Source organism: Oncorhynchus masou, unplaced genomic scaffold, assembly GCF_036934945.1.
Source record: "Oncorhynchus masou masou isolate Uvic2021 unplaced genomic scaffold, UVic_Omas_1.1 unplaced_scaffold_670, whole genome shotgun sequence".
Taxonomy (NCBI): domain Eukaryota; kingdom Metazoa; phylum Chordata; class Actinopteri; order Salmoniformes; family Salmonidae; genus Oncorhynchus; species Oncorhynchus masou.
Window position 1 is genome coordinate 244,747 of NW_027013147.1, and position 120,254 is coordinate 365,000.

General features: G+C 47.2%; 1 protein-coding gene across 1 annotated transcript; it reads left to right on the plus strand.

The window, feature by feature from the left end:
* Nucleotides 1-21,546: 21,546 nt before the first annotated feature.
* LOC135536838 (CD82 antigen-like) lies at nucleotides 21,547-94,543 on the plus strand. The gene is made up of 9 exons (XM_064963084.1): nucleotides 21,547-21,612; nucleotides 52,877-52,949; nucleotides 55,752-55,824; nucleotides 71,872-71,996; nucleotides 77,494-77,568; nucleotides 88,096-88,194; nucleotides 89,346-89,519; nucleotides 89,783-89,866; nucleotides 92,583-94,543. Exons 2-9 carry the CDS (start codon nucleotides 52,887-52,889, stop codon nucleotides 92,658-92,660), a joined length of 771 nt encoding a protein of 256 aa, XP_064819156.1. The 5' UTR covers nucleotides 21,547-21,612; nucleotides 52,877-52,886; the 3' UTR covers nucleotides 92,661-94,543.
* Nucleotides 94,544-120,254: the final 25,711 nt, after the last annotated feature.

Below are 120,254 nucleotides of genomic sequence, written 5' to 3' on the forward strand. Positions count from 1 at the left end.
TATTTCTTTCTGAACAAGCCACGTCGTTGTGCCAAGCTGAAAACAGCCCTGTTGTGCAGTAGTTCGCCTCCAGAGGGTGATGTTGTTATGTTTAGAGTTAATGTCTGGATGGGTCTCTCACCTCTTCTCCTCTGTGTAATGGTCAACACACGGTCTCTCTCTCTCTCTCACCTCTTCTTCTCTGTATAATGGTCAACACACGGTCTCTCTCTCTCTCACACCTCTTCTTCTCTGTATAATGGTCAACACACTGTCTCTCCTCTGTATAATGGTCAACACACTGTCTCTCTCTTCTCTGTATAATGGTCAACACACTGTCTCTCTCTTCTCTGTGTAATGGTCAACACACTGTCTCTCTCTCCTCTGTATAATGGTCAACACACTGTCTCTCTCTTCTCTGTATAATGGTCAACACACACACTGTCTCTATCTTCTCTGTGTAATGGTCAACACACTGTCTCTCTCTTCTCTGTATAATGGTCAACACACTGTCTCTCTCTCTCTGTGTAATGGTCAAAACACGGTCTCTCTCTTCTCTGTGTAATGGTCAACACACTGTCTCTCTCTTCTCTGTGTAATGGTCAACACACTCTCTTCTCTGTGTAATGGTCAACACACTGTCTCTCTCTTCTCTGTGTAATGGTCAACACACTCTCTCTCTTCTCTGTGTAATGGTCAACACACTGTCTCTCTTCTCTGTATAATGGTCAACACACTGTCTCTCTCTTCTCTGTATAATGGTCAACACACTGTCTCTCTCAGCTCTCCTCTGTGTAATGGTCAACACACTCTCTCTCTCAGCTCTCCTCTGTATAATGGTCAACACAGTAATACAGTAATGACTCCCTCCAGGGGTAATACAGTAATGACTCCCTCCAGGGGTAATACAGTAATGACTCCCTCCAGCAGTAGTCCAGGGGTAATACAGTAATGACTCCCTCCAGGGGTAATACAGTAATGACTCCCTCCAGGGGTAACACAGTAATGACTCCCTCCAGGGGTAATACAGTAATGACTCCCTCCAGGGGTAATACAGTAATGACTCCCTCCAGGGGTAATACAGTAATGACTCCCTCCAGGGGTAATACAGTAATGACTCCCTCCAGCGGTAATACAGTAATGACTCCCTCCAGGGGTAATACAGTAATGACTCCCTCCAGGGGTAATACAGTAATGACTCCCTCCAGGGGTAATACAGTAATGACTCCCTCCAGGGGTAATACAGTAATGACTCCCTCCAGGGGTAATACAGTAATGACTCCCTCCAGGGGTAATACAGTAATGACTCCCTCCAGGGGTAATACAGTAATGACTCCCTCCAGGGGTAATACAGTAATGACTCCCTCCAGGGGTAATACAGTAATGACTCCCTCCAGGGGTAATACAGTAATGACTCCCTCCAGGGGTAATACAGTAATGACTCCCTCCAGCGGTAATACAGTAATGACTCCCTCCAGGGGTAATACAGTAATGACTCCTTCCAGGGGTAATACAGTAATGACTCCCTCCAGGGGTAATACAGTAATGACTCCCTCCAGGGGTAATAATCAAATTTATTTCAAATCAAATTTATTTATATAGCCCTTCGTACATCAGCTGATATCTCAAAGTGCTGTACAGAAACCCAGCCTAAAACCCCAAACAGCAAGCAATGCAGGTGTAGAAGCACGGTGGCTAGGAAAAACTCCCTAGAAAAGCCAAAACCTAGGAAGAAACCTAGAGAGGAACCAGGCTATGTGGGGTGGCCAGTCCTCTTCTGGCTGTGCCGGGTAGAGATTATAACAGAACATGGCCAAGATGTTCAAATGTTCATAAATGACCAGCATGGTCGAATAATAATAAGGCAGAACAGTTGAAACTGGAGCAGCAGCACGGCCAGGTGGACTGGGGACAGCAAGGAGTCATCATGTCAAGTAGTCCTGGGGCATGGTCCTAGGGCCGCGGTTCAGTTGAAACTGGAGCAGCAGCACGGCCAGGTGGACTGGGGACAGCAAGGAGTCATCATGTCAGGTAGTCCTGGGGCATGGTCCTAGGGCTCAGGTCCTCAGAGAGAGAGAAGGAGAGAATTAGAGAACGCACACTTAGATTCACACAGGACACCGAATTGGACAGGAGAAGTACTCCAGATATAACAAACTGACCCCAGCCCCCGACACATAAACTACTGCAGCATAAATACTGGAGGCTGAGACAGGAGGGGTCAGGAGACACTGTGGCCCCACCCGAGGACACCCCGGACAGGGCCAAACAGGAAGGATATAACCCCACCCACTATGCCAAAGCACAGCCCCCACACCACTGGAGGGATATCTTCAACCACCAACTTACCATCCTGAGACAAAGCTGAGTACAGCCCGCAAAGATCTCCGCCACGGCACAACCCAAGGGGGGCGCCAACCCAGACAGGATGACCACATCAGTGAATCAACCCACTCAGGTGACGCACCCCCTCAGGGACGGCATGAGAGAGCCCCAGCAAGCCAGTGACTCAGCCCCTGTAATAGGGTTAGAGGCAGAGAATCCCAGTGGAAAGAGGGGAACCGGCCAGGCAGAGACAGCAAGGGTGGTTCGTTGCTCCAGAGCCTTTCCGTTCACCTTCCCACTCCTGGGCCAGACTACACTCAATCATATGACCCACTGAAGAGATGAGTCTTCAGTAAAGACTTAAAGGTAATACAGTAATGACTCCCTCCAGGGGTAATACAGTAATGACTCCTTCCTCTGTATGTTTTATTATCTGTGTTTCCGGTACAGGAAAGGCCTCTGTCCTCGCAAAGTAAAGTGTCCTGATGAAACTAAGAGTGTGTGTGTGTGTGTGTGCTGTTGGACCTACAGTCACTAATGGAAACGGGATCATGAGAGGTCAGAGGAAAGGGTTATCTTGTCTCCATCAAGGTTCTTCAAATGACATCACACACATTCTGCCCCAGTTCAGAGGTCATTGTTTCACACATTCTGCCCCAGTTCAGAGGTCATTGTTTCACACATTCTGCCCCAGTTCAGTGGTCATTGTTTCACACATTCCGCCCCAGTTCAGAGGTCATTGTTTCACACATTCCGTCCCAGTTCAGAGGTCATTGTTTCACACATTCCGCCCCAGTTCAGAGGTCGTTGTTTCACACATTCCGCCCCAGTTCAGAGGTCGTTGTTTCACACATTCTGCCCCAGTTCAGAGGTCATTGTTTCACACATTCCGCCCCAGTTCAGAGGTCGTTGTTTCACACATTCCGCCCCAGTTCAGAGGTCATTGTTTCACACATTGCGCCCAAGTTCAGAGGTCATTGTTTCACACATTCTGCCCCAGTTCAGAGGTCGTTGTTTCACACATTCTGCCCCAGTTCAGAGGTCGTTGTTTCACACATTCTGCCCCAGTTCAGAGGTCATTGTTTCACACATTCTGCCCCAGTTCAGAGGTCATTGTTTCACACATTCTGCCCCAGTTCAGAGGTCATTGTTTCACACATTCCGCCCCAGTTCAGAGGTCATTGTTTCACACATTCCGCCCCAGTTCAGAGGTCATTGTTTCACACATTCCGCCCCAGTTCAGAGGTCATTGTTTCACACATTCTGCCCCAGTTCAGAGGTCATTGTTTCACACATTGCGCCCAAGTTCAGAGGTCATTGTTTCACACATTCTGCCCCAGTTCAGAGGTCATTGTTTCACACATTGCGCCCAAGTTCAGAGGTCATTGTTTCACACATTCTGCCCCAGTTCAGAGGTCGTTGTTTCACACATTCTGCCCCAGTTCAGAGGTCATTGTTTCACACATTCTGCCCCAGTTCAGAGGTCATTGTTTCACACATTCTGCCCCAGTTCAGAGGTCATTGTTTCACACATTCCGCCCCAGTTCAGAGGTCATTGTTTCACACATTCTGCCCCAGTTCAGAGGTCATTGTTTCACACATTCTGCCCCAGTTCAGAGGTCATTGTTTCACACATTCCGCCCCAGTTCAGAGGTCGTTGTTTCACACATTCTGCCCCAGTTCAGAGGTCATTGTTTCACACATTCCGCCCCAGTTCAGAGGTCATTGTTTCACACATTCCGCCCCAGTTCAGAGGTCATTGTTTCACACATTCCGCCCCAGTTCAGAGGTCATTGTTTCACACATTCCGCCCCAGTTCAGAGGTCATTGTTTCACACATTCCGCCCCAGTTCAGAGGTCATTGTTTCACACATTCCGTCCCAGTTCAGAGGTCGTTGTTTCACACATTCCGCCCCAGTTCAGAGGTCGTTGTTTCACACATTCCGCCCCAGTTCAGAGGTCGTTGTTTCACACATTCTGCCCCAGTTCAGAGGTCATTGTTTCACACATTCCGCCCCAGTTCAGAGGTCGTTGTTTCACACATTCCGCCCCAGTTCAGAGGTCATTGTTTCACACATTGCGCCCAAGTTCAGAGGTCATTGTTTCACACATTCTGCCCCAGTTCAGAGGTCGTTGTTTCACACATTCTGCCCCAGTTCAGAGGTCGTTGTTTCACACATTCTGCCCAAGTTCAGAGGTCATTGTTTCACACATTCTGCCCCAGTTCAGAGGTCATTGTTTCACACATTCTGCCCCAGTTCAGAGGTCATTGTTTCACACATTCCGCCCCCAGTTCAGAGGTCATTGTTTCACACATTCCGCCCCAGTTCAGAGGTCATTGTTTCACACATTCCGCCCCAGTTCAGAGGTCATTGTTTCACACATTCTGCCCCAGTTCAGAGGTCATTGTTTCACACATTGCGCCCAAGTTCAGAGGTCATTGTTTCACACATTCTGCCCCAGTTCAGAGGTCATTGTTTCACACATTGCGCCCAAGTTCAGAGGTCATTGTTTCACACATTCTGCCCCAGTTCAGAGGTCGTTGTTTCACACATTCTGCCCCAGTTCAGAGGTCATTGTTTCACACATTCTGCCCCAGTTCAGAGGTCATTGTTTCACACATTCTGCCCCAGTTCAGAGGTCATTGTTTCACACATTCCACCCCAGTTCAGAGGTCATTGTTTCACACATTCTGCCCCAGTTCAGAGGTCATTGTTTCACACATTCCGCCCCAGTTCAGAGGTCATTGTTTCACACATTCTGCCCCAGTTCAGAGGTCATTGTTTCACACATTCTGCCCCAGTTCAGAGGTCATTGTTTCACACATTCTGCCCCAGTTCAGAGGTCGTTGTTTCACACATTCTGCCCCAGTTCAGAGGTCATTGTTTCACACATTCTGCCCCAGTTCAGAGGTCATTGTTTCACACATTCTGCCCCAGTTCAGAGGTCATTGTTTCACACATTGCGCCCAAGTTCAGAGGTCATTGTTTCACACATTCTGCCCCAGTTCAGAGGTCATTGTTTCACACATTGCGCCCAAGTTCAGAGGTCATTGTTTCACACATTCTGCCCCAGTTCAGAGGTCGTTGTTTCACACATTCTGCCCCAGTTCAGAGGTCATTGTTTCACACATTCTGCCCCAGTTCAGAGGTCATTGTTTCACACATTCTGCCCCAGTTCAGAGGTCATTGTTTCACACATTCCGCCCCAGTTCAGAGGTCATTGTTTCACACATTCTGCCCCAGTTCAGAGGTCATTGTTTCACACATTCCGCCCCAGTTCAGAGGTCATTGTTTCACACATTCTGCCCCAGTTCAGAGGTCATTGTTTCACACATTCTGCCCTAGTTCAGAGGTCATTGTTTCACACATTCTGCCCCAGTTCAGAGGTCATTGTTTCACACATTCCGCCCCAGTTCAGAGGTCATTGTTTCACACATTCCGCCCCCAGTTCAGAGGTCATTGTTTCACACATTCCGCCCCAGTTCAGAGGTCATTGTTTCACACATTCTGCCCCAGTTCAGAGGTCATTGTTTCACACATTCTGCCCCAGTTCAGAGGTCATTGTTTCACACATTCCGCCCCAGTTCAGAGGTCATTGTTTCACACATTCTGCCCCAGTTCAGAGGTCATTGTTTCACACATTCCGCCCCAGTTCAGAGGTCATTGTTTCACACATTCTGCCCCAGTTCAGTGGTCATTGTTTCACACATTCCGCCCCAGTTCAGAGGTCATTGTTTCACACATTCCGTCCCAGTTCAGAGGTCATTGTTTCACACATTCCGCCCCAGTTCAGAGGTCGTTGTTTCACACATTCCGCCCCAGTTCAGAGGTCGTTGTTTCACACATTCTGCCCCAGTTCAGAGGTCATTGTTTCACACATTCCGCCCCAGTTCAGAGGTCGTTGTTTCACACATTCCGCCCCAGTTCAGAGGTCATTGTTTCACACATTGCGCCCAAGTTCAGAGGTCATTGTTTCACACATTCTGCCCCAGTTCAGAGGTCGTTGTTTCACACATTCTGCCCCAGTTCAGAGGTCGTTGTTTCACACATTCTGCCCCAGTTCAGAGGTCATTGTTTCACACATTCTGCCCCAGTTCAGAGGTCATTGTTTCACACATTCTGCCCCAGTTCAGAGGTCATTGTTTCACACATTCCGCCCCAGTTCAGAGGTCATTGTTTCACACATTCCGCCCCAGTTCAGAGGTCATTGTTTCACACATTCCGCCCCCAGTTCAGAGGTCATTGTTTCACACATTCTGCCCCAGTTCAGAGGTCATTGTTTCACACATTGCGCCCAAGTTCAGAGGTCATTGTTTCACACATTCTGCCCCAGTTCAGAGGTCATTGTTTCACATTGCGCCCAAGTTCAGAGGTCATTGTTTCACACATTCTGCCCCAGTTCAGAGGTCGTTGTTTCACACATTCTGCCCCAGTTCAGAGGTCATTGTTTCACACATTCTGCCCCAGTTCAGAGGTCATTGTTTCACACATTCTGCCCCAGTTCAGAGGTCATTGTTTCACACATTCCGCCCCAGTTCAGAGGTCATTGTTTCACACATTCTGCCCCAGTTCAGAGGTCATTGTTTCACACATTCTGCCCCAGTTCAGAGGTCATTGTTTCACACATTCCGCCCCAGTTCAGAGGTCGTTGTTTCACACATTCTGCCCCAGTTCAGAGGTCATTGTTTCACACATTCCGCCCCCAGTTCAGAGGTCATTGTTTCACACATTCCGCCCCAGTTCAGAGGTCATTGTTTCACACATTCCGCCCCAGTTCAGAGGTCATTGTTTCACACATTCCGCCCCAGTTCAGAGGTCATTGTTTCACACATTCCGCCCCAGTTCAGAGGTCATTGTTTCACACATTCCGTCCCAGTTCAGAGGTCGTTGTTTCACACATTCCGCCCCAGTTCAGAGGTCGTTGTTTCACACATTCCCCCCCAGTTCAGAGGTCGTTGTTTCACACATTCTGCCCCAGTTCAGAGGTCATTGTTTCACACATTCCGCCCCAGTTCAGAGGTCGTTGTTTCACACATTCCGCCCCAGTTCAGAGGTCATTGTTTCACACATTGCGCCCAAGTTCAGAGGTCATTGTTTCACACATTCTGCCCCAGTTCAGAGGTCGTTGTTTCACACATTCTGCCCCAGTTCAGAGGTCGTTGTTTCACACATTCTGCCCAAGTTCAGAGGTCATTGTTTCACACATTCTGCCCCAGTTCAGAGGTCATTGTTTCACACATTCTGCCCCAGTTCAGAGGTCATTGTTTCACACATTCCGCCCCAGTTCAGAGGTCATTGTTTCACACATTCCGCCCCAGTTCAGAGGTCATTGTTTCACACATTCCGCCCCAGTTCAGAGGTCATTGTTTCACACATTCTGCCCCAGTTCAGAGGTCATTGTTTCACACATTGCGCCCAAGTTCAGAGGTCATTGTTTCACACATTCTGCCCCAGTTCAGAGGTCATTGTTTCACACATTGCGCCCAAGTTCAGAGGTCATTGTTTCACACATTCTGCCCCAGTTCAGAGGTCGTTGTTTCACACATTCTGCCCCAGTTCAGAGGTCATTGTTTCACACATTCTGCCCCAGTTCAGAGGTCATTGTTTCACACATTCTGCCCCAGTTCAGAGGTCATTGTTTCACACATTCCGCCCCAGTTCAGAGGTCATTGTTTCACACATTCTGCCCCAGTTCAGAGGTCATTGTTTCACACATTCCGCCCCAGTTCAGAGGTCATTGTTTCACACATTCTGCCCCAGTTCAGAGGTCATTGTTTCACACATTCTGCCCCAGTTCAGAGGTCATTGTTTCACACATTCTGCCCCAGTTCAGAGGTCATTGTTTCACACATTCTGCCCCAGTTCAGAGGTCATTGTTTCACACATTCTGCCCCAGTTCAGAGGTCATTGTTTCACACATTCTGCCCCAGTTCAGAGGTCATTGTTTCACACATTGCGCCCAAGTTCAGAGGTCATTGTTTCACACATTCTGCCCCAGTTCAGAGGTCATTGTTTCACACATTGCGCCCAAGTTCAGAGGTCATTGTTTCACACATTCTGCCCCAGTTCAGAGGTCGTTGTTTCACACATTCTGCCCCAGTTCAGAGGTCATTGTTTCACACATTCTGCCCCAGTTCAGAGGTCATTGTTTCACACATTCTGCCCCAGTTCAGAGGTCATTGTTTCACACATTCCGCCCCAGTTCAGAGGTCATTGTTTCACACATTCTGCCCCAGTTCAGAGGTCATTGTTTCACACATTCCGCCCCCAGTTCAGAGGTCATTGTTTCACACATTCTGCCCCAGTTCAGAGGTCATTGTTTCACACATTCTGCCCTAGTTCAGAGGTCATTGTTTCACACATTCTGCCCCAGTTCAGAGGTCATTGTTTCACACATTCCGCCCCAGTTCAGAGGTCATTGTTTCACACATTCCGCCCCAGTTCAGAGGTCATTGTTTCACACATTCCGCCCCAGTTCAGAGGTCATTGTTTCACACATTCTGCCCCAGTTCAGAGGTCATTGTTTCACACATTCTGCCCCAGTTCAGAGGTCATTGTTTCACACATTCCGCCCCAGTTCAGAGGTCATTGTTTCACACATTCTGCCCCAGTTCAGAGGTCATTGTTTCACACATTCCGCCCCAGTTCAGAGGTCATTGTTCCACACATTCTGCCCCAGTTCAGAGGTCATTGTTTCACACATTCTGCCCCAGTTCAGAGGTCATGTACCCCCCCGCCCCTTTTCCTCCCCAGTTATGATCTTGTCTTGTTGTAACACCCCAATGAGCTCGGGAGGCGAAGGTCAAGTCATACGTCCTCCGAAACTTCACCCGCCAAATCACCTTCTTAACACCCGGAAACCAGCCGCACCAATGTGTTGGAGGAAACACTGTTCAACTGACAACCGCAGTCAGCCTGCAGGTGCCCGGCCCGCCACTAGGAGTTGCTAGAGGGCGATAAGCCAAGTAAAGCTCCCCCCCCGGCCAAACCCTTCCCTTATCCCAGACGACGCTGGGCCAATTGTGTGCTGCCCATTGGGACACTCGATACCGGCCGGTTGTGATACAGCCCGGGATCGAACTCGGGTCTGTAGTGACACCTCCAGCGCAGTGCCTTAGACCGCTGCTCCACTCGGGAGGCCCCGGGACAATGTTTTTTTGATTCCAGACATCACAACACTAGACTGTGTGGTAGTATGGTAGTGTTTCTGTTCATTAAGTCTCAACACTAGACTGTGTGGTAGTGTGGTAGTGTTTCTGTTCATTAAGTCTCAACACTAGACTGTGTGGTAGTGTGGTAGTGTTTCTGTTCATTAAGTCTCAACACTAGACTGTGTGGTAGTGTGGTAGTGTTTCTGTTCATTAAGTCTCAACACTAGACTGTGTGGTAGTATGGTAGTGTTTCTGTTCATTAAGTCTCAACACTAGACTGTGTGGTAGTATGGTAGTGTTTCTGTTCATTAAGTCTCAACACATCTCAACACTAGACTGTGTGGTAGTATGGTAGTGTTTCTGTTCATTAAGTCTCAACACTAGACTGTGTGGTAGTGTTTCTGTTCATTAAGTCTCAACACTAGACTGTGTGGTAGTATGTTATTTCTGTTCATTAAGTCTCAACACTAGACTGTGTGGTAGTATGGTAGTGTTTCTGTTCATTAAGTCTCAACACTAGACTGTGTGGTAGTATGGTAGTGTTTCTGTTCATTAAGTCTCAACACTAGACTGTGTGGTAGTATGGTAGTGTTTCTGTTCATTAAGTCTCAACACTAGACTGTGTGGTAGTATGGTAGTGTTTCTGTTCATTAAGTCTCACACACTGACTAGACTGTGTAGTATGGTAGTGTTTCTGTTCATTAAGTCTCAACACTAGACTGTGTGGTAGTATGGTAGTGTTTCTGTTCATTAAGTCTCAACACTAGACTGTGTGGTAGTATGGTAGTTCATTAAGTCTCAACACTAGACTGTGTGTAGTTTCTGTAGTACTGTGGTAGTGTTTCTGTTCATTAAGTCTCAACACTAGACTGTGTGGTAGTATGGTAGTGTTTCTGTTCATTAAGTCTCAACACTAGACTGTGTGGTAGTATGGTAGTGTTTCTGTTCATTAAGTCTCAACACTAGACTGTATGGTGTTTCTGTTCATTAAGTCTCAACAGTTTTGTTCATTAGTCTCAACACTAGACTGTGTGGTAGTATGGTAGTGTTTCTGTTCATTAAGTCTCAACACTAGACTGTGGTAGTATGGTAGTGTTTCTGTTCATTAAGTCTCAACACTAGACTGTGGTAGTATGGTAGTGTTTCTGTTCATTAAGTCTCAACACTAGACTGTGTGGTAGTCTCAACACTAGATGGTAGTGTTTCTGTTCATTAAGTCTCAACACTAGACTGTGTGGTAGTATGGTAGTGTTTCTGTTCATTAAGTCTCAACACTAGACTGTGTGGTAGTGTTTCTGTTCATTAAGTCTCAACACTAGACTGTGTGGTAGTATGGTAGTGTTTCTGTTCATTAAGTCTCAACACTAGACTGTGTGGTAGTGTTTCTGTTCATTAAGTCTCAACACTAGACTGTGTGGTAGTATGGTAGTGTTTCTGTTCATTAAGTCTCAACACTAGACTGTGTGGTGTATGGTAGTGTTTCTGTTCATTAAGTCTCAACACTAGACTGTGTGGTAGTGTTTCTGTTCATTAAGTCTCAACACTAGACCATTAAGTCTCAACACTAGACTGTGTGTGGTAGTATGGTAGTGTTTCTGTTCATTAAGTCTCAACACTAGACTGTGTGGTAGTATGGTAGTGTTTCTGTTCATTAAGTCTCAACACTAGACTGTGTGGTAGTGTTTCTGTTCATTAAGTCTCAACACTAGACTGTGTGGTAGTATGGTAGTGTTTCTGTTCATTAAGTCTCAACACTAGACTGTGTGGTAGTATGGTAGTGTTTCTGTTCATTAAGTCACAACACTAGACTGTGTGGTAGTATGGTAGTGTTTCTGTTCATTAAGTCTCAACACTATACTGTGTGGTAGTGTTTCTGTTCATTAAGTCTCAACACTAGACTGTGTGGTAGTATGGTAGTGTTTCTGTTCATTAAGTCTCAACACTAGACTGTGTGGTAGTATGGTAGTGTTTCTGTTCATTAAGTCTCAACACTAGACTGTGTGGTAGTATGGTAGTGTTTCTGTTCATTAAGTCTCAACACTAGACTGTGTGGTAGTATGGTAGTGTTTCTGTTCATTAAGTCTCTAGACAGTGTTTCTGTTCATTAAGTCTCAACACTAGACTGTGTGGTAGTATGGTAGTGTTTCTGTTCATTAAGTCTCAACACTAGACTGTGTGGTAGTATGGTAGTGTTTCTGTTCATTAAGTCTCAACACTAGACTGTGTGGTAGTATGGTAGTGTTTCTGTTCATTAAGTCTCAACAGAAGTTCCCTAGTGGGAGAGCAGGGAGAGAAAGGTCCTGATTCTCTTCACCCAAAGTATTCATTTGCACATTGTCTCGCATAGATTTAACAATGGCGGAAACTCCCTCCAGCCAATTCTTCCACCAATGCAATACTTTTGAATCAATGGCAGGAAGTGTGCAAGTGGAGAATCCGGAGTAGTGGGATTGAATACACCACGATCTCTGCCATTACGATGCCATCGAAGGTCACTGTCACTAGGAGGAGTAACACATGGAATTCTAGAATGTTAGTAGAACTCTGTTTCTATGAGTAACACATGGCATTCTAGAATGTTAGTAGAACTCTGTTTCTATGAGTAACACATGGAATTCTAGAATGATAGTAGAACTCTGTTTCTATGAGTAAGACAGAGAGGGCATAGAGGTCACTATGGGGGGAAAATGACTTAAGGCTGCATCCCAAATGGCAACCTTATTCCCTATTCTATTCCCTATTTAGTGCACTAGTGTTGACCAGGGCCCATAGTGCTCTGGTCAAAAGTAGTGAACTATTCACTAGAGGGAATAGGGCACAATTTGGGACACCACCTACAGTTGAAGTCGGAAGTTTACATACACCTTAGCTAAATACATTTAAACTCAGTTTTTCACAATTCCTGACATTTAATCCCAGTACAAATTCCCCGTCTAAGGTCAGTTAGGATCACCTCTTTATTTTAAGATTGTGAATAGTAGAGAGAATTATTTATTTCAGCTTGTGTTTCTTTCATCACATTCCCAGTGGGTCAGAAGTTTACATACACTCAATAAGTATTTGGTAGCATTGCCTTTAAATTGTTTAACTTGGGTCAAACGTTTCGGGTAGCCTTCCACAAGTTTCCCACAATAAGTTGGGTGAATTTTCTCCCATTTCTCCTGACAGAGCTGGTGTAACGGAGTCAGGTTTGTAGGCCTCCTTGCTCGCACACGCTTTTTCAGTTCTGCCCACACATTATCTATAGGATTGAGGTGTGGGCTTTGTGATGACCACTCCAATACCTTGATTTTGTTGTCCTTAAGCCCTTTTGCCACAACTTTGGAAGTATGCTTGGGGTCATTGTCCATTTGGAAGACCCATTTGCGACCAAGCTTTAACTTCCTGACTGATGTCTTGAGATGTTGCTTCAATATACCCACATAATGTTCCCCCCTCATGACGCCATCTATTTTGTGAAGTGCACCTGTCCTTCCTGCAGCAAAGCACCCCCACAAAATTATTCTGCCACCCCCGTGCTTCACGTTTGGAAGGTGTTCTTCGGCTCGCAAGCCTCCCCCTTTTTCCTCCAAGCTTAACAATGGTCATTATGGCCAAACAGTTCTGTTTTTGTTTCATCAGACCAGAGGACGTTTCTCCAAAAAGTACGATCTTTGTGACCGTGTGCAGTTGCAAACCGTAGTCTGGCTTTTTTATGGCGGTTTTGGAGCAGTGGCTTCTTCCTTGCTGAGCGGCCTTTCAGATTATGTTGACATAGAACTCCTTTTACTGTGGATATAAATAATTTTGTACCTTTTTCCTCCAGCATCTTCACAAGGTCCTTTGCAGCTGTTCTGGGATTGATTTGCACTTTTCACACCAAAGTATGTTAATCTCTAGGAGACAGTACGCATCTCCTTCCTGAGCGGTATGATGACTGCGTGGACCCATGGTGTTTATACTTGCGTACTATTGTTTGTACAGATGAACGTGGTACCTTCAGGCATTTGGAAATTGCTCCCAAGAATGAACCAGACTTGTGGAGGTCTACAATTTTATTTCTGAGGTCTTGGCTGATTTCTTTATATTTCACCATGATGTCAAGCAAAGAGGCACTGAATTTGAAGACAGGCCTTGAAATACATCCACAGGTACACCTCCAATTGACTCAAATGATGTCAATTAGCCTATCAGAAGCTTCTAAAGCCATATCATTTTCTGGAATTCTCTAAGCTGTTTAAAGGCACAGTCAACTTAGCGTATGTAAACTTCTGACCCACTGGAATTGTGATACAGTGAATTATAAGAAAAATAATCTGTCTGTAAACATTTATTGGAAAAATGACTTGTGTCATGCACAAAGTAGATGTCCTAACTGACTTGCCAAAACTATAGTTTGTTAACAAGAAATTTGTGGAGTAGTTGAAACACTTGTTTTAATGACTCCAACCTAAGTGTATGTAAACTTCCGACTTCAACAAGTAGTCTCTCATACCAGGTTTCTAAGTTCTCCTCTCCTAGAAGTATCTCTCATACCAGGCTTCTAAGTTCTCCTCTCCTAGAAGTATCTCTCATACCAGGCTTCTAAGTTCTCCTCTCCTAGAAGTATCTCTCATACCAGGCTTCTAAGTTCTCCTCTCCTAGAAGTATCTCTCATACCAGGCTTCTAAGTTCTCCTCTCCTAGAAGTATCTCTCATACCAGGCTTCTAAGTTCTCCTCTCCTAGAAGTATCTCTCATACCAGGCTCCTAAGTTCTCCTCTCCCTCCTCCACTCCTCTCCTCTCCTAGAAGTATCTCTCATACCAGGCTCCTAAGTTCTCCTCTCCCTCCTCCACTCCTCTCCTAGAAGTATCTCTCATATCAGGCTCCTAAGTTCTCCTCTCCTCTCCTAGAAGTAGTCTCTCATACCAGGATCCTAAGTTCTCCTCTCCCTCCTCCACTCCTCTCCTATCCTAGAAGTACAGAAGTACTTTGCGATTCGGCCCCCTTGAACTTTTTTGCCACATTTCAGGCTTCAAACATAAAGATATAAAACTGTATTTTTGTGAAGAATCAACAACAAGTGGGACACAATCATGAAGTGGAACGACATTTATTGGATATTTCAAACTTTTTAACAAATCAAAAACTGAAAAATTGGGCGTGCAAAATTATTCAGCCCCTTAGGTTAATACTTTGTAGCGCCACCTTTTGCTGCGATTACAGCTGTAAGTCGCTTTGGGGTATGTCTCTATCAGTTTTGCACATCGAGAGACTGAAATTTTTCCCATTCCTCCTTGCAAAACAGCTCGAGCTCAGTGAGGTTGGATGGAGAGCATTTGTGAACAGCAGTTTTCAGTTCTTTCCACAGATTCTCGATTGGATTCAGGTCTGGACTTTGACTTGGCCATTCTAACACCTGGATATGTTTATTTTTGAACCATTCCATTGTAGATTTTGCTTTATGTTTTGGATCATTGTCTTGTTGGAAGACAAATCTCCGTCCCAGTCTCAGGTCTTTTGCAGACTCCATCAGGTTTTCTTCCAGAATGGTCCTGTATTTGGCTCCATCCATCTTCCCATCAATTTTAACCATCTTCCCTGTCCCTGCTGAAGAAAAGCAGGCCCAAACCATGATGCTGCCACCACCATGTTTGACAGTGGGTATGGTGTGTTCAGTGTGATGAGCTGTGTTGCTTTTACGCCAAACATAACGTTTTGCATTGTTGCCAAAAAGTTCAATTTTGGTTTCATCTGACCAGAGCACCTTCTTCCACATGTTTGGTGTGTCTCCCAGGTGGCTTGTGGCAAACTTTAAACAACACTTTTATGGATATCTTTAAGAAATAGCTTTCTTCTTGCCACTCTTCCATAAAGGCCAGATTTGTGCAATATACGACTGATTGTTGTCCTATGGACAGAGTCTCCCACCTCAGCTGTAGATCTCTGTAGTTCATCCAGAGTGATCATGGGCCTTTTGGCTGCATCTCTGATCAGTCTTCTCCTTGTATGAGCTGAAAGTTTAGAGGGACGGCCAGGTCTTGGTAGATTTGCAGTGGTCTGATACTCCTTCCATTTCAATATTATCGCTTGCACAGTGCTCCTTGGGATGTTTAAAGCTTGGGAAATCTTTTTGTATCCAAATCCGGCTTTAAACTTCTTCACAACAGTATCTCGGACCTGCCTGGTGTGTTCCTGGTTCTTCATGATGATCTCTGCGCTTTTAACGGACCTGTGAGACTATCACAGTGCAGGTGCATTTATACGGAGACTTGATTACACACAGGTGGATTGTATTTATCATCATCATTAGTCATTTAGGTCAACATTGGATCATTCAGAGATCCTCACTGAACTTCTGGAGAGAGTTTGCTGCACTGAAAATAAAGGGGCTGAATAATTTTGCATGCCCAATTTTTCAGTTTTTGATTTGTTAAAAAAGTTTGAAATATCCAATAAATGTCGTTCCACTTCATGATTGTGTCCCACTTGTTGTTGATTCGTCACAAAAAAATACAGTTTTATCTTTATGTTTGAAGCCTGAAATGTGGCAAAAGGTCGCAAAGTTCAAGGGGGCCTAATACTTTCGCAAGGCACTGCATCTCTCATACCAGGCGTCTAAGTTCTTCCTCTCTTCTCCTTCCTTCCTCCTCTCCTTCCTCTCCTCTCCTCTCCTTCCTCCTTCCTCCTCTCTTCTCCTCTCCTCTTAATCCTCCTCTCCTCTCCACTACTCTCCTCCCTCCTCCCTCCTCCTCCTCCCTCCTCCCTTCCTCCTCTCCTCTCCTTCCTCTCCTCCTCCTCTCTCTCCTCCTCCTCTCCTCTCCTCTCCTCTCCTCTCCCTCCTCACCCTCCTCTCCTCTCCTATCCTCTCCCTCCTCCTCTCCTCTCCTAGTGTTGTCTTCAGACACGTGGCTCATGGGGAAACAAGACTACTTTAGAAGTACCTGAATGTACAGAACCCGGGGGACACCAGTATCCACAAAGCGTCTCTGAGTAAAGAGTGCTGATCTAAGATCAGTTTTGCCTTTTAGATTATAATGAATATCATTTATATGAACAGATCCTAGATCAACACTCCTACTCTGAGATTCTTTGTGGATACGGACCCCTGAGCTCTGGTATGACGTCGTCTTAGGTCAGTGGCACTAGAAGAAGAGGCGCGAGACAGGGAGAAGAGGAGCGAGAGAGGGAGAAGAGGAGCGAGAGAGGGAGAAGAGGAGCGAGAGAGCGAGAAGAGGAGCGAGAGAGAGGGAGAAGAGGAGCGAGCGAGAGGGAGAAGAGGAGCGAGCGAGAAGAGGAGCGAGAGAGAGAGAGAAGAGGAGCGAGAGAGGGAGAAGAGGACACTGATGAGATGAGGGACTCATTACAAATACCCTCGTGGCTGTTAGGCTCTCTGACAGGGTGGTAAGACACACAGCCGATGAACAACTCTGCTTTAGAGGAACCTGAGGCCTGTTCAGTAGCGTGTATTGACTGGCAGACAGACAGGCAGACAGACAGACAGGCAGACAGACAGTAGCCTATGTAACAGACACAGTTCTCCATTGTAGGGACCAGAGAGCCCTGTCCCGGACCATTTCATACAATCCTACATTACCGTGATAGAACACAGCAGCCCATTGAACCACAAGTATAGCGCCATACTGTATGTACCATCTGTGTACGTTGGAGGTGAATGGACGACTGTATTGTGTTATTTAATGCCCTGCCTGACATCACTACTCTGCCCCCCCCAGGCAGGTCAATCAATAGTAGAGGGTGTTGGCTAGCTGCCTGGCCTGGCCCTGGTCTGAGCCTGACCTCACTACTCTACCCAGGCTGGTCAATCAACAGTGGATGGTGTCAGCTAGCCGCCTGGCCTGGTGCATGGTAGCATGTAAGCCTGACCTCACTACTCTACCCAGGCTGGTCAATCAACAGTGGATGGTGTCAGCTAGCCGCCTGGCCTGGTGCATGGTAGCATGTAAGCCTGACCTCACTACTCTACCCAGGCTGGTCAATCAACAGTGGATGGTGTCAGCTAGCCGCCTGGCCTGGTGCATGGTAGCATGTAAGCCTGACTACAGTGGCCTCTCCTGTGTAGCTTCTCTCTGTTGTCACTGAGTGCTACTATGTGTCACTGCCTAGCGCACGGTGCAGGGCTAGCCAGCCCATACAATTACAATGATCATGATGATGACCAATAGAATCCTTCTATTTCCATATACAGGAGGTACCGGTACAAAGTCAATGTGGAGGCTATATACAGGGGTTACCGGTACAGAGTCAATGTGGAGGCTATATATAGGTGGTACCAGTACAGAGTCAATGTGGAGGCTATATACAGGGGTTACCGGTACAGAGTCAATGTGGAGGCTATATATAGGTGGTACCAGTACAGAGTCAATGTGGAGGCTATATACAGGGGTTACCGGTACAGAGTCAATGTGGAGGCTATAGAGTCAATGTGGAGGCTATATACAGTACAGAGTCAATGTGTGGAGGCTATATAATGTGGAGGGGTTACCGGTACAGAGTCGGTACAGAGTCAATGTGGAGACTATAGGTACAGAGTCAATGTGGAGGCTATATACAGGGGGTACCGGTACAGAGTCAATGTGGAGGCTATATACAGGGTGTTACGGTACAGAGTCAATGTGGAGGCTATATACAGGGGTTACCGGTACAGAGTCAATGTGGAGGCTATATACAGGGGTACCGGTACAGAGTCAATGTGGAGGCTATATACAGGGGTACCGGTACAGAGTCAATGTGGAGGCTATATACAGGGGTACGGTACAGAGTCAATGTGGAGGCTATATACAGGGGTTACCAGTACAGAGTCAATGTGGAGGCTATATACAGGGGTTACCGGTACAGAGTCAATGTGGAGGCTATATACGGTACAGAGTCAATGTGGAGGCTATATACAGGGGTTACAGGTACAGAGTCAATGTGGAGGCTATATACAGGGGTACAGAGTCAATGTGGAGGCTATATACAGAGTCAGGGGTTATATACAGGGGTTACAGAGTCAATGTGGAGGCTATATACAGGGGTTACCAGTACAGAGTCAATGTGGAGGCTATATACAGGGTATTACGGTACAGAGTCAATGTGGAGGCAGGGTTAGGTACAGAGTCAATACAGGGGTTACCAGTACAGAGTCAATGTGGAGGCTATATACAGGGGGTACCGGTACAGAGTCAATGTGGAGGCTCTATACAGGGGGACCATGATAGTTTGTTGGTGATGTGGACAACAAAGGAATTTGAAACTCTCGACCACCAGCTCCACTTCAGTACCCAGGCTTGGGTTAATGTGCTAATGGTTCTCTAAGGAGTGTAATGAGGCGTTAAGTACCCAGGCTTGGGTTAATGTGCTAATGGTTCTCTAAGGAGTGTAATGAACGTTAAGTACCCAGGCTAGGGTTAATGTGCTAATGGTTCTCTAAGGAGTGTAATGAACGTTAAGTACCCAGGCTAGGGTTAATGTGCTAATGGTTCTCTAAGGAGTGTAATGAACATTAAGTACCCAGGCTAGGGTTAATGTGCTAATGGTTCTCTAAGGAGTGTAATGAACGTTAAGTACCCAGGCTAGGGTTAATGTGCTAATGGTTCTCTAAGGAGTGTAATGAACGTTAAGTACCCAGGCTTGGGTTAATGTGCTAATGGTTCTCTAAGGAGTGTAATGAACGTTAAGTACCCAGGCTAGGGTTAATGTGCTAATGGTTCTCTAAGGAGTGTAATGAACGTTAAGTACCCAGGCTAGGGTTAATGTGCTAATGGTTCTCTAAGGAGTGTAATGAACATTAAGTACCCAGGCTAGGGTTAATGTGCTAATGGTTCTCTAAGGAGTGTAATGAACGTTAAGTACCCAGGCTAGGGTTAATGTGCTAATGGTTCTCTAAGGAGTGTAATGAACATTAAGTACCCAGGCTAGGGTTAATGTGCTAATGGTTCTCTAAGGAGTGTAATGAACGTTAAGTACCCAGGCTAGGGTTAATGTGCTAATGGTTCTCTAAGGAGTGTAATGAACATTAAGTACCCAGGCTAGGGTTAATGTGCTAATGGTTCTCTAAGGAGTGTAATGAACATTAAGTACCCAGGCTAGGGTTAATGTTCTCTAAGGAGTGTAATGAACATTAAGTACCCAGGCTAGGGTTAATGCAGCTCTGGGGATTCGATCTTGCAACCTTCAGGTTAGATGAGATGATACCATATGTGTGGATCATCATGGGGGCTCTGCCTTTATCTGTCCAATGAGATGATGGATCATCATGTGTCTTTATCTGTCCAGATGATACATATGTGTGGATCATCAGGGGGTTCTGTCTTTATCTGTCCAATGAGATGATACCGTATGTGTGGATCATCATGGGGGTTCTGTCTTTATCTGTCCAATGAGATGATACCGTATGTGTGGATCATCATGGGGGCTCTGCCTTTATCTGTCCAATGAGATGATACCGTATGTGTGGATCATCATGGGGGTTCTGTCTTTATCTGTCCAATGAGATGATACCGTATGTGTGGATCATCATGGGGGTTCTGTCTTTATCTGTCCAATGAGATGATACCGTATGTGTGGATCATCATGGGGGCTCTGCCTTTATCTGTCCAATGAGATGATACCATATGTGTGGATCATCATGGGGGCTCGGCCTTTATCTGTCCAATGAGATGATACCATATGTGTGGATCATCATGGGGGCTCTGTCTTTATCTGTCCAATGAGATGATACCGTATGTGTGGATCATCATGGGGTTCTTTATCTGTCCAATGAGATGATACCGTATGTGTGGATCATCATGGGGATCATCTGTCTTTATCTGTCCAATGAGATGATACCATATGTGTGGATCATCATGGGGGCTCTGTCTTTATCTGTCCAATGAGATGATACCGTATGTGTGGATCATCATGGGGGCTCTGCCTTTATCTGTCCAATGAGATGATACCGTATGTGTGGATCATCATGGGGGCTCTGTCTTTATCTGTCCAATGAGATGATACCGTATGTGTGGATCATCATGGGGGTTCGGCCTTTATCTGTCCAATGAGATGATACCGTATGTGTGGATCATCATGGGGGCTCTGCCTTTATCTGTCCAATGAGATGATACCATATGTGTGGATCATCATGGGGGTTCTGTCTTTATCTGTCCAATGAGATGATACCATATGTGTGGATCATCATGGGGGTTCTGTCTTTAACTGTCCAATGAGATGATACCATATGTGTGGATCATCATGGGGGTTCTGCCTTTATCTGTCCAATGAGATGATACCGTATGTGTGGATCATCATGTTCTGCCTTTATCTGTCCAATGAGATGATACCATATATGTGGATTTTTTATTTTACTTGGCAAGTCAGTTCAGAACAAATACTTATTTTCAACGACGGCCTAGGAACAGTGGGTTAACTGCCTTGTTCAGGGGCAGAACTACATATTTTTACCTTGTCAGCTCAGGGGATTCGACCTTGCAACCTTTCACTAGTCCAACGCTCTAACCACTAGGCTGCCTGCCGATCATGGGGGCTCTGCCTTTATCTGTCCAATGAGACGGTCGGAATAGACTCTGCGCCACGGGGTATTGTTGCTATTAGTAGCTGCAGCTTTGGGGCCACAGCTTAATGGTTTCATGACAGTATAGCCCCTAACGACAGCATCAACCTACTTTCAAGCTGAAATAAAACCCGTCTATAAAGTCAAACCTGTCTTTACTACATCCTCCGCGTTGATTTGTACCTCAATGTCAAGTGCAATGGTATATGAAAGAAATATAATTTCAGTCTGTCAGCCAATCAATGCATCTGATGTTTGTTCTACACAGACATGATAATTACGCTCGAGCGTCACGGGGATTTAGGGGTTAAAGAAGGGCATTGCGCGCAGGCTCGCTAAAATGGTGGGAGACTGCAGAGGATTCCCTCGCTCTGTTCCGAGCCGTTACACTAACATGCTTGTTGCTGACGCTGAGCCCTTCTAAAAGTTAACAGCTGCTTACGTAACGCCCGGCACTAGAGCTCGGATCTCCACTCTTCTCGGTCCCGTCCGCGCTCCGCTCCGCGTCGTGTTGTTCACTCTTGGCTTTGTTATTACCAGTCCAAAGTCCAACAGACAGACAGCTCGCTCTCACACAACAGGACGAGGAGACCGAACACTCCGTTGCAACAACTTTTATTCCCCCTACAAGCTTTACGCCAAACCGTAAGTAATTATACCAGGCACACTTTGCGCATTGGTATTACACAATATGATTTGTAGTTTTTTTGCAAATGGTTAGCCTACGTTTTTCCTTGGAGAGAAGCGCAATTGTTTTTGGGGGTGACACGCTTGACATTTTGATGAGCCCTTTGGAAGAGAAAAAAAGTGGAATGGGAGTGTATGTAGAATGATGAATTTAAACAGAATTCGGGGGTATATAAACGTTGGAAAGGTAAAAGAAATGGTCCTGTGTTTTCATCAGTTACTGCTGATGTGGCGCGTGTGGAACTGTTGAACACCAGGACTCGAGCACTAACGTCTGTAATTGAGACCAGTCGGATCCCAGGCATTGAAACTCTCTCAACATAACTTCTGTTCTCCTGATGATGTGGATACATTTGTAGTGAAGTTATATACTGAATCATCGTTGATGCATCATGATAAAAATATACACACTTTGTTGTTCAACATTGCAACGTTTCTTGTAGTGTTCTATATATATATATATATAAAACACATTTTCCAAAAAGTAGTAACATTAGTCACGTAAACACAGAAATAAACAAATGGCACATTGGATTCCTAATTTTAAAAATAAGTGGTGCTTTTCTTACCGAGGAGACAAAGTTAAATAAATTACTACCATAAACGTTACATACAAATCTGAGTAGTATATACAAAAGGAGTTAGACACAAATCTATCTAATATATATATTATATGAGAGGTGTTTTGAAAAAGTAGTGAAATTGAATATGGAAGTCAGAAACATGCCCCTTTCTGTCTGACAGACTGAGGGTTTATCTTATTGTCATGAAGAAACAAAATAACGCATCTGTTCTGGTTCTTCTTCCATGAGCTGGTCCAGAATGGTCTACCACGTTGGTATGAGTTCCATTAGCTGGTCCAGAATGGTCTACCACGTTGGTATGAGTTCCATTAGCTGTCTAACACGTTGGTATGAGTTCCATTAGCTGGTCCAGAATTCCACGTTGGTATGAGTTCCATTAGCTGGTCCAGAATGGTCTACCACGTTGGTGTGAGTTCCATTAGCTGGTCCAGAATGGTCTACCACGTTGGTGTGAGTTCCATTAGCTGGTCCAGAATGGTCTACCACGTTGGTGTGAGTTCCATTAGCTGGTTCCATTAGCTGGTCCAGAATGGTCTACCACGTTTGAGTTGTGAGTTCCATTAGCTGGTCCAGAATGGTCTACCACGTTGGTGTGAGTTCCATTAGCTGGTCCAGAATGGTCTACCACGTTGGTGTGAGTTCCATCTGCGTTGGTGTGAGTTCCATTAGCTGGTCCAGAATGGTCTACCACGTTGGTGTGAGTTCCATTAGCTGGTCCAGAATGGTCTACCACGTTGGTGTGAGTTCCATTAGCTGGTCCAGAATGGTCTACCACGTTGGTATGAGTTCCATTAGCTGGTCCAGAATGGTCTACCACGTTGGTATGAGTTCCATTAGCTGGTCCAGAATGGTCTACCACGTTGGTATGAGTTCCATTGCTGGTCCAGAATGGTCTACCACGTTGGTTGAGTTATGAGCTGGTCCAGAATGGTCTACCACGTTTGAGTTCCATGAGCTGGTCCAGAATGGTCTACCACGTTGGTATGAGTTCCATTAGCTGGTCCAGAATGGTCTACCACGTTGGTATGAGTTCCATTAGCTGGTCCAGAATGGTCTACCACGTTGGTGTGAGTTCCATTAGCTGGTCCAGAATGGTCTTCGTTGGTATGAGTTCCATTAGCTGGTCCAGAATGGTCTACCACGTTGGTATGAGTTCCATTAGCTGGTCCAGAATGGTCTACCACGTTGGTGTGAGTTCCATTAGCTGGTCCAGAATGGTCTACCACGTTGGTGTGAGTTCCATTAGCTGGTCCAGAATGGTCTACCACGTTGGTGTGAGTTCCATTAGCTGGTCCAGAATGGTCTACCACGTTGGTGTGAGTTCCATTAGCTGGTCCAGAATGGTCTACCACGTTGGTGTGAGTTCCATTAGCTGGTCCAGAATGGTCTACCTGAGTTCCATTAGCTGGTCCAGAATGGTCTACCACGTTGGTGTGAGTTCCATTAGCTGGTCCAGAATGGTCTACCACGCGTTGGTGTGAGTTCCATTAGCTGGTCCAGAATGGTCTACCACGTTGGTGTGAGTTCCATTAGCTGGTCCAGAATGGTCTACCACGTTGGTGTGAGTTCCATTAGCTGGTCCAGAATGGTCTACCACGTTGGTGTGAGTTCCATTAGCTGGTCCAGAATGGTCTACCACGTTGGTGTGAGTTCCATTAGCTGGTCCAGAATGGTCTACCACGTTGGTGTGAGTTCCATTAGCTGGTCCAGAATGGTCTACCACGTTGGTGTGAGTTCCATTAGCTGGTCCAGAATGGTCTACCACGTTGGTGTGAGTTCCATTAGCTGGTCCAGAATGGTCTACCACGTTGGTGTGAGTTCCATTGAGCTGGTCCAGAATGGTCTTGCGTTGGTGTGAGTTCCATTAGCTGGTCCAGAATGGTCTACCACGTTGGTGTGAGTTCCATTAGCTGGTCCAGAATGGTCTACCACGTTGGTGTGAGTTCCATTAGCTGGTCCAGAATGGTCTACCACGTTGGTGTGAGTTCCATTAGCTGGTCCAGAATGGTCTACCACGTTGGTGTGAGTTCCATTAGCTGGTCCAGAATGGTCTACCACGTTGGTGTGAGTTCCATTAGCTGGTCCAGAATGGTCTACCACGTTGGTGTGAGTTCCATTAGCTGGTCCAGAATGGTCTACCACGTTGGTGTGAGTTCCATTAGCTGGTCCAGAATGGTCTACCACGTTGGTGTGAGTTCCATTAGCTGGTCCAGAATGGTCTACCACGTTGGTGTGAGTTCCATTAGCTGGTCCAGAATGGTCTACCACGTTGGTGTGAGTTCCATTAGCTGGTCCAGAATGGTCTACCACGTTGGTGTGAGTTCCATTAGCTGGTCCAGAATGGTCTACCACGTTGGTGTGAGTTCCATTAGCTGGTCCAGAATGGTATTAGCTGCAGAACGTTGTGTGTGAGTTCCATTAGCTGGTCCAGAATGGTCTACCACGTTGGTGTGAGTTCCATTAGCTGGTCCAGAATGGTCTACCACGTTGGTGTGAGTTCCATTAGCTGGTCCAGAATGGTCTACCACGTTGGTGTGAGTTCCATTAGCTGGTCCAGAATGGTCTACCACGTTGGTGTGAGTTCCATGAGCTGGTCCAGAATGGTCTACCACGTTGGTGTGAGTTCCATTCTTCTTCCATGAGCTGGTCCAGAATGGTCTACCACGTTGGTATGAGTTCCATTAGCTGGTCCAGAATGGTCTACCACGTTGGAAGTTCCCTTCTTTCCTGTTGTATTTGCTATTGTGTCTAAACATTCACACTAAAACGGAGGGCTGAACAGTGGTGGAACCCTCCCACCCACTGACTTCCACACGTTCTATAGTGTAGATACCCCCGACACGTGGAACCCTCCCACCCACTGACCTCCACACGGTCTATAGTGTAGATACCCCCGACACGTGGAACCCTTCCGCCCACTGACCTCCACACGTTCTATAGTGTAGATACCCCCGACACGTGGAACCCTCCCACCCACTGACCTCCACACGGTCTATAGTGTAGATACCCCGACACGTGGAACCCTCCCACCCACTGACCTCCACACGGTCTATAGTGTAGATACCCCCGACACGTGGAACCCTCCCACCCACTGACCTCCACACGTTCTATAGTGTAGATACCCCCGACACGTGGAACCCTCCCACCCACTGACCTCCACACGTTCTATAGTGTAGATACCCCCGACACGTGGAACCCTCCCACCCACTGACCTCCACACGTTCTATAGTGTAGATACCCCCGACACGTGGAACCCTCCCACCCACTGACCTCCACACGGTCTATAGTGTAGATACCCCCACACGTGGAACCCTCCCACCCACTGACCTCCACACGTTCTATAGTGTAGATACCCCGACACGTGGAACCCTCCCACCCACTGACCTCCACACGTTCTATAGTGTAGATACCCCGACACGTGGAACCCTCCCACCCACTGACCTCCACACGGTCTATAGTGTAGAATACCCCCGACACGTGGAACCCTCCCACCCACTGACCTCCACACGTTCTATAGTGTAGATACCCCCGACACGTGGAACCCTTCCACCCACTGACCTCCACACGTTCTATAGTGTAGATACCCCGACACGTGGAACCCTTCCACCCACTGACCTCCACACGTTCTATAGTGTAGAAGATCCCCCGACACGTGGAACCCTTCCACCCACTGACCTCCACACGTTCTATAGTGTAGAAGACCCCCGACACGTGGAACCCTCCCGCCCACTGACCTCCACACGTTCTATAGTGTAGATACCCCGACACGTGGAACCCTCCCACCCACTGACCTCCACACGTTCTATAGTGTAGATACCCCGACACGTGGAACCCTCCCACCCACTGACCTCCACACGTTCTATAGTGTAGATATCCCCCCCCGACACGTGGAACCCTCCCACCCACTGACCTCCACACGTTCTATAGTGTAGATCCCCCGACACGTGGAACCCTCCCACCCACTGACCTCCACACGTTCTATAGTGTAGAAGATCCCCCGACACGTGGAACCCTCCCACCCACTGACCTCCACACGTTCTATAGTGTAGATCCCCCCGACACGTGGAACCCTCCCACCCACTGACCTCCACACGTTCTATAGTTCTTGGCCAGGGCCGTGGAACCCTTTATCTCCACTGATCTCCACATCTGTTCTATAGTGTAATGGATAAAATTACATGGACACGTGGAACCCTGATCCCACCCACTGACCTCCACACGTTCTATAGTGTAGAAGTTTCTATCAGACAGTGATGGAACCCTTCCCGTCTCCACTGACCTCCACACTTTTCTATAGTGTAGAAGATCCTATTCCCGACACGTGGAACACTACTAGTACTACCATTAGTAGCAGGTCAGGGGAAGCAGAGTGTGTTCAAAACCGTCTCCCTGCTGGAGAGCTTTGTCTGGTCCCATATGGCATCCTATACCCACGTGTACACTACTAGTTACCTATAGTAGCAGGTCAGGGGAAGCAGAGGCTGTGTGTTCAAAACCGTCTCCCTGCCCATCTGTTTTGTCACGTTCCCTATATGGCATATTCCCTACATAGAGAGGGACCTTCCACCCACCAGGCTTGACCAGGAGGGTGCTATATACAGGATAGTTTGCCATTTGAACACGGGCCAGGTCAGGGAACAGAGGAGACCTTTAGGACAGTATCAGACTAGTGTGTTTTACAGTAGTGTTCTAACAACACAGATACAGACACACCAAAACTCAACCTCCATACTGGAGAGCACTGTCTGTAACTATCAACATAACAGACTCTCTGTCTTGGAATCCTGTCCTCCTCTACTATACAGACTCTGTCTTGTTTAGTAGTCCAGGTCATGGAACAGACTCTCTGTCTTGTTCAGGTGTGTCTCCCTCTATAACAGACTCTGTCTTGTTTCATATGTCCCTCTATGGCAGATCTCTGTCTTGTTTCATGTGTCTCTATAACAGACTCTGTCTTGTTTCATAAAAGGTCTCATAACAGAGTCTTGTTTCAAAACCTCCTCTCTGGAACAGACTCTGTCTTGTTTCATATGGCATCCTCTCTATAACAGACTCTCTGTCTTAGTACACGTGTGTCCTACCTATTATAACAGTCTCTGGGAAGCATAGGCTGTCCTGTTCAAAACAGACTCTCTGTCTTGGAGATGCTTTGTCTGTGTCAGAACATCTGGCATCCTATGTCCTCCTCTCTATAACAGACTCTCTGTCTTGTTTAGTAGCCTCTCTATAACAGACTCTCTGTCTTGTTTTGTGTGTCCTCCTCTCTATAACAGACTCTCTGTCTTGTTTCATATGTCCTCCTCTCTATAACAGACTCTGTCTGGTTTATGTGTACACTCTCTAGTAACAGACTCTGTCTTGTTTCATAGTGTCCTCTCTCTATAACAGACTCTCTGTCTTGTTTCATATGTCCTCTCCTCTCTATAACAGACTTTGTCTGTGTTTCATATGTCCTCCTCTCTATAACAGACTCTGTCTGGTTTCATGTGGGTGCTATATACAGACTCTGTCTTGTTTGTGTGTCCTCCTCTTATAACAGACTCTGGGGAAGCAGAGTCCTCCTCTCTATAACAGATCAGACTGTCTTGTTTACAGTAGCTCCTTCTATAACAGACTCTGTCTTGTTTCGTGTGTCCTCCTCTCTATAACAGACTCTGTCTTGTTTCATGTGTCCTCCTCTCTATAACAGACTCTCTGTCTTGTTTCATATGTCCTCCTCTCTATAACAGACTCTCTGTCTTGTTTCATATGTCCTCCTCTCTATAACAGACTCTGTCTTGTTTCATGTGTCCTCCTCTCTATAACAGACTCTCTGTCTTGTTTCATATGTCCTCCTCTCTATAACAGACTCTGTCTTGTTTCATGTGTCCTCCTCTCTATAACAGACTCTGTCTTGTTTCATATGTCCTCCTCTCTATAACAGACTCTGTCTTGTTTCATATGTCCTCCTCTCTATAACAGACTCTCTGTCTTGTTTCATATGTCCTCCTCTCTATAACAGACTCTGTCTTGTTTCATGTGTCCTCCTCTCTATAACAGACTCTGTCTTGTTTCATATGTCCTCCTCTCTATAACAGACTCTGTCTTGTTTCATATGTCCTCCTCTCTATAACAGACTCTGTCTTGTTTCATATGTCCTCCTCTCTATAACAGACTCTCTGTCTTGTTTCATATGTCCTCCTCTCTATAACAGACTCTGTCTTGTTTCATGTGTCCTCCTCTCTATAACAGACTCTCTGTCTTGTTTCATGTGTCCTCCTCTCTATAACAGACTCTGTCTTGTTTCGTGTCCTCCTCTCTATAACAGACTCTGTCTTGTTTCATATGTCCTCCTCTCTATAACAGACTCTCTGTCTTGTTTCATATGTCCTCCTCTCTATAACAGACTCTGTCTTGTTTCATATGTCCTCCTCTCTATAACAGACTCTGTCTTGTTTCATATGTCCTCCTCTCTGTGTATTTAAATGCAGTTATACAGGACAATGTAGACATGGGTTATTTTAAATGTGATGTTGGTTAAACTCAATAGTGTATGTTTGTTTTATTACAGTTGTTGTATGTAACGCTGTGGCAGAGCTAGCTGTGTGTGTGTGACTGGTGGGTAGAGCTAGCTGTGTGTGTGTGTGTGTGTGTGTGTGACTGGTGGGTAGAGCTAGCTGTGTGAGACTGGTGGGTAGAGCTAGCTGTGTGAGACTGGTGGGTAGAGCTAGCTGTGTGAGACTGGTGGGTAGAGCTAGCTGTGTGAGACTGGTGGGTAGAGCTAGCTGTGTGAGACTGGTGGGTAGAGCTAGCTGTGTGAGACTGGTGGGTAGAGCTAGCTGTGTGTGAGACTGGTGGGTAGAGCTAGCTGTGTGTGCGACTGGTGGGTAGAGCTAGCTGTGTGTGCGACTGGTGGGTAGAGCTAGCTGTGTGTGCGACTGGTGGGTAGAGCTAGCTGTGTGTGCGACTGGTGGGTAGAGCTAGCTGTGTGTGCGACTGGTAGGCAGAGCTAGCTGTGTGTGCGATTGGTGGGCAGAGCTAGCTGTGTGTGTGTGATTCGTGGGCACCCTAATGGTATCACATTAGTGGGTGGGTGGTGAGTTCACCGATTACATCAGTTGGCCAGTCTCCCAGTGTGGACATGCTGTGCCCCCCCAGTGTGGACGTGCCTTGCCCCCCCTGCCCTCTTGCCCCCCCAGTGTGGACGTGCCTTGCCCCCCCCCAGTGTGGACGTGCCTTGCCCCCCCCAGTGTGGACGTGCCTTGCCCCCCCCCAGTGTGGACGTGCCTTGCCCCCCCAGTGTGGACGTGCCTTGCCCCCCCCAGTGTGGACGTGCCTTGCCCCCCCAGTGTGGACGTGCCTTGCGCCCCCCAGTGTGGACGTGCCTTGCCCCCCCAGTGTGGACGTGCCTTGCCCCCCCCAGTGTGGACGTGCCTTGCCCCCCCCCAGTGTGGACGTGCCTTGCCCCCCAGTGTGGACGTGCCTTGCCCCCCCAGTGTGGGACGTGCCTTGCCCCCAGTGTGGACGTGCCTTGCCCCCCCCAGTGTGGACGTGCCTTGCCCCCCAGTGTGGGACGTGCCTTGCCCCCCAGTGTGGACGTGCCTTGCGCCCCCCAGTGTGGACGTGCCTTGCCCCCCCCAGTGTGGACGTGCCTTGCCCCCCCCAGTGTGGACGTGCCTTGCCCCCCCCAGTGTGGACGTGCCTTGCCCCCCCCCCCCAGTGTGGACGTGCCTTGCCCCCCCAGTGTGGACGTGCCTTGCCCCCCCCAGTGTGGACGTGCCTTGCCCCCCCCCCAGTGTGGACGTGCCTTGCCCCCCAGTGTGGACGTGCCTCCCTCATTGATGCCAGAGATGACTGGCTGTGAGAGACTCTTTCACTTTTACTTCAGAGGTGTTGATCTGATCAACTCGCTGGACTTTGTGGGGTTTTCCCCTCTGTGTTTAAGAGATGGAAGAAAAGATGTGGCCAACATAGATGTTACTGGCCCAACCCTGTCATTCTGCCCCTGAACAGGCAGTTAACCCACTGTTCCCAGGCCGTCATTGAAAATAAGAATTTGTTCTTAACTGACTTGCCTAGTAAAATAAAAAGGTAAAATAAAAAAATTAAGATCTGTTCACATACATCAATTTATTCTGGGTGTCTTTTTTTTAGTTAGCTATCAAGTTAAGTTGATTGTGAATTGTGTGTTGAATGGGATCGTTGTAGTGGGCAATTCCACGCTAACGAAATTACACTTTGACTCTAAAATATATGCCAAACACAAACTTTATTTGAAAGTTTATCAAATCAAGTCTCTGCACGAGGACTACGTTGAACAAGTGTCGCTGGTAAATGTAGCAAAAACTAACTTAGTGGAAGAACTGTGCAGATGTAGACTTTGGTAACAGAATTACAGTAAAATCTCCCTCTGGGTTTCATGATCACGTTCCCCAAACACCCTGTTTTTAAATATCTGCTCTGAATTAAGATTTAAATGTTTTCTCAAACACGCTGTTTTTAAATATCTGCTCTGAATTAAGATTCAAATGTTTTCTCAAACACGCTGTTTTTAAATATCTGCTCTGAATTAAGATTGAAATGTTTTCTCAAACACGCTGTTTTTAAATATCTGCTCTGAATTAAGATTCAAATGTTTTCTCAAACACGCTGTTTTTAAATATCTGCTCTGAATTAAGATTCAAATGTTTTCTCAAACACGCTGTTTTTAAATATCTGCTCTGAATTAAGATTCAAATGTTTTCTCAAACACGCTGTTTTTAAATATCTGCTCTGAATTAAGATTTAAATGTTTTCCCAAACACCCTGTTTTTAAATATCTGCTCTGAATTAAGATTCAAATGTTTTCTCAAACACGCTGTTTTTAAATATCTGCTCTGAATTAACATTTAAATGTTTTCTCAAACACCCTGTTTTTAAATATCTGCTCTGAATTAAGATTCAAATGTTTTCTCAAACGCGCTGTTTTTAAATATCTGCTCTGAATTAAGATTTAAATGTTTTCTCAAACACGCTGTTTTTAAATATCTGCTCTGAATTAAGATTGAAAGATGTCTGAAGACAGAACTGTCTGTCAGCTATGACCTGGCGCCTTGACTTTGAAAAGATCTCTATATTGTTTTGGGGTTGTTGAACTCCAGGACGTGAAGTGGATCTACCCTCATTAACAGGAATTAAGGAAACAAAATGACATAATTGGTCCCTGATCTGTAATAAACAGAAATGCATAATTTATGGATTTGAATGTCTATTTTTCTGCATATCTAAGCACACCTCTTGAGCTCATCTATACCCTCCTGACTGGTGGTTATTTATATTAAAGAAGAGAAATATGCTTCTGTGCACCTCTGCTCAAATCTGGATGAAAGACCGAAAGGAATGTGAGTTATTCACTACATTTTAGTTATCGCTTGCTTTTTCTCTGAAGTCTACCAAGCTTGTCAGCTAAGATAGTTGGATAAGATAACTACTCTAACTTGATTGATAGCAATTTTATGAAGTTGGCTTCAGCTGAAGCTGAATGGAGGACAAATCTTAGGGTGGGGGTCGTGCCCTCTGTGTATAATGCTTCTGGGTGCTCATGGGCCCTTTCTGATGGAAAAGCTCCCAGTACAGACAGTTTAAGTGTCGTTTTAGACTCTCACGCAGTAAATCATTTCAAACAGTTTGTTATGAACGTGATTGCAGTTTGCCTGCATTCCATGTGTGTGTGTCACACTGACGCTGTAGGTCGTGTGTCAGACTTTGTTCATAGAACCTGTAAAATCTGCTGAGATGTTGTTCATGTATTCTAGGTTCCCTGTCTGGGACCGAGGTTACTTGCTTTCTGGGCTTGTTAGTGGTAGACTGCATGAACTGTTAATGAATCAAGCCCACCAATCACCGGCTGCTCTACCAGTGGGGGCGGGCCCACCAATCACCGGCTGCTCTACCAGTGGGGGCGGGCCCACCAACCACCGGCTGCTCTACCAGTGGGGAGGCCCCACCAACCACCGGCTGCTCTACCAGTGGGGGCGGGCCCACCAATCACCGGCTGCTCTACCAGTGGGGGCGGGCCCACCAATCACCGGCTGCTCTACCAGTGGGGGCGGGCCCACCATCCCCGGCTGCTCTACCAATGGGACGATGTCTGTAGTGGTTCCACCCAACAGGTTGCTTCTTTATTCAAAAGGACATCATTGAATCAGATTAACTCCTCAAATTCAACCGATGAGCCCTCAAACGTTGACCCCAAAACTCTAAATAGTCCCTAAATCCTTGCAGCCACAGTAGAGAACATTGCACCCCTGTAACTACTAGACTCTCTAGTCTGAACCATGTGTTTCTCCTCTGTTTACATGTTTCTGGTAGTTGGGGGGGGTGACGATGTGAGAAGGTGGAGGGGGGTGTTGGGGTTTAGGGGGGGGGCCAAGCGTGAGACTTCTTTCTCAGCAGGAGCCTCCCTCATTCAGACAAACACCCCCCCCCATTTCATATCGGTCTGCTGTTGTAGTGAAGAGGCCTGTGTCCCAACTGACGCTATATTCCCTATGTAGTGCACTACTTTTAACCAGAGCCCTATGGCCAGGGTGCCATTATATATTACACTACTTTTAACCAGAGCCCTATGGTCAGGGTGCCATTATATATTACACTACTTTTAACCAGAGCCCTATGGTCAGGGTGCCATTATATATTACACTACTTTTAACCAGAGCCCTATGGTCAGGGTGCCATTATATATTACACTACTTTTAACCAGAGCCCTATGGTCAGGGTGCCATTATATATTACACTACTTTTAACCAGAGCCCTATGGCCAGGGTGCTATTATATATTACACTACTTTTAACCAGAGCCCTATGGTCAGGGTGCCATTATATATTACACTACTTTTAACCAGAGCCCTATGGTCAGGGTGCTATTGTATATTACACTACTTTTAACCAGAGCCCTATGGTCAGGGTGCCATTATATATTACACTACTTTTAAGCAGAGCCCTATGGTCAGGGTGCTATTGTATATTACACTACTTTTAACCAGAGCCCTATGGTCAGGGTGCCATTATATATTACACTACTTTTAACCAGAGCCCTATGGTCAGGGTGCTATTGTATATTACACTACTTTTAACCAGAGCCCTATGGTCAGGGTGCCATTATATATTACACTACTTTTAACCAGAGCCCTATGGCCAGGGTGCCATTATATATTACACTACTTTTAACCAGAGCCCTATGGACAGGGTGCTATTATATATTACACTACTTTTAACCAGAGCCCTATGGTCAGGGTGCTATTATATATTACACTACTTTTAACCAGAGCCCTATGGTCAGGGTGCCATTATATATTACACTACTTTTAACCAGAGCCCTATGACCAAGGTGCCATTATATATTACACTACTTTTAACCAGAGCCCTATGGTCAGGGTGCTATTGTATATTACACTACTTTTAACCAGAGCCCTATGGCCAGTAACCATTATATATTACACTACTTTTAACCAGAGCCCTATGGCCAGGGTGCCATTATATATTACACTACTTTTAACCAGAGCCCTATGGTCAGGGTGCCACTTGGGACTCAGCTCATGACTGTTGGGGCTCACGTTGCTGACAAGTCCAGGCAGCACCCCTCACTGTTGACACCTCTAACCCCCCCCCCCCTCTCTCACCCCCTTTCTGATGCTCACCCTACACTCCCCTCCTTTCTCTGGTCCTCCCAGCCCAGTTACCTCAACCCCCTCCTTTCTCTGGTCCTCCCAGCCCAGTTACCTCAACCCCCTCCTTTCTCTGGTCCTCCCAGCCCAGTTACCTCAACCCCCTCCTTTCTCTGGTCCTCCCAGCCCAGTTACCTCAACCCCCTCCTTTCTCTGGTCCTCCCAGCCCAGTTACCTCAACCCCCTCCTTTCTCTGGTCCTCCCAGCCCAGTTACCTCAACCCCCTCCTTTCTCTGGTCCTCCCAGCCCAGTTACCTCAACCAGGCAGGGATAGTTAAACCCCTTTTAAAAACGGCCTCCGATCACTTGGTCATAACTAACCATTGTTCTGTTGAGAAAGGGACATCTTTCATATCGGTCTGCTGTTGTAGTGAAGAGGCCTGTGTCCCAACTGACGCTATATTCCCTATGTAGTGCACTACTTTTGAACAGAGCCCGATGGTCAGGGTGCCACTAGGGACTCAGATCCAAAGTAGCGTGCTGTATAGGGTGTTATCTGGGACGCAGTTTGAATGTACGGCTGGAGGGGAGTGGTCCTCTCTCCTCTCAGTGTTTCTCCTTTTGTTCAGGGATCAGAGTGGCTGAAAGCTGCCTTTGTTTTGGTGGCCAACTCAACGCGGGGCCCTGTCCTGTCTGTCTCTCTGTCTCTCTGTCTGTCTCTCTGTCTCGAGGATGGTTGCTGGAGGATGTTGGCTATGGTGTGTGTGTGTGAGAGAGATTTAGAAGAGGGGCGGGCCAGTGAGTGCACGGGTTTTGTTAAGGAGGGCAGGTGTTAAGCGACGTGTTGTGTGGGTTTTGCATGTGTGTAGTCGTAGCCAGAGACTTGCTAGACCAGCTGAACGCTGATGAAACTTAACCTTGCCCTGCTTGGGAAACAGGCTTGTTCAAGTGGACGAGCGCTCCATTAAAACGGTGTGTGTGATTTGTCCTCGAACAGGGGAAGCCTGTATTCCAGCTTCATTATCAAGCCATTAGGATGATGTGTGATGACAGCCTGTAGGATGAGAGTGACTAATGAGACTGGTGTTAAACACATCCACACTCAGCCTCTTTGACTCGACACATGAGAAGAAGGGTTGTCACAATCCCTGTGTGACTGTACTACCGGACCAGAGTGTGACTGTGCTACCGGACCAGAGTGTGACTGTGCTACCGGACCAGAGTGTGACTGTGCTACCGGACCAGAGTGTGACTGTGCTACCGGACCAGAGTGTGACTGTACTACCGGACCAGAGTGTGACTGTACTACCGGACCAGAGTGTGACTGTACTACCGGACCAGAGTGTGACTGTACTACCGGACCAGAGTGTGACTGTACTACCGGACCAGAGTGTGACTGTACTACCGGACCAGAGTGTGACTGTACTACCGGACCAGAGTGTGACTGTACTACCGGACCAGAGTGTGACTGTACTACCAGACCAGAGTGTGACTGTACTACCGGACCAGACCAGAGTGTGACTGTACTACCGGACCAGAGTGTGACTGTGCTACCGGACCAGACCAGAGTGTGACTGTGCTACCGGACCAGACCAGAGTGTGACTGTGCTACCGGACCAGACCAGAGTGTGACTGTGCTACCGGACCAGACCAGAGTGTGACTGTGCTACCGGACCAGACCAGAGTGTGACTGTGCTACCGGACCAGACCAGAGTGTGACTGTGCTACCGGACCAGACCAGAGTGTGACTGTGCTACCGGACCAGACCAGAGTGTGACTGTGCTACCGGACCAGACCAGAGTGTGACTGTGCTACCGGACCAGACCAGAGTGTGACTGTGCTACCGGACCAGACCAGAGTGTGACTGTGCTACCGGACCAGACCAGAGTGTGACTGTGCTACCGGACCAGACCAGAGTGTGACTGTGCTACCGGACCAGACCAGAGTGTGACTGTGCTACCGGACCAGACCAGAGTGTGACTGTGCTACCGGACCAGACCAGAGTGTGACTGTACTACCGGACCAGAGTGTGACTGTACTACCGGACCAGAGAGTGACTGTACTACCGGACCAGAGGAGAGTGTGACTGTACTACCGGACCAGAGGAGAGTGTGACTGTACTACCGGACCAGAGGAGAGTGTGACTGTACTACCGGACCAGAGGAGAGTGTGACTGTACTACCGGACCAGAGGAGAGTGTGACTGTACTACCGGACCAGAGGAGAGTGTGACTGTACTACCGGACCAGAGTGTGACTGTACTACCGGACCAGAGTGTGACTGTACTACCGGACCAGAGTGTGACTGTACTACCGGACCAGAGTGTGACTGTACTACCGGACCAGAGTGTGACTGTACTACCGGACCAGAGTGTGACTGTACTACCGGACCAGAGTGTGACTGTACTACCGGACCAGAGTGTGACTGTACTACCGGACCAGAGTGTGACTGTACTACCGGACCAGAGTGTGACTGTACTACCGGACCAGAGTGTGACTGTACTACCGGACCAGACCAGAGTGTGACTGTACTACCGGACCAGACCAGAGTGTGACTGTACTACCGGACCAGACCAGAGTGTGACTGTGCTACCGGACCAGAGGAGGGGGGGCTTGGGGGGAGGGGCTTGGTGTGAGTGGCGGGGGGGGGAGGGGCTTGGTGTGAGTGGCGGGGGGAGGGGCTTGGTGTGAGTGGCGGGGGGGGAGGGGCTTGGTGTGAGTGGCGGGGGAGGGGCTTGGTGTGAGTGGCGGGGGGAGGGGCTTGGTGTGAGTGGCGGGGGGGAGGGGCTTGGTGTGAGTGGCGGGGGGGGGGAGGGGCTTGGTGTGTGTGGCGGGGGGAGGGGCTTGGTGTGAGTGGCGGGGGGAGGGGCTTGGTGTGAGTGGCGGGGGGGGGGGGGGGGAGGGGCTTGGTGTGAGTGGCGGGGGGGGAGGGGCTTGGTGTGAGTGGCGGGGGGAGGGGCTTGGTGTGAGTGGCGGGGGGGGGGGCTTGGTGTGAGTGGCGGGGGGAGGGGCTTGGTGTGAGTGGCGGGGGGAGGGGCTTGGTGTGAGTGGCGGGGGGAGGGGCTTGGTGTGAGTGGCGGGGGGAGGGGCTTGGTGTGAGTGGCGGGGGGGGGGCTTGGTGTGAGTGGCGGGGGGCTTGGTGTGAGTGGCGGGGGGGGCTTGGTGTGTGTGGCGGGGGGGGGAGGGGCTTGGTGTGTGTGGCGGGGGGGGAGGGGCTTGGTGTGTGTGTGTAAATCATAGAGGAAGAGGCGAAGCAAGAGGTTTTACTCCAAAACCTGTCCACAGTCAGCCCAATGCATTTCTATGGGCTTGTTTTGGACCGAAGCTTGTCGCCTGCCTTTGGGACAACAATTCCCATTGTTCGGGCTGAGACATGAGCATCTCGTGATTTATATCCAGATCTCTGGTGTAAATGGGAAGATGCACAGAGGAGCCAAGGAGACGAGACCAAAAAGACAACATGAGAACCAGCACCTAAACGCTCAGAAACATGAAAAACAACAAAAGTAGATTCTTGCGATTACAGGCATTTGGAATAATATCATGCAAAATAATAAATGGATGTGGGTTTGCAGACCCACGAACCACAGCAGCCTGATGAGTTTTTAACTTTCTTGTCGCCCCCATCCCCATCAGTGTCCCATCCCTGGTCTAGAAACAGTGTAGATCTCGTCTAGAATGTCCTTTTTCCTTTTAGTTTGAGGTCCATTTTACCCCATTTAGTTGACTGGTCGATTTGTTGGGATCAACAGGCTGTTGGTTGAGCAGTGGCAAATTATATTAAAAAACGAGCAAGGACCTGATTATACATATCAGTAGGGTTTAGGCCTGGTTGTAGCAACCTCATGGTGGGTGTAGGGTTTAGGCCTGGTTGGAGCAACCTCATGATGGGTATAGGGTTTAGGCCTGGTTGTAGCAACCTCATGGTGGGTGTAGGGTTTAGGCCTGGTTGGAGCAACCTCATGATGGGTGTAGGGTTTAGGCCTGGTTGGAGCAACCTCATGATGGGTGTAGGGTTTAGGCCTGGTTGTAGCAACCTCATGATGGGTGTAGGGTTTAGGCCTGGTTGGAGCAACCTCATGATGGGTGTAGGGTTTAGGCCTGGTTGTAGCAACCTCATGATGGGTGTAGGGTTTAGGCCTGGTTGGAGCAACCTCATGGTGGGTGTAGGGTTTAGGCCTGGTTGTAGCAACCTCATGATGGGTGTAGGGTTTAGGCCTGGTTGTAGCAACCTCATGATGGGTGTAGGGTTTAGGCCTGGTTGGAGCAACCTCATGATGGGTGTAGGGTTTAGGCCTGGTTGGAGCAACCTCATGATGGGTGTAGGGTTTAGGCCTGGTTGGAGCAACCTCATGATGGGTGTAGGGTTTAGGCCTGGTTGGAGCAACCTCATGATGGGTGTAGGGTTTAGGCCTGGTTGGAGCAACCTCATGGTGGGTGTAGGGTTTAGGCCTGGTTGTAGCAACCTCATGATGGGTGTAGGGTTTAGGCCTGGTTGGAGCAACCTCATGATGGGTGTAGGGTTTAGGCCTGGTTGTAGCAACCCTCATGGTGGTATTAGGGTTTAGGCCTGGTTGGAGCAACCTCATGGTGGTATTAGGGTTTAGGCCTGGTTGGAGCAACCTCATGGTGGTATTAGGGTTTAGGCCTGGTTGGAGCAACCTCATGATGGGTGTAGGGTTTAGGCCTGGTTGGAGCAACCTCATGATGGGTGTAGGGTTTAGGCCTGGTTGTAGCAACCTCATGATGGGTGTAGGGTTTAGGCCTGGTTGGAGCAACCTCATGATGGGTGTAGGGTTTAGGCCTGGTTGGAGCAACCTCATGATGGGTGTAGGGTTTAGGCCTGGTTGGAGCAACCTCATGATGGGTGTAGGGTTTAGGCCTGGTTGGAGCAACCTCATGATGGGTGTAGGGTTTAGGCCTGGTTGGAGCAACCTCATGATGGGTGTAGGGTTTAGGCCTGGTTGGAGCAACCTCATGGTGGGTGTAGGGTTTAGGCCTGGTTGTAGCAACCTCATGATGGGTGTAGGGTTTAGGCCTGGTTGGAGCAACCTCATGATGGGTGTAGGGTTTAGGCCTGGTTGTAGCAACCTCATGGTGGTATTAGGGTTTAGGCCTGGTTGGAGCAACCTCATGGTGGTATTAGGGTTTAGGCCTGGTTGGAGCAACCTCATGGTGGTATTAGGGTTTAGGCCTGGTTGGAGCAACCTCATGATGGGTGTAGGGTTTAGGCCTGGTTGGAGCAACCTCATGGTGGTATTAGGGTTTAGGCCTGGTTGGAGCAACCTCATGGTGGTATTAGGGTTTAGGCCTGGTTGGAGCAACCTCATGGTGGTATTAGGGTTTAGGCCTGGTTGGAGCAACCTCATGATGGGTGTAGGGTTTAGGCCTGGTTGGAGCAACCTCATGATGGGTGTAGGGTTTAGGCCTGGTTGTAGCAACCTCATGATGGGTGTAGGGTTTAGGCCTGGTTGGAGCAACCTCATGATGGGTGTAGGGTTTAGGCCTGGTTGGAGCAACCTCATGATGGGTGTAGGGTTTAGGCCTGGTTGGAGCAACCTCATGATGGGTGTAGGGTTTAGGCCTGGTTGGAGCAACCTCATGATGGGTGTAGGGTTTAGGCCTGGTTGGAGCAACCTCATGATGGGTGTAGGGTTTAGGCCTGGTTGGAGCAACCTCATGATGGGTGTAGGGTTTAGGCCTGGTTGGAGCAACCTCATGGTGGGTGTAGGGTTTAGGCCTGGTTGGAGCAACCTCATGGTGGGTGTAGGGTTTAGGCCTGGTTGGAGCAACCTCATGGTGGGTGTAGGGTTTAGGCCTGGTTGTAGCAACCTCATGGTGGGTGTAGGGTTTAGGCCTGGTTGGAGCAACCTCATGATGGGTGTAGGGTTTAGGCCTGGTTGGAGCAACCTCATGATGGGTGTAGGGTTTAGGCCTGGTTGTAGCAACCTCATGATGGGTGTAGGGTTTAGGCCTGGTTGTAGCAACCTCATGGTGGTATTAGGGTTTAAGCCTGGTTGGAGCAACCTCATGATGGGTGTAGGGTTTAGGCCTGGTTGTAGCAACCTCATGGTGGTATTAGGGTTTAGGCCTGGTTGGAGCAACCTCATGGTGGTATTAGGGTTTAGGCCTGGTTGGAGCAACCTCATGGTGGTATTAGGGTTTAGGCCTGGTTGGAGCAACCTCATGATGGGTGTAGGGTTTAGGCCTGGTTGGAGCAACCTCATGATGGGTGTAGGGTTTAGGCCTGGTTGTAGCAACCTCATGATGGGTGTAGGGTTTAGGCCTGGTTGGAGCAACCTCATGATGGGTGTAGGGTTTAGGCCTGGTTGTAGCAACCTCATGATGGGTGTAGGGTTTAGGCCTGGTTGGAGCAACCTCATGATGGGTGTAGGGTTTAGGCCTGGTTGGAGCAACCTCATGATGGGTGTAGGGTTTAGGCCTGGTTTGAGCAACCTCATGATGGGTGTAGGGTTTAGGCCTGGTTGGAGCAACCTCATGGTGGGTGTAGGGTTTAGGCCTGGTTGTAGCAACCTCATGATGGGTGTAGGGTTTAGGCCTGGTTGGAGCAACCTCATGATGGGTGTAGGGTTTAGGCCTGGTTGTAGCAACCTCATGGTGGTATTAGGGTTTAGGCCTGGTTGGAGCAACCTCATGGTGGTATTAGGGTTTAGGCCTGGTTGGAGCAACCTCATGGTGGTATTAGGGTTTAGGCCTGGTTGGAGCAACCTCATGATGGGTGTAGGGTTTAGGCCTGGTTGGAGCAACCTCATGGTGGTATTAGGGTTTAGGCCTGGTTGGAGCAACCTCATGGTGGTATTAGGGTTTAGGCCTGGTTGGAGCAACCTCATGGTGGTATTAGGGTTTAGGCCTGGTTGGAGCAACCTCATGATGGGTGTAGGGTTTAGGCCTGGTTGGAGCAACCTCATGATGGGTGTAGGGTTTAGGCCTGGTTGTAGCAACCTCATGATGGGTGTAGGGTTTAGGCCTGGTTGGAGCAACCTCATGATGGGTGTAGGGTTTAGGCCTGGTTGTAGCAACCTCATGATGGGTGTAGGGTTTAGGCCTGGTTGGAGCAACCTCATGATGGGTGTAGGGTTTAGGCCTGGTTGGAGCAACCTCATGATGGGTGTAGGGTTTAGGCCTGGTTGGAGCAACCTCATGATGGGTGTAGGGTTTAGGCCTGGTTGGAGCAACCTCATGGTGGGTGTAGGGTTTAGGCCTGGTTGTAGCAACCTCATGATGGGTGTAGGGTTTAGGCCTGGTTGGAGCAACCTCATGATGGGTGTAGGGTTTAGGCCTGGTTGTAGCAACCTCATGGTGGTATTAGGGTTTAGGCCTGGTTGGAGCAACCTCATGGTGGTATTAGGGTTTAGGCCTGGTTGGAGCAACCTCATGGTGGTATTAGTGTTTAGGCCTGGTTGGAGCAACCTCATGATGGGTGTAGGGTTTAGGCCTGGTTGGAGCAACCTCATGGTGGTATTAGGGTTTAGGCCTGGTTGGAGCAACCTCATGGTGGTATTAGGGTTTAGGCCTGGTTGGAGCAACCTCATGATGGGTGTAGGGTTTAGGCCTGGTTGGAGCAACCTCATGATGGGTGTAGGGTTTAGGCCTGGTTGTAGCAACCTCATGATGGGTGTAGGGTTTAGGCCTGGTTGGAGCAACCTCATGATGGGTGTAGGGTTTAGGCCTGGTTGGAGCAACCTCATGATGGGTGTAGGGTTTAGGCCTGGTTGGAGCAACCTCATGATGGGTGTAGGGTTTAGGCCTGGTTGGAGCAACCTCATGGTGGGTGTAGGGTTTAGGCCTGGTTGTAGCAACCTCATGATGGGTGTAGGGTTTAGGCCTGGTTGGAGCAACCTCATGATGGGTGTAGGGTTTAGGCCTGGTTGTAGCAACCTCATGGTGGTATTAGGGTTTAGGCCTGGTTGGAGCAACCTCATGGTGGTATTAGGGTTTAGGCCTGGTTGGAGCAACCTCATGGTGGTATTAGTGTTTAGGCCTGGTTGGAGCAACCTCATGATGGGTGTAGGGTTTAGGCCTGGTTGGAGCAACCTCATGGTGGTATTAGGGTTTAGGCCTGGTTGGAGCAACCTCATGGTGGTATTAGGGTTTAGGCCTGGTTGGAGCAACCTCATGATGGGTGTAGGGTTTAGGCCTGGTTGGAGCAACCTCATGATGGGTGTAGGGTTTAGGCCTGGTTGTAGCAACCTCATGATGGGTGTAGGGTTTAGGCCTGGTTGGAGCAACCTCATGATGGGTGTAGGGTTTAGGCCTGGTTGGAGCAACCTCATGATGGGTGTAGGGTTTAGGCCTGGTTGGAGCAACCTCATGATGGGTGTAGGGTTTAGGCCTGGTTGGAGCAACCTCATGATGGGTGTAGGGTTTAGGCCTGGTTGGAGCAACCTCATGATGGGTGTAGGGTTTAGGCCTGGTTGGAGCAACCTCATGGTGGGTGTAGGGTTTAGGCCTGGTTGGAGCAACCTCATGGTGGGTGTAGGGTTTAGGCCTGGTTGTAGCAACCTCATGGTGGGTGTAGGGTTTAGGCCTGGTTGGAGCAACCTCATGATGGGTGTAGGGTTTAGGCCTGGTTGGAGCAACCTCATGATGGGTGTAGGGTTTAGGCCTGGTTGGAGCAACCTCGTGATGGGTATAGGGTTTAGGCCTGGTTGTAGCAACCTCGTGATGGGTGTAGGGTTTAGGCCTGGTTGGAGCAACCTCGTGATGGGTGTAGGGTTTAGGCCTGGTTGGAGCAACCTCGTGATGGGTGTAGGGTTTAGGCCTGGTTGGAGCAACCTCGTGATGGGTGTAGGGTTTAGGCCTGGTTGGAGCAACCTCATGATGGGTGTAGGGTTTAGGCCTGGTTGGAGCAACCTCATGATGGGTGTAGGGTTTAGGCCTGGTTGGAGCAACCTCATGATGGGTGTAGGGTTTAGGCCTGGTTGGAGCAACCTCATGGTGGGTGTAGGGTTTAGGCCTGGTTGGAGCAACCTCATGGTGGGTGTAGGGTTTAGGCCTGGTTGTAGCAACCTCATGGTGGGTGTAGGGTTTAGGCCTGGTTGTAGCAACCTCATGATGGGTGTAGGGTTTAGGCCTGGTTGGAGCAACCTCATGATGGGTGTAGGGTTTAGGCCTGGTTGGAGCAACCTCATGATGGGTGTAGGGTTTAGGCCTGGTTGTAGCAACCTCATGATGGGTGTAGGGTTTAGGCCTGGTTGTAGCAACCTCATGGTGGTATTAGGGTTTAAGCCTGGTTGGAGCAACCTCATGATGGGTGTAGGGTTTAGGCCTGGTTGGAGCAACCTCATGATGGGTGTAGGGTTTAGGCCTGGTTGTAGCAACCTCATGATGGGTGTAGGGTTTAGGCCTGGTTGTAGCAACCTCATGGTGGTATTAGGGTTTAAGCCTGGTTGGAGCAACCTCATGATGGGTGTAGGGTTTAGGCCTGGTTGTAGCAACCTCATGATGGGTATAGGAACAATTAGAGTATCATGTAGTATCCTAAACCCTATCAATGTTATATTGAACTGGGTGAATGGAGTACGAATGACAGTCATCCAATATGCTGTAATGCTCATAAGAAAAGAGTTTAATCCTCCCTCGTCATAAACGGCACCAGCCGCCTCTGATGCAAACACATGTAGACAGAAAGTGGAAGCAAAGTGACCTGCAAGCTCTCACTCTGACTTCAAACTCTGATCTTGACCCAGTGCTTTCACTCTCCCCTCTCCCTCTCCCTGCTCCTCTCCCTCTCCCGCTCCTCTCCCTCTCCCCTCTCCCCGCTCCTCTCCCCGCTCCTCTCCCTCTCCCCGCTCCTCTCCCTCTCCCCGCTCCTCTCCCTCTCCCCGCTCCTCTCCCTCTCCCCGCTCCTCTCCCCGCTCCTCTCCCCTCTCCCCGCTCCTCTCCCTCTCTCGCTCCTTCTTTCTCTCCTCCCCTTCTCCCCCCTCTCTCTCCCTCTCATATACACTCTTATCTCACTATACTGAGTGTTGTATATCGGCCAACCCCAATGTGTTCTCTCAGTAGTGCCTGGTACAGATAGAAACAGGGGAGGAGTAGCAGAACAACCACTGGGGGGAAAAAGCAAGTTCAGAGAGAGAGAGAGATGGACTGCCTTGACTTGTTTGTTGAAACCCTGAAGTGAAAGCAGAAGAAAAGGCCTGCGTCCCAAAAGGCACCCTATTCCCTAAATACTGTAGTTCCCTATGGGCCCTGGTCAAAAGTAGTGCACTACATAGGGAATAGGGTGCCACTTGGAAAGGATGTCATATGATCCTGAAACCCTCTGCTCTGGAGGCTCCTGGGATACTTTACGGTTTGGAGAAGGGGAAAAACACGATGAGGTGGAAGAAAAGAGAGGAGGTGTTTAGGAGAAGAGGAGGTGTTTAGGAGAAGAGGAGGTGTTTAGGAGAAGAGGAGGTGTTTAGGAGAAGAGGAGGTGTTTAGGAGAAGAGGAGGTGTTTAGGAGAAGAGGAGGTGTTTAGGAGAAGAGGAGGTGTTTAGGAGAAGAGGAGGTGTTTAGGAGAAGAGGAGGTGTTTAGGAGAAGAGGAGGTGTTAGGGGAGGAGGAGGGGTTAGGGGAGGAGGGAGGAGGAGGGGTTAGGGGAGGAGTTAGGAGAGGAGGGAGGAGGAGTTAGGAGAGGGAGGAGGAGTTAGGAGAGGGAGGAGGAGTTAGGAGAGGAGGAGGGAGGAGGAGTTAGGGGGAGGAGGAGGGGAGGAGTTAGGAGAGGAGGGGGTTAGGAGGAGGGGGGAGGAGGAGTTAGGAGAGGAGGAGGGGGAGGAGGAGTTAGGAGGGGGAGTTAGGAGAGGAGGGGGAGGGGGAGTTAGGAGAGGAGGGGGGAGGGGGAGTTAGGGGGGAGGGGGAGTTGGGGGAGTTAGGAGAGGAGGGGGGAGGGGGAGTTAGGAGAGGAGGGGGGAGTTAGGAGAGGAGGGGGAGTTAGGAGAGGAGGAGGGGTTAGGGGAGGAGGGGTTAGGGGAGGAGGGGTTAGGGGAGGAGGAGGAGGGGTTAGGGGAGGAAGAGGAGGAGTTAGGAGGGGAGGAGTTAGGAGGGGTTAGGAGGGGAGGAGGAGGAGTTAGGAGGAGTTAGGAGGGGAGGAGGAGTTAGGGGAGGAGGAGGAGGGACTGTGCCTCTGTTCAGTGTCCGTATTGTCGTATTCATTCTGATCTAAAAGACAGAAACTGATCCTAGATCAGCACTCCTAACTCCGAGAACCTTTTGTGAATGCGGGCCCTGGTCTGTGATTGGTTGGCTACGGTAGTGTGTTAAACTACTGATGGGTCTTCTGTAAGATGTGTGCAGCAATGTGTTTACGGCCTCTTTGAATGGCGACAGATGTCTGTTGCACACAGAGACGCACACAGAGACACACACACACACACACACGAGGCCGTGCCTCAGCGACAGGTTAGTAGACAGCACTTTGTATTTGAGACAGAAACATCGATTTGATACGTTGTGTAAATTCTTTATGCTACTGAACTCGATGAAAGTGTCTAGTGTGTTTGTATTAGCCAATGAGGTTGGAGACAAAACATTTTTAAAGAGATGACCCTTTATTCTCTCTGCTTTCACTTCGTCTTGGAGACGGAGGCCTGATCTCGTCCGGATATAATCACTCACTCGTTAATATTAGATAGTAGACTGTATATAGCCTCTCTACTATATTATTACTGTGTTATACAGCCCCTCTACTGTGTTATGTAGCCCCTCTACTGTGTTATATAGCCCCTCTACTGTGTTATATAGCCCCTCTACTGTGTTATATAGCCCCTCTACTGTGTTATGTAGCCTCTCTACTGTGTTATATAGCCCCTCTACTGTGTTATGTAGCCCCTCTACTGTGTTATGTAGCCTCTCTACTGTGTTACGTAGCCCCTCTACTGTGTTACGTAGCCCCTCTACTGTGTTACGTAGCCCCTCTACTGTGTTACGTAGCCCCTCTACTGTGTTACGTAGCCCCTCTACTGTGTTACGTAGCCCCTCTACTGTGTTACGTAGCCCCTCTACTGTGTTACGTAGCCCCTCTACTGTGTTACGTAGCCCCTCTACTGTGTTACGTAGCCCCTCTACTGTGTTACGTAGCCCCTCTACTGTGTTATGTAGCCCCTCTACTGTGTTATGTAGCCCCTCTACTGTGTTATGTAGCCCCTCTACTGTGTTATGTAGCCCCTCTACTGTGTTATATAGCCCCTCTACTGTGTTATGTAGCCTCTCTACTGTATTATAGCCTCTCTACTGTGTTACGTAGCCCCTCTACTGTGTTACGTAGCCCCTCTACTGTGTTACGTAGCCCCTCTACTGTTATGTAGCCCCTCTACTGTGTTATATAGCCCCTCTACTGTGTTATGTAGCCTCTCTACTGTATTATAGCCCCTCTACTGTGTTACGTAGCCCCTCTACTGTGTTACGTAGCCCCTCTACTGTGTTACGTAGCCCCTCTACTGTGTTACGTAGCCCCTCTACTGTGTTACGTAGCCCCTCTACTGTGTTACGTAGCCCCTCTACTGTGTTACGTAGCCCCTCTACTGTGTTATGTAGCCCCTCTACTGTGTTATAGCCTCTACTGTGTTATATAGCCCCCCTACTGTGTTATATAGCCCCTCTACTGTGTTATAGCCTCTACTGTGTTATGTAGCCCCCCTACTGTGTTATATAGCCTCTCTATTGTGTTATAGCCTCTACTGTGTTATGTAGCCCCCCTACTGTGTTATATAGCCTCTCTATTGTGTTATAGCCTCTACTGTGTTACGTAGCCCCTCTACTTTGTTACGTAGCCCCTCTACTGTGTTACGTAGCCTCTCTACTGTGTTACGTAGCCCCTCTACTGTGTTACGTAGCTCCTCTACTGTGTTACGTAGCCCCTCTACTGTGTTATGTAGCCCCTCTACTGTGTTATGTAGCCCCTCTACTGTGTTATATAGCCCCTCTACTGTGTTATGTAGCCTCCCTACTGTATTATAGCCCCTCTACTGTGTTACGTAGCCTCTCTACTGTGTTACGTAGCCCCTCTACTGTGTTACGTAGCCCCTCTACTGTGTTACGTAGCCCCTCTACTGTGTTATGTAGCCCCTCTACTGTTATGTAGCCCCTCTACTGTGTTATATAGCCCCTCTACTGTGTTATATAGCCCCTCTACTGTGTTATGTAGCCTCTCTACTGTATTATAGCCTCTCTACTGTGTTACGTAGCCCCTCTACTGTGTTACGTAGCCCCTCTACTGTGTTACGTAGCCCCTCTACTGTGTTACGTAGCCCCTCTACTGTGTTACGTAGCCCCTCTACTGTGTTACGTAGCCCCTCTACTGTGTTACGTAGCCCCTCTACTGTGTTACGTAGCCCCTCTACTGTGTTACGTAGCCCCTCTACTGTGTTATGTAGCCTCTCTATTGTGTTATAGCCCCTACTGTGTTATATAGCCCCCCTACTGTGTTATATAGCCCCTCTACTGTGTTATAGCCTCTACTGTGTTATGTAGCCCCCCTACTGTGTTATATAGCCTCTCTATTGTGTTATAGCCTCTACTGTGTTACGTAGCCCCTCTACTGTGTTATGTAGCCTCTCTATTGTGTTATAGCCTCTACTGTGTTATATAGCCCCCCTACTGTGTTATATAGCCTCTCTACTGTGTTATATAGCCTCTCTACTGTGTTATGTAGCCCCCCTACTGTGTTATATAGCCCCCCTACTGTGTTATATAGCCCCCCTACTGTGTTATATAGCCCCCCTACTGTGTTATATAGCCTCTCTATTGTGTTATAGCCTCTACTGTGTTATATAGCCTCTCTATTGTGTTATAGCCTCTACTGTGTTATGTAGCCCCCCTACTGTGTTATATAGCCTCTCTACTGTGTTATATAGCCTCTCTTCTATATAATGTTACAGCACTTAACAGACAAAGATAAATCACTGCCATAATGTCATAAACAGCAGCTTTGAGGTTAGAGTCTTGGAGACTTCATTTGATCTTAGTCACTGTGCCTTTCTGGATATGAGACAAGCCCGCTAAGAGAAGAGACGCATCGCAAAGACAAATGACCACAAGCAGAGGAGGTCGAGGTGAGTTCACGCTCACCTGCCGGGTGGCGGTGAGTTCACGCTCACCTGCCGGGTGGCGTTTTTAACAGAGCATTTTTGGAAAATGTAACAATTTGAGTTTAATATTGTGGTCGGGGGGCAATAGCCCGGACCCTCGCTGTTTTAGGTCTTTGGTCTCCGCAGGGTCTCTTGAACTTCTATATAGACCTGTGATTGATGAAGGGTAATTCCACGATAACAAAATGATGCTTAGACTCAGACTTTTCAAGTATAAGCTTTAAAAAAAAAATATATATATATATATATTTTATTTTTTATTTATTTATTTATTTGATTGCAACGTTGAACAAACCGAACAACATATACAGGAGGACTACTTTTGAACTATTTCCACTGAACATTTTGTTTTACAAAAACACATTTACTCTTACAGAACGGTGCAGGTTGGGTTTGGTAACAGAATGACAAAAGATACTAGGTCATATTTCTTCACTTAAAGAAGGCAAATAATATTTCTGCTAAAACTAAATATAAGCTAAAATATCTGCTAAAACTAAATATAATATAAATATATTTCTGCTAAAACTAAATATTTGTCATCCAACAAATGTCAACGCCTGGAGTTTACTAAACGGTGTTGGCCCGGGATTTGGAACTGGTGCTTTCATCCAAAGAGATGGAAATAGAGCTCTTTGGCCAAGCGGTGGGTTTGGTTGTCGAAATGAGAACGAACCCCGAACCCACTGTAAAAAATCTAGTGGTGGATCTTTGATGTTTTGGGGATTTATTACTTCCATCGGTCCTGAGGCCGTTAAGGTAAACAGCACCATGAACTGTACCCAGTACCAGGACATTTTTGCCAAAAACTCTGGTTGCCTCTGACTGGTGGCTAAAAGTTGTCCGCAAGTGGATCTCCCAGCGAGACAATAACCCCAAAAGCAACACATTTTAAAATCCACATAGAAATGAATCCACACAATCAACATTTTTCCAATGGCCGTCTCAGTCTCCAGACCTTGAGACACATTTGAAAAGCTGTGGTTTGAATTGAACAAGGACCAAGTTCGTAAACTCAAGACGAAGGAGATCAATGTTCTGGACACATTCTGTTTGGAGGAATGGTCGAACATCTCTCCCAATGTGTTCTCCAATCTCAGAAAACATTTTTTAGAAAAAGTCTCTGCCCTGATCCTCACAAAGTGAGCTATTGAAATGAAGGGAAGTGAATCTATTTGACCCCTAACTGTTTGAGTATAAGTACAAAATAATACAATATAGCTCAGTATTTTTTATTTATTTTATGCAGTCGTTTTTGCTCATGTTTATCAAATACTTTCTGAACCCACTTTATTTCTAATACCTTTTTTTAAAGGCCCAGTGCAGTCAAAAACCAGATATTCCTGTGTTTTTATGAGGTTGGAATAACACTGAAAATGTGAAAAATGTGTATAATAACGCCCTTTTTAATGTAAGAGCTGTTTTGAAAAGACCGCTTCACATTTCAGCCAGTCACACTGGATGAATCAACGTTGTTTTTACATCATTTCTACGAAATAAGTTGAACCCATATGGAATAGACATTGAATTGACGTCTGTGCCCAGTGGGTTCACTTTCATTTGTCACCCAATTTTTGATATGCTCCTATGAAGTTCACATGTTGGTGCTCATGGGTCCTTTGACATGGAAATGCCCTTAACTTAACATCGAGGCAACGCTGCAGCTGGTGAAGTTGCAGTGTCTGGAGAATCCCTCATTCTTCACGGAGGTTTTACAAATAGCCTCCCTTTCTCTTATGGGCCCTGGTCAACAGTAGTGCGCTATATAGGGCCCTGGTCAACAGTAGTGTGCTATATAGGGCCCTGGTCAACAGTAGTGCACTATATAGGGTCCTGGTCAACAGTAGTGCACTATATAGGGCCCTGGTCAACAGTAGTGTGCTATATAGGGCCCTGGTCAACAGTAGTGCACTATATAGGGCCCTGGTCAACAGTAGTGTGCTATATAGGGCCCTGGTCAACAGTAGTGTGCTATATAGGGCCCTGGTCAACAGTAGTGCGCTATATAGGGCCCTGGTCAACAGTAGTGCGATATATAGGGCCCTGGTCAACAGTAGTGCGCTATATAGGGCCCTGGTCAACAGTAGTGCGCTATATAGGGCCCTGGTCAACAGTAGTGCGCTATATAGGGCCCTGGTCAACAGTAGTGCGCTATATAGGGCCCTGGTCAACAGTAGTGAGCTATATAGGGCCCTGGTCTAAAGGTAGTGCGCTATATAGGGCCCTGGTCAACAGTAGTGCGCTATATAGGGCCCTGGTCAACAGTAGTGCGCTATATAGGGCCCTGGTCAACAGTAGTGCGCTATATAGGGCCCTGGTCAACAGTAGTGCGCTATATAGGGCCCTGGTCAACAGTAGTGCGCTATATAGGGCCCTGGTCAACAGTAGTGCGCTATATAGGGCCCTGGTCAACAGTAGTGCGCTATACAGGGCCCTGGTCAACAGTAGTGCGCTATACAGGGCCCTGGTCAACAGTAGTGCGCTATATAGGGCCCTGGTCAACAGTAGTGCGCTATATAGGGCCCTGGTCAACAGTAGTGCGCTATATAGGGCCCTGGTCAACAGTAGTGCGCTATATAGGGCCCTGGTCAACAGTAGTGCGCTATATAGGGCCCTGGTCTAAAGGTAGTGCGCTTTATAGGGCCCTGGTCTAAAGGTAGTGCGCTATATAGGGCCCTGGTCTAAAGGTAGTGCGCTATATAGGGCCCTGGTCAACAGTAGTGCGCTATATAGGGCCCTGGTCAACAGTAGTGCGCTATATAGGGCCCTGGTCAACAGTAGTGCGCTATATAGGGCCCTGGTCAACAGTAGTGCGCTATATAGGGCCCTGGTCAACCGTAGTGCGCTATATAGGGCCCTGGTCAACCGTAGTGCGCTATATAGGGCCCTGGTCAACCGTAGTGCGCTATATAGGGCCCTGGTCAACCGTAGTGCACTATATAGGGCCCTGGTCAACCGTAGTGCACTATATAGGGCCCTGGTCAACCGTAGTGCACTATACAGGGCCCTGGTCAACCGTAGTGCACTATACAGGGCCCTGGTCAACCGTAGTGCACTATACAGGGCCCTGGTCAACCGTAGTGCACTATATAGGGCCCTGGTCAACAGTAGTGCACTATATAGGGCCCTGGGCAACCGTAGTGCACTATATAGGGCCCTGGTCAACAGTAGTGCGCTATATAGGGCCCTGGTCAACAGTAGTGCGCTATATAGGGCCCTGGTCAACAGTAGTGCACTATATAGGGCCCTGGTCAACAGTAGTGCGCTATACAGGGCCCTGGTCAACAGTAGTGCGCTATACAGGGCCCTGGTCAACAGTAGTGCACTATATAGGGGATGGGGTTGCATTTAGGATGCATCGTTGGTGTGCAAGTTGGTGTCCACTTCTATATTACAGCCCTGTCATGTTTTCCACTGTATGTGTCCCTGTGTTTTTAAACAGTATGTTGAGACCGTTTAGCCTGGTTTAACTGTCTGACTCACAGACCTCCTCTGTAACGACTGGCCTGTCTTGTGGCTGAAGGGGCTCTTTGAACACATCGTTAACATGGCAGTAAACTGGTCTTATGTTGACTAGTTAACATAATGGAACAGCCTTGTTTCACTATATATTCACGTTCGGGCCTCTTGGCTGTGGGACCGTTTTTAAGTCCCATGTTTGACCGGTGTTAGTTCGGCACCCTGTTTGACCGGTGTTAGTTCGGCACCCTGTTTGACCGGTGTTAGTTCGGCACCCTGTTTGACCGGTGTTAGTTCGGCACCCTGTTTGACCGGTGTTAGTTCGGGGGTTCCAGGCATCTGTCTCCTAGAGATCCAGGTCTCTATCATCTCAGCAGCTTAGCCAGCAGGTCAGGGGGTTCCAGGCATCTGTCTCCTAGAGATCCAAGTCTCTATCATCTCAGCAGCTTAGCCAGCAGGTCAGGGGGTTCCAGGCATCTGTATCCTAGAGATCCAGGTCTCTATCATCTCAGCAGCTTAGCCAGCAGGTCAGGGGGTTCCAGGCATCTGTCTCCTAGAGATCCAGGTCTCTATCATCTCAGCAGCTTAGCCAGCAGGTCAGGGGTTCCAGGCATCTGTCTCCTAGAGATCCAGGTCTCTATCATCTCAGCAGCTTAGCCAGCAGGTCAGGGGGTTCCAGGCATCTGTCTCCTAGAGATCCAGGTCTCTATCATCTCAGCAGCTTAGCCAGCAGGTCAGGGGGTTCCAGGCATCTGTCTCCTAGAGATCCAGGTCTCTATCATCTCAGCAGCTTAGCCAGCAGGTCAGGGGGTTCCAGGCATCTGTCTCCTAGAGATCCAGGTCTCTATCATCTCAGCAGCTTAGTCAGCAGGTCAGGGGGTTCCAGGCATCTGTCTCCTAGAGATCCAGGTCTCTATCATCTCAGCAGCTTAGCCAACAGGTCAGGGGGTTCCAGGCATCTGTCTCCTAGAGATCCAGGTCTCTATCATCTCAGCAGCTTAGCCAGCAGGTCAGGGGTTCCAGGCATCTGTCTCCTAGAGATCCAGGTCTCTATCATCTCAGCAGCTTAGCCAGCAGGTCAGGGGTTCCAGGCATCTGTCTCCTAGAGATCCAGGTCTCTATCATCTCAGCAGCTTAGCCAGCAGGTCAGGGGGTTCCAGGCATCTGTCTCCTAGAGATCCAGGTCTCTATCATCTCAGCAGCTTAGCCAGCAGGTCAGAGGGTTCCAGGCGTCTGTCACCACTTATACTGTAGGCCTCTCACACCAGCAAATCCAGACACACACACACTTATGTGGATCATGTCCCCTCTCTGTACTTTGATGGCATCGTGTTAAACTCTTCAGTAGACCACAGGGATGTCTGACCTGACCTGTGATTTTTATCTTCATGGTCGTATTATATTAATGCTTTACGTACTCTTCAAATAAAGTATGACTAAATATTTTGTATTCTGTTGTTGTTCACAGAGCGATCACAATGGGGAAAGGCTGCATGAAGGCAACCAAGTACTTCCTGTTCCTGTTCAATGTCCTCTTCTTCGTAAGTATCTTATTTCCCAGACACAGATGACATGCCAATACAGTGCAGGACCTCAGCCTCTCCTCTGAGTGGATGAAAACCGTGCATGACATACCAACCGTCTGACCGCCACGGCTCTATTGCCCTGCTGGACCGGGTTGAGGTCGAGTCGGTGGGAGGGAATGTGAACTCATCAACACACACCAACTACTCTCTGTCATCCTTTGTCTTCTTGTTTCACTCTCTCATTCTCTGACATCATTCACTCTCTCTCATGCCCTTTCTCTCTCTCTCATGCCCTTTCTCTCTCTCTCTCATGCCCTTTCTCTCTCTCTCTCATGCCCTTTCTCTCTCTCTTTCATGCCCTTTCTCTCTCTCTCTCTCTCTCTCATGCCCTTTCTCTCTCTCTCTCTCTCTCTCTCTCTCTCTCTCTCTCTCTCTCATGCCCTTTCTCTCTCTCTCTCTCTCTCTCTCTCTCTCATGCCCTTTCTCTCTCTCTCTCTCTCTCTCTCATGCCCTTTCTCTCTCTCATGCCCTTCTCTCTCTCTCTCTCTCTCATGCCCTTTCTCTCTCTCTCTCTCTCTCTCTCTCTCTCTCTCTCTCATGCCCTCTCTCTCTCTCTCATGCCCTCTCTCTCTCTCTCATGCCCTCTCTCTCTCTCTCTCTCTCTCATGCCCTCTCTCTCTCTCTCTCATGCCCCTCTCTCTCTCTCTCTCATGCCCTCTCTCTCTCTCTCATGCCCTCTCTCTCTCTCTCATGCCCTCTCTCTCTCTCTCATGCCCTTTCTCTCTCTCTCATGCCCTTTCTCTCTCTCTCATGCCCTTTCTCTCTCTCTCATGCCCTTTCTCTCTCTCATGCCCTTTCTCTCTCTCATGCCCTTTCTCTCTCTCATGCCCTTTCTCTCTCTCATGCTCTCTCTCATGCCCTCTCTCTCTCTCATGCCCTTTCTCTCTCATGCCCTCTCTCTCTCTCATGCCCTTTCTCTCTCTCTCTCTCGCTCTCTCTCTCATGCCCTTTCTCTCTCTCTCTCTCTCTCTCTCTCTCTCTCTCTCTCTCTCTCTCATGCCCCTCTCTCTCTCTCTCTCTCTCTCTCATGCCCCTCTCTCTCTCTCTCTCTCTCTCTCTCTCTCTCTCTCTCATGCCCTCTCTCTCTCTCTCTCTCTCTCTCTCTCTCTCTCATGCCCTCTCTCTCTCTCTCTCTCTCATCTCTCTCTCTCTCTCTCTCTCTCATGCCCTCTCTCTCTCTCTCTCATGCCCTCTCTCTCTCTCTCATGCCCTCTCTCTCTCTCTCTCTCTCTCATGCCCTCTCTCTCTCTCTCTCATGCCCTCTCTCTCTCTCTCTCAAGCCCTCTCTCTCTCTCTCTCTCTCTCTCTCTCTCTCTCTGCTCTCTCTCTCTCTCTCTCTCTCTCTCTCTCTCATGCCCTCTCTCTCTCTCTCTCTCTCTCTCTCTCTCATGCCCTCTCTCTCTCTCTCTCTCTCTCTCTCTCTCTCTCTCTCTCTGCTCTCTCTCTCTCCCATGCCCTCTCTCTCCTCTCTCTCTCTCTCTCTCATGCTCCCCCTCTCTCTCTCTCTCTCTCTCATGCTCCCTCTCTCTCATGCCCTCTCTCCCCTTCTCTCTCTCTCTCTCATGCCCCCTCTCTCTCTCTCTCTCTCTCTCTCATGCCCCCTCTCTCTCTCTCTCTCTCTCTCTCATGCCCCCCTCTCTCTCTCTCTCTCTCTCTCTCTCTCTCTCATGCCCCTCTCTCTCTCTCTCTCTCTCTCACTCTCTCTCATGCCCCCTCTCTCTCTCTCTCTCTCTCTCACTCTCTCTCATGCCCCCCTCTCTCTCTCTCTCTCTCTCTCTCATGCCCCCTCTCTCTCTCTCTCTCATGCCCCCTCTCTCTCTCTCATGCCCCCTTTCTCTCTCTCTCTCTCTCTCATGCCCCCCTCTCTCTCTCTCTCTCTCATGCCCCCTCTCTCTCTCTCTCTCTCTCTCTCTCATGCCCCCTCTCTCTCTCGCCCCCTCCCTCCATCCCTCTCTCCCTGGTTTCTTCATTAGAGAGCAGATTAAGTGATTGTGGCCTGGTTACCACGGAGATACTCATCTGCTCAATCCAAGGCTTCCACAACCCCCCTCTCTCTATCATCCATCATTCCCATCTCTGAACAGGGTCAATTAAAAGTCTGATCCAGAGTTTAAGGCTTTTAAGTTACACTGTGAATGTATGGTGTGATCCCACTACTAACAGGACTGATGTAGAGAAACATCACTACTAACAGGACTGATGTAGAGAAACTAGAATGGAACAGGACTGATGTAGAGAAACTAGAATGGAACAGGACTGATGTAGAGAAACATCACTACTAACAGGACTGATGTAGAGAAACTAGAATGGAACAGGACTGATGTAGAGAAACATCACTACTAACAGGACTGATGTAGAGAAACATCACTACTAACAGGACTGATGTAGAGAAACATCACTACTAACAGAACTGATGTAGAGAAACTAGAATGGAACAGGACTGATGTAGAGAAACATCACTACTAACAGAACTGATGTAGAGAAACATCACTACTAACAGGACTGATGTAGAGAAACTAGAATGGAACAGGACTGATGTAGAGAAACATCACTACTAACAGGACTGATGTAGAGAAACATCACTACTAACAGGACTGATGTAGAGAAACTAGAATGGAACAGGACTGATGTAGAGAAACATCACTACTAACAGGACTGATGTAGAGAAACTAGAATGGAACAGGACTGATGTAGAGAAACATCACTACTCTCTCTGTCTCTTTCTCTCCCTCGGTCTCTCTCTCTCCCCCTCTGCAGCTGTTTGGCGCCCTCATCATGGGGTTCGGACTGTGGGTCCTTCTGGACAATGAGAGCTTCATGGTCATCCTGCGTAAGTTTATCAAACTATACATACTAATGTGGCAGTCATTTCACCAGAGGAAGGACAGTAATGTGGCAGTCATTTCACCAGAGGAAAGACAGTAATGTGGCAGTCATTTAACCAGAGGAAAGACAGTAATGTGGCAGTCATTTCACCAGAGGAAAGACAGTAATGTGGCAGTCATTTAACCAGAGGAAAGACAGTAATGTGGCAGTCATTTCACCAGAGGAAAGACAGTAATGTGGCAGTCATTTAACCAGAGGAAAGACAGTAATGTAGCAGTCATTTCACCAGAGGAATGACAGTAATGTGGCAGTCATTTCACCAGAGGAAAGACAGTAATGTGGCAGTCATTTCACCAGAGGAAAGACAGTAATGTGGCAGTCATTTAACCAGAAGAATGACAGTAATGTGGCAGTCATTTCACCAGAGGAATGATAGAAAGACAGTAATGTGGCAGTCATTTCACCAGAGGAATGATAGAAAGACAGTAATGTGGCAGTCATTTCACCAGAGGAATGACAGTAATGTGGCAGTCATTTCACCAGAGGAATGACAGTAATGTGGCAGTCATTTCACCAGAGGAATGACAGTAATGTGGCAGTCATTTCACCAGAGGAATGACAGTAATGTGGCAGCTAGCTAGCCAACAGCTAGCCAACCTCTACCGAATTGAACTCCAACTACCCGGTCAACATTCCGCGTCGTTCCACAGGTAGTATCACATTTTCATTTCACTTCATTACAGTACAACGGTTTGATTTGTTTGATCGTAGCTAGCCAGCTACATAGCCGTCTTTGTATCTAAGACAATTGTGTAGTCTAGAGCGATTTTCTAGGTTAGCTTTCTAGGTTAGCTGGCCAGCTATTGTCGTTCTTCTACTGTTTGAATAGCAGCACCGTAGTAACTATTACAGTACAACGGTTTGTTTTGTTTGATCGTAGCTAGCTAGATACATAGCCGTCTTTGTATCTAAGACAATTGTGTAGCCTAGAGCGATTTTCTAGGTTAGCCAGCCAGCTATTGTCGTTCTTTTAAGTAACGGAACGCAATCAACCTTGCTAGCTAGCCAGCTAGCCCCGAATAGCAGCACTGTAGAAACTATTACACTCGACGGAACGACTTGATTAGTGTAGTGTCAACATCGCAGCCACTACCAGCTAGCCTACTCCAGCAGTACTGTTTCATTTCAATCATTTTAGTCAATAAGATTCTTGCTACGTAAGCTTAACTTTCTGAACATTCGAGACGTGTAGTCCACTTGTCATTCCAATCTCCTTTGCATTAGCGTAGCCTCTTCTGTACCCTGTTAACTATGTGTCTATCTATCCCTGTTCTCTCCTCTCTGCACAGACCATACAAACGCTCCACACCGCGTGGCCGCGGCCACCCTAATCTGGTGGTCCCAGCGCGCACGACCCACGTGGAGTTCCTGGTCTCCGGTAGCCTCTGGAACTGCCGATCTGCGGCCAACAAGGCAGAGTTCATCTCAGCCTATGCCTCCCTCCAGTCCCTCGACTTCCTGGCACTGACGGAAACATGGATCACCACAGATAACACTGCTACTCCTACTGCTCTCTTCGTCCACCCACGTGTTCTCGCACACCCCGAGAGCTTCTGGTCAGCGGGGTGGTGGCACCGGGATCCTCATCTCTCCCAAGTGGTCATTCTCTCTCTCTCCCCTTACCCATCTATCTATCGCCTCCTTTGAATTCCATGCTGTCACAGTTACCAGCCCTTTCAAGCTTAACATTCTTATCATTTATCGCCCTCCAGGTTCCTCGGAGAGTTCATCAATGAGCTTGATGCCTTGATAAGCTCCTTTCCTGAGGACGGCTCACCTCTCACAGTCCTGGGCGACTTTAACCTCCCCACGTCTACCTTTGACTCATTCCTCTCTGCCTCCTTCTTTCCACTCCTCTCCTCTTTTGACCTCACCCTCTCACCTTCCCCCTACTCACAAGGCAGGCAATACGCTCGACCTCATCTTTACTAGATGCTGTTCTTCCACTAACCTCACTGCAACTCCCCTCCAAGTCTCCGACCACTACCTTGTATCCTTTTCCCTCTCGCTCTCATCCAACACTTCCCACACTGCCCCTACTCGGATGGTATCGCGCCGTCCCAACCTTCGCTCTCTCTCCCCCGCTACTCTTTCCTCTTCCATCCTTTCATCTCTTCCCTCTGCTCATACCTTCTCCAACCTTTCTCCTGACTCTGCCTCCTCAACCCTCCTCTTCCCTTTCTGCATCTTTTGACTCTCTATGTCCCCTATCCTCCAGGCCGGCTCGGTCCTCCCCTCCCGCTCCGTGGCTCGATGACTCATTGCGAGCTCACAGAACAGAGCTCCGGGCAGCCGAGCGGAAATGGAGGAAAACCCGCCTCCCTGCGGACCTGGCATCCTTTCACTCCCTCCTCTCTACATTTTCCTCCTCTGTCTCTGCTGCTAAAGCCACTTTCTACCACTCTAAATTCCAAGCATCTGCCTCTAACCCTAGGAAGCTCTTTGCCACCTTCTCCTCCCTTCTGAATCCTCCTCCCCTCCCCCCCCCCTCCTCCCTCTCTGCAGATGACTTCGTCAACCATTTTGAAAAGAAGGTCGACGACATCCGATCCTCGTTTGCTAAGTCAAACGACACCGCTGGTTCTGCTTACACTGCCCTACCCTGTGCTCTGACCTCTTTCTCCCCTCTCTCTCCAGATGAAATCTCGCTTCTTGTGACGGCCGGCCGCCCAACAACCTGCCCGCTCGACCCTATCCCCTCCTCTCTCCTCCAGACCATTTCCGGGGACCTTCTCCCTTACCTCACCTCGCTCATCAACTCATCCCTGACCGCTGGCTACGTCCCTTCCGTCTTCAAGAGAGCGAGAGTTGCACCCCTTCTGAAGAAACCTACACTCGATCCCTCCGATGTCAACAACTACAGACCAGTATCCCTTCTTTCTTTTCTCTCCAAAACTCTTGAACGTGCCGTCCTTGGCCAGCTCTCCCTCTATCTCTCTCAGAATGACCTTCTTGATCCAAATCAGTCAGGTTTCAAGACTAGTCATTCAACTGAGACTGCTCTTCTCTGCATCACGGAGGCGCTCCGCACTGCTAAAGCTAACTCTCTCTCCTCTGCTCTCATCCTTCTAGACCTATCGGCTGCCTTCGATACTGTGAACCATCAGATCCTCCTCTCCACCCTCTCCGAGTTGGGCATCTCCGGCGCGGCCCACGCTTGGATTGCGTCCTACCTGACAGGTCGCTCCTACCAGGTGGCGTGGCGAGAATCTGTCTCCTCGCCACGCGCTCTCACCACTGGTGTCCCCAGGGCTCTGTTCTAGGCCCTCTCCTATTCTCGCTATACACCAAGTCACTTGGCTCTGTCATAACCTCACATGGTCTCTCCTATCATTGCTATGCAGACGACACACAATTAATCTTCTCCTTTCCCCCTTCTGATGACCAGGTGGCGAATCGCATCTCTGCATGTCTGGCAGACATATCAGTGTGGATGACGGATCACCACCTCAAGCTGAACCTCGGCAAGACGGAGCTGCTCTTCCTCCCGGGGAAGGACTGCCCGTTCCATGATCTCGCCATCACGGTTGACAACTCCATTGTGTCCTCCTCCCAGAGCGCTAAGAACCTTGGCGTGATCCTGGACAACACCCTGTCGTTCTCAACCAACATCATGGCGGTGGCCCGTTCCTGTAGGTTCATGCTCTACAACATCCGCAGAGTACGACCCTGCCTCACCCAGGAAGCGGCGCAGGTCCTAATCCAGGCACTTGTCATCTCCCGTCTGGATTACTGCAACTCGCTGTTGGCTGGGCTCCCTGCCTGTGCCATTAAACCCCTACAACTCATCCAGAACGCCGCAGCCCGTCTGGTGTTCAACCTTCCCAAGTTCTCTCACGTCACCCCGCTCCTCCGCTCTCTCCACTGGCTTCCAGTTGAAGCTCGCATCCGCTACAAGACCATGGTGCTTGCCTACGGAGCTGTGAGGGGAACGGCACCGCAGTACCTCCAGGCTCTGATCAGGCCCTACACCCAAGCAAGGGCACTGCGTTCATCCTCCTCTGGCCTGCTCGCCTCCCTACCATTGAGGAAGTACAGTTCCCGCTCAGCCCAGTCAAAACTGTTCGCTGCTCTGGCCCCCCAATGGTGGAACAAACTCCCTCACGAAGCCAGGACAGCGGAGTCAATCACCACCTTCCGGAGACACCTGAAACCCCACCTCTTCAAGGAATACCTAGGATAGGATAAGTAATCCTTCTCACCCCCCCTTAATGACTTAGATGCACTATTGTAAAGTGGCTGTTCCACTGGATGTCAGAAGGTGAATTCACCAATTTGTAAGTCGCTCTGGATAAGAGCGTCTGCTAAATGACTTAAATGTAAATGTAAATTTCACCAGAGGAATGACAGTTATGTGGCAGTCATTTCACCAGAGGAATGACAGTAATGTGGCAGTCATTTCACCAGAGGAATGCCAGTAATGTGGCAGTCATTTCACCAGAGGAATGACAGAAATGTGGCAGTCATTTCACCAGAGGAATGACAGTAATGTGGCAGTCATTTCACCAGAGGAATGACAGTAATGTGGCAGTCATTTCACCAGAGGAATGACAGTAATGTGGCAGTCATTTCACCAGAGGAATGACAGTAATGTGGCAGTCATTTCACCAGAGGAATGACAGTAATGTGGCAGTCATTTCACCAGAGGAATGACAGTAATGTGGCAGTCATTTCACCAGAGGAATGACAGTAATGTGGCAGTCATTTCACCAGAGGAATGACAGTAATGTGGCAGTCATTTCACCAGAGGAATGAGAATGACAGTAATGTGGCAGTCATTTCACCAGAGGAATGAGAATGATAGTAATGCGGCAGTCATTTCACCAGAGGAATGATAATGATAGCAATAGTTGATGCCCATCTATTCCTCTCTGTTTTATATTATAATGCAGCCGTGATGGCGAGCGGGATGCAGACCCTGATGAGTCTTCTGTTACTTCTGTTACATTGTTTACTCTGCCTGCACTGCTCCATTGTTGATACAATGTATCATATGTTATAACCAAGAGCACAGACCAGTCTGAGTTGACTTTATGTAGATACAATGTATCATTTCATCTGTTATAACCAAGAGCACAGACCAGTCTGAGTTGACTTTATGTTGATACAATGTATCATTTCATCTGTTATAACCAAGAGCACAGGGCCAGTCTGAGTAGACTTTATGTTGATACAATGTATCATTTGTTATAACCAAGAGCACAGACCAGTCTGAGTTGACTTTATGTTGATACAATGTATCATTTCATCTGTTATAACCAGGAGCACAGACCAGTCTGAGTTGACTTTATGTTGATACAATGTATCATCTGTTATAACCAGGAGCACAGACCAGTCTGAGTTGACTTTATGTTGATACAATGTATCATTTCATCTGTTATAACCAAGAGCACAGACCAGTCTGAGTTGACTTTATGTTGATACAATGTATCATTTCATCTGTTATAACCAGGAGCACAGACCAGTCTGAGTTGACTTTATGTTGATACAATGTATCATTTCATCTGTTATAACCAAGAGCACAGACCAGTCTGAGTTGACTTTATGTTGATACAATGTATCATCTGTTATAACCAAGAGCACAGACCAGTCTGTTGACTTTATGTTGATACAATGTATCATCTGTTATAACCAGGAGCACAGACCAGTCTGAGTTGACTTTATGTTGATACAATGTATCATCTGTTATAACCAAGAGCACAGACCAGTCTGTTGACTTTATGTTGATACAATGTATCATCTGTTATAACCAAGAGCACAGACCAGTCTGAGTTGACTTTATGTTGATACAATGTATCATCTGTTATAACCAAGAGCACAGACCAGTCTGAGTTGACTTTATGTTGATACAATGTATCATCTGTTATAACCAAGAGCACGGACCAGTCTGAGTTGACTTTATGTTGATACAATGTATCATCTGTTATAACCAAGAGCACGGACCAGTCTGAGTTGACTTTATGTTGATACAATGTATCATTTCATCTGTTATAACCAAGAGTACAGGCCAGTCTGAGTTGACTTTATGTTGATACAATGTATCATCTGTTATAACCAGGAGCACAGACCAGTCTGAGTTGACTTTATGTTGATACAATGTATCATTTCATCTGTTATAACCAAGAGCACAGACCAGTCTGAGTTGACTTTATGTTGATACAATGTATCATCTGTTATAACCAAGAGCACGGACCAGTCTGAGTTGACTTTATGTTGATACAATGTATCATTTCATCTGTTATAACCAGGAGCACAGACCAGTCTGAGTTGACTTTATGTTGATACAATGTATCATTTCATCTGTTATAACCAGGAGCACAGACCAGTCTGAGTTGACTTTATGTTGATACAATGTATCATCTGTTATAACCAAGAGCACAGACCAGTCTGAATTGACTTTATGTTGATACAATGTATCATTTCATCTGTTATAACCAAGAGCACAGACCAGTCTGAGTTGACTTTATGTTGATACAATGTATCATCTGTTATAACCAAGAGCACAGGGCCAGTCTGAGTTGACTTTATGTTGATACAATGTATCATCTGTTATAACCAGGAGCACGGACCAGTCTGAGTTGACTTTATGTTGATACAATGTATCATCTGTTATAACCAGGAGCACAGACCAGTCTGAGTTGACTTTATGTTGATACAATGTATCATTTCATCTGTTATAACCAAGAGCACAGACCAGTCTGAGTTGACTTTATGTTGATACAATGTATCATTTCATCTGTTATAACCAAGAGCACAGACCAGTCTGCGTTGACTTTACAAGTTCACTGACAAATTGAGAAATTGTGACTCAAACTCAACTAAAAGAAGAAGGAACTTTATTATGAGGCCAAGATCAATGATATAAAGAATAATGGGAGTACTTTAAATGGAATTATGGGTAGAATTTAGACCCATCTTTCATCCAATCAGATGGCTTTATTCATCACAAAACCATTTGATGTTGCCAATATATTTTATTGATTACTTCATTGGCAAAGTGTGTTAGCGTTAGGCAGGAAATGCCGGCAGGAAACTGAGGCAGGAAATGACAACAACAAACAGTGAGCAAATTGTATTCATGCATTAAAAAAACACATAATGAAAGAAAAGCATTTCAAGTTGGAATTCTGTCAAGTTAGTGTGGCAGAGGTGGAACAATAGTTGTTCACGAACAATAATGACAAACCTCCTGGCATTGACAACTTAGATGGAAAGCTACTGAGGATGGTAGCTGACTCTATAGCCACTCCTACTGAGGATGGTAGCTGACTCTATAGTCACTCCTACTGAGGATGGTAGCTGACTCTATAGCCACTCCTACTGAGGATGGTAGCTGACTCTATAACCACTCTTACTGAGGATGGTAGCTGACTCTATAGCCACTCCTACTGAGGATAGTAGCTGACTCTATAGCCACTCTTACTGAGGATGGTAGCTGACTCTATAGCCACTCCTACTGAGGATGGTAGCTGACTCTATAGCCACTCCTACCGAGGATGGTAGCTGACTCTATAGCCACTCCTACCGAGGATGGTAGCTGACTCTATAGCCACTCCTACTGAGGATGGTAGCTGACTCTATAGCCACTCCTACTGAGGATGGTAGCTGACTCTATAGCCACTCCTACTGAGGATGGTAGCTGACTCTATAGCCACTCCTACTGAGGATGGTAGCTGACTCTATAGCCCCTCCTACTGAGGATGGTAGCTGACTCTATAGCCACTCCTACTGAGGATGGTAGCTGACTCTATAGCCACTCCTACTGAAGATGGTAGCTGACTCTATAGCCACTCCTACTGAGGATGGTGGCTGACTCTATAGCCACTCCTACTGAGGATGGTAGCTGACTCTATAGCCACTCCTACTGACTCTATAGCCACTCCTACTGAGGATGGTAGCTGACTCTATAGCCACTCCTACTGAGGATGGTAGCTGACTCTATAGCCACTCCTATCTGTCATATCTTTAATCTGAGCCTAAGAGGAAAGTCTTTGTCCTCAGGCCTGGAGGGAAGCCAAAGTCATTCCACTACCCAAGAGTGGTAAAGCCACCTTTACTGGTTCTAACAGCAGACCTATCAGCTTGCTACCAGCTCTTAGCAAACTGTTGGGGAAAAATGGTGTTTGATCAAGTACAATGCTATTTCTCTGTAAACAAATGAACAACAGACTTTCAGCATGCTTATAGAGAAGGGCACTCAACATGTACTGCACTGACACACATGACTGATGATTGGTTGAAAGAAATGGGTCATTAGAAGATTGTGGGAGCTGTATTGTTAGATTTCAGTGCAGCTTTTCATATTATTGACCATAACCTGTTGTTGAAAAATATGTGTAATGACTTTTCAACCTCTGCCATACCGTGGATTCAGAGCAATCTATCTAATAGAACCTAGGGGGTTTCTTTTAGTGGAAGCTTCTCTAATGTCAAACATTTTAAAGTTTGGTGTACCGCAGGGCAGCTCTCTAGGCCCTCTACTTTTTCTTTTCAATATGACTCATATTACCAGAAGTAACCTTTTTTATTGATTTCTACTGGGATTCGTGTTGATAAAATTTCACAAAACCACGTCGGGGGCCGTTTTTAAACTAATCCCGGGTTGCTAATTATTGGTTCGATAACAAACAACGTCATGTTACCTAGCTAGCTAACAACCTGGTAACTTCACACTAGGTTTAGGCACATCTGATTTGGTCCAGGAAGAAAGGAAAAGGGTTTGCTACTTGTGAGATGTGATTCCAAGGTAGGATTCATATAGGCCTAATGGGAGACTAAACTATATAGGATTCATGTAGGCCTAATGGGAGACTATATAGGATTCATATAGGCCTAATGGGAGACTATATAGGATTCATATAGGCCTAATGGGAGACTATATAGGATTCATATAGGCCTAATGGGGGACTATATAGGATTCATGTAGGCCTAATGGGAGACTAAACTATATAGGATTCATATAGGCCTAATGGGAGACTATATAGGATTCATATAGGCCTAATGGGAGACTATATAGGATTCATATAGGCCTAATGGGAGACTATATAGGATTCATATAGGCCTAATGGGGGACTATATAGGATTCATGTAGGCCTAATGGGAGACTAAACTATATAGGATTCATATAGGCCTAATGGGAGACTATATAGGATTCATATAGGCCTAATGGGAGACTATATAGGATTCATATAGGCCTAATGGGAGACTATATAGGATTCATATAGGCCTAATGGGGGACTATATAGGATTCATATAGGCCTAATGGGAGACTAAACTATATAGGATTCATATAGGCCTAATCGGAGACTATATAGGATTCATATAGGCCTAATGGGAGACTATATAGGATTCATATAGGATTCATATAGGCCTAATGGGGGACTATATAGGATTCATATAGGCCTAATGGGGGACTATATAGGATTCATATAGGCCTAATGGGAGACTAAACTATATAGGATTCATATTGGCCTAATGGGAGACTATATAGGATTCATATAGGCCTTTTGGGAGACTATATAGGATTCATATAGGCCTAATGGGGGACTATATAGGATTCATATAGGCCTAATGTGAGACTATATAGGATTCATATAGGCCTAATGGGAGACTAAACTGTATAGGATTCATATAGACCTAATGGGAGACTATACTATATAAGATTCATATAGGCCTAATGGGAGACTAAACTATATAGGATTCATATAGGCCATATAGGTTCGATGCAGTGTTGTCCCCTGACTGACACAATGACATACAGACCATTATGCATGTATATTCCTTCCTGCCATTCCTCCAGACCAATCACAGCTCAGCCTTTGCAAATATGAGCCAATCAACCAATCCATGCAGCATCCTATTATACAGTGTGAAGTTAAATTCAATGAGTTGTACTGACGAGAAGGACGGATTTCAGTGACAGGTTTTTAGAAAACAGGGACAGGATGCGGGGGACGGGGCGAACAGGATGCGGGGGACGGGGCGAACAGGATGCGGGGGACGGGGCGAACAGGATGCGGGGGACGGGGCGAACAGGATGCGGGGGACGGGCCGAACAGGATGCGGGGGACGGGCCGAACAGGATGCGGGGGACGGGGCGAACAGGATGCGGGGGACGGGGCGAACAGGATGCGGGGGACGGGCGAACAGGATGCGGGGGACGGGGCGAACAGGATGCGGGGGACGGGGCGAACAGGATGCGGGGGACGGGGCGAACAGGATGCGGGGGACGGGGCGAACAGGATGCGGGGGACGGGGCGAACAGGATGCGGGGGACGGGGCGAACAGGATGCTAGGCCACTGATCCCCCCCTCCGTCGATATCGCGATACTAATTGGTGAGACTGGGCCTGGTCGTATATATTGTTTGTAAAATGCTGTTATCTTGACATCACTAGTGTGAGCTATAGTAAGGGTCTATGTGAAGGTCTTTTATAGTGGCCTGTAGTGGTCTGAGCTGTAGTAAGGGTTTATACCAAGGTCTTTAGTGGCCTGTAGTGGTTTGAATCAGGAATTATGTGATGATGAGTTGAAACAAAGCCCAACCAGTCGAACGATCATTCCAGAGCTGGTTGTCCCAAGTGGCACCCTATTCCCTACATATAGTGCACTACATCCCTCCTACCACCACCGTTCACTCCTCCCCCCCACCCTCCCCCCACCGCCGTTCCCTCCCCCCACCACCGTTCACTCCCCCCAATGTTAGAGGAGAGGGATCTGTTCTCTAGCTGTTCCAACGTTAGAGTAGAGGGATCTGTTCTCCAGCCGTTCCAACGTTAGAGGAGAGGGATCTGTTCTCTAGCCGTTCCAACATGAGAGGAGAGGGATCTGTTCTCTAGCCGTTCCAACAGAGGAGAGGGATCTGTTCTCTAGCCGTTCCAACATGAGAGGAGAGGGATCTGTTCTCTAGCCGTTCCAACATGAGAGGAGAGGGATCTGTTCTCTAGCCGTTCCAACATGAGAGGAGAGGGATCTGTTCTCTAGCCGTTCCAACATGAGAGGAGAGGGATCTGTTCTCTAGCCGTTCCAACATGAGAGGAGAGGGATCTGTTCTCTAGCCGTTCCAACATGAGAGGAGAGGGATCTGTTCTCTAGCCGTTCCAACATGAGAGGAGAGGGATCTGTTCTCTAGCCGTTCCAACATGAGAGGAGAGGGATCTGTTCTCTAGCCGTTCCAACATGAGAGGAGAGGGATCTGTTCTCTAGCCGTTCCAACATGAGAGGAGAGGGATCTGTTCTCTAGCCGTTCCAACATGAGAGGAGAGGGATCTGTTCTCTAGCCGTTCCAACATGAGAGGAGAGGGATCTGTTCTCCAGCCGCTCCAACATGAGAGGAGAGGGATCTGTTCTCCAGCCGCTCCAACGTTAGAGGAGAGGGATCTGTTCCCTAGCCGCTCCAACGTTAGAGGAGAGGGATCTGTTCTCTAGCCGCTCCAACGTTAGAGGAGATGGATCTGTTCTCTAGCCGCTCCAACGTTAGAGGAGAGGGATCTGTTCTCTAGCCGTTCCAACGTTAGAGGAGAGGGATCTGTTCTCTAGCCGTTCCAACGTTAGAGGAGATGGATCTGTTCTCTAGCCGTTCCAATGTGAGAGTAACTGTAATGAGGAGAGGGATCTGTTCTCTAGCCGTTCCAACGTTAGAGGAGAGGGATCTGTTCTCCAGCCGCTCCAACGTTAGAGGAGAGGGATCTGTTCTCTAGCCGCTCCAACGTTAGAGGAGAGGGATCTGTTCTCTAGCCGTTCCAACGTTAGAGGAGAGGGATTTGTTCTCTAGCTATTCCAACGTTAGAGGAGAGGGATCTGTTCTCTAGCCGTTCCAACATTAGAGGAGATGGATCTGTTCTCTAGCCGTTCCAATGTGAGAGTAACTGTAATGAGGAGAGGGATCTGTTCTCTAGCCGTTCCAACGTTAGAGGAGAGGGATCTGTTCTCCAGCCGTTCCAACATGAGAGGAGAGGGATCTGTTCTCTAGCCGTTCCAACATGAGAGGAGAGGGATCTGTTCTCTAGCCGTTCCAACATGAGAGGAGAGGGATCTGTTCTCTAGCCGTTCCAACATGAGAGGAGAGGGATCTGTTCTCTAGCCGTTCCAACATGAGAGGAGAGGGATCTGTTCTCTAGCCGTTCCAACATGAGAGGAGAGGGATCTGTTCTCTAGCCGTTCCAACATGAGAGGAGAGGGATCTGTTCTCTAGCCGTTCCAACATGAGAGGAGAGGGATCTGTTCTCTAGCCGTTCCAACATGAGAGGAGAGGGATCTGTTCTCTAGCCGTTCCAACATGAGAGGAGAGGGATCTGTTCTCTAGCCGTTCCAACATGAGAGGAGAGGGATCTGTTCTCTAGCCGTTCCAACATGAGAGGAGAGGGATCTGTTCTCTAGCCGTTCCAACATGAGAGGAGAGGGATCTGTTCTCTAGCCGTTCCAACATGAGAGGAGAGGGATCTGTTCTCTAGCCGTTCCAACGTTAGAGGAGAGGGATCTGTTCTCTAGCCGTTCCAACGTTAGAGGAGAGGGATCTGTTCTCTAGCCGTTCCAACGTTAGAGGAGAGGGATCTGTTCTCTAGCCGTTCCAACATGAGAGGAGAGGGATCTGTTCTCTAGCCGTTCCAACATGAGAGGAGAGGGATCTGTTCTCTAGCCGTTCCAACATGAGAGGAGAGGGATCTGTTCTCTAGCCGTTCCAACATGAGAGGAGAGGGATCTGTTCTCTAGCCGATACAACATGAGAGGAGAGGGATCTGTTCTCTAGCCGTTCCAACATGAGGAGAGGGATCTGTTCTCTAGCCGTTCCGACATGAGGAGAGGGATCTGTTCTCTAGCCGTTCCGACATGAGAGGAGAGGGATCTGTTCTCTAGCCGTTCCGACATGAGAGGAGAGGGATCTGTTCTCTAGCCGCTCCGACATGAGAGGAGAGGGATCTGTTCTCTAGCCGCTCCAACGTTAGAGGAGAGGGATCTGTTCTCTAGCCGTTCCAACGTTAGAGGAGAGGGATCTGTTCTCTAGCCGCTCCAACGTTAGAGGAGAGGGATCTGTTCTCTAGCTGTTCCAACGTGAGAGTAACGGTAATGAGGAGAGGGATCTGTTCTCTAGCCGTTCCAACGTAAGAGGAGAGGGATCTGTTCTCTAGCCGTTCCAACGTTAGAGGAGAGGGATCTGTTCTCTAGTCGTTCCAACGTTAGAGGAGAGGGATCTGTTCTCTAGCCGTTCCAACGTTAGAGGAGAGGGATCTGTTCTCTAGTCGTTCCAACGTTAGAGGAGAGGGATCTGTTCTCTAGCCGTTCCAACATTAGAGGAGAGGGATCTGTTCTCTAGCCGTTCCAACGTGAGAGTAACTGTAATGAGGAGAGGGATCTGTTCTCTAGCTGTTCCAACGTGAGAGTAACGGTAATGAGGAGAGGGATCTGTTCTCTAGCCGTTCCAACGTGAGAGTAACGGTAATGAGGAGAGGGATCTGTTCTCTAGCCGTTCCAACGTGAGAGTAACGGTAATGAGGAGAGGGATCTGTTCTCTAGCCGTTCCAATGTGAGAGTAACGGTAATGAGAAGAGGGATCTGTTCTCTAGCCGTTCCAACGTTAGAGGAGAGGGATCTGTTCTCTAGCGAGGAGAGGGATCTGTTCTCTAGCCGTTCCAATGTGAGAGTAACTGTAATGAGGAGAGGGATCTGTTCTCTAGCTGTTCCAACGTGAGAGTAACTGTAATGAGGAGAGGGATCTGTTCTCTAGCTGTTCCAACATTAGAGTAACGGTAATGAGAAGAGGGATCTGTGATGTGCTGCAGGGTCTGTCTCTAATAATCAGAGACACGTCTGGTTAAACTGCTTTGGCTGGGAATGAGGGTTCCCATCCAGAGGTTGACATATTCCTTCAGTAATATTGCCACAGTCATCCCGCTTAGAAGAAGAAGAAGAACTCCGCCAGCATGGCATTATTGAACTTCCTGTATTCCACATTGGTCACACGCTAGAGTATAGCGTGAACCAACCACAGCTATTTCATCACGGTATTAAATAGGATACTGTTTTTTCTGTGTATTGAGTTCGCTTCGTCTCCATGACCTGTATACATTTGGCCATGTTTCACATCTTGTGTAAGCATTTCTTGCAAGGAAGCATTTCACTCTACTGCACTGACACTGACACTACCCTGTACTCTACGCTGACACTACGCTGACACTGCGCTGACACTGACACTACACTGTACTGTACACTGACACTACACTGTACTGTACACTGACACTACCCTGTACTCTACGCTGACACTACGCTGACACTGCGCTGACACTGACACTACACTGTACTGTACACTGACACTACACTGTACTGTACACTGACACTGCGCTGACAAAAAAGCACTTTGATTTGCATGGAGGGCCAGATGTTTCTGCCGTTATAGTGTGAACCTCTGGGGATCTCAGGAGCTCGTCTCTGTCTCCAAGGACGACGTCCCCTTCAACGAAATACTTGAGATGAGGTTGAACTGTCCGTTCTCTCTGTGTCTCAGTGGTGGGTTTTCTGGGCTTTGCAGAAAGTTTGGGCCTCCGTGACGGCACACGTCTGGTTCCAGACCTCCGGAGTGGTTCACAGAAACATGCTTCTCTCTTTCCTTTGAAAGCCTCAGAATGTTTGGCAGTGACACACACACACACACACACACACACACACACACACACACACACACACACACACACACACACACACACACACACACACACACTGAGAACAGTGTCCTCGGAGTAACATATATCATTCCTCCTGTTGCCAGACAAAATCTATGTCCCAAATTGCACACTGTTCCCTATATAGTGCACAATATTTTACATTTTTATTTGGACTTTTTGGTCAAAAGTAGTGCACTATATCGGGAAAAGGGTGCCATTTGAAATGCAGACCTAATCTCTCTCTGGCTCCAGTTGACTTTTATTTTTATAGAAGCCAGAATTCCCAGAACTGTTTCCATGAACAGATTTAAACAATGCTACCTTATATAATGTTACTTACCCTACATTATTCATCTCATATGCATACGTATAAACTGTACTCTATATCATCGACTGCATCCTTATGTAATACATGTATCACTAGCCACTTTAACTATGCCACTTTGTTTACATACTCATCTCATATGTATATACTGTACTCGATACCATCTACTGTATCTTGCCTATGCCGTTCTGTACCATCACTCATTCATATATCCTTATGTACATATTCTTTATCCCCTTACACTGTGTATAAGACAGTAGTTTAGGAATTGTTAGTTAGATTACTTGTTGGTTATTACTGCATTGTCGGAACTAGAAGCACAAGCATTTCGCTACATTTGCATTAACATCTGCTAACCATGTGTATGTGACAAATAAAATTTGATTTGGTTTGAGTTCAGGTCTCCTTTTGGTTTTGTGGGAATTTAGTGGCCTTATAGGAAGATGTCTGTTATATTCTACTGTCTGTCTGTCTACCTGTCGGACGTGAGGCAGAACGTGGTGTCTGCTAAGGGATGAATGGGCTAAAATGCCTGTCACTGTGTAGTAGGTGTGCTAACATGCTAGCCTATATATGGTTTTTACCATAGCGATGCTAAAATGCTAGCCTGTGTATAGCCTACATCAGACAGCTTAAATACAAGCCTGCACAGTAGTCGATTGCTAAACTGCTAACCTATATGTGGTAACAGCAGATATGCTAACGAGTCTGCTTGTTCCCACCTCTTCAGAGGAGTCCCCCATGGTGTACTGTAGGTATGCTAAAATGCTAGCCTATATATGGTTTTCACCATAGCGATGCTAGCCTGTGCATAGCCTACATCAGACTGCTTAAATACTACTAACCTATATGTGTTTACAGCAGATATGCTAACGAGTCTGCTTGTTCCCACCTCTACAGAGTCCCCCATGGTGTACTGTAGGTATGCTAAAATGCTAGCCTATGTAAGGTTTTTACCATAGCGATGCTAATGTGCTAACCTGCGAGTGTTGCTTTGTTTCTCTCTACAGAAGAGTCCTCCACAGTGCTGAAGATAGCTTCCTACATCCTGATAGGTGTCGGTGGTCTCTCCATGTTGATGGGCTTCCTGGGTTGCCTGGGGGCTATCTACGAGATCCGCTGTCTGCTGGGCCTGGTGAGTGCACACAGGCACAGGCACTCACAGGCACTCACAGGCACTCACAGGCACTCACAGGCACTCACAGGCATACCCAGGCACTCACAGACATACACACAGGCACACACAGACATACACACAGGCACACACAGACATACACACAGACATACACACAGGCACTCACAGACATACACACAGGCACTCACAGACATACACACAGGCACACACAGACATACACACAGGCACTCACAGACATACACACAGGCACTCACAGACATACACACAGACATACACACAGACACTCACAGACATACACACAGGCACTCACAGACATACACACAGGCACTCACAGACATACACACAGGCACACACAGACATACACACAGGCACTCACAGACATACACACAGACATACACACAGGCACTCACAGACATACACACAGGCACTCACAGACATACACACAGGCACTCACAGACATACACACAGGCACACACAGACATACACACAGGCACTCACAGACATACACACAGGCACTCACAGACATACACACAGGCACTCACAGACATACACACAGGCACTCACAGACATACACACAGGCACTCAGACATACACACAGGCACTCACAGACATACCCAGGCACTCACAGACATACCCAGGCACTCACAGACATACCCAGGCACTCACAGACATACACACAGGCACTCACAGACATACACACAGGCAGTTGCATCTCCAACATCTACACTGAGTGGACAAAACATTAGGAACACCTGCTCTTTCCATTGACATAGCTTTCACCTGGTCAGTCTATGATCCCTTATTGATGTCTCTTGTTAAATCCACTTCTATCAGTGTAGATGAAGAGGAGGAGACAGGTTAAAGAAGGATTTTTAAACCTTGAGACAGTTGAGACATGGATTGTGTATGTGTGTCATTCAGAGGGTGAAAGGACAAGACAAAATATTGAGGTGCCTTTGAACGGTGTACGGTAGTAGGTGTCAGGAACACTGGTTTGTGTCAAGAACTGCAACGATGCTGTGTTTTTCACGCTCAACAGTTTCCTGTGTGTATTAAGAAGGGTCCACCACCTAAAGGACATCCAGCCAACTTGACACAACTGTGGGAAGCACTGGAGTCAACATGAACCAGCATCCCTGTGGAAGGCTTTCAACACCTTGTAGAGTCCCTGTGGAAGGCTTTCAACACCTTGTAGAGACCCTGTGGAAAGCTTTCAACACCTTGTAGAGTCCCTGTGGAAGGCTTTCGACACCTTGTAGAGTCCCTGTGGAAGGCTTTCAACACCTTGTAGAGACCCTGTGGAAGGCTTTCAACACTTTGTAGAGACCCTGTGGAAGGCTTTCAACACCTTGTAGAGTCCCTGTGGAAGGCTTTCGACACCTTGTAGAGAGCCTGTGGAAGGCTTTCGACACCTTGTAGAGTCCCTGTGGAAAGCTTTCGACACCTTGTAGAGACCCTGTGGAAGGCTTTCGACACCTTGTAGAGACCCTGTGGAAGGCTTTCAACACCTTGTAGAGACCCTGTGGAAGGCTTTCGACACCTTGTAGAGACCCTGTGGAAGGCTTTCGACACCTTGTAGAGACCCTGTGGAAGGCTTTCAACACCTTGTAGAGACCCTGTGGAAGGCTTTCAACACCTTGTAGAGACCCTGTGGAAGGCTTTCAACACCTTGTAGAGACCCTGTGGAAGGCTTTCAACACCTTGTAGAGACCCTGTGGAAGGCTTTAGACACCTTGTAGAGTCCCTGTGGAAGGCTTTCAACACCTTGTAGAGACCCTGTGGAAGGCTTTCAACACCTTGTAGAGACCCTGTGGAAGGCTTTAGACACCTTGTAGAGTCCCTGTGGAAGGCTTTCAACACCTTGTAGAGACCCTGTGGAAGGCTTTCAACACCTTGTAGAGACCCTGTGGAAGGCTTTAGACACCTTGTAGAGTCCCTGTGGAAAGCTTTCAACACCTTGTAGAGACCCTGTGGAAGGCTTTCAACACCTTGTAGAGACCCTGTGGAAGGCTTTAGACACCTTGTAGAGTCCCTGTGGAAGGCTTTAGACACCTTGTAGAAATCACGCCCCGATGAATTGAGGCTGTTATGAGGACAAAAAGGGGCCGCAACTCAATAGAAGGAAGGTGTTCCTAATGTTTTGTCCACTCAGTGTATGCTAGTGTGAATGCATTACAAACTACTGTACAGGGAGGAGTCGCTCACAAAGCCCCGTGGCTGTTCCAGTAGTGGCTGTTCCAGTAGTGGCTGTTCCAGTAGTGGCTGTTCCAGTAGTGGCTGTTCCAGTAGTGGCTGTTCCTGTAGTGGCTGTTCCTGTTGGATATTGCAGCAACACAAAGCCCCGTGGCTGTTCCAGTAGTGGCTGTTCCAGTAGTGGCTGTTCCAGTAGTGGCTGTTCCTGTAGTGGCTGTTCCTGTAGTGGCTGTTCCTGTAGTGGCTGTTCCTGTAGTGGCTGTTCCAGTAGTGGCTGTTCCAGTAGTGGCTGTTCCAGTTGGATATTGTAGCTACACAAAGACCCGTGGCTGTTCCTGTAGTGGCTGTTCCTGTTGGATATTGTAGCTACAGAAAGCCCCGTGGCTGTTCCTGTTGGATATTGTAGCTACACAAAGCCCTGTGGCTGTTCCAGTTGGATATTAAGGCAACACAAAGCCCCGTGGCTGTTCCTGTTGGATATTGCAGCAACACAAAGCCCCGTGGCTGTTCCTGTTGGATATTGCAGCAACACAAAGCCCCGTGGCTGTTCCTGTTGGATATTGTAGCAACACAAAGCCCTGTGGCTGTTCCTGTTGGATATTGCAGCAACACAAAGCCCCGTGGCTGTTCCTGTTGGATATTGCAGCAACACAAAGCCCCGTGGCTGTTCCTGTTGGATATTGTAGCAACACAAAGCCCCGTGGCTGTTCCTGTTGGATATTGTAGCAACACAAAGCCCCGTGGCTGTTCCTGTTGGATATTGTAGCAACACAAAGCCCCGTGGCTGTTCCTGTTGGATATTGTAGCAACACAAAGCCCCGTGGCTGTTCCTGTTGGATATTGCAGCAACACAAAGCCCCGTGGCTGTTCCTGTTGGATATTGTAGCAACACAAAGCCTCGTGGCTGTTCCTGTTGGATATTGTAGCTACACAAAGCCCCGTGGCTGTTCCAGTTGGATATTGTAGCAACAGAAAGCCCCGTGGCTGTTCCTGTTGGATATTGTAGCAACAGAAAGCCCCGTGGCTGTTCCTGTTGGATATTGTAGCTACAGAAAGCCCCGTGGCTGTTCCAGTAGTGGCTGTTCCAGTAGTGGCTGTTCCAGTAGTGGCTGTTCCAGATGGATATTGTAGCAACACAAAGCCCCGTGGCTGTTCCTGTTGGATATTGTAGCAACACAAAGCCCCGTGGCTGTTCCAGTTGGATATTGTAGCAACACAAAGCCCCGTGGCTGTTCCAGTTGGATATTGTAGCAACACAAAGCCCCGTGGCTGTTCCTGTTGGATATTGTAGCAACACAAAGCCCCGTGGCTGTTCCTGTTGGATATTGTAGCAACACAAAGCCCCGTGGCCGTTCCTCTTGGATATTGTAGCAACACAAAGCCCTGTGGCTGTTCCTGTTGGATATTGTAGCAACACAAAGCCCCGTGGCTGTTCCTGTTGGATATTGTAGCAACACAAAGCCCCGTGGCTGTTCCTGTTGGATATTGTAGCAACACAAAGCCCCGTGGCTGTTCCTGTTGGATATTGTAGCAACACAAAGCCCCGTGGCTGTTCCTGTTGGATATTGTAGCAACACAAAGCCCCGTGGCTGTTCCTGTTGGATATTGTAGCAACACAAAGCCCCGTGGCTGTTCCTGTTGGATATTGTAGCAACACAAAGCCCCGTGGCTGTTCCAGTTGGATATTGTAGCAACACAAAGCCCCGTGGCTGTTCCTCTTGGATATTGTAGCAACACAAAGCCCCGTGGCTGTTCCTGTTGGATATTGTAGCAACACAAAGCCCCGTGGCTGTTCCTGTTGGATATTGTAGCAACACAAAGCCCCGTGGCTGTTCCTGTTGGATATTGTAGCAACACAAAGCCCCGTGGCTGTTCCTGTTGGATATTGTAGCTACAGAAAGCCCCGTGGCTGTTCCTGTTGGATATTGTAGCAACACAAAGCCCCGTGGCTGGTCCTGTTGGATATTGTAGCAACACAAAGCCCCGTGGCTGTTCCTGTTGGATATTGTAGCAACACAAAGCCCCGTGGCTGTTCCTGTTGGATATTATAGCAACACAAAGCCCCGTGGCTGTTCCTGTTGGATATTGTAGCAACACAAAGCCCCGTGGCTGTTCCTGTTGGATATTGTAGCAACACAAAGCCCCGTGGCTGTTCCTGTTGGATATTGTAGCAACACAAAGCCCCGTGGCTGTTCCAGTTGGATATTGTAGCAACACAAAGCCCCGTGGCTGTTCCTGTTGGATATTGTAGCAACACAAAGCCCCGTGGCTGTTCCTGTTGGATACTGTAGCAACACAAAGCCCCGTGGCTGTTCCTGTTGGATATTGTAGCAACACAAAGCCCCGTGGCTGGTCCAGTTGGATATTGTAGCAACACAAAGCCCCGTGGCTGTTCCTGTTGGATACTGTAGCAACACAAAGCCCCGTGGCTGTTCCTGTTGGATACTGTAGCAACAAAAAGCCCCGTGGCTGTTCCAGTTGGATATTGTAGCAACACAAAGCCCCGTGGCTGTTCCTGTTGGATATTGTAGCAACACAATGCCCCGTGGCTGTTCCAGTTGGATATTGTAGCAACACAAAGCCCCGTGGCTGTTCCTGTTGGATATTGTAGCAACACAAAGCCCCGTGGCTGTTCCTGTTGGATATTGTAGCAACACAAAGCCCCGTGGCTGTTCCTGTTGGATATTGTAGCAACACAAAGCCCCGTGGCTGTTCCTGTTGGATATTGTAGCAACACAAAGCCCCGTGGCTGGTCCTGTTGGATATTGTAGCAACACAAAGCCCCGTGGCTGTTCCTGTTGGATATTGTAGCAACACAAAGCCCCGTGGCTGTTGCTGTTGGATATTGTAGCAACACAAAGCCCCGTGGCTGTTCCAGTTGGATATTGTAGCAACACAAAGCCCCGTGGCTGTTCCTGTTGGATATTGTAGCAACACAAAGCCCCGTGGCTGTTCCTGTTGGATATTGTAGCAACACAAAGCCCCGTGGCTGTTCCTGTTGGATATTGTAGTAACAGAAAGCCCCGTGGCTGTTCCTGTTGGATATTGTAGTAACAGAAAGCCCCGTGGCTGTTCCTGTTGGATATTGTAGCAGCGTCTAGGAGATGATGTGGAAGTTCACATCCTGGTCCATTATTTACATCCATAGTTGAATACATAATGCATTTCTATTTGAAGGCAAAGTGGTGTTGATATCTGAACGATGCTGCAGGGGATTGGGTGGATGTGTTTATGCATTGTTATGATGGACTGTTGCCACGGTGATGTCATCTCATATATCCCATGATCCTCTCTTCCTCCCCAGTACTTCACCTGCCTGCTGCTGATTCTGATTGGTCAGGTGGCAGCCGGTGTACTCATCTACTTCCAGAAGGACCTGGTGAGTGATGTCACTTCCTGTTTACACCTGTTGTTGGTCGAGTTCAGGAAAGAGAGATGTCAGAAAAGTATGTCATTTTGTAATTTAGCAGACACACTTAACCCTAACTGCTCCTGTAAGTCACAGTGGATAAGTGCCTTGCTCAAGGGCACATCGACAGATTTTTCAACTGGTCAGCTCGGGGATTCGAACCAGCAATATTTTGGTTACTGGCCCAAAGCTCTTAACTGCCGCTGCTCTTAACCACTACACGGTGTGTCTGTGTACCTGAACATTCCAGAATGTTGAACCCGCCTGAACACAACCTGTTCTGTAGAAAGTGACTCACCCTTCACCCTTGAGACAACACCTTGTTCTGAGACTGATTACACCTTATTACTTACAGTCAGAACACGCTACCAAAAGCTGTGTTAATGCATTATACTGGACCAGAACAACATATACATTCTATAGGACCAGAATAACCATATACATTCTATAGGACCAGAACAACATATACATTCTATAGGACCAGAACAACATATACATTCTATAGGACCAGGACCAGAATAACATGTACATTCTATAGGACCAGAATAATATATACATTCTATAGGACCAGAATAACATATACATTCTATAGGACCAGAATAAGTTATACATTATATAGGACCAGAATAACATATACATTCTACTGGACCAGAATAACATATACATTCTACTGGACCAGAATAACATACATTCTACTGGACCAGAATAACATGCATTCTACTGGACCAGAATAACATACACATTCTATAGGGCCAGAATAACATACACATTCTATAGGGCCAGAATAACATACACATTCTATAGGGCCAGAATAACATACACATTCTATAGGGCCAGAATAACATGTACATTCTATAGGGCCAGAATAACATGTACATTCTATAGGACCAGAATAACATGTACATTCTATAGGACCAGAATAACATGTACATTCTATAGGACCAGAATAACATGTACATTCTACAGGACCAGAATAACATGTACATTCTATAGGACCAGAATAACATATGCATTCTATAGGACCAGAATAACATATGCATTCTATAGGACCAGAATAGCATATGCATTCTATAGGGCCAGAATAACACATGCATTCTATAGGGCCAGAATAACACATGCATTCTATATGACCAGACCAGAATAACACATACATTCTATAGGGCCAGAATAACATATGCATTCTATAGGACCAGAATAACATATACATTCTACTGGACCAGAACAACATGCATTCTACTGGACCAGAACAACATTCTACTGGACCAGAACAACATATACATTCTATAGGACCAGAATAACATGCATTCTACTGGACCAGAACAACATTCTACTGGACCAGAACAACATATACATTCTATAGGACCAGAATAACATGCATTCTACTGGACCAGAACAACATTCTATAGGACCAGAACAACATATACATTCTACTGGACCAGAATAACATATACATTCTATAGGACCAGAATAACATATACTTTCTACTGGACCAGAACAACATTCTATAGGACCAGAACAACATATACATTCTACTGGACCAGAACAACATTCTATAGGACCAGAACAACATATATATTCTACTGGACCAGAACAACATATACATTCTACTGGACCAGAACAACATATACATTCTACTGGACCAGAACAACATATACATTCTACTGGACCAGAACAACATATACATGTAGAATAATAGGTAAGACATCAAAATGAAATAACACATATGGAACGAGGCACTAGTGTCGTGGTGGTGATTATTGTTTAAGGAGGCCTTGGCCCCAGAGGCCCCAGGAGGACCAGAGGAAAGCCTGGCCAGGTGTGTGTCTGTCAGTGAGAGGAAGTAAGCAGAGGGGTCAGAGAGAGAGGTCTGTGTCGGTGCGGAGAGGGGTCAGAGAGAGGGTGACTGCTGCTCGTAGGAACACACTCACACCAGCTGGAGAGATGTTTGAACACAGATGTGGATAATTGGAGAAACATGCACACGCACACCTTCTATAACTTTCTCGCTGGTTTGGAATGACCTAGCAAATTGTAGCAGAAGATATAGACTTGTAATGGAACAGAACCCATCCTGGCTGGATTGGATAGTTTGGCTTGGTTCAGCCACCACACACACACACACACACACACACACACACACACACACACACACACACACACACACACACACACACACACACACACACACACACACTGCCTGTCTCTCCCAGTGGACTTGAAGGGAAATATCTGACTAGGAAACACCGTACAGCTGAAATCCACCTCTCAGACACAAATATTGTTTGAGTCCCAAACGGCACCCCTCTTCCCTCTATAGTGCACTACTTAGGGAGGAGGATGCCATTTGGGACAGCCATAGATATTATCTCTTATGTATCCCTGAATTAGTGCACTACTTAGGGAAGAGGGTGCTGTTTGGGACAGTCATAGATATTATCCCTGAAGTACTGCACTACTTAGGGAAGAGGGTGCTGTTTGGGACAGCCATATATATTATCCCTGAAGTACTGCACTACTTAGGGAAGAGGGTGCTGTTTGGGACAGCCATATATATTATCCCTGAAGTACTGCACTACTTAGGGACGAGGGTGCTGTTTGGGAAAGCCATAGATATTATCCCTGAAGTACTGCACTACTTAGGGAAGAGGGTGCTGTTTGGGACAGCCATATATATATATATATTATCCCTGAAGTACTGCACTACTTAGGGAAGAGGGTGCTGTTTGGGACAGCCATATATATTATCCCTGAAGTACTGCACTACTTAGGGAAGAGGGTGCTGTTTGGGACAGCCATATATATTATCCCTGAAGTACTGCACTACTTAGGGAAGAGGGTGCTGTTTGGGAAAGCCATAGATATTATCCCTGAAGTACTGCACTACTTAGGGAAGAGGGTGCTGTTTGGGACAGCCATAGATATTATCCCTGAAGTACTGCACTACTTAGGGAAGAGGGTGGTGTTTGGGACAGCCATAGATATTATCCCTGAAGTACTGCACTACTTAGGGAAGAGGGTGCTGTTTGGGACAGCCATATATATATATATATTATCCCTGAAGTACTGCACTACTTAGGGAAGAGGGTGCTGTTTGGGACAGCCATAGATATTATCCCTGAAGTACTGCACTACTTAGGGAAGAGGGTGCTGTTTGGGACAGCCATAGATATTATCCCTGAAGTACTGCACTACTTAGGGAAGAGGGTGCTGTTTGGGACAGCCATATATATTATCCCTGAAGTACTGCACTACTTAGGGAAGAGGGTGCTGTTTGGGACAGCCAGAGATATTATCCCTGAAGTACTGCACTACTTAGGGAAGAGGGTGCTGTTTGGGACAGCCATAGATATTATCCCTGAAGTACTGCACTACTTAGGGAAGAGGGTGCTGTTTGGGACAGCCATATATATTATCCCTGAAGTACTGCACTACTTAGGGAAGAGGGTGCTGTTTGGGACAGCCATATATATTATCCCTGAAGTACTGCACTACTTAGGGAAGAGGGTGCTGTTTGGGACAGCCATATATATTATCCCTGAAGTACTGCACTACTTAGGGAAGAGGGTGCTGTTTGGGACAGCCATATATATTATCCCTGAAGTACTGCACTACTTAGGGAAGAGGGTGCTGTTTGGGACAGCCATAGATATTATCCCTGAAGTATCCCTTAGGGAAGAAGTACTGTTTGGGACACTATCCCTGAAGTACTGCACTACTTAGGGAAGAGGGTGCTGTTTGGGACAGCCATATATATTATCCCTGAAGTACTGCACTACTTAGGGAAGAGGGTGCTGTTTGGGACAGCCATAGATATTATCCCTGAAGTACTGCACTACTTAGGGAAGAGGGTGCTGTTTGGGACAGCCATATATATTATCCCTGAAGTACTGCACTACTTAGGGAAGAGGGTGCTGTTTGGGACAGCCATAGATATTATCCCTGAAGTACTGCACTACTTAGGGAAGAGGGTGCTGTTTGGGACAGCCATAGATATTATCCCTGAAGTACTGCACTACTTAGGGAAGAGGGTGCTGTTTGGGACAGCCATATATATTATCCTTGAAGTACTGCACTACTTAGGGAAGAGGGTGCTGTTTGGGACAGCCATATATATTATCCCTAAAGTACTGCACTACTTAGGGAAGAGGGTGCTGTTTGGGACAGCCATATATATTATCCCTGAAGTACTGCACTACTTAGGGAAGAGGGTGCTGTTTGGGACAGCCATATATATTATCCCTGAAGTACTGCACTACTTAGGGAAGAGGGTGCTGTTTGGGACAGCCATATATATTATCCCTGAAGTACTGCACTACTTAGGGAAGAGGGTGCTGTTTGGGACAGCCATATATATTATCCCTGAAGTACTGCACTACTTAGGGAAGAGGGTGCTGTTTGGGAAAGCCATAGATATTATCCCTGAAGTACTGCACTACTTAGGGAAGAGGGTGCTGTTTGGGAAAGCCATATATATTATCCCTGAAGTACTGCACTACTTAGGGAAGAGGGTGCTGTTTGGGACAGCCATATATATTATCCCTGAAGTACTGCACTACTTAGGGAAGAGGGTGCTGTTTGGGACAGCCATATATATTATCCCTGAAGTACTGCACTACTTAGGGAAGAGGGTGCTGTTTGGGACAGCCATAGATATTATCCCTGAAGTACTGCACTACTTAGGGAAGAGGGTGCTGTTTGGGACAGCCATATATATTATCCCTGAAGTACTGCACTACTTAGGGAAGAGGGTGCTGTTTGGGACAGCCATATATATTATCCCTGAAGTACTGCACTACTTAGGGAAGAGGGTGCTGTTTGGGACAGCCATATATATTATCCCTGAAGTACTGCACTACTTAGGGAAGAGGTTGCTGTTTGGGACAGCCATATATATTATCCCTGAAGTACTGCACTACTTAGGGAAGAGGGTGCTGTTTGGGAAAGCCATATATATTATCCCTGAAGTACTGCACTACTTAGGGAAGAGGGTGCTGTTTGGGAAAGCCATATATATTATCCCTGAAGTACTGCACTATAAAGGGAGGAGTGTGCTGTTTGGGACAGCCATAGATATTATCCCTGAAGTACTGCACTACTTAGGGAAGAGGGTGCTGTTTGGGACAGTCATATATATATATATATATATATATATATATATTATCCCTGAAGTACTGCACTACTTAGGGAAGAGGGTGCTGTTTGGGACAGCCATATATATTATCCCTGAAGTACTGCACTACTTAGGGAAGAGGGTGCTGTTTGGGACAGCCATAGATATTATCCCTGAAGTACTGCACTACTTAGGGAAGAGGGTGCTGTTTGGGACAGCCATAGATATTATCCCTGAAGTACTGCACTACTTAGGGAAGAGGGTGCTGTTTGGGACAGCCATATAGATATTATCCCTGAAGTACTGCACTACTTAGGGAAGAGGTTGCTGTTTGGGAAAGCCATAGATATTATCCCTGATGTAGTGCACTACTTAGGGAAGAGGTTGCTGTTTGGGACAGCCATATATATTATCCCTGAAGTACTGCACTACTTAGGGAAGAGGGTGCTGTTTGGGACAGCCATATATATTATCCCTGAAGTACTGCACTACTTAGGGAAGAGGTTGCTGTTTGGGACAGCCATATATATTATCCCTGAAGTACTGCACTACTTAGGGAAGAGGGTGCTGTTTGGGAAAGCCATATATATTATCCCTGAAGTACTGCACTACTTAGGGAAGAGGGTGCTGTTTGGGAAAGCCATATATATTATCCCTGAAGTACTGCACTATAAAGGGAGGAGTGTGCTGTTTGGGACGGCCATAGATATTATCCCTGAAGTACTGCACTACTTAGGGAAGAGGGTGCTGTTTGGGACAGTCATATATATATATATATATATATATATTATCCCTGAAGTACTGCACTACTTAGGGAAGAGGGTGCTGTTTGGGACAGCCATATATATTATCCCTGAAGTACTGCACTACTTAGGGAAGAGGGTGCTGTTTGGGACAGCCATAGATATTATCCCTGAAGTACTGCACTACTTAGGGAAGAGGGTGCTGTTTGGGACAGCCATAGATATTATCCCTGAAGTACTGCACTACTTAGGGAAGAGGGTGCTGTTTGGGACAGCCATAGATATTATCCCTGAAGTACTGCACTACTTAGGGAAGAGGTTGCTGTTTGGGAAAGCCATAGATATTATCCCTGATGTAGTGCACTACTTAGGGAAGAGGTTGCTGTTTGGGACAGCCATATATATTATCCCTGAAGTACTGCACTACTTAGGGAAGAGGGTGCTGTTTGGGACAGCCATATATATTATCCCTGAAGTACTGCACTACTTAGGGAAGAGGTTGCTGTTTGGGACAGCCATATATATTATCCCTGAAGTACTGCACTACTTAGGGAAGAGGGTGCTGTTTGGGAAAGCCATATATATTATCCCTGAAGTACTGCACTACTTAGGGAAGAGGGTGCTGTTTGGGAAAGCCATATATATTATCCCTGAAGTACTGCACTATAAAGGGAGGAGTGTGCTGTTTGGGACAGCCATAGATATTATCCCTGAAGTACTGCACTACTTAGGGAAGAGGGTGCTGTTTGGGACAGTCATATATATATATATATATATATATTATCCCTGAAGTACTGCACTACTTAGGGAAGAGGGTGCTGTTTGGGAAAGCCATATATATTATCCCTGAAGTACTGCACTACTTAGGGAAGAGGGTGCTGTTTGGGAAAGCCATATATATTATCCCTGAAGTACTGCACTACTTAGGGAAGAGGGTGCTGTTTGGGACAGCCATAGATATTATCCCTGAAGTTTCCTGCTTTTTGGATCTGAAATAGAACCAAGTCTGGATCTAACATTTAACATTCATTTAGTTTTTTATTTCACCTTTTATTTAACCAGGTAGACCAGGTCACCTTTTATTTAACCAGGTAGACCAGATCACCTTTATTTAACCAGGTAGACCAGATCACCTTTATTTAACCCGGTAGACCAGATCACCTTTATTTAACCCGGTAGACCAGATCACCTTTATTTAACCAGGTAGACCAGATCACCTTTATTTAACCAGGTAGACCAGATCACCTTTATTTAACCCGGTAGACCAGATCACCTTTATTTAACCCGGTAGACCAGATCACCTTTATTTAACCCGGTAGACCAGATCACCTTTATTTAACCAGGTAGACCAGATCACCTTTATTTAACCAGGTAGACCAGATCACCTTTATTTAACCAGGTAGACCAGGTCACCTTTTATTTAACCAGGTAGACCAGGTCACCTTTATTTAACCAGGTAGACCAGATCACCTTTATTTAACCAGTAACCAGGTAGACCAGATCACCTTTTATTTAACCAGGTAGACCAGATCACCTTTATTTAACCAGGTAGACCAGATCACCTTTATTTAACCAGGTAGACCAGATCACCTTTATTTAACCAGGTAGACCAGATCACCTTTATTTAACCAGGTAGACCAGATCACCTTTATTTAACCAGGTAGACCAGATCACCTTTATTTAACCAGGTAGACCAGATCACCTTTTATTTAACCAGGTAGACCAGATCACCTTTATTTAACCAGATAGGCCAGGTCCCCTTTATTTAACCAGGTAGGCCAGGTGAGAACAAGTTCTCATTTACAACTACGACCTGGCCAATATAAAGCAACCTACTGCGACACAAACAACAACACAGAGTTACACATGGAATAAACAAACATACAGTCAATAATACAGTAGAGAAAGTCTATATACAGTGTGTGCAAATGAGGTACGATTAGGGAGGTGAGGCAATAAATAGGCCATAGTGGTGAAATAATTACCATTGAGCAATTAAACACTGGAGTGATAGATGTGCAGAAGATGAATGTTCAAGTAGAGATACTGGGGTGCAAAGGAGCAAAAATAAATATATATAATAACAGTATGGGGATGAGGTAGATTGGATGGGCTGTTTACAGATGGGCTGTGTACAGGTACAGTGATCTGTGAGCTGCTCTGACAGCCGATGCTTAAAGTTAGTGAGGGAGATGTGCGTCTCCAGCTTCAGTGATTTTTGTAGTTTGTTCCAGTCATTGGAAGCAGAGAACTGGAAGGAAAGGCGACCAAAGGAGGAATTGGCTTTGGGGATGACCAGTGAAATATACCTGCTGGAGTGCGTGCTACGTGTGGGTGCTGCTATGGTGACCAGTGAGCTGAGATAAGGCAGGGTCTTTTACCTAGCAAAGACTTGTAGATGACCTGGAGCCAGTGGGTTTGGCGACAAGTATGAACCGAGGGCCAGCCAACAAGAGCGTACAGCGTAATAGCGAAGGTGTAAACTTGGCAGTAGAAAATCTTAACAGTATATTTGACCTCTGAGCTCTCAGCGTCTCCAACTTCAGGGATTTTACAGCATCAGCCGGCGGCTGCAGCCTCTCTGCCAGATGGACAATGATAACCTGCCAGATGGACAAGACTGGACATGTTGCTGCTTCAGCACTTTAAACAAGATCTGATTTCTCAGTAATACTCTGTTCCCTATAACTAAGCATTTCAACACAACAGACATGTTCCAAATCATGTAGCTAACCACGCTGGGCCTTTTGCTGGGCCTTTTGCTGGGCCTTTTGCTGGACCTTTTGCTGGGCCTTTTGCCGGGCCTTTTGCTGGGCCTTTTGCTGGGCCTTTTGCTGGGCCTTTTGCCGGGCCTTTTGCCGGGCCTTTTGCCGGGCCTTTTGCCGGGCCTTTTGCCGGGCCTTTTGCTGGGCCTGTCGCTGGGCCTGTCGCCTGGGCCTGTCGCCTGGGCCTGTCGCCTGGGCCTGTCGCCGGGCCGGGCCCTGGGCCTGTCGCCGGGCCGGGCCCTGGGCCTGTCGCCGGGCCGGGCCCTGGGCCTGTCGCCGGGCCGGGCCCTGGGCCTGTCGCCGGGCCGGGCCCTGGGCCTGTCGCCGGGCCGGGCCCTGGGCCTGTCGCCGGGCCTACGGTTGAGAAGGAGGTGAGGATATAGGAAGTGAGGAGATGCGAAGCGAGGAATATTGTAAAGGCTCATTGAGAGAGCACATGTCTCACCATAGGAAGACATGCCAGGTCTCCCTTCTGACTTCAATGAGACTTCCTGGTTCAATACAGGTTCAAAACAAAACAACCATCGAACTTCCTGTCGTTCTGCTCTTAAACGACACCCACCTGAAAGCTTTTAGGGCAGAAAAAAACTCTGACCCAAATGGAGCCCTTTTCCCTATATAGTGTTACTACTATAGACCAGAGCCCTATTCCCTATACAGTGGCACTACTATAGACCAGAGCCCTATTCCCTATATAGTGGTACTACTATAGACCAGAGCCCTATTCCCTATATAGTGGTAGTACTATAGACCAGAGCCCTATTCCCTATATAGTGGTACTACTATAGACCAGAGCCCTATTCCCTATACAGTGGCACTACTATAGACCAGAGCCCTATTCCCTATATAGTGGTACTACTATTGACCAGAGCCCTATTCCCTGTATAATGCTACTACTATAGACCAGAGCCCTATTCCCTATATAGTGGTACTACTATTGACCAGAGCCCTATTCCCTATATAGTGGTACTACTATAGACCAGAGCCCTATTCTCTATATAGTGGTACTACTATAGACCAGAGCCCTATTCCCTATATAGTGGTACTACTATAGACCAGAGCCCTATTCCCTATATAGTGGTACTATTATAGACCAGAGCCCTATTCCCTATATAGTGGTACTACTATAGACCAGAGCCCTATTCCCTATATAGTGGTACTACTATAGACCAGAGTCCTATTCCCTATATAGTGGTACTACTATTGACCAGAGCCCTATTCCCTATATAGTGGTACTACTATAGACCAGAGCCCTATTCCCTATATAGTGGTACTATTATAGACCAGAGCCCTATTCCCTATATAGTGCACTACTTTTGACTGGAGCCCTTTACACCCTTGTTAAAAGTAGTGCACTATAAAGGGAATAGGGTGTCATTTGGGAGAGAAACTCTATTTGCCCTGATTCAACAGAGAAGGAACGGGGAGGGGTCAGAGATGAGTGGGAGGGGTCAGAGATGAGTGGGAGGGGTCAGAGATGAGTGGGAGGGGTCAGAGATGAGTGGGAGGGGTCAGAGATGAGTGGGAGGGGTCAGAGATGAGTGGGAGCCGTAAGATAAACACATTACAAAACAATGCTAGTTTTCAATGATCAGGGATGTTGGTCTACAGGAATTTACTCAGATTTATTCAACTGATTTGTATCTCTAGTTCTGGGCATTGTATTTTCTCTCCAGGTTTTGTGGTTGTGTCTAGAAACTTTTAGAGTAGTTTAGAAACCAACACTGGCTGTCTGATTTGACTCATTGAATGACTGGTTTACTGACTGGTTTCCCCCCCTTCTCTCTCTCGTCTGTCTGTGTCTCTCTCACTCTCTGTCTCTCTCTCTGTCTGTCTCTGTCTTTATGTCTCTGTGTCCGTCTCTGTATCTCTGTCTCAGCTAAATAAGGAGATGTCCAACATCGTGACCCAGATCCTGAGCAACTACCCTGGCAAGAACAGCACCACCGAGCAGGCCTGGGATTACATACAGAGGACGGTGAGAGTAGAGCACAGATCATCTTCCCTTACTTCTAACCATTTTGAACTACGAGAAGGGGGGGTGTTATTTTGACTTGCAACGGAGGTCAAATCCGACCAGTTCAGAAGTCACCAGTCGACCAAAAGAGGTTTAAAAGGACCTGTAGTTTTTACGGTAAAGTCACCACACCAGTCGACCAAAAGAGGTTTAGCAGGACCTGTAGTTTTTACGGTAAAGTCACCACACCAGTCGACCAGAAGAGGTTTAGCAGGACCTGTAGTTTTTACGGTAAAGTCACCACACCAGTCGACCAAAAGAGGTTTAGCAGGACCTGTAGTTTTTACGGTAAAGTCACCACACCAGTCGACCAAAAGAGGTTTAGCTGGACCTGTAGTTTTTACGGTAAAGTCACCACACCAGTCGACCAAAAGAGGTTTAGCAGGACCTGTAGTTTTTACGGTAAAGTCACCACACCAGTCGACCAAAAGAGGTTTAGCAGGACCTGTAGTTTTTACGGTAAAGTCACCACACCAGTCGACCAAAAGAGGTTTAACAGGACCTGTAGTTTTTACGGTAAAGTGGCAAGTGGTGTAAAATGTATTAAAATACAATGAATCTTAACCATTCAATTGCAAAGAATTGTCAGTTAGTGAAGTGAAACAAACCTTCTGATGTAAGGAGTCTAGGGTGTGAGGCTGGTGTGAGGCTGGTGTGAGGCTCTCTGTACAGACATTAGACTTGCATTTACTCTCTTAAAGCTCCGTCCGTCTGGAAAAGTGATTTCAAACAAAGGAAGTGGAGAGAACTCCACCTCTCAGCTCCTTGTAAACGCCTTCAGAAGCTTCAACATTGTCCTAAGTTCATTGTAAAACGATACTTACAGTATAGGGTTGCTAGTCAGCGTTGATCTATCTGAAAATGACTGGACTTCTTGGGTTTCCCCTCTCATTCTCTCTCTGGACATGTTTCCTCTCTATTATTGTCTACCTTTAATGACTCTCCTCTCCCCCACTTTCTCTCTACCTCTCCCTCCCCCACTTTCTCTCTACCTCTCCCTCCCCCTCTCTCTCTACCTCTCCCTCCCCCACTTTCTCTCATCCCCCTTCTCTCTCCTTCCCTCTGTCCATCCCCCCTCTCTCTCCTTCCCTCCATCCCCCCTCTCTCTCTAGATGGAGTGTTGTGGATGGAGTGGCCGTATGGACTGGCATGGTAATGCTGTCATAGTGAACAGTTCCCAGCTGTTGTTCCCGTGTTCCTGTCAGAACGTGTCTCTGGTTGAGGGTAACTCCTCCGACAGTGGTTTCTGTGAGGCACAGTCACTTGATTGGCCCGTCTACGACAGGGTAAGAACTCTTCATATATTAGTTGATTGGTTGGTTGATTGAGAGAACACTCCCACATTAGAGGCTTGTCATTGTGCTATACGTGTATCAGTCTGTTCCTTTGATATATGGCCACAGTGTTGGACTCCGTCACTGAATTACTTACAACATGAACATCACTCAACACCACCCTCATCTGTTAATATATTGGACTGTGTTTCATATACATCTCTGTCTCCCTCCCTCCCTCCCTCCCTCCCTCCCTCCCTCCCTCCCTCCCTCAGGGCTGTAACTCCAGTGTAGAGAGCTGGCTGTTTGCCAACGTTGGAGTGATCCTGGGGGTCTGCCTGGGAGTGGCTGTCATCGAGGTAAAGAACAACATATACATTCTATAGAACCAGAACAACATATACATTCTATAGGACCAGAACAACATTCTATAGGACCAGAACAACATTCTATAGGACCAGAACAACATTCTATAGGACCAGAATAACATATAAATTCTATAGGACCAGAACAACATATACATTCTATAGGACCAGAATAACATATACATTCTATAGGACCAGAATAACATATAAATTCTATAGGACCAGAACAACATATACATTCTATAGGACCAGAACAACATATACATTCTATAGGACCAGAACAACATTCTATAGGACCAGAATAACATATAAATTCTATAGGACCAGAATAACATATACATTCTATAGGACCAGAACAACATTCTATAGGACCAGAATAACATATAAATTCTATAGGACCAGAACAACATATACATTCTATAGGACCAGAATAACATATACATTCTATAGGACCAGAATAACATATACATTCTATAGGACCAGAATAACATATACATTCTATAGGACCAGAACAACATATACATTCTATAGGACCAGAACAACATTCTATAGGACCAGAATAACATATAAATTCTATAGGACCAGAACAACATATACATTCTACAGGACCAGAACAACATATACATTCTATAGGACCAGAACAACATTCTATAGGACCAGAACAACATTCTATAGGACCAGAACAACATATACATTCTACTGGACCAGAACAACATATACATTCTACTGGACCAGAACAACATATACATTCTACTGGACCAGAACAACATATACATTCTACTGGACCAGAACAACATATACATTCTTCTGGACCAGAACAACATTCTATAGGACCAGAACAACATGTACATTCTACTGGACCAGAACAACATGTACATTCTACTGGACCAGAACAACATGTACATTCTACTGGACCAGAACAACATGTACATTCTACTGGACCAGAACAACATGTACATTCTACTGGACCAGAACAACATGTACATTCTACTGGACCAGAACAACATGTACATTCTACTGGACCAGAACAACATGTACATTCTACAGGACCAGAACAACATGTACATTCTACTGGACCAGAACAACATGTACATTCTACTGGACCAGAACAACATTCTACAGGACCAGAACAACATGTACATTCTACTGGACCAGAACAACATGTACATTCTACTGGACCAGAACAACATTCTACAGGACCAGAACAACATTCTACAGGACCAGAACAACATTCTACAGGACCGGAACAACATATACATTCTACAGGACCGGAACAACATATACATTCTACAGGACCGGAACAACATATACATTCTACAGGACCGGAACAACATATACATTCTACAGGACCGGAACAACATATACATTCTACAGGACCGGAACAACATATACATTCTACAGGACCGGAACAACATATACATTCTACAGGACCGGAACAACATTCTTCAGGACCAGAGCAACATTCTACAGATCAAATCAAATCAAATTTATTTATATAGCCCTTCGTACATCAGCTGATATCTCAGTGCTGTACAGAAACCCAGCCTAAAACCCCAAACAGCAAGCAATGCAGGTGTAGAAGCACTTTGGTTAGGAAAAACTCCCTAGAAAGGCCAAAGCCTGGTTCCTCTCTAGGTTTCTTCCTAGGTTATGTGGGGTGGCCAGTCCTCTTCTGGCTGTGCCGGGTAGAGATTATAACAGAACATGGCCAAGATGTTCAAATGTTCATAAATGACCAGCATGGTCGAATAATAATAAGGCAGAACAGTTGAAACTGGAGCAGCAGCACGGCCAGGGGGACAGCAAGGAGTCATCATGTCAGGTCGTCCTGGGACATGGTCCTAGGGCTGAGTATAGCCCGCAAAGATCTCCGCCATGGCACAACCCAAGGGGGGGTGCCAACCCAGACAGGATGACCACATCAGTGAATCAACCCACTCAGGTGACGCACCCCCTCCAGGGACGGCATGAGAGAGCCCCAGTAAGCCAGTGACTCAGCCCCTGTAATAGGGTTAGAGGCAGAGAATCTCAGTGGAAAGAGGGGAACCGGCCAGGCAGAGACAGCAGGACCAGAACAACATTCTACAGGACCAGAACAACATTCTACAGGACCAGAACAACATTCTACAGGACCAGAACAACATGTACATTCTACTGGACCAGGACAACATGTACATTCTACTGGACCAGGACAACATATACATTCTACTGGACCAGGACAACATATACATTCTATAGGACCAGGACAACATATACATTCTATAGGACCAGGACAATATATACATTCTATAGGACCAGGACAACATATACATTCTATAGGACCAGGACAATATATACATTCTATAGGACCAGGACAATATATACATTCTATAGGACCAGAACAACATATACATTCTATAGGACCAGAACAATATATACATTCTATAGGACCAGGACAACATATACATTCTATAGAATCTTTCAGGCAGGTCTCTCAGCCAGACAGATGTTTATCATTAAGAGGAATAAATGCCTGTCAGAAACAGCTTCTGACCTCTGACCTAATCCACGTGACTTCCAAGACAGCAGCTCTTGTTTTTCAATGTATGTAGACACTTCCTGCTACAGGAGCGTACATTGATCACAGCTATTGAGAGAACCCTCCTGAGAGGCTTTAGATGTAGTGATACTGTTAACCTGACCTCTGACCTCTGACCTCTGCTTTCCACAGCTCCTGGGTATGATCCTATCCATAGGGCTGTGTAAGAGTGTACACACTGAGGATTACACCAAAGTGCCAAAGTACTGAAGATGATGACGGGGGGACGCTATGACACACACACACACGTTGTCTCTCCCTCCCTTTATTTGGAGAAACGCGTTCGGTGCAGATGTTTATTTGATTTCATTTTTTGGTTTTTGGTTTTTTTGGGGGGGGGGGGGCACTTTTCTCCCAGTCCAGTTTCCATCGGAGCACTTTAGAGACTGTAGTTGTGGATTAGAGAGGAAGACGAGAGCAGACCGGGTCACAGAGACAACAGGAGAGAGAGCTGTGGGGAAAGTGAGGACAGGAAGCGTGAAGAGAGGACAGAGAAGACAAGGATGTAGAAAGAGATGGAGGGTCGTCTCCTTCCCTCGGCAGATGGAGTCTACCACATCCTTGACTTCTGGGGAAAGATCCATTTTATCATCGGGAATCAATCATGATCGGCATTGTTTGTCAGCTCTCATAGGGTCCAATCCTAACTTCAGATATGCATGGGTAACTTTCATGAATTGAAAATGTAAAAATTTGAGATTTTCAATTGGAGAATTTAAATTAGGAGATTTGTGAAAAATGTGAGTTGCGTTCACAGATCTCAAGTTCGGTTAACGGTTGTTACTGAGTTGACCTGACTAGAAGATGAAGAGTTCGGGTTATTGGACTCCTGGAAAATAAACAATGTTTGTTTTTATTTTCTGTTCTTCAGTGTTTTGAGGAGTTATGCATTTTTGTTTGTTATAGTACCTTGTATATAATTTAGTTTGGTATTTCGTGAGCCTCTGAATCTGCGTTTTTTTTGTGAAGATGTTTCTTCTTTTCATTGCATGTTTTCTTTTTCATGTATTTCATTTTTTGTGCAGTTTTGATATTTTTCTTGATAATTTTGTTTAAAGTAATAGGAATAATGAGATACTAAAGAGGACCAAGATTCTGCTACTTTAAAGTAGGGGGGCTTGGCCCATAGGGTGGGGCTTCCCCAACTGGTGGCCCACAGGGGATATTATTTGCTGCCCTATGTTTTCTGAGCTAGATATATATATATATGTAAATCTGTTCTATAGTATTCCCACACGTAACAGAGGGATATATGTGACTGTATACAAATCTAAGCAAGCTTTGAAATTATTAAGTTTAAGTTAAATATTATATCTATTTGGTCTTCTTGAGGTCAATTTTCAGTCTACGAATGATTTGTGTTCCGGCTCCTTGACCATCCGCTCAAGAAACAAATCATCCCTCTGCTGAATCTAGTGAATGACTGCTTTTAAAGGGGCTCTTAATTATCCCCCTCCCATAGTGGCAAAGAAAGTCTCAGTTTACAAGTATCTTTTGATGACAAACAGAATACTTTGTTATGAATTTTGTTGATTGTGGTTGAGTTTCTCTGAAGCTTTTCATCTTTATTTCATCTTTATTTTTTGACGACGACTTTCACGTAAATATCAAATTTTTCTTCAAAAGACAAACATACGTGTTTCGTTAAGAAATGAACCATTTTGTCTTAAACCCTGATCAACAACAAAAAAAATGTTAGGTGCCCTTTTTACTGTGAGTGAAGAGCAAATTTAAATAACAGAAGCTGGGTTCTGTTTTTTTGTTTTGTTTTTTTTAAGAGGGAAACACATCCATTTTTGTTCTTGAGAAAAGATCCATTTTGGACCAGAAATCTTTATGTACAGTAAATCATTCCGAATTAAATTCATGTATATTTTTTAACATTGAATTACGGTTTTGGTTTTATATTTAGGCTTTTCTTCTTTTGTTTTGTTGTCTGATTTGATAACCTTTGACCTTGGAGTCATTTTTTTTCCCGGTAGGACTATTAATTTAGAACTTGATGAACTTCTGTCTACTAGCTTGATCAGTCGACATATACTCACCCCATTGACTCTGTTTTGATTTGCTCAATAAACATTGAATAAGACTGACTTATGTGTGTCTGTCGATTTTCTCCAGAGAATCAAATCTGAGAAACATGTAGCACGCTATTCCCCCTGAAAAAAGAGCATATACCATGTGGTGGTCCCCAAAAGAAGTGGCGGTTCAGATATAAATACAACTATCCAGTTAGAGAGAACCAGTAAGAGACAGGGATACAATTCACATGTTATCACCACACACACACAGCAAACAGGAAGAGGAGACAAGTCCCCAGTGTTTTAATGGTTAAAGATGCGCTGAACACCAGTCAGAGAGGCCAGAAGGAGTGTCCATGTTGGAAAGATGCTGAACACCAGTCAGAGAGTCCAGAAGGAGTGTCCATGTTGGAAAGATGCTGAACACCAGTCAGAGAGTCCAGAAGAAAAAGTGTCCATGTTGGAAAGATGCTGAACACCAGTCAGAGAGAGTCCAGAAGGAGTGTCCATGTTGGAAAGATGCTGAACACCAGTCAGAGAGTCCAGAAGAAGGAGTGTCCATGTTGGAAAGATGCTGAACACCAGTCAGAGAGTCCAGAAGAAGTGTCCATGTTGGAAAGATGCTGAACACCAGTCAGAGAGAGTCCAGAAGGAGTGTCCATGTTGGAAAGATGCTGAACACCAGTCAGAGAGTCCAGAAGGAGTGTCCATGTTGGAAAGATGCTGAACACCAGTCAGAGAGTCCAGAAGAAAAAGTGTCCATGTTGGAAAGATGCTGAACACCAGTCAGAGAGAGTCCAGAAGGAGTGTCCATGTTGGAAAGATGCTGAACACCAGTCAGAGAGTCCAGAAGAAGGAGTGTCCATGTTGGAAAGATGCTGAACACCAGTCAGAGAGAGTCCAGAAGGAGTGTCCATGTTGGAAAGATGCTGAACACCAGTCAGAGAGTCCAGAAGAAGGAGTGTCCATGTTGGAAAGATGCTGAACACCAGTCAGAGAGAGTCCAGAAGGAGTGTCCATGTTGGAAAGATGCTGAACACCAGTCAGAGAGTCCAGAAGAAGAAGTGTCCATGTTGGAAAGATGCTGAACACCAGTCAGAGAGAGTCCAGAAGGAGTGTCCATGTTGGAAGGATGCTGAACACCAGTCAGAGAGAGTCCAGAAGGAGTGTCCATGTTGGAAAGATGTGCTGAACACCAGTCAGAGAGAGTCCAGAAGGAGTGTCCATGTTGGAAAGATGCTGAACACCAGTCAGAGAGAGTCCAGAAGAATAATTGTCCATGTTGGAAAGATGCTGAACACCAGTCAGAGAGAGTCCAGAAGGAGTGTCCATGTTGGAAAGATGCTGAACACCAGTCAGAGAGAGTCCAGAAGAAGTGTCCATGTTGGAAAGATGCTGAACACCAGTCAGAGAGAGTCCAGAAGGAGTGTCCATGTTGGAAAGATGCTGAACACCAGTCAGAGAGAGTCCAGAAGGAGTGTCCATGTTGGAAAGATGCTGAACACCAGTCAGAGAGAGTCCAGAAGAAGTGTCCATGTTGGAAAGATGCTGAACACCAGTCAGAGAGAGTCCAGAAGGAGTGTCCATGTTGGAAAGATGCTGAACACCAGTCAGAGAGAGTCCAGAAGGAGTGTCCATGTTGGAAAGATGTGCTGAACACCAGTCAGAGAGAGTCCAGAAAGAGTATCCATGTTGGAAAGATGCTGAACACCAGTCAGAGAGTCCAGAAGGAGAAGTGTCCATGTTGGAAAGATGCTGAACACCAGTCAGAGAGAGTCCAGAAGAAGTGTCCATGTTGGAAAGATGCTGAACACCAGTCAGAGAGTCCAGAAGGAGTGTCCATGTTGGAAAGATGCTGAACACCAGTCAGAGAGAGTCCAGAAGGAGTGTCCATGTTGGAAAGATGCTGAACACCAGTCAGAGTGAGTCCAGAAGGAGTGTCCATGTTGGAAAGATGCTGAACACCAGTCAGAGAGAGTCCAGAAGGAGTGTCCATGTTGGAAAGATGCTGAACACCAGTCAGAGAGAGTCCAGAAGGAGTGTCCATGTTGGAAAGGGTCCAGATGAGGAGGACAGGAGTTTCTACAGGTTGTCTCAACATGCCCTCCTGGAGACACTTCACAGGCAGACTGGGGGTCTCCAACCCCCCCAGGTTAGGTATTTCCCCTTTCCCCATTCAGCCTTACAGTACCTTTAGGCAGGTGTCATGGGCTTTTTCATTTAACCCCTGAAAACCCTCCCATTTGCTGGCCAACAGAAGGGGATCGGGTTAAAAGTGGAAGATTCATTTCAGTTCAATGCCTTCAACTTAAATGTGTGGGGGGGGGCTGCCTTAATCAATGTCCACGTCATCATAGCCCGGGGGAACAGTTGGCTTACTGCATTGCTCAGAACAAACCAGCAACCTCTCAGTTACTGGCCCAACGCCCCTGTAGACATTGTGTAGACGTTGTGCCAGCTCATGGTGATTGTCTCTTTCCCAGCTGTTAAAGCGTTCATCCAGTAGGGGGAGCTATAGGACTCTGATCACAAACTGGCTGAGAGTCTTCATTCCAGCATTCCTCCATGATCTATGGTCTGTTGGAGGACGTTGCCCCTTGATGATGGTCAGTTGGAGGACGTTGCCCCTTGACGATGATCTATGGTCTGTTGGAGGACGTTGTCCCTTGATGATGGTCTGTTGGAGCATGTTGCCCCTTGATGATGGTCAGTTTGAGGACGTTGCCCCTTGACGATGATCTATGGTCTGTTGGAGGACGTTGTCCCTTGACGATGATCTATGGTCTTTGGAGGACGTTGTCCCTTGATGATGGTCTGTTGGAGCACGTTGCCCCTTGATGATGGTCTGTTGGAGGACGTTGTCCCTTGACGATGATCTATGGTCTTTGGAGGACATTGTCCCTTGATGATGGTCAGTTGGAGCACATTACCCCTTGATGATGGTCAGTTTGAGGACGTTGCCCCTTGACGATGATCTATGGTCTGTTGGAGGACGTTGTCCCTTGATGATGGTCTGTTGGAGCACGTAGCCCCTTGATGATGGTCAGTTGGAGGACGTTGTCCCTTGACGATGATCTATGGTCTGTTGGAGGATGTTGCCCCTTGACGATGATCTATGGTCTGTTGGAGGACATTGCCCCTTGATGATGGTCAGTTGGAGGACGTTGCCCCTTGATGATGGTCAGTTGGAGGACGTTGCCCCTTAACGATGGTCAGTTGGAGGACGTTGCCCCTTGATGATGGTCAGTTGGAGGACGTTGCCCCTTGACGATGGGCAGTTGGAGGACGTTACTCCTTGATGATGGTCAGTTGGAGGACGTTGCCCCTTGACGATGGGCAGTTGGAGGACGTTGCCCCTTGATGATGATCAGTTGGAGGACGTTGCCCCTTGAGTCAGTTCATTCCACTAGTAGTATATAACAGTATATGTCTTGTATGGTATACTGTATGTGTTGGGGCTGTCCATCAGTTCATTCCACTAGTAGTATATACCAGTATGTGTCTTGTATGGTATACTGTATGTGTTGGGGCTGTCCATCAGTTCATTCCACTAGTAGTATATACCAGTATGTGTATTGCATGGTATACTGTATGTGTTGGGGCTGTCCATCAGTTCATTCCACTAGTAGTATATACCAGTATGTGTATTGCATGGTATACTGTATGTGTTGGGGCTGTCCATCAGTTCATTCCACTAGTAGTATATAACAGTATATGTATTGTATGGTATACTGTATGTGTTGGTGCTGTCCATCAGTTCATTCCACTAGTAGTATATAACAGTATGTGTCTTGTATGGTATACTGTATGTGTTGGGGCTGTCCATCAGTTCATTCCACTAGTAGTATATAACAGTATATGTATTGCATGGTATACTGTATGTGTTGGGGCTGTCCATCAGTTCATTCCACTAGTAGTATATAACAGTATATGTATTGTATGGTATACTGTATGTGTTGGTGCTGTCCATCAGTTCATTCCACTAGTAGTATATACCAGTATGTGTCTTGTATGGTATACTGTATGTGTTGGGGCTGTCCATCAGTTCATTCCACTAGTAGTATATACCAGTATGTGTCTTGCATGGTATACTGTATGTGTTGGGGCTGTCCATCAGTTCATTCCACTAGTAGTATATACCAGTATATGTATTGTATGGTATACTGTATGTGTTGGTGCTGTCCATCAGTTCATTCCACTAGTAGTATATACCAGTATGTGTCTTGTATGGTATACTGTATGTGTTGGGGCTGTCGATCAGTTCATTCCACTAGTAGTATATACCAGTATATGTCTTGTATGGTATACTGTATGTGTTGGTGCTGTCAATCAGTTCATTCCACTAGTAGTATATACCAGTATGTGTCTTGTATGGTATACTGTATGTGTTGGTGCTGTCAATCAGTTCATTCCACTAGTAGTATATACCAGTATGTGTCTTGTATGGTATACTGTATGTGTTGGGGCTGTCCATCAGTTCATTCCACTAGTAGTATATACCAGTATGTGTCTTGTATGGTATACTGTATGTGTTGGGGCTGTCCATCAGTTCATTCCACTAGTAGTATATACCAGTATGTGTCTTGTATGGTATACTGTATGTGTTGGTGCTGTCAGAGTGATTCAGTTCACTTTTTTGTAATGTTTTTTTCTCAATCAAAAAACACTGAAAACATCCTAAATACATGATCTGTACAGCTGAAAACAGCAACGCGATGTTACAACAAGTTGACATTGAGGTTATAGAAGAGATTCTCTGGTACATTTGTATACTTAAAAAAAAATGTTCTTAAAGATGGTGAAAGTAGTGGCTCACGAGCCAAAAGGTGGTCCCCGAAAATGGCGTACTAGGTCGCAAAATGTGTTCAGATTTGTGCCCCGCGTCATTGCTCTGTCTCTCGCTCTGCTGCGGGGTGCATCGTATGCTTATTACTCGCTGTCACTCATACGGCGAGGGGATGAAGCTCATTGGTTGAACTCTAATTGCTTGGCGGCTGGCCCACGTGGGAGAAACATGTAGGAAAATGGTGCAGCACAGCTTCTAGAAAAACAATCACTTTCAAACTAGGGATTTCGTGGCTAATTGAGGTAATTCTGGCTCATAGATTATTATAAATTAAAAAATGTTATTATTTAACCTTTATTTAACTAGGCGAGTCAGTTAAGAACACATTCTTATTTACAATGACGGCCTACCCCCGGGCCAAACACTAAACTGGACGACGCTGGGCCAATTGTGCGCCTCCCTATGGGACTCTCAATCACGTCCGGTTGTGATACAGCCTGGAATCAAACCAGGGTCTGTAGTGACGCCACTAAGCACTGAGATGCAGTGCCTTAGACCGCTGCGCCACTCGGGAGGCCCAAGCTAAGATGGGGAAGAGGTCTGTCTGTAATAAAGTGCTGCTCGACTTTCTTGACATCACTATCAACTAAACAAGTCCTACAGTTCTCTAGTTTCATCCCACCTGGACTCCTGTCCAGTCAGATGGTCGAGTGTTGCAAAATAGAACAAGGGCGAATTCCAGTTGGCCCAGAAAAGAGCAGCACAGCTGGGCCCTTAGATGTACTCAGAGAGCTCACATCAATAACATGCATGTCAATCTCTCCTGGCTCAAAGTAGCTGAGAGATTCACTGCATTGACTACTTGTCTTTGTGAGAGGCATCGACGTGAGTCTGTCCATTCAAACAGCTGAACACAAAGCTGGGCCACCCATTGCATACCCCATGAGACATCCCACCAGGGGGGGTCTCTTCTTCACAGTCCCCAGATCCAGAACAGACTCTGGGAGGTGCACAGTACTACATAGAGCCATGTCCACATGGAACTCTATTCCACAGTCCTACATAGAGCCATGACCACATGGAACTCTATTCCACAGTCCTACATAGAGCCATGACCACATGGAACTCTATTCCACAGTCCTACATAGAGCCATGACTACATGGAACTCTATTCCACAGTCCTACATAGAGCCATGACCACATGGAACTCTATTCCACAGTCCTACATAGAGCCATGACCACATGGAACTCTATTCCACAGTACCACATAGAGCCATGACTACATGGAACTCTATTCCACAGTACTACATAGAGACATGACTACATGGAACTCTATTCCACATCAGGTAACTGATGCAAGACGTAGAATCATACACACACACAGAGAACACATGTTACAGCTACATACACACACAGAGAACACATGTTACAGCTACATACACACAGAGAGAACACAGTAGTGGTGTGTGACTGAGACAACAGAGTAGATTGGTTGAGTACTGGTGTGTGACTGAGACAACAGAGTAGATTGGTTGAGTAGTGGTGTGTGACTGAGACAACAGAGTAGATTGGTTGAGTAGTGGTGTGTGACTGAGACAACAGAGTAGATTGGTTGAGTACTGGTGTGTGTCTGAGACAACAGAGTAGATTGGTTGAGTAGTGGTGTGTGACTGAGACAACAGAGTAGATTGGTTGAGTAGTGGTGTGTGACTGAGACAACGGAGTAGATTGGTTGAGTAGTGGTGTGTGTCTGAGACAAGAGTCGATTGGTGGAGTAGTGGTGTGTGACTGAGACAACAGAGTAGATTGGTTGAGTAGTGGTGTGTGTCTGAGACAAGAGTCGATTGGTTGAGTAGTGGTGTGTGTCTGAGACAACGGAGTAGATTGGTTGAGTACTGGTGTGTGTCTGAGACAACGGAGTAGATTGGTTGAGTACTGGTGTGTGTCTGAGACAACAGAGTACATTGGTTGAGTAGTGGTGTGTGACTGAGACAACAGAGTAGATTGGTTGAGTAGTGGTGTGTGTCTGAGACAACGGAGTAGATTGGTTGAGTACTGGTGTGTGTCTGAGACAACAGAGTACATTGGTTGAGTAGTGGTGTGTGACTGAGACAATAGAGTAGATTGGTTGAGTAGTGGTGTGTGTCTACGGAGTAGATTGGTTGAGTAGTGGTGTGTGTCTGAGACAACAGAGTACATTGGTTGAGTAGTGGTGTGTGACTGAGACAATAGAGTAGATTGGTTGAGTAGTGGTGTGTGTCTGAGACAAGAGTCGATTGGTGGAGTAGTGGTGTGTGACTGAGACAACAAAGTTGATTGGTTGAGTACTGGTGTGTGACTGAGACAACGGAGTCGATTGGTTGAGTAGTGGTGTGTGACTGAGACAACGGAGTACATTGGTTGAGTAGTGGTGTGTGACTGAGACAACAGAGTAGATTGGTTGAGTACTGGTGTGTGTCTGAGACAACAGAGTAGATTGGTTGAGTAGTGGTGTGTGACTGAGACAACAGAGTAGATTGGTTGAGTAGTGGTGTGTGACTGAGACAACGGAGTAGATTGGTTGAGTAGTGGTGTGTGTCTGAGACAAGAGTCGATTGGTGGAGTAGTGGTGTGTGACTGAGACAACAGAGTAGATTGGTTGAGTAGTGGTGTGTGTCTGAGACAAGAGTCGATTGGTTGAGTAGTGGTGTGTGTCTGAGACAACAGAGTACATTGGTTGAGTACTGGTGTGTGACTGAGACAACGGAGTCGATTGGTTGAGTAGTGGTGTGTGACTGAGACATGGTTGTCATACATGGGATCATGGCAGTTCTCTGTGTGAGGAACAACAGCAGACAGGAAACAGGTGTGTGTGTGTGTGTGTGTGTGTGTGTGTGTGTGTGTGTGTGTGTGTGTGTGTGTGTGTGTAGAGGGGGGATAGTATCTCTATGAAAGATGAGCTCTGTATCTTGCATGTTCAGACACACACACACACACATATATACACACACACGCACGCACACACACTCAGAGTAATGTAATTTCACCTCACTATGAGGGGTAATGAGGACACAGACAGGAAGTCCTGTAGTACTATTAACAGGACAGGGCCTGATGGGGGTGTATTCATTCACAAAGAGGACAGTGGGGTGGAGGGGGGAGCTGGGGTCAAATCCTAGTCAACATCTCCATTAATCACATCCTGATTGGAAATCAACAGTCTGTTGTCTTATGGAGGGGGGGATCTAGACCCTGTACTGTTGCTGCCTGTCTATAGGAGACTCCAGCACCAAGCCAGCCAACTCAATGACAGTGACGTTAGACTACTGTTTTAGAGAAGAGTCTCTACTGCTGCCTGTCTATAGGAGACTCCACCAAGCCAGCCAACTCAATGACAGTGACTACTGTTTTAGAGAAGAGTCTCTACTGCTCCCTGTCTATAGGAGACTCCAGCACCAAGCCAGCCAACTCAATGACAGTGACTACTGTTTTAGAGAAGAGTCTCTACTGCTCCCTGTCTATAGGAGACTCCAGCACCAAGCCAGCCAACTCAATGACAGTGACTACTGTTTTAGAGAAGAGTCTCTACTGCTGCCTGTCTATAGGAGACTCCAGCACCAAGCCAGCCAACTCAATGACACTGACACAGGCTACTGTTTTAGAGAAGAGTCTCTACTGCTCCCTGTCTATAGGAGACTCCAGCACCAAGCCAGCCAACTCAATGACAGTGACTACTGTTTTAGAGAAGAGTCTCTACTGCTCCCTGTCTATAGGAGACTCCAGCACCAAGCCAGCCAACTCAATGACAGTGACTACTGTTTTAGAGAAGAGTCTCTACTGCTGCCTGTCTATAGGAGACTCCAGCACCAAGCCAGCCAACTCAATGACACTGACTACTGTTTTAGAGAAGAGTCTCTACTGCTGCCTGTCTATAGGAGACTCCACCAAGCCAGCCAACTCAATGACACTGACGTAGACTACTGTTTTAGAGAAGAGTCTCTACTGCTCCCTGTCTATAGGAGACTCCAGCACCAAGCCAGCCAACTCAATGACAGTGACTACTGTTTTAGAGAAGAGTCTCTACTGCTGCCTGTCTATAGGAGACTCCAGCACCAAGCCAGCCAACTCAATGACACTGACTACTGTTTTAGAGAAGAGTCTCTACTGCTCCCTGTCTATAGGAGACTCCACCAAGCCAGCCAACTCAATGACACTGACGTAGACTACTGTTTTAGAGAAGAGTCTCTACTGCTCCCTGTCTATAGGAGACTCCACCAAGCCAGCCAACTCAATGACACTGACTACTGTTTTAGAGAAGAGTCTCTACTGCTCCCTGTCTATAGGAGACTCCACCAAGCCAGCCAACTCAATGACACTGACGTAGACTACTGTTTTAGAGAAGAGTCTCTACTGCTCCCTGTCTATAGGAGACTCCACCAAGTCAGCCAACTCAATGACAGTGACGTAGGCTACTGTTTTAGAGAAGAGTCTCTACTGCTCCCTGTCTATAGGAGACTCCACCAAGCCAGCCAACTCAATGACAGTGACTACTGTTTTAGAGAAGAGTCTCTACTGCTCCCTGTCTATAGGAGACTCCAGCACCAAGCCAGCCAACTCAATGACACTGACACAGGCTACTGTTTTAGAGAAGAGTCTCTACTGCTGCCTGTCTATAGGAGACTCCAGCACCAAGCCAGCCAACTCAATGACAGTGGCTACTGTTTTAGAGAAGAGTCTCTACTGCTCCCTGTCTATAGGAGACTCCACCAAGTCAGCCAACTCAATGACAGTGACTACTGTTTTAGAGAAGAGTCTCTACTGCTCCCTGTCTATAGGAGACTCCAGCACCAAGCCAGCCAACTCAATGACACTGACACAGGCTACTGTTTTAGAGAAGAGTCTCTACTGCTGCCTGTCTATAGGAGACTCCAGCACCAAGCCAGCCAACTCAATGACAGTGACTACTGTTTTAGAGAAGAGTCTCTACTGCTCCCTGTCTATAGGAGACCCCAGCACCAAGCCAGCCAACTCAATGACAGTGGCTACTGTTTTAGAGAAGAGTCTCTACTGCTCCCTGTCTATAGGAGACTCCACCAAGTCAGCCAACTCAATGACAGTGACTACTGTTTTAGAGAAGAGTCTCTACTGCTCCCTGTCTATAGGAGACTCCAGCACCAAGTCAGCCAACTCAATGACAGTGACGTAGACTACTGTTTTAGAGAAGAGTCTCTACTGCTCCCTGTCTATAGGAGACTCCAGCACCAAGCCAGCCAACTCAATGACAGTGACTACTGTTTTAGAGAAGAGTCTCTACTGCTCCCTGTCTATAGGAGACTCCACCAAGCCAGCCAACTCAATGACACTGACACAGGCTACTGTTTTAGAGAAGAGTCTCTACTGCTCCCTGTCTATAGGAGACTCCAGCACCAAGTCAGCCAACTCAATGACAGTGACTACTGTTTTAGAGAAGAGTCTCTACTGCTCCCTGTCTATAGGAGACTCCACCAAGCCAGCCAACTCAATGACAGTGACTACTGTTTTAGAGAAGAGTCTCTACTGCTGCCTGTCTATAGGAGACTCCACCAAGTCAGCCAACTCAATGACAGTGACTACAGTTTTAGAGAAGAGTCTCTACTGCTCCCTGTCTATAGGAGACTCCAGCACCAAGCCAGCCAACTCAATGACAGTGACTACTGTTTTAGAGAAGAGTCTCTACTGCTCCCTGTCTATAGGAGACTCCAGCACCAAGCCAGCCAACTCAATGACAGTGACTACTGTTTTAGAGAAGAGTCTCTACTGCTCCCTGTCTATAGGAGACTCCACCACCAAGCCAGCCAACTCAATGACACTGACACAGGCTACTGTTTTAGAGAAGAGTCTCTACTGCTCCCTGTCTATAGGAGACTCCACCAAGCCAGCCAACTCAATGACAGTGACTACTGTTTTAGAGAAGAGTCTCTACTGCTCCCTGTCTATAGGAGACTCCAGCACCAAGCCAGCCAACTCAATGACACTGACACAGGCTACTGTTTTAGAGAAGAGTCTCTACTGCTGCCTGTCTATAGGAGACTCCACCAAGCCAGCCAACTCAATGACACTGACACAGGCTACTGTTTTAGAGAAGAGTCTCTACTGCTCCCTGTCTATAGGAGACTCCACCAAGCCAGCCAACTCAATGACAGTGACTACTGTTTTAGAGAAGAGTCTCTACTGCTCCCTGTCTATAGGAGACTCCAACACCAAGCCAGCCAACTCAATGACAGTGACTACTGTTTTAGAGAAGAGTCTCTACTGCTCCCTGTCTATAGGAGACTCCACCACCAAGCCAGCCAACTCAATGACAGTGACTACTGTTTTAGAGAAGAGTCTCTACTGCTCCCTGTCTATAGGAGACTCCACCACCAAGCCAGCCAACTCAATGACAGTGACTACTGTTTTAGAGAAGAGTCTCTACTGCTCCCTGTCTATAGGAGACTCCAACACCAAGTCAGCCAACTCAATGACACTGACACAGGCTACTGTTTTAGAGAAGAGTCTCTACTGCTCCCTGTCTATAGGAGACTCCAGCACCAAGTCAGCCAACTCAATGACAGTGACGTAGACTACTGTTTTAGAGAAGAGTCTCTACTGCTCCCTGTCTATAGGAGACTCCACCAAGCCAGCCAACTCAATGACACTGACACAGGCTACTGTTTTAGAGAAGAGTCTCTACTGCTCCCTGTCTATAGGAGACTCCACCAAGCCAGCCAACTCAATGACAGTGACTACTGTTTTAGAGAAGAGTCTCTACTGCTCCCTGTCTATAGGAGACTCCAGCACCAAGCCAGCCAACTCAATGACACTGACTACTGTTTTAGAGAAGAGTCTCTACTGCTCCCTGTCTATAGGAGACTCCAGCACCAAGCCAGCCAACTCAATGACACTGACGTAGACTACTGTTTTAGAGAAGAGTCTCTACTGCTGCCTGTCTATAGGAGACTCCACCAAGCCAGCCAACTCAATGACAGTGACGTAGACTACTGTTTTAGAGAAGAGTCTCTACTGCTCCCTGTCTATAGGAGACTCCACCAAGCCAGCCAACTCAATGACAGTGACGTAGGCTACTGTTTTAGAGAAGAGTCTCTACTGCTCCCTGTCTATAGGAGACTCCAGCACCAAGCCAGCCAACTCAATGACACTGACGTAGACTACTGTTTTAGAGAAGAGTCTCTACTGCTCCCTGTCTATAGGAGACTCCACCAAGTCAGCCAACTCAATGACAGTGACTACTGTTTTAGAGAAGAGTCTCTACTGCTCCCTGTCTATAGGAGACTCCAGCACCAAGTCAGCCAACTCAATGACAGTGACTACTGTTTTAGAGAAGAGTCTCTACTGCTCCCTGTCTATAGGAGACTCCAACACCAAGTCAGCCAACTCAATGACACTGACACAGGCTACTGTTTTAGAGAAGAGTCTCTACTGCTCCCTGTCTATAGGAGACTCCAGCACCAAGTCAGCCAACTCAATGACAGTGACTACTGTTTTAGAGAAGAGTCTCTACTGCTCCCTGTCTATAGGAGACTCCAGCACCAAGCCAGCCAACTCAATGACACTGACTACTGTTTTAGAGAAGAGTCTCTACTGCTCCCTGTCTATAGGAGACTCCAGCACCAAGCCAGCCAACTCAATGACACTGACGTAGACTACTGTTTTAGAGAAGAGTCTCTACTGCTGCCTGTCTATAGGAGACTCCACCAAGCCAGCCAACTCAATGACAGTGACGTAGACTACTGTTTTAGAGAAGAGTCTCTACTGCTCCCTGTCTATAGGAGACTCCACCAAGCCAGCCAACTCAATGACAGTGACGTAGGCTACTGTTTTAGAGAAGAGTCTCTACTGCTCCCTGTCTATAGGAGACTCCAGCACCAAGCCAGCCAACTCAATGACACTGACGTAGACTACTGTTTTAGAGAAGAGTCTCTACTGCTCCCTGTCTATAGGAGACTCCACCAAGTCAGCCAACTCAATGACAGTGACTACTGTTTTAGAGAAGAGTCTCTACTGCTCCCTGTCTATAGGAGACTCCAGCACCAAGTCAGCCAACTCAATGACAGTGACTACTGTTTTAGAGAAGAGTCTCTCCTGCTCCCTGTCTATAGGAGACTCCAGCACCAAGCCAGCCAACTCAATGACAGTGACTACTGTTTTAGAGAAGAGTCTCTACTGCTCCCTGTCTATAGGAGACTCCAGCACCAAGCCAGCCAACTCAATGACAGTGACTACTGTTTTAGAGAAGAGTCTCTACTGCTCCCTGTCTATAGGAGACTCCAGCACCAAGCCAGCCAACTCAATGACACTGACTACTGTTTTAGAGAAGAGTCTCTACTGCTCCCTGTCTATAGGAGACTCCAGCACCAAGCCAGCCAACTCAATGACACTGACTACTGTTTTAGAGAAGAGTCTCTACTGCTCCCTGTCTATAGGAGACTCCAGCACCAAGCCAGCCAACTCAATGACAGTGACTACTGTTTTAGAGAAGAGTCTCTACTGCTGCCTGTCTATAGGAGACTCCAGCACCAAGCCAGCCAACTCAATGACAGTGACTACTGTTTTAGAGAAGAGTCTCTACTGCTCCCTGTCTATAGGAGACTCCAGCACCAAGCCAGCCAACTCAATGACACTGACTACTGTTTTAGAGAAGAGTCTCTACTGCTCCCTGTCTATAGGAGACTCCAGCACCAAGTCAGCCAACTCAATGACAGTGACTACTGTTTTAGAGAAGAGTCTCTACTGCTGCCTGTCTATAGGAGACTCCAGCACCAAGCCAGCCAACTCAATGACACTGACGTAGACTACTGTTTTAGAGAAGAGTCTCTACTGCTCCCTGTCTATAGGAGACTCCAGCACCAAGCCAGCCAACTCAATGACAGTGACTACTGTTTTAGAGAAGAGTCTCTACTGCTGCCTGTCTATAGGAGACTCCAGCACCAAGCCAGCCAACTCAATGACAGTGACTACTGTTTTAGAGAAGAGTCTCTACTGCTCCCTGTCTATAGGAGACTCCACCAAGTCAGCCAACTCAATGACACTGACACAGGCTACTGTTTTAGAGAAGAGTCTCTACTGCTCCCTGTCTATAGGAGACTCCACCAAGCCAGCCAACTCAATGACAGTGACGTAGACTACTGTTTTAGAGAAGAGTCTCTACTGCTGCCTGTCTATAGGAGACTCCACCAAGCCAGCCAACTCAATGACACTGACACAGGCTACTGTTTTAGAGAAGAGTCTCTACTGCTCCCTGTCTATAGGAGACTCCAGCACCAAGCCAGCCAACTCAATGACAGTGACTACTGTTTTAGAGAAGAGTCTCTACTGCTGCCTGTCTATAGGAGACTCCAGCACCAAGCCAGCCAACTCAATGACAGTGACTACTGTTTTAGAGAAGAGTCTCTACTGCTCCCTGTCTATAGGAGACTCCACCAAGTCAGCCAACTCAATGACACTGACACAGGCTACTGTTTTAGAGAAGAGTCTCTACTGCTCCCTGTCTATAGGAGACTCCACCAAGCCAGCCAACTCAATGACAGTGACGTAGACTACTGTTTTAGAGAAGAGTCTCTACTGCTGCCTGTCTATAGGAGACTCCACCAAGCCAGCCAACTCAATGACACTGACACAGGCTACTGTTTTAGAGAAGAGTCTCTACTGCTCCCTGTCTATAGGAGACTCCACCAAGCCAGCCAACTCAATGACAGTGACGTAGACTACTGTTTTAGAGAAGAGTCTCTACTGCTGCCTGTCTATAGGAGACTCCAACACCAAGCCAGCCAACTCAATGACAGTGACTACTGTTTTAGAGAAGAGTCTCTACTGCTGTCTATCTATAGGAGACTCCACCAAGCCAGCCAACTCAATGACACTGACGTAGACTACTTTTGAGAGAAGAGTCTTGAAGACCCTGACTCATACATCCACCCTGGGTCTAAGGCATGTCCACTTCCTCTCCTCACCCTCTCCAGCTGAATCCTATCCTACATGCATATCTCCAACTCAACATAAATCTTGTTCCCTGTCTAATTTTCCTCCTTCTAACCCTTTAGTGTTGAGTCTCAAAGCTCAACATCTGCCCCTTCGCTCACTGTCTTCAGTCTGGAGAGAACTCACAACTCCATCCTGAGTCAAGGTCAATTATTCACTTCCTCCCCAAGGGCTGAATCTAGGAGGTCCAAAGTAGTGGTCCAAAGGAGTGGTCCAAAGGAGTGGTCCAAAGGAGTGGTCTATAGTAGTGGTCTATAGTAGTGGTCTATAGTAGTGGTCTAAAGTAGTGGTCTATAGTAGTGGTCTATAGTAGTGGTCTAAAGTAGTGGTCTAAAGTAGTGGTCTATAGTAGTGGTCTATAGTAGTGGTCCAAAGGAGTGGTCCATAGTAGTGGTCTATAGTAGTGGTCTATAGTAGTGGTCTATAGTAGTGGTCTATAGTAGTGGTCTATAGTAGTGGTCTATAGTAGTGGTCCAAAGGAGTGGTCTAAAGGAGTGGTCTATTGTAGTGGCCTATAGTAGTGGCCTATAGTAGTGGTCTATAGTAGTGGTCTATAGTAGTGGTCTATAGTAGTGGTCTATAGTAGTGGTCCAAAGTAGTGGTCCAAAGTAGTGGTCCAAAGGAGTGGTCCAAAGGAGTGGTCCAAAGTAGTGGTCCAAAGGAGTGGTCCAAAGTAGTGGTCTATAGTAGTGGCCTATAATAGTGGCCTATAGTAGTGGTCTATAGTAGTGGTCCAAAGTAGTGGTCCAAAGTAGTGGTCCAAAGGAGTGGTCCAAAGGAGTGGTCTAAAGGAGTGGTCTATAGTAGTGGCCTATAATAGTGGCCTATAGTAGTGGTCTATAGTAGTGGTCTATAATGGTGGTCTATAGTAGTGGTCTATAGTAGTGGTCTATAGTAGTGGTCTATAGTAGTGGTCCAAAGGAGTGGTCCAAAGGAGTGGTCCAAAGGAGTGGTCCAAAGTAGTGGTCCAAAGGAGTGGTCCAAAGGAGTGGTCCAAAGTAGTGGTCTATAGTAGTGGCCTATAATAGTGGTCTATAGTAGTGGTCTATAGTAGTGGTCCAAAGTAGTGGTCCAAAGTAGTGGTCCAAAGGAGTGGTCCAAAGGAGTGGTCTAAAGGAGTGGTCTATAGTAGTGGCCTATAATAGTGGCCTATAGTAGTGGTCTATAGTAGTGGTCTATAATGGTGGTCTATAGTAGTGGTCTATAGTAGTGGTCTATAGTAGTGGTCTATAGTAGTGGTCCAAAGTAGTGGTCCAAAGGAGTGGTCTAAAGTAGTGGTCTATAGTAGTGGCCTATAGTAGTGGTCTATAGTAGTGGCCTATAATAGTGGTCTATAGTAGTGGTCTATAGTAGTGGTCCAAAGTAGTGGTCCAAAGGAGTGGTCTAAAGTAGTGGTCTATAGTAGTGGCCTATAATAGTGGTCTATAGTAGTGGTCTATAGTAGTGGTCTATAGTAGTGGTCTATAGTAGTGGTCTAAAGTAGTGGTCTATAGTAGTGGTCTAAAGTAGTGGTCTATAGTAGTGGTCTAAAGTAGTGGTCTATAATGGTGGTCTATAGTAGTGGTCTATAGTAGTGGTCTATAGTAGTGGTCCAAAGTAGTGGTCCAAAGGAGTGGTCTAAAGTAGTGGTCTATAGTAGTGGCCTATAGTAGTGGTCTATAGTAGTGGCCTATAATAGTGGTCTATAGTAGTGGTCTATAGTAGTGGTCCAAAGGAGTGGTCTAAAGTAGTGGTCTATAGTAGTGGCCTATAATAGTGGTCTATAGTAGTGGTCTATAGTAGTGGTCTATAGTAGTGGTCCAAAGGAGTGGTCTAAAGGAGTGGTCTATAGTAGTGGTCTATAGTAGTGGTCTAAAGTAGTGGTCTAAAGTAGTGGTCTATAGTAGTGGTCTATAGTAGTGGCCTATAATAGTGGTCTATAGTAGTGGTCTATAGTAGTGGTCTATAGTAGTGGTCTATAGTAGTGGTCCAAAGGAGTGGTCCAAAGGAGTGGTCTATAGTAGTGGCCTATAATAGTGGCCTATAGTAGTGGCCTATAGTAGTGGTCTATAGTAGTGGTCTATAGTAGTGGTCCAAAGGAGTGGTCCAAAGGAGTGGTCTATAGTAGTGGTCTATAGTAGTGGTCTAAAGTAGTGGTCTATAGTAGTGGTCTATAGTAGTGGTCTATAGTAGTGGTCTAAAGTAGTGGTCTATAGTAGTGGTCTATAGTAGTGGTCTATAGTAGTGGTCTATAGTAGTGGTCTATAGTAGTGGTCTATAGTAGTGGTCTATAGTAGGGGTCTAGGGTAGGGGTCTAGGGTAGGGGTCTAGGGTAGTGGTCTAAAGTAGTGGTCTATAGTAGTGGTCTATAGTAGTGGTCTATAGTAGTGGTCTATAGTAGTGGTCTATAGTAGTGGTCTATAGTAGTGGTCTAGGGTAGTGGTCTAGGGTAGTGGTCTAGGGTAGTGGTCTAGAGTAGTGGTCTATAGTAGTGGTCTATAGTAGTGGTCTATAGTAGTGGTCTATGGTAGTGGTCTATGGTAGTGGTCTAAAGTAGTGGTCTAGGGTAGTGGTCTAGGGTAGTGGTCTATAGTAGTGGTCTATAGTAGTGGTCTATAGTAGTGGTCTAAAGTAGTGGTCTAGGGTAGTGGTCTAGGGTAGTGGTCTAGGGTAGTGGTCTATAGTAGTGGTCTATAGTAGTGGTCTAAAGTAGTGGTCTAGGGTAGTGGTCTAGGGTAGTGGTCTATAGTAGTGGTCTATAGTAGTGGTCTATAGTAGTGGTCTAAAGTAGTGGTCTAAAGTAGTGGTCTAGGGTAGTGGTCTAGGTTAGTGGTCTAGGGTAGTGGTCTATAGTAGTGGTCAAGGGTAGTGGTCTATAGTAGTGGTCTATAGTAGTGGTCTATGGTAGTGGTCTATGGTAGTGGTCTATGGTAGTGGTCTCTGGTAGTGGTCTATGGTAGTGGTCTATGGTAGTGGTCTATAGTAGTGGTCTATAGTAGTGGTCTATAGTAGCGGTCTATTAGTAGCGGTCTGTAGTAGTGGTCGATGGTAGTGGTCTAGGGTAGTGGTCTATAGTAGTGGTCTATAGTAGTGGTCTATAGTAGTGGTCAAGGGTAGTGGTCTATAGTAGTGGTCTATAGTAGTGGTCAAGGGTAGTGGTCTATAGTAGTGGTCTATAGTAGTGGTCAAGGGTAGTGGTCTATAGTAGTGGTCTATGGTAGTGGTCTATAGTAGCGGTCTATGGTAGTGGTCTATGGTAGTGGTCGAGGGTAATGGTCTATAGTAGTGGTCTATAGTAGTGGTCTATAGTAGTGGTCTATATTAGTGGTCTATATTAGTGGTCCAATGTAGTGGTCTATGGTAGTGGTCTATGGTAGTGGTCTATGGTAGTGGTCTATAGTAGTGGTATATAGTAGTGGTCTAAAGTAGTGGTCTAAAGTAGTGGTCTAAAGTAGTGTTCTATAGTAGTGGTCTAAGGTAGTGGTCCATGGTAGTGGTCTATGGTAGTGGTCTATAGTAGTGGTCTATATTAGTGGTCCAAAGTAGTGGTCTAAAGTAGTGGTCTAAAGTAGTGGTCTATGGTAGTGGTCTAGGGTAGTGGTCGATAGTAGTGGTCTATAGTAGTGGTCTATAGTAGTGGTCTAGGGTAGTAGTCTAGGGTAGTGGTCTAGGGTAGTGGTCTAGGGTAGTGGTCTATAGTAGTGGTCTATAGTAGTGGTCTATAGTAGTGGTCTATGGTAGTGGTCTATGGTAGTGGTCTATGGTAGTGGTCTATGGTAGTGGTCTAAAGTAGTGGTCTATAGTAGTGGTCTATGGTAGTGGTCTATGGTAGTGGTCTATGGTAGTGGTCTCTGGTAGTGGTCTATGGTAGTGGTCTATGGTAGTGGTCTATAGTAGTGGTCTAAAGTAGTGGTCTATAGTAGTGGTCCAGGGTAGTGGTCCAGGGTAGTGGTCCAGGGTAGTGGTCCAGGGTAGTGGTCTATAGTAGTGGTCTATAGTAGTGGTCTATGGTAGTGGTCTATGGTAGTGGTCTATGGTAGTGGTCTATAGTAGTGGTGTGTGCGCGTGCAGAGAAGAGAGAGAGGTGGTTGGTGGATGTCTGCACAGAATTTAATACAACACTGAACAAATAAAATATATAGTAACCCTGTACCACCACCACCATCTAGTAACCATGTACCACCACCACCATCTAGTAACCCTGTACCAGCACCATCTAGTAACCCTGTACAAGCACCATCTAGTGACCCTGTACCACCACCACCACCATCTAGTAACCCTGTACCACCACCATCTAGTAACCCTGTACCACCATCATCTAGTAACCCTGTACCACCACCACCATCTAGTAACCCTGAACCACCACCACCATCTAGTAACCCTGTACCACCACCACCATCTAGTAACCCTGTACCACCACCACCATCTAGTAACCCTGTACCACCATCATCTAGTAACCCTGTACCACCACCACAATCAAGTAACCCTGTACCACCATCACCTTCTAGTAACCCTGTACCACCACCACCATCTAGTAACCCTGTACCACCATCATCTAGTAACCCTGTACCACCACCATCATCTAGTAACCCTGTACCACCACCACCATCTAGTAACCCTGTACCACCACCATCTAGTAACCCTGTACCACCACCATCTAGTAACCCTGTACCACCACCATCTAGTAACCCTGTACCACCATCATCTAGTAACCCTGTACCACCATCTAGTAACCCTGTACCACCACCATCTAGTAACCCTGTACCACCACCACCATCTAGTAACCCTGTACCACCACCACCATCTAGTAACTCTGTTCCACCACCACCATCTAGTAACCCTGTACCACCACCATATAGTAACCCTGTACCATCACCACCATCTAGTAACTCTGTACCACCACCACCATCTAGTAACCCTGTACCACCATCATCTAGTAACCCTGTACCACCACCACCATCTAGTAACCCTGAACCACCACTACCATCTAGTAACCCTGTACCACCACCACCATCTAGTAACCCTGTACCACCACCACAATCAAGTAACCCTGTACCACCATCACCTTCTAGTAACCCTGTACCACCACCACCATCTAGTAACCCTGTACCACCATCATCTAGCAACCCTGTACCACCACCACCATCTAGTAACCCTGTACCACCATCATCTAGTAACCCTGTACCACCACCACCATCTAGTGACCCTGTACCACCATCATCTAGTAACCCTGTACCACCATCATCTAGTAACCCTGTACCACCACCACCACCATCTAGTAACCCTGTACCACCACCATCTAGTAACCCTGTACCACCATCATCTAGTAACCCTGTACCACCACCACCACCATCTAGTAACCCTGTACCACCACCATCTAGTAACCCTGTACCACCACCACCATCTAGTAACCCTGTACCACCACCACCACCACCATCTAGTAACCCTGTACCACCACCATCTAGTAACCCTGTACCATCACCACCATCTAGTAACTCTGTACCACCACCACCATCTAGTAACCCTGTACCACCATCATCTAGTAACCCTGTACCACCACCACCATCTAGTAACCCTGTACCACCACCACCACCATCTAGTAACTCTGTACCACCACCACCATCTAGTAACCCTGTACCACCATCATCTAGTAACCCTGTACCACTACCACATAGTAACCCTGTACCACCATCTAGTAACCCTGTACCACCACCACCATCTAGTAACCCTGTACCACCACCACCACCATCTAGTAACCCTGTACCACCACCACCATCTAGTAACCCTGTACCACCACCATCTAGTAACCCTGTACCACCACCATCTAGTAACCCTGTACCACCACCACCACCATCTAGTAACCCTGTACCACCACCACCACCATCTAGTAACCCTGTACCACCACCACCACCATCTAGTAACCCTGTACCACCACCACCACCTGCATCAGTGTAAGTGAATCTCCTCACATCCTCTCCTCCCTGTTCTTGTCCAACCCCTGGTGGGCCACCTTCCTTCCCTCTCACAGACTTCTTCTTGCCTCCACTTCCTCCTCCGGTGGCCACCCTCCTTCCCTCTCACAGAGTTCTTCTTGCCTCCACTTCCTCCTCCGGTGGGCCACCTTCCTTCCCTCTCACAGAGTTCTTCTTGCCTCCACTTCCTCCTCCGGTGGACCACCTTCCTTCCCTCTCACAGACTTCTTCTTGCCTCCACTTCCTCCTCCGGTGGGCCACCTTCCTCCCTCTCACAGACTTCTTCTTGCCTCCACTTCCTCCTCCGGTGGACCACCTTCCTTCCCTCTCACAGACTTCTTCTTGCCTCCACTTCCTCCTCCGGTGGGCCACCTTCCTCCCTCTCACAGACTTCTTCTTGCCTCTACTTCCTCCCCTGGTGGGCCACCTTCCTTCCCTCTCACAGACTTCTTCTTGCCTCCACTTCCCCCTCCGGTGGGCCACCTTCCTCCCTCTCACAGACTTCTTCTTGCCTCTACTTCCTCCCCTGGTGGGCCACCTTCCTTCCCTCTCACAGACTTCTTCTTGCCTCCACTTCCTCCTCCGGTGGGCCACCTTCCTTCCCTCTCACAGACTTCTTCTTGCCTCCACTTCCCCCTCCGGTGGGCCACCTTCCTTCCCTCTCACAGACTTCTTCTTGCCTCCACTTCCTCCTCCGGTGGGCCACCTTCCTTCCCTCTCACAGACTTCTTCTTGCCTCCACTTCCTCCTCCGGTGGGCCACCTTCCTTCCCTCTCACAGACTTCTTCTTGCCTCCACTTCCTCCTCCGGTGGGCCACCTTCCTTCCCTCTCACAGACGTCTTCTTGCCTCCACTTCCTCCTCCGGTGGGCCACCTTCCTTCCCTCTCACAGACTTCTTCTTGCCTCCACTTCCCCCTCCGGTGGGCCACCTTCCTTCCCTCTCACAGACTTCTTCTTGCCTCCACTTCCTCCTCTGGTGGACCACCTTCCTTCCCTCTCACAGACTTCTTCTTGCCTCCACTTCCCCCTCCGGTGGGCCACCTTCCTTCCCTCTCACAGACTTCTTCTTGCCTCCACTTCCTCCTCCGGTGGGCCACCTTCCTTCCCTCTCACAGACTTCTTCTTGCCTCCACTTCCTCCTCCAGTGGGCCACCTTCCTTCCCTCTCACAGACGTCTTCTTGCCTCCACTTCCTCCCCTGGTGGGCCACCTTCCTTCCCTCTCACAGACTTCGTCTTGCCTCCACTTCCCCCTCCGGTGGGCCGGGCTGTCAGGGCTGATCCATCACACAGCTGCGGGTTGGGTGTGTGGTATGTATTGGTGTGTGTGTGGAGGGAGAAATGGCAGGGCTGTCACTACTGACAGGGGAGCAGTATGTGAGTTAATTGACAGAGACAGCCTATCCTCTATATGGGCACGCACCCCTCGTCTCGGGCGTTTCCCTATACAGTGCATTTGGAAAGTATTCAGACCCCTTGACTTTTTCCACATTAAAAGTGATTTCTGTCACGTTACAGCCTTATTCGGAAATGGTTTCAATAGTTTTTTCCCCTCATCAATCTACACAAAATACCCCACAGTGACAAAACAGGTTTTTAGCAGCGATTTTTAGCCTTGAGTTTTCTGCGGTATGATGCTACAAGCTTGGCACACCTGTATTTGGGGAGTGTCTCCCATTCCTCTCTGCAGATCTTCTCAAGCTCTGTCAGGTTGGATGGGGAGCGTCGCTGCACAGGTATTTTCAGGTCTCTCCAGAGATGCTAGATCGGGTTCAAGTCCGGGCTCTGGCTGGGTCAGTCAAGGACATTCAGAGATTTGTCCCGAAGCCACTCCTGCATTGTGTAGGCTGTGTGCTTAGGGTTGTTGTCCTGTTGGAAGGTGAACCTTCATCCCAGTGTGAGGTCCTGAGCGCTCTGGAGCAGGTTTTCATCAAGGATCTCTCTGTACTTTGCTCCGTTCATCTTTCTCTCGAACCTAACTAGTCTCCCAGTCCCTGCCACTGAAAAACATCCCCACAGCCTGAGGCTGCCACCACCATGCTTCACCGTAGGGATGGTGCCAGGCTTCCTCCAGACATGACAGCAAGTTCAATCTTGGTTTCATCAGACCAGAGAATCTTGTTTCTCATGGTCAGAGTCTTTAGGTGCCTTTTGGCAAACTCCAAGCGGGCTGTCATGTGCCTTTTACTGAGGAGTGGCTTCTGTCTGACCACTCTACCATAATGGCCTGATTGGTGGAGCGCTGCAGAGATGGTTGTCCTTCTGGAAGTTTCTCCTATCTCCACAGAGGAACTCTGGAGCTCTGTCATAGTGACCATCGGTTTCTTGATCACCTCCCTGACCAAGGCCCTTCTCCCCGATTGCTTAGTTTGTCAGGGCGGCCAGCTCTAGAAAGAGTTTTGGTGGTTCTAAACTTCTTCCATTTCAGAATGATGGAGGCCACTGTGTTCTTGGGGACCTTAAATGCTACAGAAATGTTTTGGTACTCTTCCCCAGATCTGTGCCTCGACACAATCCTGTCTCTGTGCTCTACGGACAATTCCTTCGACCTCATGGCTTGGTTTTTGCTCTGACATTCACTGTCAACTGTGGGACCTTATATAGACAGGAGTGTGCCTTCCCAAATCATGTCCAATCAACTGAATTTACCACAGATGGACTCCAATCAAGTTGTAGAAACTTCTCAAGGATGATCAATGGAAACAGGATGCACCTGAGCTCAATTTCGAGTTTCATAGCAAACTGTGTAATACATTTGCAAAAATGTTTTAAAAACCAACTGTTTTTGCTTTGTCATTATGTATTGTGTGCAGATTGCTGAGGATTTTTAAAATGTATTTATCAATTTTAGAATTAAGCTGTAACGTAACATAATGTTAAAACAAAAGTCAAATGGTCTGAATACATTTGTCCCGGGCCCACCGGGGAACACGTTGTAGAACACGGAACACGTAGTGGAGCACGGAACACGTAGTTGAACACGGAACATGTAGTTGAACACGTAGTTGAACACGTAGTGGAGCACGGAACACGTAGTTGAACACGGAACATGTAGTTGAACACGTAGTTGAACACGTAGTGGAGTGGCACGGAACACGGAACAGTTGAACACGGAACATGTAGTTGAACACGTAGTTGAACACGTAGTGGAGCACGGAACACGTAGTTGAACACGGAACACGTAGTGGAACACGGAACATGTAGTTGAACACGGAACACGTACCTATCTAGAACCTAAAAAATTTCCCTGCACCTTCTGGTTCTGATGTGTATTTAGTTGATGTGTCATAGTGAAGCAGCTTACAGCCTAACAGAGACAGGGAGGGAGGGAGGGAGAGAGGGAGAGAGAGAGAACCTCTAACTGGAAAATATCAAAGGGAGACATTTAGAAACCACAGATGGACTAACCAACTCACCTGCTTCTTTTGATAAAACCCCAAATAATTGAATGTTAATTTCTCTACCATAAGCCGCTTCAAACGTCATTTTAGAGAATTTGGCAGTACGCCCAACCGGCCTCACAACCGCAGACCACATGTAACCACGCCAACCCATTTTGGACTCTGGCCTGATGAGTTGAGGTAACGGTGGGTGATCTTTATGTCTTCCTTTCTGTGATCTGACTGGTCTGTCTCCTGGACCAACAGAAAGCTGTCTCTAGGAAGACTGGTATGTCTCCTGGCCCAACAGAAGGCTGTCTCTAGGAAGACTGGTCTGTCTCCTGGCCCAACAGAAGGCCTGGGAGGAGGCTAGGAAGACTGGTCTGTCTCCTGGCCCAACAGAAGGCTGTCTCTAGGAAGACTGGTCTGTCTCCTGGCCCAACAGAAGGCTGTCTCTAGGAAGACTGGTCTGTCTCCTGGCCCAACAGAAGGCCTGGGAGGAGGCTAGGAAGACTGGTCTGTCTCCTGGCCCAACAGAAGGCTGTCTCTAGGAAGACTGGTCTGTCTCCTGGCCCAACAGAAGGCTGTCTCTAGGAAGACTGGTCTGTCTCCTGGCCCAACAGAAGGCTGTCTCTAGGAAGACTGGTCTGTCTCCTGGACCAACAGAAGGCTGTCTCTAGGAAGACTGGTCTGTCTCCTGGCCCAACAGAAGGCCTGGGAGGAGGCTAGGAAGACTGGTCTGTCTCCTGGCCCAACAGAAGGCTGTCTCTAGGAAGACTGGTCTGTCTCCTGGCCCAACAGAAGGCTGTCTCTAGGAAGACTGGTCTGTCTCCTGGCCCAACAGAAGGCCTGGGATGAGGCTAGGAAGACTGGTCTGTCTCCTGGCCCAACAGAAGGCTGTCTCTAGGAAGACTGGTCTGTCGTCCTGGCCCAACAGAAGGCTGTCTCTAGGAAGACTGGTCTGTCTCCTGGCCCAACAGAAGGCTGTCTCTAGGAAGACTGGTCTGTCTCCTGGACCAACATAAGACTGGTCTGTCGTCCTGGCCCATGAGAAGGCTGTCTCTAGGAAGACTGGTCTGTCTCCTGGACCAACAGAAGGCCTGGGAGGAGGCTAGGAAGACTGGTCTGTCTCCTGGACCAACAGAAAGCTGTCTCTAGGAAGACTGGTCTGTCTCCTGGACCAACAGAAGGCTGTCTCTAGGAAGACTGGTCTGTCTCCCAGGCCAACAGAAGGCTGTCTCTAGGAAGACTGGTCTGTCTCCTGGACCAACAGAAGGCTGTCTCTAGGAAGACTGGTCTGTCTCCTGGACCAACAGAAGGCTGTCTCTAGGAAGACTGGTCTGTCTCCTGGACCAACAGAAGGCTGTCTCTAGGAAGACTGGTCTGTCTCCTGGACCAACAGAAGGCTGTCTCTAGGAAGACTGGTCTGTCTCCCAGGCCAACAGAAGGGAGGAGGAGGAAGACTTCTGCATTATTTAATAACACCAGCCAGTAGCAAGCAAGCAGGGAGGGAGGGAGGGAGGGAGGGAGGGAGGGAGGGAGGGAGGGAGGGAGGGGGAGGGAGGGAGGTGTGTGTGTGTGTGTGTGTGTGTGTGTGTGTGTGTGTGTTCTGTGCCATGTTGTGCTGCAGGTCACCTCTCTGCAGAGTAGATAGTTTATCAGGAATAAAAT

Excerpts from the sequence above, each read along its gene's own strand:
- LOC135536838 (XM_064963084.1), top strand. The coding sequence starts at position 52,887 with ATGGGGAAAGGCTGCATGAAGGCAACCAAGTACTTCCTGTTCCTGTTC. Across the intron at positions 52,950-55,751 it reads TGTTCAATGTCCTCTTCTTC|CTGTTTGGCGCCCTCATCAT; the intron begins GTAAGTATCTTA and ends CCCCCTCTGCAG. Across the intron at positions 55,825-71,871 it reads GAGCTTCATGGTCATCCTGC|AAGAGTCCTCCACAGTGCTG; the intron begins GTAAGTTTATCA and ends TTCTCTCTACAG.